The following is a 144,179-nucleotide window of genomic DNA, read 5'->3' as shown; positions in this document are numbered from 1 at the left end:
ACAATTTTCTATTTTAGAGACCATTCCCTGCCAACTAGAATGTCTGTGGAAAGCAAACACAAAAAGCTTGTGAGCATAATCAAGCACATTTATTTAAGAATTCCATTGACAATTTATTAATTCTTTTTGTAATATTCACCCGGTACTAATTTAAAAAACATAGCTTTATGAAAACTGACATGTGGGATAAATTTTTCAAAAGGTAATTCAGTGATTTAGGAGTCTGAGTCCCAATTTGAAAAGTGATCTACGCAGTTGGGGCTAAATTTTTAAAGTTACGTAGGTGCCTAAAGATGTAAATAGACTCCTAGTGGAATTTTCAATAGGGACTTAAATACTTAGCTCCCATTTGAAAATCCCACTTGGTGTGCCTATCTGCTTCTTTAGGTGCCTAAATACCTTTTAAAATGTGTCCCTTTAGAAACCTGTCTCATTATAGGAGGAAGTCATTTTTGAAAATAAGACAGGCTCCTAAATCAGTTAGGAACTTATCAGTTAGCACTTCAGAAAATTAGCACAAATCAGTTAGCACTTCAGAAGATTTTACCTGTGTTCATTAATGACCAAAAGTGGTAAGGACTTTGGTCTTAAATTCCATATAGATGATGGCATCTCCTGCAGCATAGCAGAACATTCCTTAACACCATACTGGGGCACGGGTTTTGTGCCAACTCATATGGAAGGGTGCCACCTACTACATGCCATTTCCTGGAGCACCTACATACTATACACACATTTCTTCCAACTAACTAGTGATCAAGCCCACCTCTGTTTAGCTTTTGAAATCTGACAGGATCTCACAGAACAAGCAGGTAGGGCAGTAAATGATCAAAAGATGCCTATTTATGATTGAAAGCACTGGAATGTTTTTGAAAACTTCGAGAGCACAATTTAAAGTTTCCCCCAGGTGACTTTAGTTTATACTAATTATATTATGAGCCAGATAATGCATACAGATGTTGTCCCTGGAAGCATTACAGAAGTAGCAATTTTGCAAAGCTGGCCTGTTTGTTAACTGTTTTCCACTGTTTCAGGCAGGCATTATAATCTATAGGTATTTGCTAGGTATAATTGGTATAAATCAAGGTAATAATGCAAGCGGCCTACAGGTCCCCAGTCTGTGAGACAGCTTAGCCAAATTGAAGCATAAGGCCTGAGAAGCCTTAACATTAGTAGCTAACTAGGACTAACTCTAAATCATAAGACATAATGTTGTAATAAACAAGTATGACTAAACTGCTGATAGGTAACCACAAGATACTAACTGATGCTAGCTTTGGATATTTTAGAATAGGAACATCAGCACATGTTCAACCACAATAATTGACTTATATGCTAACAAGCTCGAGGTAAATAATATAATAACCTATGACAGAAGAGCACCCCAATATTGTTAAGGTAAGGAAGTTTAGATATGGACAGAGGAGGTCTAACATCCTATGAATATTCATGGATGCCATCTAACCCTATAAAAGAGCTAACCACAGCCTAAGATGTTGGAATCTTGTTGGCATGCCAGGGACAGGACCACTTGTGGATCACCTGTCTCACTGTTCTAAGTCTCTGCAATGGATGGTGTGAGTATATGGATGCTCAGACCCTGGACATCTTGACCATTCTGTATTATCTCCAGCTTCTTTGCTGCATTGGAGTGTTTGTGATTTTGCTAACTGTGCTAATAAAAATATTATAAGGTCAGAAGGCCTTTCTAAGTGTGAGTGTTTCTCCTGTGCACACCAGGGTCCTCATCAGAGTGAGAACTCTAATAATTCTGGGTCCAATCACGAGACAGGACCCTGCCAAACCACAGAATGCTAACTGGGAATTCTAATTAATGCACAACCAGTAAATCAAGCAACAGCATGCACGCGATATCTACATTGGGCGCACATATATCTTTTATTTCACCTTTCCCTGATTGAAGAAACATAGTAATTATGACCAATATAAAAAGCAATGGGTACATGTCACAGTAAGGCTGAGTTCTCCTTTATCTCTCCTACTGTGTTTCAGGATGTATGACTTTTTTTTTTTTTGGGTAAGGTTTACCTTCTAGAGAGTAGAAGAATTGATACCACTGAACAAGCTCCTGCATCAATTATTGTCTGCTGAGTCTTCCCTTTTTTGTAGTATGTGGCGCTCCAGAGTGCATACCACACCATGTCTCCTCTCCTTCACCAACTTGGTTTGAGGTCATCCACCAAAACCTTGCGGGTTATTTGAATTTAAATTCTAATTATTTTCTCCCATACCTTACCATTTACCAAGAAGACCCTATATGAAAAAAGAACCTAGAATCAGTTTGGGACGCTCCTCAAGTGTGTACTATTAAGATATCACTAGAGGGGCACTTTTGTATGGTTGTGGGTCACTGACTTAGTTGATGCTTCATTTATCCTCTTTGTATAATACAAAACATACTAAGGAGAAAAAAAGCACTAGATGACTTTAGGTTGATTCATCACCTGTCCTACTCTGAAGATCAATCAGTTAATAATTTCATTGACCTGGAGCATAATTCAGTACAATATATTTAATTCAACTCTGCATTTAGTTTAATTAGGGCTTGTGGTTATACCACTCTGGGGGCAAAAAGTGCTATTATAAGGGCTTGTCTGCATGGGACAGCAAAGCCTGGCAGATGGGTATGATTTGTAAAGAGCTCTAACATGCTGCACTCTGACTGCCCCATGCAGAAGTGTGAACTAAAATGTACCTACTTTGTGCTAACATACTTCTGTTCCCAAATAGGTACCTTTTAGAGCAATGTTTCTCAACTGGTGTTCCGCGGAACCGGGAACACTGTTAGGGTTCCGTGAGAAAGTGACATCGCGCCGCCGAGAGCAGCTGTTCTCCACGCCGCTGAGAGCAGCTGTTCGCCGCGCCGCCGAAAAAAGGAAGATGTCCCAGATTTTTCGGCAGAGGGTATCGAGTATGAGTGTAATTTTCACGCGGAGCCTAAAGGGTTCTGCGGGGAAATTTAATTGAGAAACGCTGTTTTAGAGTGTGCCAACAGGGTCTAAACAGTGTGCCAGTCAGAGCGCAGCACATTTGAGCACTTTACACATCACACCGCTTCAGTGCCCTTTGCCAGCACCATGCAAGGTCTCAGTCTGCTTTTTCACTACTTTTCATTCGCTGCACGGCTTTGCTCTGTTGAAGATCATTTGTAACAGAGCCCTTTATTTTGCTAACGGTATTGATGGAGATTTCTTGGGTAATGGGCTGCTTTTGTTAGGGTTAACACTTTTCTGAGCGTGACTTGTGGTGAGTCACCTGAAAATCTGTTATGCACTATTTGTGATTGTTTCCTTGTGGGTACAATGGAAATTGGGGAGCCGCTCAGTCACTTTTGGAAGCACATGGGGCTAGATCTTCAGGATCAGATGTTTTGTGACTGGCTTGTGGAATACAAAACTGGTTGCACGTTGGGCTGGTCCTGAGGAACACTTAGAGTGGCCTCTAAGCCTTTCCTAGGATGTTAGTTGCAATTCAGATGAAAATGATCTCCGCTTTGATTTCGTGATTATCCCAAAATATTAGTGAAATTGATAATTTCCCAAAATGTTAGTGTTATATTTATCCCTGTTACAATAATGATTTTAGCAGGAAACTGATAAGCCTGCTATAAATGTTTGGGCTTAAAAGGACATATTCATGCTTTTAGATTTGGATACCTTACTTGACCCCAGCCTGGGGGAGGGCTAGTATGTTTTATTATACCAAATGGGTGAGTCGTGTGCATTTCAGCAAATTAAGATAGGATTGGATTACATTAGTAATAGATGCACACTTTTTGTAGTCACTTTATTTGAACCTTTGTGCAAGCAGAGCTTTGTCTGAGGGGGACTGTTCACTGAAAAGGAATTCGCTGCCTGGAGGCTGTGGTTGAAATTTATTTTGTGACCAAACAAATTTCAGTTTTGAGTGGAAGCAAAAGTAATAGACTTCCAGATTTTACCTGCCAGTTTGCCCCCGAAAGACTGCTTTCTCTTTGCAATGGACTGCAGTGATCTGCCCAATGAATGTAGGAGTGCCATCCTTAGCGCTGGCACTCATGTTAGTTCTGTCTTGTGGTTTGAAAGGGGATTAAATGTGCTTTAAAAAAAAAATAAAAAGACTCCTTAGTATCCTTATCCCTCTCATTTTCATGCCTCTTTTCATACTTCACTTTATGCTTGGAAGTGGATACATTTCCACCTTTACTGAAAAATCATCCTATCCCCTCATTCAAATTCATCCCAGGAACCTAAAAATCAAATTTCTTCTATGAAACCTGGCACTGTTTATCTGCAAAAGCTTGTTTGAAAAGAAATGTCTTGGCTGCTTTGATCCATATTTTGATTATCTGGTATCTAATGTGTCTCAAGTGAACTGTCTGTCAAATTGTGCATGTAAGCTTCTTGGAGTAGAGACCTTATCTTTCTATAAGATTTGTGAAGTGCCAGCTGATATGAGCAGGGAGTGCTTCCCCCTGAGCAGGGTTCACTTCCCCTTTACGGCTCTCTCAACCAGCCCACAATTTTCTGTTTCATTTTTACTGTGAGTTTGGTCTGATTAAGGCCCCAATCCATCAAAGCACTTAAGTACAAGTATATAGATTGTAAACTTATGAGGGTAAGTACCTTGTCTTTTTATATGCCAGTAAAAATGCTAGGTACACCTATGGCTCTATAAAAAGAAGATAGGTTTAAATGATGTCTGCAATAAGAAGTAACCTTTTCAGTTCATCACTTATTCTCCTCTATAACACAAAGAATTCTTGAAGTTTGTATTGCATATATTTCAAACAAGGTTAGTTTTGACAAATCGTCAGTTTCTTTCCTAGCTCTGTCTTGTTCCGTGCCTGGCTAAAAGAGCGTCTATACATGACAAATTTGAAAGATATTGCTACTTATCCGCATCCTTCCAAAAAGCCTTTTGAAATTGGACTGTATATCCTGCAGGATTACTTAACAAATTTTAACTTTTCAATAGGGCTCTATTTTAAATGACATTTAAAAAAAACCCACAGGGGTCCACATTCTGCTTACAGGGGTCCCTCATAAGGAATACTGTGGTGTTACACACAGATAATTTAGAGCAGAATTTGGTCCAGTGCATCTGAGATCTACAGTTTTAGTAAAAACTGGAAATAAAAAGTAATTAAACCATTGCATGTTCCTCATGTGCTGTGTATACACATTTTTAAAAATAGGCAACAGAGAACAACTCTGAAGTTATTAGCTGTAGTAAAATGCCTATACATTAAAACAGTTTAATTGATTCATATATAATTTTCTATCAGACTAAAATGGGCCTCTAGGAGCAATTTAAGTGCAACAACAATGCAATTGTTCAGTAGAGCCAGCCGTTAGTTGCACAGTTATCATCACAAAAAACAAACAGCAACCAGTGGCAAAACTCTGTATTTCAACATCAATTGATGGTGAATTTACACAAAGCTAGCAGACTGTTTTTCCTTTTATCTTTTTCTTTTATGAACAAGCAACCTAAGTAATTCAGTTTGAAGAGTACTGGGCAATAAACCAATAGAGCTGATCTGGTTCAGTACCCACAAAAGGTGAGTCAGACTCCGATTATAAAACATCCAGCTAACTGTTGTATCTATACATTAGCACCTATAAAATGTAAACCTCATAACCCCAAAATGAACTTAAGAATTGGCTATATGCCTTAAATGTAGTCAACAGAAAAAGAGTTTAGCCTAAGGCAAAGCATAAAGCATAGCTGTCATACATTAATAGCAGAGACAATTGGAAACCTTTTAGCCTAGGTATTTCATTGTACATGTGCAAAGGGTTGATTAGTCGATGGGTGTTCCAAAGATCTAATTAAGTTTCTTACTAGTACTTCTTTATATTCAAGTACTCTGCACTTTAAATTACAATCTGTTGTACAATGTAGATGGCATTCATCTTTAAGGTAATGTATTCTCTTTTGCTAAGTAACATAACTATCAGTAACACAAATCTGATAATTTTTTCAAAATATTTGTTTGGGATCCAACAGCTACTAAATAATAAATGCTGACTTTAAAAAGGTTTCATTTTTGAGTTTTACAGGTTTTATTGGCATGAGTTTGGGACGACTGCATCACTCGTGAATGCGGAAGCCACAAGAGAAAAATGGGGCTAAGTAAATCATGCTGGGTTGGTAACCAGGGACTTTTCTGAGGCTGTTGTATTGTTCTCCAGAACCTCAGTTGTCATTTAAAAATAAAAGTAAGTCTGTAGCCCTTATACTTGTGGAGAAAACCTTCAAAATATTAAACAAGTGTAAACCAATGCAGTGATGTTTCATCCGCAGAGAGCTTGAAACAAGAAGTTTGAGGGTAGTGAGTCACTCATTTCATCACAATGGAGTGTTTAACTCAGATGCTCAATGATGATCATTTAAATGTCATCACTGTTGACTATTTCAGTGCTATCAAAGCATATAAGAAAGTGCAGATCTGTGATCACCGCTCTATCTGTTGGGAGTCCTGTCTTATTTTGGTGTCACAAGTGGATATAATTTGGGGGAAGATTCCCTCCCCTCAATAGGACCTGTGGAGTCAAAAGGTCAGATGGGTGGAGCAGAGCCCTGGAGTTCTGGTTTTGCCCTTTATAGAGCAGGATCCTGATAGGAAGTTCAGATATGGATCCAAATTTTCTCAGGTTCATGGGGATGAAGCAGGGGTTGTGGTTCAGTCCCATCTGTGTTTCCTGTTCTGTGTGTTCACTGAGACCAGATGGGGAAATACCAAAATACCTAGAATAAAATCTATCCTAAAAAAATCTATCCTCAAATCAGCTTGTCTGGAACTAAGAAATAGCAAAAATCTTGATAGAGCCTGTTCTCATGAGATTTAGGATTATGATTAGAATATTATAAAAGGAGTACCCAGAGCCCTCAATCAGGATGCATTATGCTAGGTGTTGAACAAAGTTACACATGGTCTCTGCCCCAGATAGCTTACAATCTAAAGACCCAATCCTGCAAAGACTTATGAACATGCTTAATTTTATTTACCATGAGCAGTCCCCTGTGCTTTATCATCCTAAAACAGGGCTGCGCTAAATGCCATAATCTAGCCATGCTGTTTTACTTCTAATGTCAAGGAATTAATAATTGGGCAATATCAAAATGTTATTTCAGATGAAGACAAGATAACTATCAGGTATGATGCCAGAACTCTCCTTTTACAAGTTAACAACAATTACTTCTAGCTTGTCCTACTGATTTCTGAGAATCTCTGAGGCGATTAATACCAAAGAAAGCTTGTATGTGTTCATGATAGAAAGCAGAATGAAATGTACTGATTTATTGCAACTCTTCATTAAGTTTAAAAGCATTCCATTGTGATGAAGACATCAAGCATAGGCTGTGGCATATTCACACTGCAGAGGAATAGTTATGAACAGGAAGACAAAAAAAGAAAAAACAGTATTTTAAGTTGAGTTCAAGCCAGAATTAATTAAAACAAGCCCCTGTACAAATCTGTTGAAGCAAAGTAAGTTTACTGTACCCATAGCATTCTTCTATTTGAAAGTAAACAAACGGATCTTATTTTGTGTGCATTAAAGTTGAATTATAAAGTAATGTCACTTTACCAAATATACATAATTTAACTTCCTTTAAACTTACAAGGCCAGATTCTATCTTTCACTGGTGTAATAACATTGATTTCAGTGAAGTTAGTCCTGATTTACATCAGTTTAAAGGATAGGAACATCAAGCTTCAACTAGACAGAGTGCACAACTGTTTTCTAAATGACATGTGGCGTTGCAATTTATGTACACGTGGCTTGGTATAATGGATCTGTAATGCTTAACAAACAATACCACCAATCACTTTCCTCAAAGAAAAATATGTACAGTACATCACTAGATGCTAGGATTGCATCAGAATTTGGCTGCTAATAGGCACTGTGGACTGAACTCCAGAAAAAAGTTAGATCATAGTTGTTTGGAAGCTTCTCAGTGCAGGAACTCTATCTTTTCTGGCACTTAGCACACTATCAACACTTAGCAATAAAAACAAATTCTGATATTCAGCTTTAGCCATGTAGTGTTTCAAATACCTATCTGAGGTTTGGTCTACACTACAGATCTATATCGGTATAACTACATCGCTCCAGGGCATGAAACATCCACACCCTTGAGCAACATAGTTATACTGAGCTAACCCCCTGTAGAGGCAGTGCTACGTCAGCGGGAGAGCTTCTCCCGTTGACATAATTTCTGCCTTTCAGGGAGGTGGATTAACTAAGTCGAAGGGAGAGCTCTCGCCCATCGGCATAGAGCATCTTCATTAAAGTGTTACAGCAACACAGGTGCATTGGTGCAGCAGTGCCAATGCAGCATTTTAAGTGTAGTTGTGCCTTAAGGAGGACTAATTAGGCAACGGCTTCCCTGACTCAAACACTTCTTTTTCTTTGCACTTTCTCATGGCCAGTGCCAAGCTGTGCCAACTGCCAAGTACAGGGAGAAGTTGTGAGGAACACAAATCCCTTTAGGCTCCTCTCTGCTCCGGTAATCAATTCCTCCTCCCTCCTCCTTGCCAATTCATCCAATCAGGGATTAGACACTATATTTCAGGAACAGAGGATTGAGAGAACTGTCTGGCAATAAACCACCTATTTTGTTTTATTTTAAGATGCTTCTCTATGACCAAGATGATTGGGGTATAAATACCAACATGGCGAGAGACTGATATGACTTATCTGCCAAATCACAATGTTGTGCAAAATTAAGCACTCGGGACTTTTTCAAGGGGAAAAGGCAGTATGCCGCATTTATTGACAAAAACTAAAATAATAACTAACTTAAACCTACACACACACACACACACACACATACACGCGCCCAAACACACCAGAAAGCGTTCTATAGATATATATAGCTACCAGTCCTGGTCGTGGCTTGAGATCGTAGCTAGGGTCCGTTGCTGGAGTTCGTGGCTCGTGGCAGCTACCTGGCCAGGGAAGCTGGGCACGAGGAGAGCAGGGTCCTTGTCGGGCGCGCACCGACGCTCTTCTTTAGATGATATGTAGAACGCTGTTTTTCCCCCAAAGCCTTGAAATCTCACCCAGTCTTTTATAGGTTTTTCAGTTCTGCTGTGTCACGTCGCTTCTCTGTGACCCTTGATTGCTGGTACAATAGCAGACGTGACTTTCAGCTTGTTCTTTGATGTCTTTGATTAAGTTTGATTAAGTTTTTCTGGGGTGGATCCTTCTTTGCTTTTTGGGGCTATGTTCACACTCTTCAGCCTAGGATGGACTTCACACTTCACCAGGACAACTTCATCAGGACAAGCTGGCAGTTTGGGTCTGACTCACACACACATACACCCTCTATTCATACCTTGTTCAGATAACTATCTTATTCATCTAAAGGTTTAGAAAGGGTTTGACACAAGATGGAGTACATAGGGTCAAAATGGGGTTTTTACACAAGATGGAGTACATAGGTCAAAATGGGGTTTTACATTCACAATATGGAGTATGACTGAGAGAAGTTCAAATGTTACATGATTTCAATAATAACCATATAGAGGTTGACACAAATAAGGGTATGAATTAAAAGCTATGAATTAATCTACAGGGTTACAATTACAATTAAACGCTATGAATTAAGCTACAGGGTTACAATTACAATTTTATTCCTACAACAAGTGAGCAATTTAGCTCAGATTTTGACTATCAAGTAGTGAGTACTCTCAGCAAAATTGTTCATGATCTCCTCATTGAGATAAAAAGAGTTGTTGAATACATTCGAATCAATCACAGGGATTGTCCATGAGCAGAAAAAGAGGCTAAATATATCAAAAACAGTATTTGTTGTAAATTATTTACTCAACTTTATCCAGTAATAACATGGTATACTTGCATTCAGTCCATTATGTAATTGAATTGTTCAATTCCAAAACAAAACATGTTCCTTTTGTTTGAAAATTTTCACTGAACATACTCAATATTTTTTGATTGGCCTTAATTACTAGGAGAACCCAGAAAGACTGAAATATGAAGAAAGATCAAAAGTGCTACATGTATATAGCTTGCCTAAATGAGAATGACTAACAGTGGTATGAGAGAGTCTGTTGTTCCAATATTTATTGATAAGTACTACTCAATGTGATTAAAGATGGCAGAATCTAGTCCTCTATATCACTGGCTCCCAACCTTTTTGAATGAAAGCCCCACTAGTTAACACTAGGTAAAACACATGCCCCTCTCCCCCCACTCCCTCTGACCCGGCCATAAACAACACATAATAATAATGATAAATTACTCTTGCCTAAGGAAAAAATTAACCCTTCCCTGGAGCAGCTGCCACTGCACATTGTGTGTTGCCCCGACTCTTCCCGTCCCTCATGGACTGAGGGTAATGGAAGTGGCTGGTGGGGGCTACTCCAGGGGCCCTGCCAGGACAGGGCTGCTTTGATCCAGCTGGGCACTCGGTGTCTTGGGGGACTGCTCGTCCACTCCAGCCAACATGGGGTTTGCGGAGGGGCTGATCCTCTGCCCTGACTGGGCACCTAGAAGGCTTGGGGCTGCAGGGAGGGGGGCTGCTTTTTCACTTCAGCTGACATGGAACTTGGGGGGCTAAATTACCTCAATATTACTGAAGCCTCACAGACCCCCTGTAATCTTTGGCACATCCCCAGGTGGTCCTGCATCTCAGGTTGGGAACCATTGCTCTATATGTACAATGATGTTGTAATGTTAAATTGCTAGCAAACATGCAGACACAGAGACATGCCTCTGATACTATAGGAAGTTACGGTATGTTTTTAACTTGACAATCAAGGCTTTTTCTAATAACTTCCATTTTTAAATATTTACAACTAACAACTGACAAATCCTAAAAGTTCTGTTGATATCGGATTATATTTGAAAGGCCTATACTGTGCCAATGGAAATGTTGTATGCTATTTTCTTGTATCACATTTCAATACATTTTAATAAAAGTAATAAAGGAAATGAATCTAAAAATGAAAAATTTGATTCCATTCCATTAGTTATTCCATTGATATCAGGTTTCAACTTGGGCCACAGATCCTTTAGGAAGTCTACAGGGCTCCAGTCAATAGCAACCCTCACAACAGGCTGGATGAACAACATGAGTTACAAATGGAATGGCAGCCATTAGTGTCTCTTTGTCCATCGATGATAGCTGTTTAACCTTATTTTGACATAGGTGTTTGTGTTTAACTGCCACTTAAAAGGTCTCATAAAATAAGTTAATTTCCTATTGTTTCATAACCGATGCCCATGGTTGCTGATTTAGCTCCTTCAGAGGGAAGTATTTATTAATCTAATCTAATTTCCAGTGTTTGCGATCTCAGCAAGAGATTTCCATTTCCTATCTTTTTATCCCAGAGAACTACCAATCCCACACAACCATATTAAGTACCAATTAAGGAAAGATTTGTCATTCCAGCTCAAGACCATTGAACTGAGGCTGGAGCTACATATCTCTTAGCCTTCTGACAGAAATTATTTTAATTAGACTTCTCCTAGCAGCATTTAAACACACCCTGTACTGCCAGGGAAGGAAGAAATGACTCCTTAGTCAGATAATTTACTTATTTTTTTTCTCCCTTACCATAAATCTTAGTATGAAGATTATTAGTAACTTAAGTCTATTTTTTAAGGCACCCAACTGTGACCACTTTAAGCACTGAAAAACCTCACATATCAAGTAGAAATGTCCCATTGCTGGTTGCTTTATTTTCAAACATGTGTTGAGTGTTTTAAATATTTCTACGCAATTTAAAATATATGCATATTCTATCCATTTAAATAAATAATTTTGTTTGGATTTTAAATGTTCATATTAATTGGCCAGTAATGCAGTTTGAATTCAAGATGAATAGATAAATTAAACACATATTATCCAAGTTTGACTAGCTATAACTACCAAGAAAAAGATGCATTTCCTGAGTGGGTTTGTTTATATGCCTAAAATCCAACAAAGTCTGATTGTGGTTGAAAGGCCTTTTTGTCAGAATTTTGTGAATAAGTTAAAATCCACCAATTCAGTCTGTCTAAACTCTGGATAAGTTTGTTTTGGACCCTTGGTGTTTTCCTTACAGAAATGTAAATGCAGAATATAAGGGTAAATTTTGCAATGTCTCACTAATGTGGGTGTGTAGTGCCCCAGAATTTCTCACATAGCCTGTTCAGCACTCCATGTGGTTAAGCAAACACAGCATGGGTGTTGGGGCATGTGGCCAATACTGAGGCCAGGATGAGGCTGGGAGGAAATAAAAGCAAATTCTTCTGAAATGATCTGACAGGAAATGACAGAGTGTCAGCCTTATATAACCATACCCTGAGCGAGAGAGAGAGGGCGGGAGAAGTTCTTCCTAAACACAGAGTGGTGCCAGATCTCAGTAGGTGAGGATGATGAAATAATAAAGCATTTCCCGTGTGTGTTTTTCATTAGTCCTATTTTGTTTTTCTTCCAAGTGCTGTGGAAACAGAACAGAAGCCCATGCTTCAGCCAGGATTGCAATGGCCTCCTCCCATGGGAATAACAGCTGCATAAATAGGAGGGAAATCCTCAATGGAATTGCTTCCAACACCTTTCTAATGGAAATAATGATTTGCAAAGCCCAGTTTATACCTCTGCCACATAATTAGTAGCCAAAAGAGCTAAAGATTAAAAACATTGTTCTAACTCTCAGCATCTTTGAAATTTGGCAAGACCTTAAATATTACACTCTGTGTTCCAAACAGGTAGTCTATATGTGAGCATTGTAAGGAAAGTCTTAGTCAGTTGAGTCAAGTCCTTGAATCAGTCAACACTTATTATAGGGAAATTAACCAGTTTGATGTCAATTCATGGAAATTTGTTAGCAGGCACACCCTGTGGGACAGTTTATTTTCAATTCCAAACATTACTGAAGATAGTTGATGTGGTCCCTAACTCCTTCTTTAAAAGTCAGAGTAGAATTAGTTAAGAAACAGCTAAGAAACACAGAGAGAAAAAGCTACATTGAAACACTTTTCAACACACAAAACTGACCACTCCAAAATAATCCATTGTTGAATAGGCATAAGTGGAAGGAAATCAAGATGTGGTTTTCTGTTTTAAGAAGGAAGAGAAGTTTTAGATGCATATCAGTCTCTTCTGTACTTGTCAAAACGGAGCACTGGATGGGAAAGCCAGTTATTTTAATGACAATACTCACACTAGCCACATGCTCACCTTAAATATTTTCCATCTGTAAAGCTGGACTTTCTTTTCCAACATTTTGGTAAGTATACCTTTATACTCCTACATACAAAAACTGTATGGGGAAAAACAGATATGAATGTGGAAACTATCATGGAGACTTACTGCCCTGGAAAAAGTCATAAAAGAATAAAGGAAGCAATAAAGAGCATGATCCTGCTCCCATTAAAGTTCAATTCAAGAGTAGCAAACCCACAGCCTGTGAATAGGAAGAGCACAAGCCAAAACAGTACAGTTAATATATGGCATCCTAATGATTAATAAGGTGCTCAGATACCATGGCGATGAGAAGTATAAAGAGAGATAAATTCCAATCTTCCAAGAAATGAAAATGAAAACCAGGGAAATATACATTTTATAGTTTAAAATGAGAATACAAAACTGAGATCTTGGCAAAAATGTTATTCTGAACTATAGAAGGCAACAAATACCAATCACCTTGCTCCTAGGGGTGGAAGTGTGAGCTGGCCAGCCAGACATAAGGGAAGCTTTGGTTAAGGATGGGGAAGACTTGGCGGTTCTTCCCCTGTGCTTTACATTCGTGTGCACCTTATGGTGGAGGAGGAGGAGCTATGTGAATGCCCAGAAGCCTTTGATTGGCTATTGAGGAATCCAGCTGCCATACAAGTGGACTTCTCATCACTTCAGGGATTTCTTTGTTCTCCTAGTCCAGCATCCACTGTTCTCTCCACCCTGTGATTCTCAGGGGTTGAATTCAATGATTCAATCTGAGGTTAGGAAGGCATTTTCCCCATGCTGCCAGATTGCAGTGTGCGCTTTTGCAGCTTAGTATCAGCAACCAGAAATCATGGTTTCTTGTGTTATGCACATTTACGTCTCAACTTTTGCAGTTGCCCACTGTGCATTGTGGCCTTTCCAATGCCTGCCAAGCAAGCCGATGACCCAAATAAGATCAGGAAGCTTTGTGTGTGGTATATTATGCAAAGCATCTATGAGTCTCAAAGCTGAATGGGGATTGACACTCCCCTCATCTGTAACTGTAACCCTCACATGAGAAAGGCATAGCCAGGGAATGTGGTTGCAGGAACACATCCCTTTATTAAGGACAGAGGTGACTGGATACCTTTTCTTCTATATATGGCTTAAGGGGCCCTCTCATAGTGGGTGTGGGGTCAGGTATACAGAATATGACCTTGACAGTTACCTGCTGAATAGTGGAGGGTTGATATAACTTGCCTTTTAATTCCAATTTGTTGTTTAAAATTAATAAAGTTGTTGTTGGGATTCCCTCCGAAACCTTTTCCATTAGGCATATCCAGAATTCCTTGTCCAGTTCTGGGAGAACACTTCATCCAGTTCTCTGGGATCTATAACACTCAGATTCCTTTATTTGACGTACACCAAAGCTATGCTGAGTTGATAAGACTCAAGCGTAGGAGTTAGGTACAGGACGTACCAGACATCCAAAATTACACAGACCACTTCTTCCTTTTCTTACATTTACACATTACACTGCATTTGCTGTACATTACACCAATGGTTCTCAATCAGGGATACGCATATCCCTAGAAGTACGCAGAGGTCATCTGGGGGGCATGATCAATTCATCTAGATATTTGCCTAGTTTGAAAACAGGCTACATAAATAGCACTAGCGAAGTCAGTACAAACTAAAATGTCATACAGACAATGACTTGTTTATACGGCTCCATATACTATACACAAATGTAAATACAATATTTATATTCCAGTTGATTTATTTTACAATTATATGGTAAAAATGAGAAAGGAAGCAATTTTCCAGTGATTGATAGTGTGCTGTGACACACTTGTATTTTTATGTCTGATTTTGTAAGCAAGTAGTTTAGTGAGGTGAAACTTGGGGTACACACAACAAATCAGATTCCTCAAAGGGCTACAGTAGTTTAAGATTGAGAGCCACTGCATTACATCACACATTTTTGGGGTGGCTTTTCAATGCCTGTACAGCATATTCTGTCCATGGGGTGTTCATGTGGAACCTGATCTTTACATTCTGAGTTCATCTTGTCCATAGCATATAGCATCCAGGTGTTGCTGCTTATCTTAGCTAGCACAGACATCATGACTCCAGCATCTGTTTGTCAAGCCCCTATTTAATACTTAACTTTCCGTTCACCTTCCCAGTTATGCCCACTAAGAAATGAGGCAAGTTCCTTAGTCTTATGGCATGCCAGGCCTACGGTTATAGCATCACATTATATTTTAACCACACATAGCTGTGTCCTGAGTTCTAGTGCTGTGTGGCAGGATTAATAATATACTATCAGATTAAATATTAGCATTGTGGTCTTAATCTAGAACTCCTTGCATAAGCACAACAATGCAAATGAACCCAAAGTTAGGAAGGAATAGGTCCCTAATAAACAAACAAACATGGAAAACTGAAATTGACTTCAAGGCCTGGATTTTACCCCTAGACTCTTCCCTTCAGTGTTCTGCCTAAATCACAGTAACTGATCACATAATACTTAGTGTGACCCTCTTGTATGATTGGTGTACTTAGTAAAAGCCTTTCCACAAACTAAGATTGATAATATTGGCATGGTTGTAGTTAAGAAGTATTACCTAGTTGGAATTGCTCTTTAAAATTAAGTATTCTAAAATGTTCCAAATATTTTACATTAATGGTAATAATTTTCTGCTTTGTTTAATTTACAAACATTTATTAAATGAGCCATTCAAAGTAGTGCAGTACAACACTTCCAGAAGCTGACAAAGGAGGCACCACTGTCAAAACATAATGTCTTTTCTTTGATACTGATAGGGGTTCTGTAACCTACATGATCAATGCAATTTATCACCAGATTCAGGCAGTGACAGCACTTACTTGAGCACAGCCTGATAAAGTTGCAATTATCTTCTTTGGATACTGTTGGCCATCCAAGCTTCTATAATTTCACTAGTAAGGATGGATTCTAAGGCCAGCATACTGTTTGGGTAACGTCATATTTGTGTGTGGGCATATAGCTACACTCAATTCTTTAATATCACTGGAAGGATGACAATCACATAAAATAGACGGGGTTTTCCCTTTTATGTATGTGAAGAAAGTGAAATTTCAACAGTAATTATATTTTAAATGAATTAAGTACATTACAATAAAACAGGCAAACGTGGCACTGTCTTGGACTTTACAAAACATTAGAAATGCCTCCAGTTCTTTAATTTATGAGGGAATTTATACCTGTGTATTGAAACACATGAAGTAAAGGGTAGAGTGGAAAAATCAATTTAGAAAACCTAACATTCCACTTCAGATTTGAAAAGGTCACTCAACATGTTTTGTATAAAGGTCTTATATGCTGACAAATTAGAATATAGACAAGCTAGAATTTGGAATATTGAGCCCATAGATACTAATCTTTTCAGGAACAGCAAGACTTTAAGGGCCTGGTCTTGCTGAACTTTTCATGTATGTAGATTCTATTAAAGAGAAGGGGAGTTTTCACTGCAAAAGAACTCAAAAGATTTTACCACACAGAGACTAAATACCCAGGAGTTTTTCCATCAAAGTCAAAGGGGCCAAATTTTAACACCTGGAATATAGGTTTTTCCAAAGTTCCTTATTTCTTGTATGTTACACAAGTGATCTGAGTTAAGTGCACAGTTATCAGTAGGCAATGAAGCAGTACTTACGTAAGTTTTGATATACTTAACGTGGAGCTACTTTATAGTTACTGTAATTGTAGGTTGAATTTTTCAGAAACTGTGAGCCTGGTCTTGCAGTGCTAAGACAAAGCTCCTACTAAACTCAGTGGGAGTTTTGCTTTTGTACGCATAGGCGTAATTTGAGTTCTCTATGTGGGGCGGGGGCAAGCTCCAATCAGGTCAATGGAGCTGTTGAGGGGCAGGGGAGGCAAATTTTATGCCTGCCCAAGGATTGCATTTGGGGGCCCCCTGCCCTCTTCCAAACTATGCCCATGTTAAGAGCTTATGTAATGAATTTGTGTCACTATGGTACACTCGCAATTTAAGACTGGATGGTACTAGAAATATCAATGAAGTGGCCCAAATAGCATGATAAATAAAAATTAAAACAAGCTGTTAGACAATTAATACACCGTGTTTCTGAAGAAATACAGTTAATCAGACCACCACCTCCTTTTATGACTTTACTGCCTAGTTGGATGACTATTGACATCAATGGAAAGATTCCCAATGGCTTTAATGAATATTTAAGATATATTTAATCCTGCCTCAGCAGGCGGTGGGATGGACTAGATGACCTCGAGGTCCCTTCCAATCCCTACATTTCTGTTATTCTAGTACTGGAGCAAGCCCATGGCTAACTTTTTCCAAGTGGATATATTTGTAATATTGTATATGCATGTGCCAAGACAAGGAAAACTTTAAAAAGGAAAGTACAGTTAAATGTTATGTTTTCCAAAACAAAAGAGTTCTGTGAAGAAAAACTCTGGATTTACTAAGACATGTTTCCTCAACCTCAACTGCAAAGAAAAGGCACCTAGAGTAACATATTCTCAGTGTGTATTTCTGTTTGCAAGTCATGGACTCATTTCATATACCATTGATAGTCATTGAGAGTTCTGAACACAAAATTGACTGAGCTGCAGCATGGGTAAGCAGATATCAATGCAGATCACTGAGAAGAATTTTGCCTTTAATGCTTTTGGACCACAATTATGCAGCAACTCTCTATAATGATCTTTTTGAGCCTTGTAGGGCCCAATCCAATGTCCGCTGAGGTCAGTAGAAGTTATTCCATTGACTTGAATGGGCTTTGGATGAGGCCGCAACTGCCTTCAATCAATTCACTGTGCTAATCCTCCATGGACACCAGTGGAAATTCCACTCAGGCAGATGATGGTAGAACGTACTTCAGAATTGTGGTTAGCCTCAAAATGAGGACGTTCATTGTGGAGAAAGAAATCCCAGTTTTAACAGTTTCATTTAGGCTGACCAGGAAAAGAAAGTTGGGTTTTTTTGCTATTTCAAATTCAGGCTTCTTCCCCAGCAAATAGAAATAATCCATCTATCACTGACATAGCAAGATACAGCAACTTACATGCACATGCTTAACTATAGAACCCACTGGTAAATATCAGGCCAAATTATAGCAGGATATTTGGAAGTGTCACTGGGCCACCCCATCTGGAGCACCCACCCGCAGCATGACAGACATGCCTGTGGCGGAGTTGCCAGAATTAATCCACATAGTCTTCCCATATATAAGGACAGCCCTCATGGGGTTTATTTACTACAAAACTCCTGTGCACATAAATCATAACAGAAGTTCCACAACCATTGTGCAGATTTCCCCCAGCAGAGTCCAAATACATGCAACAGACAGCCCCGATGTCCCTCACCATGCCAGCACAGCCCTCTCCTGTCCTTGTACCTTGTATCACCTCAGCCCTTCCAACTGCAGTGCAACCCCCTCTTCCCCCGCAGCCTGTCTGCAGCCTGTCTGCCGGGAACATCGCTGCCAGGAAAGCATCCCTTACTCCCCCGGCTCTCACATTTCCTCTGGGTCTAGCTCTCTGGCCATGGTGATGTCAGCAGGTAAGCGCCTCCGCTGCTCCCCTGCCTTCAACCCTCTCCATCCCTTGGCTCCAGCTCTCTAGCTTAGAACCAGGAAGCCATTTTCTCTGTTGTTGTTCCTCCTGTCTTTGGCCCTCTGGCCCAGGCTCAGGGATGTCAGCCAGAAAATTCCTCTTGCCTCCCTACTGCCTTCTCAGGTCCCAATATACGTCATCCAATTCCTCCCTCTTCCCAGGGATAGGCTGCAGCTTTCCCCAGAGACCTGACCTACTCTACTCTAACCAGAACTTATCCTCACTGGTCTCTCCCTGCCCTTTTATAGGCCATAGGTGCTGCACCACCCTTAAAATTGGCCACATAGATGGACATGCACTGTTACAGGGGAGCTGTACCGATTTCATTTACTGGGGCCAACCACCCTGTGACAGGAAGTCAATGGAGCTGTAAGTCACTGCAGGGCAGCCTTCCTTCACATCAACATGAATGTACAATATACTGAGCTGAATGATAGAACTATTACATCAGTCTTTTCTGCTTTGTTTTTCAAACTAGCTGATTACATTAGGGGCCAAATCCTGCAAGGCCCTCAGAGCAAAACTCAGGATCTATGGGACATTACCAACTATCAGAAATAGGAACCTTTATTTCTCCTATCGTGCCATTGGAATAGACTGCAGATCATTTTCAACTGTATTCTAAATGGTGAAAAGAACAGGGCTTCCTTTACTGTGTCCATCAGTGCTCTCTCTAACTGCCTAAGACATATATATCATATTCATATATATATTATATATATATATCATATTCATCAGTTTAAAAAACAAAACCCAATTCTTCTATTTATATGACACAAGATAAGTGAAATCTGGGGATCTCAGTATAACTAATGTCTTTTATGATACTATACTGTCCAATTTGCATGTCTGCTCAAATAAACATGTTAATTATAGACACAAGGCAAACTAGAAACCTCCCTAAGGTTGCCGCCACTCCAAGTAGTAAACCTCAATACCTTGAATCTTCATAATTCAACCAAGCAGAAGACAGAGAGCAAGATGTTATATACTCATCTAAGGCCTGAAACCTAAATACGGGTAATCCAAGTATAGAGAAATTTCCTTGTCACAAATTTAAGACTCCCTGATGTGGAAAAAAGTAAACCGAAGTGATAACCTGCGTAAATTATTATTTCTTACCGTGTAGAAACTTGATAACAATTAAGAGGAGATACAGAGACAAGCTATTAGCAAGGCACCTTCATACCACCAAGGTGACAGTGACATATCTGTACCAGCTGAACAGGAGTATTTAACAGTAAAAGCTAAATTAAAATAAAGTTGAAGATCTAACAAAGTGGATTACAAACAAGGAAATGTAGAGACTGACGGCCACCCTTCCATTGTTACTTGTTACTAAGGAACCTTAGAACAGTGGACTATTTTGCTCTAATTGGCTTAATTCTGGGCATAGCATTTCAGTGGTGACTGAGGCCAGTTTTTAGAACAATTTATTAATTAACTAATAGCAACAAATAAATTCTAAAGTAAACACATTATTGGTGCTGCTATAATCTAGCCTGGCTCTGTTCCTTGTCCCAGTCTCAGCAACAGGTTCCTGTCTCTGACTTAAGTCAGCAGGAAATAGGGCACTGCATAGTGTTCTGCGTCAAACTTTGTACTGAAACACATGAGGTTTTGCAGCATGCTAAATACCTACAATTCCTATTGAGCTCAGTGAAAGTTTCAAGTATCAGCACCTCTCAGTAACAGGTCTTACGTGTGGGATAAAAAACTATGATGGCAGAGCCAGTTAAACAAATTTACAACCATCATTTTGATTTTCTGATTTCATTAGTGAAATTTAGAAATTTGATCTTATTTTGATGGAGCATTATGTATTCATCTCCCTTTGTTATGGATTAGTAATACATAATATATCATTTCTATTAACTGGGACCAAAAAAGGGAAAACTGTATGCGATTTGTCAGATGATGTGAAGTGGTTTCTTTAGAAAGCAAGGCAATGGATGAGTGCAGGATAGTATCAATGGCGATACACAGAAACCCTTAATCCCATTGTTGTGAAATTTAAGTGGCACTTCATTTTTGTTTTGTTTTTTCAAGTCAGCAGGCAGATGTCACTGGGTATATATTTGTTCCAGCAGTGGGACTGACAGTCCATCATTCACCACTTATACAAGAGTTTGAGAGATACAGTATTATATCAGATAAAGAGGCCAGCATCATCACTTCTGATGGAAAAATCCCCAGTAGTGGGTAACTAGTAGAGGAAGCTATGTGCAGAAATGAACATCCCTTCTCTATTTCCCTCCTACCTTCCCCCTCCAATAGAGAGAAGTTTATAGGTCTCAGAAGGGGAAAGGCACATGTCCTGACAAGTCAGAGGAATCTCACATCTCAGGGCAACAGCACTCCCTAAGGCTGCCTCCAATCCAAGTAGTAAATCTCAGTACCTTGAATCTTCATAATTCAACTAGGCAGAAGACAGAGACCAAGATGTTATATACTCATCTAAAGCTTGAAACCTAAATATGTGTAATCGAAGTATAGAGAAATTTCCTTGTCACAAATTTAAGACTCCCTGATGTGGAGAAAAGTAAACAAAAGTGATAATCTATGTAAATTATTTTTCTAAAATGGTTTCATTTGCTATGGCAATCATTGAATCAAACAGCAAACACTGACACATAATTTTCCTCTGAAAAATTCAATATGCTGAATATCTCCAGGGCATCTTTTCCTTCCAGCTGAATGATTTATATAACTTCACAACACAGAAGAAGCAACATTCCATAAATTTTTATTGATAATTATTCATAATTAGTTATGGATAAAAACAAACATCAATAGAAGCATAGAATGCTCCTGGTTACCTACCTAGATTAAGTGAAATACTAGTATTTCCCTGATATTATCTGTCAAAAGAAATAGCTAGTGGGCCTTAATTATAAGAAATAAAGTTGGATTCTCCAGGTCAAAACAAATATATATAACAGAGTCCTGCACTTAGGATGGAAGAATCCCATGCACTGCTACAGACTGGGGAATGACTGGCTAGGCAGAAAAGGACCTGGGGGTTACAGTGGACAAGAATCTGGATATGAGTCAACAGTGTGCCCTTATTGCCAAGAAAGCTAATGGCATATTGGGCTGCATTAGTAGGAACATTGCCAGCAGATCAAGGGAAGTGATTATTCCCCTCTATTCGGCACTGGTGAGGCCTCATTTGGAGTATTGTGTCCAGTTTTGGGTCCCCCACTACAGAAAGGATATGGACAAATTGGAAAGAGTCCAGCGGAGGGTAACAAAAATGATTAGGGAACTGGAGCAAATGACTTATGAGGAGAGGCAGAGGGAACTGGGCTTGTTTAGTCTGCAGAAGAGAAGAATGAGGGGGGATTAAATAGAGCCTTTAACTACCTGAAAGGGAGTTCCAGGGATGATTGAGCTAGGCTGCTCTCAGTGGTCGTAGATGATAGAACTAGGAGCAATGGTCTCAAGTTGCAGTGGGGGAGGTCTAGGTTGGATATTAGGAAAAACTTTGTCACTAGGAGGGTGGTGAAGCACTGGAATGGGTTACCTAGGGAGGTGGTGGAATCTCCATCCTTAGAGGTTTTTAAGGTGCAGCTTGACTGGGATGCTCTGGCTTGGATGATTTAGTTGGGGTTGGTCCTGCTTTGAGCAGGGGGTTGGATTAGATGACCTCCTGAGGTCCCTTCCAGCCCTGATCTTCTATGATAACAATATACCAGAAAGCTACATTAAGGTTGCAAAGCCACATACTCAAAAGTTAGAAAATGCCAGAATATAGGTTGTCTGTGCATTAATGATAAAATATTGAATAGATGTTCATTAACTGAACACCTTCCATCCTGTGCACTGAATGAGACAGGGGACCTGTGGGGGAAATAGCATGTGATCATATAATTAAAGACAGCATAATAATGCATATGCTCAAGGGTACTGAATTAAGGTTGCAGATAACTTTAATTCTGGTATTTTCTAACTTTTGAGTGCTTGACTTTGCAATCTTAATAATAATGTCTTTTCAATGTAGTTTGTGTATGTTTAATTTCCTAGGTTTTTAGAAACACAAACTGAAAAAACAGAATTCCATCATGTGGCATCATATTGACACCCACATGGTTCAATAGCAGGATTAGAACTTTTAGATCCATCACACAGGTCTCTGCCGCTTTAGCACACAGAGTAAATGATAGCAATAGTAGGTTGTTATCCTCCATGTGGACCAGCATTAGATGGAGATGAGACACACACTTTGCCAGAGGGTTTCACATATATTTACTGAAAGCAGAGGAATGTGAGAGTAAGGAATGTTGGGTTCCTTTACAGGTCCTGGAGTGGATGTCCTGTAGTGGGCACTAATTTGTCTGCCCATTTCACACCAAGTTAGACCTCCTTCTGCCCCATCCCCTCCAACTTGTTCCTGTCTCAGTCCCACTCTCTTTGCCTACCTAGTACCTGTAACCACTTGTCAGGCTTCTCATCCCAGTCTCCTTTTCCAGCCAGGCCTAGTTTCCCCTCCAGGTTTGCTGTCCAAGTACCAGTCTCTCCACCTTTCCACACCCAATCTAAGTCTTTTTACCCAGCCATTCCCAGTTACCCCGCCTAATTCCTTGTCAGATCTGTCTATTCCTCTTTCACCTCATTGGCTCCCAGTCTTAGTCTTCCTACCCAGGCTCCTCATCCAGTCTCAGTCCCCCACATCTCCACCCCCATTTCCTTGGCCCAGTCTCCCCTTCTGGCTTCTCAGCTCTGTGTCATTATCCAGCTAGCCCCAGTTCTCCCACTGAACTCCAGGTCCTTCTCAGGTCTGTTTCCCCTCCCCTGTTCCCATTCCCCACCACTGGTCCTTAGTCCCAGTCTTCATCCAGCCACCCCCAGTCTCTTCCCCTCTCCACAGCTCCTTACCCAGTCCCACTGTCTCCCACCAGCCAACTGGCTCCCAGCCCTCCCTCCCATTTCCCTCACCAGTTCCCAGCCTGTCTCCTTACCCAACCAGTCTCAGCCTCCCTCCCATACTCTCCTATGCCAGACATTTATGTGACTCCAGTGCCAGTGTTACAGGGCTCCTACCATATAACTTGTAACTAAGGGCAAGCTCTTCTCAGCCTGCCCCCTCAGGATTCAGCTCACTCCAAGTCCTGCCACACACACACCTCTCTGAGGTGGATCGAGGATGCAGAAGGGTGGGGACTTGGCCTGTGAAGGCCATGAAGAGTCACCCTATCCCATGAGCCCAAGGTTCATCACCAAAATCCCAGGTCTTTTACCTCTCGGAAATATTTTTCTTAACTGCATTGGAAGCCAGCCACAGGGGGTACCAGCAACTAGCTTGATTGCACCCCTGCCCACCCACCAACCACACTGTCTAGCAGCATCTCCAACTAGGTTAGCACTTCCAACTGACAAAATACGCCATTCTCCCTCAAAAATTCAGGCCAATTGCAACAGATGTCCCTATACTGTACCACCCAACCTCATCTCCAGGAATATCCTGGTTACTTCCCAATTCACTTCCTTCTGAACCTTGTCCACGTAGGCTGGGTTTGTGGCTCCCCGTCAAACCCACCTCACAAGCATTTCTGAGCATACTAACATAACCTCGGGCCATGATTGACTCATCAAGCCAAACACTTTCTGGATTCTATCCCTTAGACTACCTCTGTGCAGCCTATTCCCCCCTGCACAGCTCAACAAAGATGGGGCAGGGATATAGATCTGATTACGCATGTGGTACATTACATGGGGATTATCCTATGCAAGTAAACCAACTTTTCATCTGCTTTGTACCACTCAAGCAGTACAAAGTAGGTAGAAGAAGAGCCAGGATCTCCCCAGATATGTGAGCCACCTTCTCAGGTAACTCATGCTATATTTCCCCTCCCTCCATCTTAAGTTTCATAGAAAATAAATCTGCATTTCTTCAAAGGCCAGCCAAATTGTATCCTTGTAAGTTGCCCTTGTTGCTTTTTAAATTACGCAACAAATACACATCCTGATTAGCAAATAAGAGATCTGTAGAAAATATATATTTCTTCCATGTAATCGGTTCTCTTTTAATCCTGATCTGAATGTAGATCAGTCTTGATGCACAGCTTCAACTAAGCTTTGAACAAGGATTTTTTGTTGTTGTTGTTACTTTAAATAATGAAAAAATGCCCTCTTATTTTACAGCTTGCATCAGATGCACCAAGATGAAGAACAGTGACAACACAGCTGTTCAACCATAACCCCAGGACATCAGGTAAACTGACAGTGTGTAATTACCAAGAGATGATATTAAGTTAAAACATATCGCTGAAGTAGTGCCATTGCCTCTGCATCCCTTGGTTTTCAAAGGCAGTGTTTAAAATAAAAAGCCTTCACTGAGACAGAAAAACTGCTATAGTTATATCATACCACACTGAGTTTCAAACCTTTTAATGAAAGACATAATTCTTTTGCTGTCTGCATCATACTATATTCTCATGCAAAACACTTTAATGCATGGTGTAAATTATCTATGACTTTCTTAGTATGTATTACATTTCTTAATCATACTGGATGTCATGTTGCAAAACAGATTGCTCAGTTTCTGTATGCTAGCAGGATCTATTTTTGAAAACTGAGGGGGGGGTTGGGTTTTTTTAAAATGGGCAGCATTTGCTTCTAAATGCATGTCATCAATGAAGCAAAAAACTGTTTTGTCCAAAATGCTTAGCATTCTAAGCTTTTTACCCCAAAAAATCAGTCTAAAGCTTGGAAATGTGAATTCAGCATCTGGATGATTCTGCTTTTCTGAATTTCAGTTTGAAAAACATGGCCATATTTGGAGCTGAATGAGGTGGAATTTATCTGCACTAATATTTTCTGCCACATTTACCCTTCCAATCAACATGTTTTTGGTGCAAAGGTTTTTAGTTTATTTTTTTAAATAATGAATCCTATTTCAAGCAGGCTGCAGTTGCCAGCTTAGCAAACCACTTTGTCCAGGGTAAGAGAACTGGAATTGCACATTATTGAAATCTAAATATCTGAAATTTTCATTAGAAAGATCTGAGCTGTGAATTATGTCAGATCTTATTGCTACAACCTAGTGATGCAACATGCTATCTGATTTACTGACACATATGTTTGATTGGCATCTGGTGCATGTTTACATGATCTTCATGCTGTGCAATGAAAGTGCTAAACACATAATGGATCTTTTTATGCATGCTGCATTCTGAATTTCAGATGCAGCTTTCTAATTTTGAAAAACTCCAAGATACGAAACAATTTAGTCTCAGCACCCAATTCTCTGTCTTGATTTAATGTTGTCATTTATGCCTGAGCAAAGCAAGTGTAAGATGCTACCAAATCAGAATGGCAGAGTTTTATATCCACTTCACCCTAACTGGACACAGATGTAAATGAGTTCACAAGGTGCAAGGCAGTGGACAGTAGGGCCTTTGAAGCTTGTGGGTATTTGGTATGGGCACCGGGGAACAGGACATACACATAAATACAATATATACTAAGAAAGCCCTGGTCCTGTATTTAAAATTGCATTTGCCATGCTCTTTTCATCTTTGAAGATAGCTCAAACATACTGATTACATCAGCTCTCTAAAGACAGACTTTGTTATATATATATAGAAAAACGGGAAATATAACTTAAGACAAGTATATGTGTGTGCACGCGCGCGCGCGTGTGTGTAGATAGATATAAAACATAAGACATACACATAAATTACAAACACTGAACCAAATTCTTAGAAGTCATGAGCACCTACCACTCCCATTGATTTCAACCTCACCAGATTTGGCTCAATATTATTTCAAACTGTCAGTGTTCTTAAATCAGTTACTTTGAATTATCTAAAAAAGTGTCACCAACAATGTTCCTTGACCAATTCCCTTGGATAAATGGTTCATCAACAGCTCAGACAGTGTTACTGCTTGCCAAGTATTATTAATCTTCATAAATATAGTCTGAAAATGTATGAATTGTAAAGCAACATGTAGCTGTTAAAAATGAACATTTATACAAAGTGTGCAAGACCCAGTTTTGATAAATACAAAGCTGTAAAATTAATGTCTTATGATGAAATACAGACCAAGGTAATGAAGGTCAGAGACAACATCAAAGGTTGTGGCACTTTTTTGAACACAGCACAAAAAGATCTAGCGGGAACAACTTATATATCTCTTGGTCTTTTTATTCATAGTCTGGATCTATCACTGGCTGATGCTTGTAGCAGTTATTCATGACATGTCTGGTGGTGTTATGACCTTTTCTATTTTATTGTTTTATTTGATGTTTGTGGTATTTTATATAATTGATTTATGTATGGTGATATGTTTGGGAGCTTTCTAGTAATATACAACAGTGCTTGTACGTCTATAAGTAATGATACATATTGCAGTTTCTGCGCCTTCTTGGCTAGGTCACCATTGTAAATAAAACTTGTTCTCGATAGACTTTTATGTGGTTAAAGATTTTGACTGCTTGAGTGATTGATTGAAAGGAAAATGTTTGCTAACAGTGCACTGAGTGAAACAAAAAAATTGTATTATTTATATCACTAATCCAGAAAAAATATTTTTCAGCCTCTTAAAGTAAGGTGATATAATGTAACATAAAGCCATATGGCTTCTGTTTTTTTCTGCTATCTATATTTCCAGCATTACATGTTTCATAATGTTTTACTTTCCTCTTACATCCAGTAAATTTCATTGTGTTTCACATAGCTCATTATGGTACAGGAAATATCTCCAGTGTTGCAGATTTTATCAGCAAATATACTGCAACTTGTCCTTTTATTTACTTTTCCTCCTCTCAAAACAGTATTATTTTAAAAATCAGAGAATGCATAGAATTGGAGTGAATAATCAAGCTGCGTAAGTGGTGAAGTTCTCTTGCTAGTCTAAGGAATCTCAGACTGCCTTTCATGATACAAAGCAATTTGAATCAATTGATGCCTGATGTTTAAATCAAGAAACATAGACCAGGTTAAAGTTATATATCATACTTTAAAATTAGTTTTGAATGTATACTTAGTGAATTTTCTGTTGTTTGTACTCTGACACTTTCTTTGGAATTCTTTTGCTCAGCCTCCAGAGAACCTAATCAGGATTTAGAAAACAAGCTGTTCAGCACTGTTCATACACAGTGAAGATTCAAGGCTTTGGTAGTCTTCTTCTCACTAGTACCCATTCATGTGTGCACATGCACATACAAACATAACTGGCAATATATCCAGATTAATATATTTCCAAGCAAGAAGGGGGCAATTGTGATAATCTAGTCTAACCTCCTGTATACCACAGGCCACAGAATTTCCCCCCAAATAATTCCTAGAACATATTTTAGGAAAATAGTCAATCTGGATTTAAAAGTTTTCAATGTTGGACAACCCACCATGACCCTTGGAAAATTATTCCATTGGTTAGTTACACTTACTGTTAAAAATGTACACCTTATTTCCTGTTTGAATTTATCTTCCAGGCTTGGATCATGTTATACATTTCTCTGCTTGATTGAAGAGCCCATTATTAAATAGGTTTCCAATGAAGATACATATAGACTAATTCCGTCACCTCTTAACAGTCTCTTCAGCTAAATAGATTGAGCTCCTTGGATCTGTCTCTTCTTCTGTTTTCTCATCCTTTGATCATTCTCATGGCTCGTCTCCAAACCCCCTTCATTTTATCAACATCCTTCTTGAGTTGTGGACACCAGAACTGGCCAGTGTGCCAGCAACAGTCAGACCAGTGCCAAATACAGAGGTAAGATAAACGCTCTACTCCTACTCAAGATTCCTCTGTTTATACATCGAAGGATTGTATTAGCTCCTTGAGCCACAGCATCACACTGGGAGCTCATGTTCAGCTGATTATCTACCACGACTCCTAAATCATTTTTGGAACCACTGCTTCCCAGGAAAGAGCCCCCATCTTGTAAGTATGGCCTACATTCCATGTTCCTAGATGTATACATTTCCCCTTATTAAAACGCATAGTTTGCTTGCATCCAGCTTACCAAGTGTTTCAGATTGCTCTGGATCAATGACTGTCCTATTCGTTATTTACCACTCCCCCAATTTTTGGGTTATCTGCAAACTTTCAGTGATGATTTATTAATGATCTGGAAGAAAACAAAATGTTAAATAGTGTAAGGCCAAGGACTTATCCGTGGGGGACCCTACTAGAAATACACCTTTTTAATTATGATGATTTTCCCCTTTACAATTACTTGGACTTTGAATCCTATCAGTTAGCCAGTTTTTAATCTATTTGCTATGCCATGTTAATTTTATATCTTTCTAAATTTTTAAAATCAAGATGTCATGCAGTATCAAATCAAATGCTGTACCTTATAGAAGGCAAAGCATTTTATATCAACACTATTACCTTTATCAACCAAACTTGTAATCTCATCATAAGAATAAGATATCAAGTTGGACACCATCTGTTTTCCATAAATCCATGTTGATTGGCATTAATCATATTACCCTCTTTTAATTCTTTATTATTTGAATCCTGTATCAGCTGCTCCATTATCCTGCCCAGGATCGATGTCAGACTGACAGGCCTATAATTACCCAGGTCATCATATTGATCTTTTTAAAATATTGTCATAATGTTCGCTTTCTTCCAGTCTTCTGGTACTTCGCCAGTGTTCCAAGACTTGTTGAAAAAAACAAAACAACAACAACAAAACAAGCAAACATTAAGCAATCTAGCAAGCTCCTCAGCCAGCTCTTTTAAAACTCTTGGATGCAAGTTATCAGGACCTGCTGATTTAAAAATTTCTAACATTAATATCCCAGGAAGATGTTGAACAGCAACTACTAGTGAAATGGAAAGTCTGTTACCATATATCATTTTCTGTATTATTGATAAGTTTACCATTTCTATCTATTAATGGATCAATATCAATGTTAGAAATATTTTTGTTCCTACTACACAAACTCCTTATTATCCTTAACTCTGCTGGACATAGATTTCTCCTTGTGTCCCTTTACTTCCCTTATCAATTTTCTATAATTCCTATTTTCTGATTTATAATCATTAGTACCAACTTCCCCTTTCTCCCATTTGTTATATAAAATGTTTTATAGCTCCCTTTGCTTCCCCTCTAAACCAGGTCAGTTGTTTTAACCATTCCAGTCTTCACCAATACATAGGTGTTGCCCATAGTGGGCATGCTCAGCTAAATCAAGCACAATGACAGATAAGGCTACCCTCTTGTAGGCTGGATGACAATCTCATAGCAGTGAATTTGTTTTAAGCTTTTACTTCTTTATACTTTCCTGAGTCCTGCTAACCAATATATTAAAGTTCTGGATGATGATCTGAATGGATATTCTTCTATTCAAATAGCCAAGACATTGGGTTTACATCTCATCCCAAAAACTCAGTTCTTTCAACAGCATACAGCTTTCCCCATAACACTGTGCTGGGGCGCTGGCTCAGAACTGGTGCACAGAGAAGAAAGCTACCTACTGTACTATCCTGGGTTTTCCTTGGAGGTCTCCCATAGAAGTACTGACCAGGGATGACTCTGCCTTATTGAAGAGTCCTGACAAGATCACAGCCCAAGGTGTTATTGTAGAGCCAATCTTTTTTTCATCTTGAATACTGCGTGCAGATCTGGTCGCCGCATCTCAAAAAAGATATACTAGAATTGGAAAAGGTACAGAAAAGGGCAACTAAAGTGATTAGGGGTATGGAAAAGCTTCCATATGAGGAGATATTAGTAAGACTGGAACTTTTCAGCTTGGAAAAGAGAAGACTAAGGAGAGATATGATGGGGTCTATAAAATCGTGACTGGTGTGGAGAAATTAAAAAAAGAAGTGTTATTTACTCCTTCTCATAACACAAGACCTAGGGGTCACCAAATGAAATTAATAGGTAGCAGCTTTAAAACGAACAAAAGGAAGTATTTCTTCACACAACACACAGTCAACCTGTGGAACTCCTTACCAGAGGATGTTGTGAAGGTCAAGACTATAACGGGGTTCAAAAAAGCACTAGATAAATTCATGGAGATTGGGTCCATCAATGGCAATTAGCCAGGATAGGCAAAGGTTGCTGTTTGCCAGAGGCTGCGAATGACCAACGGGATCGATCACTTGATGATTACCTGTTCTATTCATTCCCTCTGAAGTACCTGAGTATTGGCCACTGTCAGAAGACAGGATGCTGGGCTAGATGGACCATTGGTCTGACTCAGCATGGCTGTTCTTATGTTCTTTTTATTTTCATTAATCAGTGCCTGCTTCCCCCCTCTCCTCCATGACTTAAACATCTCAGGTTGCAGAAGCACAAGCAAGAGAAAACTGAGATTTGTTTAAAATATAAGAAAGGAGAAGAGGTCAAAACTTCAGAGTGAATCACCTTAACTGTCAAGCAAATTTGCAGTCAATATCCCTGTTTTAATAATACATAGGGAGAGTTCTTAGTCTTAATTCAGTACAGTGGGTTGAATTTATCCCTGCTATAACCTCATTCACCTACAGAAGTTTAACATTAGTGGAGCTGCAAAAGGGACACATAAATATGGCCAGGTATGTTTGTTAATTTCCATCTAGTTACAGCTTCCAGAATAGCAATGTTCTACAATATAAAATTTGCTGCAACTATGTGAAAATCTTGGGAAGCTACTACTTCTGCTACTCCCTATGTCAGAGAAAGAAAGGTGACAAGTTCATTTTTCCATGAATCTAAAGAAATTTAAATAGATTCTCCTTTGGTTCCCAAAAAATGGTGAAACAAATAGTTAAATCAAACTGATTTTTTGCTATTCTTTGTAGTCACTTCTATGGAATATAGAGGCGAAAAAAATACATTCAGAGGCTTCCTAGCTACACTTTTATTTACCAAGCTACAAAATTAAATGGTGGAACAGGAAAGAATCAGATATGCAACAGAAGGAAATATGGAGAAATAATTGTTTAAAACTCCTGCTTTTCCACTAGCTATTCAAGTGATCGATCAGTGAGCTAACAGGGCATCTCAAATACCTGAAGAAGCTGTATTATATTTATCACCCATCACTCTTTATATTTTCCCTCAAGCTCTGATATAAAATTTCAAGTAGGGGTAAGCCAAACTGCTGACAAAAATATTAGGTGCTCTTCAAGACTGGAAAACCTCTGGGTTGAATAAGCATTTTGATATCTTGTAGCTACTAACTAGTGGCCAAACACAAAGCATAGGCATTGGGCTGGATCCTTGCATTCCTCACAAACAAACACCCACTATCTTTATGTAAGATATGAAACTCTGCAAGATAGAGTCATGGTCCAGCTTCTTTGCTCAGGATTTTGGTGTGCACAAGAAATAGATGATCTAGCCCTTAATTATCAGAGCCTTCCATCTACTCACTTTGTTTGCATTGTATACATGACCACAACTGTGATTCAAAGGACTCCAGCAGTCCTTAGGCAGAAGCTCTAGTAAGGATTTCCCTTCTGGCCAAGCCATTAGATCAGGGCCGTATTATCCATTAGGCACAATAGGCACAGTGCCTAGGGCCTACGAAACTTTCAGGGCCTACGAAAAGAAATTTTATATATAATTTTTTATTTAAAAAAAACTTTATTAATAGCTTAAAATCAAATTAGTTATTTCGGTCGAGGGGCCTATAAAGGTGCCTAGGGCCTACGAAGGTCTTAAAACGGCCCTGGATTAGATGCTATGCTAAACTCACCTTTGCTGAAAACTACCTTTGTTTGTAGAATATCTTGTTTACCCTCACTGAATGATTCGATTTGTGTCTTTCTCAGATGGAGTGAATCAATGAAAGCATCATTCTAGGAACGATGGGTGTTATGGTACTGGGAAGATGAATTGGCTATGATGCCAGAATCTGGAAGAAATCCAAAGGTGGATCAGGTACTACACAACTTACCCAGAAAGACTGGCATGTGGCACCATTCTGAACAAAGTCCAGGAAGTAATGCTTCTAGATATTATGCTTCATTAAGTGAAGTCATAGCACTGGGCAATCTGATCATCAGGAACTATTATATCTAGTCCCAGAAGCACCACTTCCTTTCATTCATAGCTCTGGCATACTTATAGGCAGAACAAGTTTGAAAGCTCAAAAACCCCAACCATATCTCATCTATATAGTTTACCATACCAGATCAGACCAACTATGCATCAAGACTGGTGTTCTGTCTCTGCCAGTTGCCTGCATTTGATGCTTCAAAGAAAAACAGCTGGCCAATTACGCAATGTTCAATATGGTGGAAAGAGGTGGGAGAATTGCTTCACATCTCTACGGTAATCATCATCCTGAAGGATGCAATTTGATTGCCCCATTCTAGCATGTAAAGCTATATAGACGTTATTAGTGGTCATAAAATTATGCAGCCCTTTTAAAATGCTGCTACAATATTTAACTCTTTGACCTCCACAGTTTATCTGCTGGTACATGCTGTGCAAAGTAGTATTTTAAAGTTTATTTTTAAATTAAATGTAAGTTTCTGAAATCTTGGTAGGCCACCAGTGAAATTAAACCTATACACTCTATGTTAAGGCTATAAAGTATAACATTAATTTTGACCACTTAAGTTTTCAGAAGTTTACTTCTTGATTTAAAAATATTTAACTACTAAGTAAAGCTGAAATTAATTTGTCAATGACAAGCCACACTAGAAAGACTTTTGGTTTTATTCATATTTGTTCATCTCTAAACAATATTTACTCCCAAAATAGGCTGCATTTCTCTTTCTTGTGTGTGACAGACTTTTGAAAAATCAATGATTGAGGCATTTGTCTAGTGCCAGAAAGAGCATGCCGTACACCATGCAGGCTCTCCAAGCCACTCTGTTTATACACCTCACTGCTAACTTGCAGTACCTGTGATATGCTTGTTACCAAGCTTTCTAGTTCAAATACGAAGCATTATGCAAATATCAGTGATCAGTTTGGGATATGAACAGGCGTCCACTGAATACAGCAAGGATGCAATCAAACTCACTTCATGTATGTGACCATTGAACCCAGGCCTCTCTGCTAATGCTTTAATTTTGTCCCACAAAACTTTCTGGAAAATTGTTTACATAAAACTACCTTATTTACAGAAAGAGAAAGCAAGATGAGAGAAGGAATAACAGCTTTAATTAGAAAAATTCAAATCAGCTCTTAATTTAATTCGCCATACCAGCAGCCATGATTAGATCTGCATCATGATACATCTCCAATACAATCAATTTTCATAAATGCAAACTTTCCTGAATATGGTTCTGATGTATCCTGACATTTTAAAATATGTCCTATTGTCCTTTTCTGTGCAGCAGACCAAGCACAGAGTGTTCAGTCCTATATCACTGTCACAGTGGTATTAGACCAGATGGCTGCTTCCTTGCAGAATCAAGAATTAGAGATAATTTATGCTGTTCACTGTTATTAGAACGTAGAAATATAAGGAGTCTGTAGCATCCATACATGAAAAGCAGCTCAGATCCATCAGCAATACACTGGTGAAAAGGCTCTTTATACTGCTACTACATTCTTAAGGGTAAAATTTCATTCCATGGAGCTATGGGCATTGATTAGGCCGCTTTTCTGTTTCTCTTTGCACGTGATACGTTGTAGGGCTAAACTGAAATAAGGTACAGTGCTACTTTATGAGGAAAAAGATATTAAATTATTCTACAGTGAAAAATCTGAGAGCTCCTTTGTTTTTCCTTTTCTTAGAAAACAATTGTATGAACATTCCTATTAATATTTGGGGGGAAGGAGTTGTTTGGGTTCATGAAGAGTTAAAAATGGAAGTTTTATTTATCCACAGGCTGCTAAACAGTCCTGAAGGAACTTCTCCATAATGCATCTATGTATCCAAAGACTTAGAAAATACTTATTAAGTTGAGAACTACAGAATTCACTCTATGGTTGAAATCCTGACCCCACTGAAGTTGTTGGAGGCCTAGCTTGGCCTGAGTTGCTTGACCACATTGCCTGACCACTGGTAAGGTGCCTGACTGCTGTTTGAGGCCTAGCTTCAGCAGCCTGACTGCTTTTTACAATGGGCAGAGACCAATAGAGTGTTGAGTAACTTGTGGTATCTCAGTTTCTGCACACCACAGCAGATAGTAAATAGTGTGAGTTTTGTACAACACAGCAAATAGTTTGTTAGTTTATAGTTGCATATACATAAAGATGAACAAGGACAAGAATTTAAACATTTTACATTAAGGTGCGTTCTTTCCCACAGCCTTGCCCACTACCAGAAGTTTTGCTCCAATTATCATGGTGAGAATATAAATATGTAGTTAGTATTAACCATGACGTATAGAGAAGGTGAAGGATATCAGAACATCATACAAGATAAGTGAATGAAAGGTCACTGTGTACAGAAAACTATAAAAAGCCACCACTCTGGCAAGGGGGCGCTGCCTAATTCCGCAGGAGATGCGGTCAGCCCGATCTGTTGGAAGGGTTCCTGAAGCAAGCCGTTCCTGTATGCAGCCTCTTGAGTGAAAATACAACTCTTTGGGTCTAGTGAGTATGATATGTTGTAATTAATTTTTGGCTTTGTATTAAACTAACTATCTAAGAAATCCTTACACATTAAACCTTACTGATCTGCAAATTGGGCATACCTTGTCTCACTGGTAACTTCACACTGATCATAAAGAATGCCCCGCAACAAAGTCAGAGAGCGTTTTCCATTGAATTCAATGGGGGAGTCAGGATTATACTCTGAACTGATTCACTCTTCAGCATGGACAGTCATCTGTGTCTAAATATGTGTGGCATTTTTGAGTATAAAGAGACCCATAACACTGCTGAGTTACGAATGCAGTGAAAACTCATTTCAGTTAGGAATCTCAATATCTGTATTCCAAAGTTTAAAAGTCTTAATTATTTTTATAATAAATATCATTAACAAGGTTGAAGGTTTGTTTTTGTTGAAGGAAAGAAAACATATATTCAAAATTTTTTAAAAAACTACCAAGAATTCTTTGAGGTCATAGAATCCTAGAAATTAGAGCCAGAAAAGATCTTTTAGATGAACTTGTCAATCCTGCTACCAGTAAAGCATTATTCCCTGCAGCATATTTCCTAGTACTTTCTACAGTCTAGTTTCAAAGTATTCCAAGCTCTGGAGGGACAGAATCTTAGTAAGATTATCTCACCCCAGCACTCTTAACTGCCTAGCAGATTACCTGCAAATATGGAGAAAATACAGTGGCAGAAATGGGGTAACTACAATTACACATACAAAAGTAAAAGGGTATCAGCGTAAAAATATACACAGTGGGAAATGACAACAAAATGGTAACATTGGTGTACAGCTAATGGTAGTTAATCAGTTTATTTTTCCAGTGAAGGAAGTTTATCAGAGCACTCTCCATACAGGATTTCAGATTTATATTCAAATTAATGACAATAACTCTCATATCAATATCTTGGAATATTACAAGTCAATGGGGAAAATTTTATTGGCTGCCGCAGTTCATTGAGATTTAATTGATACGATATACTTACTCTACATGAACCTAGGAAAGTATATCATTGAATAAATGATTTAATTCACTTTAAGCTAATTTTAAATTACGCCAGGAAATATTAAGGGTAGATTTGTTTCCAGCTCTTTCAGAGCATAATTTGTACTTATGGCACACAATATAAGTACTGTGACTTTGAATGGCTGACTAGCACCTTATGGAAGTCATTACTTTTGTATCAAGACCAATATTTGTTACAAAGTATTCTTAAACTGATCAGAACAGCAGGAGGCAGTTAAGTGGATCACTTATCTTTATTTTGTAATTTAACCTATGTTGTGACAGGGAACAAAAAAAATTAGATAATTTATAATTTCCACTCAGCCCGTCATACTTTGAAGTAATCGTGTAAGTGTTTAGTAAAACTATAAAGAAAAGGGATTTTTGCTGCCAAATAAATGGAAAAATGAAAGGTTGTTTTAGAAGCAGAGCATAATGAATTCCTGGCTGGATGTTGAGACCACATCATAAAGACCTCTTTCATTTTAGTTTCCTGTCCAGTATGGTTGATGATGGGATTTCTCCTGATTCCCTCTCTATGTAAAATGCCTAGTAGTAATTTTATTAAAAGAAGTCCATCACAGTGGAAGATAGTTGTTATGCAGAAGCAGTAACACTCATAATGTGAGATGGCATTTCTTTCCAGCTCTTGCTGCTCCACTGGGTCTAATAGCAACCTGGAGCTCAATTTCCTCCTCAAGAACATTGCATTTCATGTGGAATGTCAATTATTAAAATGCAGTGTCCCGTGTCTTACTTTTCACTAGATGAATTCATTTGCAAAACTTGCTAATGTATGCAAATGATCCTTAACCTCTAACTGCCTGGCACATATTTCTCAGTACCTCTTTGCAGTTCAGAAATGAGGGAAATACATGTATAAATACTCTAACAACCAAGCAATGCTGAAATCAGCCGCATCTTGCCATTACTACAAAAATACAGAGATTTAATTAAAGAGACTCAAGAAAGAACTATCTGACACCTATATCTACGGTCATGTCTCAGTAGTGTTAGACCCTGCTGCTCTCACCTGATACATAGTCAGCAGAGTCAAGCAACCCTGGTTTAAAATTATTTGGAGGCTGTTGAGCTCTAAAATATTTAACTGGATGCTTTGTATAAGTAAAGGAGAGCTAAAATTCCAGCTTTGAGAGGAGTTGAAAAAAAAGAGATCCAAATTTTGTAAATGGTTGCCATGTTTCTAATGGGCCAGTCAAAATCCTGCCTCTGAACCACCAAAAACTCTGAGATATTTGAAATTTGATTTTGGATCCGGGTCCAAGTTTCAGAGCACAAGCCCAACTTGGCTCATCAGTAAAGATAGTGAAATAGGTAATAGTGTCTGCATACGTTATGGGTTCTAGCAAAACCTGGCACTAAGCAAGTTTCCTCTGAGTTGCTTTTGTTACTGTTTGATAATTTCACACAGTTGAACTACAATAAGCCAGGTTTCCTGTGCCTGTAATTAGGCCACAGCTCCAATGCTATTTACTGAAATCAGTGAGGAATCTAGCCCAGGGTCTCTTGATAAACCAGTGAAAGATTGCGGTCTTCATCAGTCTGGGACTTGTCTTTTTGGATGGCAAAGATAGGTCGCTCTGGTTTATATTTGACACCCTTCCCACAAGGAAACCTTCCTTTCGTAGGAGTGAGATGAACAGAACTCCTTTGGGTCGACCGTTGCCATTCCTCAGTTAGCTAGAGGGGTCACTGCAGTGCACCTCATGTTCCTGCTGGCCTGGGAATCTCATGACAAGTCCTGGAATCTGTGATTTTATAATTAACAGTCTTTTCCCCCCTCCACTCCCCACACACCATGAATTACGTAGGGTGATTATTTGCAGAAATTCAAGTAAGAAAGAGTAAAAAATACAGCCTTCCAATCCACTGCTCAATCTCTTTCACAGAGGACATACCTTCCAGAACAATGTTGCTTTAAATCTACCTTGGAAGATAGTCTTTCTGGCCCACAGGATGCCAAAATGACTTGATGATTTATTTCTGTGGAGCTTGGCAGGCCATAGTCCAGATTGTGGCTGACGCTGAATTTTATGAGCATTCCCCCTTGTGAGTAGATTTAAAAATATTTAAGAAAAATAAGGTCTTTCTAGAGTTTGGCACAAGTTTCAAGCAAACATTATCAGGAAGAGGAATGACTGGGAGAAAAGTTTTCAGGCAGTATATAAACATTAACGTATTGGTATTATTATGTTCAGAAGGTTAAGATTTTCCCTGTGATCTTTTTAAAAAGGAAGTTTTCATTTTAGCGAGGGATAACATTTTGAATGGCATGTTTTAGCCATACATAACTTGGCAATTCCTACAGCGAACTGGTATTTTTGCACAACAAAAGATAAAGGTCTTGTTGTCATTCTAGAGGACGTAAGCAGCAGCATGTTATTGCAATGATGTAAGAATGCAATTTTCTATAATACAGGATTACTAAAACACTATAAAACAACAGAATGACTGATAAAACTTCAGCACTATGGCGCAGAGATCCATGGGATCTAATGGCAGCAGAAAATAGCTGGGCACTAGGAGGATCCAGGGTGAACTTGCGCTACTTGTTTGACCTAATTTTTCAGGCCCCACCCGCACTAGACCAATAACTGAACTTAAATATGGTTTCTCAGTTCAATTAAACACTTCTCCAGTTAAAGCATTGTCTAACACGAGTCAGCTGCTCAGTATAGACAGAGCAAAAAACTGTTCTAATCCAAATGCTGGAACGTGGCTGTTAAAGACCATCTATGCCTAGGCGTAGGGAAATGTGCTGAGACACACAACACCAGTGGCAAATGCTGTAGATATGATTCCTATTAAAGAGAGAGGCAGGCAGAATGCTTTCAGATTGCTGGGAGTGACAGCCTGAGGCAGCAACTGCCTCACCTTTTAAACATGCACACTCCCAGCAGTAATGGACTCCAGACACTAACCAGTGGGTACAGGAGAGGCCGTGCTCTTTCCCTTGCTATGTCCCCTTTGGGGTGTCAAGCACTCCTGATGGCACTTATAGTCCCTCCCCCTCCCCAATCCCTTATGCTCAGCATCAAGATTCTGATTGTCCTGTGTGAAGGTATCTAAGAGGGGGACAGCTTCTGTTTCCTGTTGCAAGCACTGACACATAAGCTTGCAGTGTCTAGCTGTGTACCTAGGCTAGAACACGTTGGAGTTTTGTTTAAACATCTTTTTAACCCTGTCACTGGCTGCCAAAATTGTGTTAGAAACCAAATTAGTTGAAACTATGTTCACCACTGTTCCTGAATTTAGTATGAGGCCTGATGTATGGGGGTCCTAAGTCAACCAAAATAGGAACCGGATATAAAGCAAGATGATTTCATTGAAAATCAAATGCTGAAGCTGAGCTGAGGCGAGCTCCCCAGACTACACACTGGAAAAAACCAACCTCTTGAAAGTTTCCTGGTCTGGTCAACAATCAGTGGAAAATTCACCTTTTTTGTTTGTTTAATTAGAGGACTTGTGGTCTCCTCCTGATTGTCAAATCACTTGGGGAGGCGAACATTGCTGAAAACACAATGGCACACCAGGCTGTTCTCCAGTCGTAACAGGGAGACAATTCCTCACTCTAAACTGAGTTATGGATGCAAAGGTGTCTAGGCAGGAAAGGTATGTTCAAGATAGTCCTCTAATCCAGTCTTCGGACGATGTGAATTGGAGTTTTGCATGCCTGAATGAGGGCAGAATTTTATCCCAAAAGATAGCCTCAGAAACAGGCTTGATTCTCCTCTTATGCATAACTAATCAGGAGGAACTCTACTGAAGTCAAAGTAAGAGAAATCAGGCCCAGTATGTCTACAGGTGCCACCAATGCCAACAGTAAAGACATTCACAAAGTGAGCTATTGGAGCAAATCATATGACACTGCTACTAGAAAACAAATGTTTACTAGACCTGGGTCCTGCAGCTACCGGTTACTTGAAAAACAAAGACGACACACCTCCACCATTCATGGTTAAAAATGACCAATGAAGATGTAATTAAGTGGTGATACCACAACTCAATTAGATAATGATTTAAAAACAAGAGGAAGTTGCAGATGATCTTTCACTTAATTACACGGGACTTGAAATTTTGAGCATTGCACTTTATTCAACACTTCCAGGAAAGAGAGTTAAGAAGATCAATAGATACAAAAACAGTGTAAATTCAGACCTCACTATTTTATTCAACTCCGTTATATTAAATCTACTGTTCTACTTGACTCAATTTTGTGTTTTTAGTGGTCTGTCAAAAGCTCAGTCAGGGCCCATTTTATTTATATTTTTAATTAGTCTATTAGGTTCACCTAAAACTTCCCATTGTTGGTTTTTACAATTAACTGAAAATTCCTACATGCTGATCATATTTTATGCATGGTGTCGGGGTGCCTTTGTAATGCTGGGGCTGCAGCGTGATCAATTGGAGACCAAGGAAAACATATTTTGCCTTATGAAAAGGCTTATCTAAATAACACTCTGCAATCTTCTGGCGAATTGGTGAAGTTTGGTTGTGTATCATCCAGTTAATTATTTTATGCTAAAATGCCAGAGTTGGAGAGCTGTCATTAAGGGACTCTTTCATATATTAAGTACAAACTCACAAAAATGGTAGAAGTGAAGTTCATGAAAAGTGTCACATTAAGTCTCCAGGGATGACAACCTTCTATTGTTCATTGAACAAATATAGCATGGACAGCAACAGTTTGGACTTCCCTTTATAACCAGTACGTTGTGCCTCAATCCTGACTTGGAGTGATCACCTCTAAGGGTGACATTGGAGCTGGTTCACTAGCCATACTGATTCAATCCCTGGCCTCCCTTGTTGAGGTGTCATAAAAAAGTAACAGAGCCAGTGGACCAAGAGCAAAGCTCATTTCATGTAGGCCACTAAACAGCTATCAGCTAGTAAGGCCGTTCAGATGGCACAGTCCTGGGCTAGATTTGAATCAGCCAGCTAAAGATGAAAGTTTACCTGCATTTTATGGGCAATTTAACATCCATCACAGAAAGCAATTTTCCAGTGGTATAAAAGACACAGAGTACTCTATTGCTCTGAAGGGGTTATGGGATATATGGATCTGCACTCCCAACAGGCTTCCCTTTCATTTTAATTGTTACAAGGGGGAAAAGAAATTAGAGGGACTCTGATTTGGGCAGGTGATCTGAGCAAGTTACAGTTATCAAACAACATTAACACACCTTACTCTGTAAGTACCATTGCTTCCAGTGAAGTGACGGTGTAGTTAGCCATGTAATAACGTGCATTATTTCACAGTAACTATGCGACTATTCATGCTGCACAAATGGCGCAATCATTGATAAGCACATGAGGTACGAATGTTGAGGAATGATCGGAGTTTTAGTAGATGGATAATTTTTAATTTATTAGTAGCCACTGATGTTTGGAGCAGGAGCAGCACTGGGAGACATATTGCAGAATTCTCCCTTGGAGCTTCACACTGAACAAGCACACACAGCTAACTACCTCTCTCTCTCTATGGGATGTAGCATATGTCCCAACTTCCCGCTCCCGCTCCAGGAGTCAATGGAGACAGCAATATGGATCAGTATCTGAGTTCTCCTGAGAATTGCGGCCTTTAAAGTACAAAGCAGTAGGGGAAATTCTTTTCACCTTCTTCCCCATTGTGCACTTGCAGATGGGCCATCCTCAATTTGACCCTAAATGGCTATCCTGCCTACAAAGTGCAGGCCCTATATATTTTTGAGGACCCTATACATTTTTCACAGAAGCCTACTTAAATGCCTCGGTAGATAAGAGGTTCTCTGGCCACCCAAGCATGCACTGTAGAAAAATTGTATACTGTATCTTCATGTTTAAACAATATGTGGGAAAGAAATGAAAAAGGAGATTCTACTCTCTAGTTAATGTAACAGACAGCACCCTATTTGGCTAAGGCCTTCTCATTATAGAGTAGAGAAAGACTAGACTGAATTACCATAGTATGTATTGATTCAGTAACAGAAGACAAAGAAACTGTTTTGAGTGGATTCTAACAACAAACAGAGTACACTGGGAACACCACTCTGGATTTTAAGATACAACTGTCCTACAGTGTATCAGCTAGAGCTGGGTATGTAATAGAAACACTTCTATTCATTTGAATTTTTAGATGAATTTGATTTGCCCGTATTCACACTTCAGTTTGTGTTCATGTTCATGTCCACCCTGAACCAGCAAGCATGTTTACCTGCAGGAATGGTCAAGGAAATGGCCACATGCTAAGAAACTGAATGTTGGACTTCTATATACAAGTAGTTTCACCAGATCCCTGATTCAAGGAATGTAAATCATAGGATAAGGTAATAGAAGTTCCACATGGCCTAAGTGTCCAAGAAAAACTAACCAATGCATCTTGAATTGTGAATTTCAGATATCGAATACTCAAGATGATCTGCTCACAATCTACGGATGAAAAAAGTCACAGAAGTAATTTGGCAGAGGGTTTCAATTAATGAATACATTTGAAAACAAATCACGAGGTACTTGCAGACAATTTGTAAAGAGAAAGGCGGCTAGCTTCATGGAATAAATTATTGGTTCAGCTCTAGAAACAGCACACCATTTTATGAATAAGAATGCGCTTTCTTAATTGTATCTCAATGTTTTCCATTGCCAGAGCACTTAAAACATAATGGTCCTAACCCTGGAATGCATGGACTTCGTTTCACCCACCATGTATCTCCTCTCATGTTTCTATATTGCTTTTTAAATTTGTAGACATTACTTTCTTTCTAGCAACGAGAACAATGCTTCATGATGCTCTCTGACTATTCAATGCTGTATGGCAGTTGCTTTGCTTTAGGCCCTAGCTCTTACCTACATCTGGGCTCACTGGAGTGAGACTTTAATTTGCTACACCATGCCAGAGTATTAATAGACAATTATTTATTGCAAATCTGAACCATTTATACTGTTTACTGGCTGACACAATGTAAAATTTTGATCCAAATGTTAGTGTGTCCATGACATGGCATAATTCTGTTCCATGCCAACGTTTTTTCTCTTCTAAATGAATCAAACTTGCAGTATGAGGAAATAGAGTTTTTTAATGGATGACTGATTTACAGTCTCAAACTTATAAGACTGCTTATTTATACAACTAAAGGAGAACTGACCAATTAAAATAAAGCATATTAGAAAAATATAGAATTTTACTGGGGGCAAAATTATAGGAAGAAAATGGAAATAACTTGCAAAGTACTTAAAGGGTAACTGAATAAATCTTACTTTAACCATTCTGGGGCAATTGTATTTTTTAGCAGGTACCTTTGAGGCCAGGCAGGCTTATAAATATTCAATTGAGTGGAGCACAGATAAAAATTGCCTCTTCATAAAGAACCATATGGGTAGAAAAGCACTTCCAATTCTCCAAATGTTTGCTGAAATTACCTATACAAATGTTTTCTGCAGTAGAAAAAAAGGCTTTATAGATATGCAATTTTCATTTAAAAAATCTCATAATTTTGACTGTTTACACCTCTTCAGTCTTGGATGCCATGCCTGTAACACTATACAAGAAATGGATTCTTCTTTAATGGATACTTGCATGAATTTTCAAAATTAAAAAAGCGTGTTTGAGCAAAACTCATTTTTCTAGAGATCTTGCCTTTCAGGCATTTGTATTGATCCATTCTCTTCTGCTAATTTTTCCTATCTTTACCAGCAGAGAGATTGTTAAACTAAAAGTACCATAATACAGCTCCAACTAAGACTTATAGAATGATAGTGAAATAGTAATATTCAGAGTCCATCTTCAACACATTCATATAAGTAATCCAAAATTAAGACTTATGGGACTGAAGTTTATATGGGCATGATTCCTTTGAACACCTACGGCAGATACAATATCATCTCATTTAGGATAAGAGGTTTCAGATATTAATCTGACCTGAAATTAAATAAAATAATTTCATTTACTCCAGAAAAATGCCCTCCTCACTAACCTAGCTAAATACTTGATTGTGCAAACAACAAGAGACCTATTTGTCCATTTCTCTCTGTTTCCCACAAAGCTGCACCAGGCCAGATCTATGGAGAAACCTCAGAAGGTATTATTCTGTGGTATCACACATACCAATAAAACATTTGAGTATGGAGCCAGCACACAGAGTTAGAATGAGTAGCATTTTTTTTAATTATATGGCATAGTTACGTGGCTGGCTCCAGCTGTGCTACCCTGAGAGCAGTGATATCAGAGAAAGATGCATTCCAGAGCATCACAGCAGAGTGAAACCAGCTGGAACAGCTTCATGGACTACCTAAAAAGAGGAAAGAGACATTCAGCATATAGGTCTGAAGTACATGAAAGTCAATGGAAGTAGGAGCATACCCTCTAATTGCATGTTATTTTTTAACAGCTGCATTCATAATTTTTGTGGACATATATCAGACTGAAGGTAGGATATATAGTGATTTACTTGTTTTTACATAATATTAAAGAAGAAAAAATTGAGATCTTATGGTTTTTTTATACTAAATATCATTCAGTGGTGGCTATAGGTTAGATTTTAGGTAGGGTACTGTAAGTAGCCTTTTTAGTTACATGTGATCTTATTCATTTAGAGAGACAAGGTGGGTGAGAGAATATCTTTTATTGGACCAACTTCTGTTGGTGAGAGAGAGACAAGCTTTCGAGTCACAAATCTACGTGTGGCTCAAGAGCTTGTCTCTCTCTCACCAACAGAAGTTGGTCCAGTAAAAGATATTCTCTCACCCACCTTGTTTCTCTCATATACTAGGACTGGCAATATGGCCACAGCTACATGTTATACAACTTACTTATTTAGGACACTTTTGAAAGTGCCCTTCAGCACTCTGTTGTGGGTGCTAAGTTGTTGAATCTGCAGTGGCTTTTTGGGAGCCCCCTATTGGAGTATGTACAGCAATGGCCATTTCAAGGCCTATTACTTTACTGGCCTTGATGCTGGAGCAAATTGCCTTGACAAATTCTTCATGTAGAAAGGCTATCCAATATGAAATGAAGAGATGAATGGCATGTAGAACTGAGATTTGGGTGCATCTCACTTTGAGTTTTCACCCTTCATTCCGAGTGAAATACTGACCCAACTGCAGTATTGCCTGCAATCCTGTTATGACTTAGACAACTTTTCTTTATTCTTAACATGCATTTGCACTGGAATAACTCCTTTGAGCCATTAGGGTGGATGCTGTCAGTGCATATTAGCAACAGTATGCTTTTTTATCATTGCTCCATAATACAGAATATGTCTAGCCATGTTTTGATTAATATTCATAATACACATTGACAGCAGACACCAAGAGCGCTATTTTGGTGCCTTTACACGATAGGCAGCAAATGTGTATTAACAATAGTACACATTTCTGTGTTATGGATTCATAAAATGTACATGCATAATATGAAATCATAATCCCAAATGTTCAGTAAAAATCCTTATGAAAAATAGTTACTGCTCATCTACTACAGTACACAATGGTTGATTTTAAACTTCACAACCTCAGATGTGGGATTGATTATTATGGATTTTGTGTATAACTGGGAAAAGGTCCTAGCCCATCTTATAGACTGAAATTCTGTAAGTTTCATTTCAAGGAAAAATGAACCAATTGTTTTATTACAGGAATATTCTATCAAATACGACAGCCAAAGAGTTTGTGTCAGTAATTTGAACACCTGTTATATTTAAGAAGAACAGTATTTCCAGGCAGAGGCCTTGTGTTCCAAGATCCAGACCAGAGCCTGAAATAAATAGGAAATGCCAACAGATCTTACCATAAAAGACACCAGGGGCCAAATGCTGCCTGCCATATGCATGCAAAGCTCCCTTCTAATTCAATGGGACCTGACCAAGAATGAGTTCAGGGTGATCTGAAGAAGAGTGGTGTCTCTTTCAGCAACAGAAGTAGGTCTGATACAAGATATTACTTCACCCATCTTGTTTCTCAGGGTAAGAGTCAATCATGCTAGGAAGCCACCTTCACGGCTTAAAGAAAACATGTGTTGTTGCAATGGAAAACAGTTGCTGCAATGGAAATTCCTCTGAAAGGCTGTACGATGGAAACCATATTTTCCTCACTATACAATGGCAGAAACAGGGAAAACTGTTTCAGTGTCACTTCTATATCACTGCAACTGTATGCAGTACAACTACTGACTAGGTAGTTGTAACTCATAAGACTACATGGCTGTCATAGCCATGATTTTTGTGGAGGAAAATAGTTAGTTTTACCTTTTATTCCCCCTTTAAAAAGATATTTTTTACCCTGGTCTCCACACAAGACTATGCAAGACTCTTCCAGAGAATTTATTTACACAGATGGATTTCTGAAGTGTGTGTTTCTACAAATTAATGACAATTAATTAGGACTTTACTAATGGAAAAGAAACTTAACAATTGCATGTCATGACTTTTCCTCCTCCTCCCCCCCCTTTAAACTAAATTATGACTTGCCTTTTTGATCAATGAAATAAGCTAAGGTCTTAGTCTGTCTCATGGGGAGGAAAACAGACAGCCTTAATTATAGTTAAGGCTCCAATCCTTGAAGTGATAGTGCCTGGTGCCATGCTATATCCATGCTATCAATTGCAGATTGAAGCCTCACTGGATCTTTTTTCCTTTATCTAAGGAATATTTTCTTGGTATATTTGGTATCCAAAAAGCCTCAGCATTGAATTATATGTCAAAAATTTCCAAGCGCCTAATCCTCAAAGGCCTGTGGTTGCTTTGTTCATTCACGTTGCTCATAGCACAAGGACGCAAGTGTAATTATTAGGAAGCTATGTTTGACAGAATGTGGGGGATGCGATGGGGGGGGGGGGTGAATTATCCTTCAGATTGAGATCAACATTAACATTTTTATAGAATAGCTCTCAAGCAATCTCAAAGGGGGAAATTGCCAGGAAAATAAATATGAATTTATTTGGTCATTGGACACTTCCAGTGATTTACAATACATCAGTCAATGGCATTTTTTATGGTTGCTAAGAATTCGTCAGTTTGTCTGATCTTAATCCAGCACTTCTGATTTCTGCTGAGTTTAAAAACAGTAAAATAAACTCTCCTTAGAACAATTAATAACAGTTGGAATTATTCTTTTCATTCAATCCTGTTTTATATCAGGGCAAACAGTTACATCCAGGTGCATCTACCTACATTTGTCATTGTCTGTGAATGCAAAACATACAGAATTCATACAACAAAATATATTTTTTGAAAGTGGAATTATGATGTTATAATTTACCTAGAAGACAATATTCTCAGATGCAGCTGTGAAATGCCATCTTCTGACTGCTACCAATCATTAATTGTAACAAGGGAGGAGAAGGGAGAAAGATTCATTTTTAGAAAGGATTGGGTCTAGGATCTGTTTATTTGTGCTGGTTACCCCAGCCATAACAGATTGTACTCTGAATGATTCTGGAATCTTCTTCTTGTCAATTGCTGCAGATAATACAGAGAGATAACCAATTCAAGCACCAAAGTAGCAGGTGAACTCACTTTATCACATACAACTCTTTCCCTGTTTGGGTATCAGTACTTTCACAGACCAGAAAAGTAGCCCCACATCCCTCACTTTGACAAGGGCTAAATTAAGGCAGAGACACTGCAGGATGGTACCTAGGGCCACAACTCCTGGAGTCATGTGATTACATCAGATTTTTTTTAAGTAAGTTTCTAGTCTTCATGGTTGCAAAGAAAAGTTTGAAAACATGAAATGAGTGTGATCAAAGCAGTAGTATCAGCCTGATACTGGAACAATAGATGAGAGAGGTATGCATTCATCTTAATTGGGTGTTAGCTCCAGGACCCACTGTTCTGGGTGTTCTGCCAAATCCACTCTGTGTGTATGAAGAAGTGCAATGGGTCTAGCCTACCCACTCAAGCAGATGTCCCAGTTGCTAGGTTAAGAACTTGAGGTGCCCATGATGACATCCCTGCTTCTCGGAGGAAACGGGGATCCTCTTGCTGCTGAAACTTGGTCAGAGAGAGGAGGCAGCCCTATGCTGCTGCCACTTGAAATGGAGGTAGAGCCACAGGGGGCCATGTTACAGCATTCCTACATCAGATTGCCATGATCTTGCCCTGACCTTGCCTGGGGAGAAAGTTGAGGTGAAAGGGAATGCAATGAAAGTGTGATTTAAACGTTTTGTTAAAAAGAGGCTAGTGGGAGAAGAGTAGCTCATTTTTTTCCAAGCCTGTTGATGTGACAAGAGAAATAGGATCTATTTCTCTCAAGACCACAGGCCTGGTCCTGCATGCTTGCATAGTTAACAATCTCACTTGCCTCAGTGAAAGTTTTAGGGTACACAAGAAATGCAGGATTGGACCCTGAAGGGTAATGGCTGATTTTCATGCAAGAAAAGCAGGTTACACATCTAAGAAACACTGAACCAAGCTCTGGGGTCCTTACTTAAGGCTTCAATAAGATTTGTCCAAAGTTGGAACTGGGATATGATGTATCAACCGTTTCATAGCAACTTTTCGAGAGAGGGCATCTCTCCCCTACGAGAGAAAAAACTGCTGCTGTGGGACAAATTCTGTGCTGCCTTACACACCTTGCAGCAGTGCTGAAGTCAATGGGATTTATGTCAAGACAGAATCTGGCTCTTTGAATTCTGCTGGACCTAAGTTTCAAATCCATATGGTCTGAAGGTGTGACACACCCTTTTGGAGTCCGAGTTTGAAAGCCCAGCATCCCTATTAGCACATGAAAATTGGAAGCAATTAGACTAACCACCTAATCTACAGACATAATAGGGTAGACAGACATCTAAGTGGCAGTAAGCATGGGCTCAAAATTACAGGCACAAAAAGGGAAGTTACATTGCAGGGGGGGGGGGGGGAGGAAGAGTGAGGCCACTAAAAATACATGACCAAGACCCAAAAGGAAAGGAAGATCATAAAAAATAGCTGAGGAGAAGGAAGATGCTGGAAATGGATGAAGTTTTCCCTGATCTCACTTTCAAGTTCAATCATTTTTATGTCAATAATTTACAATGATAAACAATAAGATAACGCCAGGCATGTGAAGGATGGAATAAATTTGGGTCTAAAATAGCAATGAACCTAGTAATGAGGTACAGTTGAGAGGTATATTGCTTCCTTTAAATATTAAGCCATTTCAGTGAGGTACCTTTTTCAGGGTGATACAATATTTCGTGCTCATTTTAATAAAAATGAGATACTAAAGAAATCAGTAATAGAAGTAGCAAGAGAAGAATTTAGAACTACTGCTCTACAAGTTAACAAAAGAAAATGCCATTCCAGTATGGAGCTGTACCTGAATATTAGCAATTCACTATTTATTTTAATGTGTGAAGTAGAAACTGGTGACCTGTTTTCAGGTGATACTGATATACATGTGAACTCTGCATGTGTATAGTTAAAGACTACTTTGTTTCAGGCAACAATAAATAGCTGGCAGTAAGAGATCTCTCCATTGAAAAAAATGCTATAGGGCTGAATATAGCCACTGCAGTACTGCAGTAAAATGAGATGAGCTTAACTCTACCAGATGGTACCCTGAACAGTGCCTGAAATAAAATGGAGAATTAGGGTGCCCTGAGGTGTGCACAGCGAAGGCAATTACATGAAATAAATGGGCCTCAGGCCTACATGATGCTCAAGTATGCTACACAGGAGACAGATAGTACATCTGGTGAACAGATTTTATCACACACTGGAAAGCTATAAAGCATGCCGTTGAATTTCAGATCTTGGTTTCACAGTGACATTTTACCTGTGTTGGTATTCAGAGCTGTTTATTTTTAAAGGTGCTGTAATCTCAATGATGTGTTTTAAAAGCCTTCTTAACATTGTTTTCTGATGCATCCCATTTTCTGGACAGATTGATGTAACAGTGTTTTCATGAACAAAATACAAACTGCTCTTGCTGCAGACGATCATGTTTTTATTTAGTATATCATGTTGCTGATGTGACTTTAGTAATATGACTATACTTGTCAGCACTCCCTGTTTGGGAGGAAGCCAGTATGTTTTTAATGTCAGCTCCCCCCTCTCTATTTCATTTCAAGGTCTTTGTTTGTAAACTAGCACAAAAATTCATTTAAAGCAGACGTGAAATTAGTTGAAATCTATGCCAGTCACAGGTATGTTTTCCTCTTTTATTTACAAGGGAAGCTCAACTTGTTTTCTGAAAATTACTTGCTCAGCTTCAATAAAAAACATCTGATGAATAAAATTAATTAACCCTATCATTAAGAGGGTACACATAGATATATATTTAAAAATAGGAGAACATTTGTTTTAGTTCCCCTTCCATAATATTCAGTCTATTTTTGTTAATTGCCCAAGATGGTTAAAAGTGCCACAAACTTAAAGGAAAATGTAGGCACCGTATAAGTGGAATCTTCCTTACACTAAGATCTATGGGCTGTGGAATAATATCTCAAAGGAAATGGTGAAAGCCCATTCCTTGAGACATTTAAAGTTATAACGGACAAAGCACTAACAATATATGGTGGGGATACAATCCTGCACTGCCCCCAGAGATTTGACAAGATAACCTAACTGATCATTTCCATCTCTAATATCGGTGATTCCAGATACTATTAATAATACTCAAACTGCAATTTAATAGAGTTAGTATGACTCAGATTGTCTACCTGGGGAAGTTTACTAGCATGCACACAGCAGTATAATCAGACTGGTATAATTCCTTATGTGGTCACTCTTATTCTGGACAGAGGACTGTTTTCTAGTTTAGCTTATACAGTTTCTAAAGAGACTTCAGTATAGTCATGTGGGTAAATTTCTCCATGTAGACAAGCTCTAAAATTCACAGTCCCAGTTTTTGGGCAGCTGGGAATCTTGCAATGAGTTACTTCCATGTTGGAAAAGCAGCGCATAGATGCAGACAATGGATACCTAATTTCCACTCTAATTTTATTGACAGCTATATACCCCCTTGAAGGGAGATATTAATGACAAAAGCAAAACTGCAGCTTATAGCTCTCAAATGTGTGTCACTTGCAGAGCTCAGGCAAGAAAGCCTTGAGTTCAAAGTTTAGACAGAGTTCTCAGGCTCCTCCCTTGAAACAGTCTCAAGACAACTCTGTTTCAACTCTTCTTCCCCACATTAGAAGGTTTCGCGCTCAGGGTTTTAAATTAGCGCACCCAGTACTCTGAAAAAAATATTGTGAAACTGAAATAAATTAGCAATTGGCAAAATGACTTTCCTAAAAGAAATGACTCTGTGAAAGATAATTTATTCTTACACACAATACTCCAGGGGCTTCAGTCTATGTTTTGGAGCAATACACAACAAAATCATATCTTTCAACACAAAAACCATTTGAGTTGCAGAATGCTAATTTACCACTTTTTGGTGTGGGAGAACTGTGGGTTTGGAGTACTCTTGTAATAATAATAAAAAAAAATCCTGCCACAAGCTTTTATTCCAAGGTACAAACTAAGCAAATTTTCAAGGCTACAAAAGGGTTATAAAATACAAGTGACAACAAGTCACTAAATATGCCAGTGTAGCTAGGCAATATTCAGTGTTTATTTAGTACTGCCAACCAGCACCTTTCAACCATCAGTTTTTCAAAAGCTCTGCATGTCCTACTAAGTCAGCTTTTATGTACTTCACTCATCGTACCTGAATGCTTCAGAATCCTGGGTATTAGTGGGAGCAGTTTTTAAAACTACCTAGTAGAGGTGAAGTAGACATGTGGACAGTGAATTATCCTGGACTTTAAATGGTACACAGATAATTAGAAATAGCCTTATATATTTGGATGCACAATGTACCTATTGCTTTGGAAATAACTGATGTATTACTTGCAATGCATGATTATCTTGTTGTAGCTTATAACAGCATGATATAAGGAAATTAAGAGGACACTGGCCATTTTTGTTTGTAATGCTTTTTTTAAAAAAAGATCAGATTTCTAAATTCCATGTTGTTAAAAAAACCCGCACATATCTATTAGAAAGTTCTGGTAGTGGGAATCTGACTATAAATAAGACTTCCAGGTTGAAGCTGGAGGTTTCATAGAAATGTACTAGCAAGATTGATTTTTTGGATTAGTTATGTACAGTTTGCTAAGTATAGTAATAAGAAGATACATATTGCCAGGTTATATTTAGGGCAGAACAGACTCAAGTTTTGAGGTTATAGAAAAGGCAAGTAATGACAGTGCATCTAATAATTGTGAGTGCAATTCACCCCACAGAGAAAAAACAGCACAAGCCCTACATATCATCAAAATTCCACTTACACTATCAATTCCAAAACCAACCCTAACCCTGATTCAACCCTGAAACCCAAACCCTAACTTGAATTTGGATCTAAACCCCACCTCTCAGCACAGCTCTAGTTTTGAACTTTGGATGCAGGCAAAAAAAAAAAAAAAAAAATTGGCTCATGAGTGAAAAAAAATATTAAGAACTAGTAAGACAGGGTGCTTTGACTAGCTGAAGAACTGATGTATGGAAAATCTAACGTATTATTGACAAAAGCATTTAGTGGTGGCAAAAATATCAACAAACAAGAATGAACTGAAAAGGGGCCATAAGACTGAAAAAGTTGTGTAGTGCATAGATAGTGTTGTAAACATGGTTTAAAAACATCAAATAGAAATGCTGAATAAGTACTTTGAACAGTAGAAGGCAAATCTGGGCAAGATAGAATGAAATTATAGAATTCTGCACTAAGGTCCATGTGCCTCAGAATGGTGAGGTTTCACTGTGAAAGGTGTATAGGAAGTTGATCGGATAGAATTATCAACAGGTTGTACATCCTCTTTATGATACTTTCTACACAGTAAAGTTACATGGAAAGGAGAAAAGTTCCAGTAATTACATGGAAAGGAGAGAACAGGAACAAATGATCTCCCATTGTGTGGCTCCTGAGTCCCAGCCCCACATGGGAGTGGGGGTCTGAATAAACATCCTGCATTCAGCTATTCTGGAGTGACTCTGAAGCCATTCCATGGAATGAGTGGGGATAATTCCTGCCCTCACACCTCCACTGTGTTAACTCAGCTCAGGCACTGTAATATGCATCTCCTCTAAAGGCACCATCCAATGGGCGGCTTCGTGGTGGCACATTCTAAGATGAACAACCTTGCAGGATTTAGCCAATCCCTATACTTTGTCAAATAATTCTTGTAATAACAATCGAAGGTGTAAAGAACCAGCTTCTGCTCTTACATCTGCTCAACCCCACTAACTAGAAATTCAAAGGAAAACAGTGACAGTAAAAAGCCTTTTACATACTGAAAATCACAGTTGTGTATTACCACAAAATAAGATACTATCTTAATGCACCAACAAGAACAATGAGATTCTGGATGGTACATGTATATTAATAAAGTGAATGAGCCTTCATGAGCCAAATGGCTTTTTCACATCACCAAAAAAAAACACCAATTTTTTTTTTTTAAATAAACTAGTTGGCAAAACCAAATTAGAAAAAAAATCATTATGATCTTAAACAAATGGGCAGTCACACTCAGTTTTTAACTCACTTTTTGCTCGGGCCAAATTCCCACTATGGACCTCAGGATTTGGCCCTTAAATTAAGTAATTAACATCCTTGAAGTTCTAAATGCATGTTATCCAGTCCATCTACTATTAATATGTTCACATTTTCCAAATATTGCAAAACAGTGGTACAGGAATAGTTATTTATTCAGGGTCTTTTAAACCCATATTTTTTCCCAACAGTCATTACAAATTTTTTTTTAAAAGATCATGTTAAGGGAAGTCTGTTAAGGGTAGGAGAAAAACCCTCAAAAGCTAAGATGGTCACAAGTGAGTGGTCTACATATGAGATGTATGTTGTGGCTGGTTTTAGAACACTAAAAGTTCTCTCTCTGCCTTATCTGCTCTTATGTCTAATCTCTCCTGAGTGGTGCACAAAGCCAATACCATTGGAATTTTAGTCAAACTTTTGAACTCCTGCTGAGCTCACTTGAAAAGTCTAAGTTTATCTAACACATCTGAATCGTCAAAAAATATCCAAGAGTTTTGACTACCCTAGGGATTGGTCTAGGAATATTTTATTCTTCCTTCTTTATTGTGTTTTGCCTTCGGCCCAACTGATTAACCAATATATTGGTGCTTTCAACATTGTTTCCATTAGAAGGAGAAATGAACTATATAAATCAGGTATTTTTGGTGCGAGTCTGCTTATTTACAAGGAATGTACATAAAGTCCTGTTTTCCTGACCATCATAGAAACCAATAGCAAGAGGCAGTTTACAAGTCTTCCTCTTGAGTTAGTTCTGTGCCCCAAAGAGCTCTGCTCCCTCTTGGGGTCGTGCTCATGACTGAGTCTCTCCTGTCTGCTGGTTTTCTGCCATGCTCAGAGAGCTTATCAAGCCATCCCCTAACTCTTGCATCTGCAAACAGAGAAGCCTTCAGCCCTCATGGCTTAGCTTCTGATTAGGCTTTGCTGTGCAGCCTATTGCCTTGAGTGGTGGCTTCTCTAGTTTCCAGCTATCTTACTACATAAATAAGCTTAGTTGTTCCTTCCGTTTAGCCTGAAAGAAAAGTGCTTAGCATACCCATCAGCTTTAACTAAGTCTATGATTGTTTACAGATCAAAGACCCATTTGATGGCAGCCATTAAGACCTTCTGGCATAACAACAGACATAATAGATGGTTGAAAAACCTTTACTCATGTCCATAAAATCTAATTAAGATAATTCCATCAGTCACTAAAGGGTAATTTGTGCCCTTGTCTAAGAGCATGTCTACATTGGTGCTTATGCCCACAAAACTTTTGTCACTCAGGGGTGTGGAAAAAAACCACCTCACTGAGTGACATAAGTTTTGCCAGCATAAGCACTAGTGTAGACAGCCCTATGTTGGTGTGAGAGCTCTCTCACCGACATAGCTACTGCCCCTCGTGTAGATAGTTTTATTGTGTCAGGAGGAGAGCTCAAGACATAATGTGACTGCACTAGCGTTTATGCCGGCAAAATTTATGTCACTTAGTCAGGGGGGGTTTTCCACACCCTTGAGCGACAAAAGTTTTGCCGGCATAAGCACCAGTGTAGACAAGCCCTTACTCAATCAAGCAAAGGAATAAGGGGGCATATTGCTTCTCCTCCCACCCTCTTGCTTGGCCTACTTGGATCCTGGTTCTAGGTATATCATCAAGTGTATGTCTACACTTGGAGCTGGTGTGTGATTCCCAGCTCAGGGAGACATACCCACACTAGCTCTAAAAATAGTAGTGTTCGCATGGATGACTAGCTTGAGCCAATACTACATATGTATTCACAAGGTGTGGATGGGTTTGTACTCAGGACAGCTAGGCCCTCCAACTACTGGCCACGCCCAAGCTACCACAGCTGAGCTACTATTTTTAGTGTGCATCACAATGAGAGCTAGAGTGAGTATGTTTCCTTGAACTGGGATTCTCACTCACAGCTCCAAGTAGACATATCCTTAGAGTTCTTTACTACAGTGATGTGTAGTAGTATCAGACAACCTGGATGTAGTGTAGAAAGCAGTCCAACTCTCCAAATGTTCTCCCCTGTGAACAAGTGGGTGGTAAGGAGCCAGGAGAAGGCAGAGCTTGTGAATCAGAATTCCTTCCTATTGCTGTTTTGAGGTGGAGCAGTTACCTACCTCCCTTTTACTCCATCTTGGCTGAGCCTAAAGGCACAATCTAGTTCTCGTGCATCATAACCCAAATTATAGGTTATTAACCATTTTTATTTCTGCATGGTGACAGTGCTTGATTCCACTGCAGATTAAGTCTGGAATTTTTTTTTTTTTTTTTTTTTTTTTTTAAAGAAAGTAAGGATCGGAGAAAAAAGAAAGGAAGAAAAGCTTCCTTATAAGGCATGCCTGTTTATCATTAGTTGCCAAGAAATTTTTACAGTATCTTAGTGAAATGCAGTAGTTCATACTATGGTGTGGGAGTCTAGGTCATTGTGGGAACTTATTAAGCTAGGGCCTTTTTCAGTTTTTGTAAAAAAATCTCTGCTCTGGGCAAGAAGTCAAAAATAACTTTCAAGTAATCTAAGAAACACAAAAGGTCATGCAGAATGGCTTCTCCTAATAAAATCCTTCCATGAGGTTTGTGTAGTAAAGTAAGCAGAAATGCTGATTTGTGTACATCTGACTTTTCCCTCTTATTTGTATAGCTCACAGCCTGTCTGTTTCAAATTCTCATTTGCCTGTCTCTATGTTACTGTCCCAAGAGATAGACTTTCCAGCAGTGTGATCATCTGTGTATTATTAGCTAACCACAAATTAAGTCATTACTTGGTGCTTAATTCTATGTAACATTCCTCAGTAGTTGTACAAAAGAAATGTGTTTGGAGTTTTGTAAATGTGCCAAGATTAATTGTAGGGTATAATTGGTTTAACACTCCAAATTTGATTCCGTACAATAATTTACTCAAAAAAGTTCATCATAAAATCTGCAGGTTAAAGGCAGAAGCATAAGAAGGGCCAAAAGTTGCCCTTGTTTTTGTACAAAGGGTCCCATTGACCTCAGTTCTTGAATTTCTTTACCTCCACTGAAGAAAAAAAAAGTTTGCAGAGCCAAGAATGTGTCTCTACTGTGGGATTATTTTTTTAATGTTAGGCTTAGATTTTAGTAAATAGAGTAATAAAAGGAAGCAAGATATACTATAGAACAATATTTAATGTATTATTTAACATATTTAATATTATAATATTAAATAAACGCCATTGCAACTAACCCAAGAACTTACTTCCATGATCTCTCTCCAACTTCCCAAAACCTGATTCTTATTCCATACTGAGATTTGATATCATGTACATCAGAGGTAATAACTAAAGCTGGTTTAATAATATTCCCTAATTGTTTTAGAAGATTTTCCCCATCATTCGAACATTTTTCCTTCAGCCAGCTCTAGTAACATCCTTAGGAAAGACACATGTTGTCTTTCCTACTAACTTTGTTTAATTGCTGTCAGTAATGATATACGAGAAACAAAACCATGTAGACACTATAGGCTAAATAATGGATCTGAGAGACAGTGGATTGCAAGGGGGGGAGTATAGGTTTAGCAGCTGTATTGTAGAAAGACTGTGGAACTGCCCTACCACTTTCTTGAGGGCACCACATTAACCCTGCACCTTCCCCTGTTCACAAGGTCCACTTACTCAGGTTCTATGTGGGAGCAGCAAGGGATGGGAATTTCACCCTGAGTGATCTACTCTGAACCCCATATTTTGTCAGCAGAACTTGCATTAATATCAATGGAAGTTGTGAATGCACAGCAGGGACAGAGTACACCCCTGAAAATGGTGCCATGCTAGTATCTGAATCATAGTTCAAATAGATAAAACATTCCTGACCAAAACACCTTGAGATCCTGCAACGAACGCTCCAGCATAGATGCAAGTTATCCACAAAGTCCATGATCAGTGATATCTGGAGATGGCTGATCCACAGTCACTCAGCTCTACAATGTCTTGCTCTTCTATTAAAACACTAACTATAGATATTTGACCTAGCTCAATATCACCTAGGAGAGTGATTATCAGCTTGTTTTCTAATGCCAGTTCCCAACAGGGTTCAGGATAAACACCCACAGTTTTGTATACTTGACTTTTTATGGTACCTAAATCTCACACAGGCCTTTGGGTAACAATGATGCCAGACAAAACAGTCACTGAGGAATATGCACTGAAAACAGCATGAAAATGAATGATCTCTGGGTGCCATCAATAAAAAGTTCAGAAATAGTTTCACTTTTAGCCCAGAAATGAGAGACCAATCCTAGTAACACGCAAAACCGCTGGCTTTTTGTTCTTTCCCTTCCCCTTCCTGTTTTCTTTTCTTCTTAAGAATGTTAAAGTTTTGTTTCTGAACTTTTTAAAATACAAGCCAAGGGACGCATGAATGCAATCAAAATAAGAACATAACTCTTTACAATGTGAACCGCAATTTCTGTACAATAAATAGGGCATATTATGCATGTCCTCAATTAAAATCAAGTTTAAAAAAAATTTGTTAAATTTTCTGTAAAAGAGGTGGAGGAGGAACAGGAGCGAAACAGAAAGACATGGTGTGTGTTTATAACAAAGTGGGAGGATTTATGGTTTCCACGAGAGATACTAACCTTCCACCCTATTTCTTTGTGATACTGTAAGATTGGCCTCACCCGGCCCCACTAACAATATTAGCTATTTCTTTCTACTTGCCATTCCAGATCATCACTTAACATGTAAAAAATGGCATGGAGTGAAAAGATGCATACAAATGCCCCCCAGCATAATATCCAGTCTAGCTGAGCCATAACATGACCGTCAGTAAATGGGGGATGGTTTAGACAAGGAACATCAATGCTTGCGTAAAATCAGGAGAAGAATCTGCCTGCATGTATAGTTTCTGTAGTTCAGGCATATAGCAGATTGCTCACACTACAGCTGGGTTCTATTTTAGGTGCAATCACCGATATCATCTAGGAGGAGTCTGAGCAGATACTATTGAGCTAGGCCAAGTGGAGAGAATATGCACAGAGAACTCTAGGGCAAAGTCTGGGATACACCCACATAAGGATAAAGGGGAGATAGTGGGGTCATATTTAAAAAATATTTATATTCAACATTTTAATAGAACAGCGAGACATTTATAGAGCTGATTAACAAAGTTAATACTGTATAAGTGTAGAAGGATGGTATGGGTAAAATAACTCACCATCTTGGGGAAAGCATCATCTAAGGCAAGATCCATCTCCCTACATGTCAGACACGCACCTGTGAAAAATATTGACAACACCATTTATTTTATGCTGGGAACACCCTTCCTGAGCTGGTCCAAAAGACTAATACAACATTCAAGTCCCTCCGATGGCCCATTTCAACAGTGATGACAATAAGTAAGCAGCTGATTGATAATGACAAGCTTGAGGGGTAAGTAGAATTAATCTAACAAACAAAACTAATGAAAATCAGTTATGTTACCAAATATTAGAGGGCAGATGTTCAAAGAGTTCAGGGCTAGATTTTCACGTGTTCAGCACCTATAACTGCAACTGGAGTCTCAGGAGAGCTCAGCTCCCATTTAAACATCCAAGTAAGGGCCAAGTCTTCAAAAGAGTTTAGCACTCTACAGCTTTCATTGTGAAACTTACGGCCAGTTTTTTTAAAAAAAGAGGTCAGATCTCAATGTGCTGAGAGCACTCTTGGAAATGTGTCCACTTATTTCAATGCCTAAATGGGAGCGGAGCTGTTCTGAACATCTTCTTTTATTGTGGATGCTGATGACGAAAGGTACAACCAAGCTTGAGTAGGAATGGTAGAATCAGGTTGTAATCGCACCTCTCACCTCTGAGTGCCTCTTAGAGTTCAGGCGCAGTGTTGTTGGGGTTCTCTCCGCCTAGCTGCCCCTTTAGTTGTTCTGGTGACACAATGGCCTCTTGCTGGGCATGGCCTAGCTCTCTGGCCAGGTCACTACTCAGTCCATTCCCCTTCCGGGGGTTAACAGAAAAGTCCAGGAAAGAGGAAACTCAAAATGTCACGTCTTTCAAGTCCATCTCCCAGCCTCTTTTTGGCACTTGCTGTTCTTGGCTTCTTTTGTTCTTGACACCTCTGTTTCCTCTGTTGGTCTGGGGCAGACATAGGGGAACTTAGCCTCACCTGCTCTTTTGGGTTCCAGGCCAGGAAGCTTGTTTAGGTAGCTAAGGACCTTCCTTCCTCCATTTTCCCTGAGCTGCTCCTATCTTTAGCTGATTCATCAGCATCTTCACAAGATCTGCAGACTCTGGTGCACTCACTTCAACTTTGTGGTTCCTCATGGCTTCTTCTGGGGTCAGCTACAGAGGCATTTCCTAAAAGCCAGCCTCAGCTCTTCCCTGCAGCAGTTGGGCTGTATTGCTAGCAGTTTTCTCAGGTCTCTTGCCGTCAGTCAGTCGGTCGGTCTTATTCTTCAAGCAGGAGTTCCCCCTCAGCCCTTTTTCTGAAGCTGAAGTTTGTGTCTCAGGCCTTAGGTTAATCAGCTTCAAGCTCCATTCAGCTGAATACCCTTCTCAATTAGCCTTTCAATCTGCAGAGTTCAGCAGGCCAGCCTTTTCCTATCAGTGGCTGCCCTGGTGTGAGGGAGTAGACCACCTTTATGCTATTCCCCTTCTCCCAACACCTTCCTAATTGGTTGAGTGAGAGGGGCACCTTGCAACACCCCCACTACAATGCTCTTGGACCTACCCCTTGAAGGTACAGTAACAGGATTTCCTCTTTAAGCACTATTCATTCCCAGGGCTGCTTCCTCACTATCTCTGCCTCTTTTAGGTCTCTATACATCTTCCTCTTGGGCCTTTCAAACTCTCAGAAGGCTGTGCTAAGTGGAGGAGTAGCCTGACCACTAGGTGCTACTGCCCTTGATGGAAGACTACCTCATCTCACAGATCTTTGCCCAATTCATGTTCAGTACAATCTCTTCTAATGTTGCTCAGCTTTCTGATGCAGTATGCTACTGAGTGATGAGGGGAAATAAGTCAGCAGACAGGAGCATCTTGAGTCTGAGAAGTGCTATCCAACTTGTTTAATATTGATTATCACAGACAAGGATACTAAGGAACAGAAACCATATAACAGACATATTGCTCATTATAAGAAAGATCAATCACACTTACAAACTCAGAAGGAAGCCCCAAAAGGCACACATTCAAAAGCACTGATTTGCCCCAAGTTCAGTGTCTCGCCAAAGGCAGCATGACCTATTTTTAGCTTGCTTTTAATCTGCCAGTCACCTTAATATCTAAGCGCTAAACAGAAAAATGTAAGCTGCAGTGACATCATGTAAAGACTATATATGCTATTCCTCCCTTAGTGGGATTTATTTCTAATGGGGAAATAGGCAGGGGGGATGAGAAGGAAGGTTACACTCACACAGCCAGATCCTCAGACTTATTCTAGTTGCTTTGTGCCACTCTTGTAGCAAAAAGCATGTATTCCTCCAGTACAGAGAAAGCAGTCCTATGCACCCTCTTTTAAACTCCAGCACAGGAGTTTAGGCAGGGGAGAAGGGAGTATGGCCAAGGCATCCCTACACCCCACCAATCCCCAGCTGCTGAAACATCCCTTTTGGGCTATCAAGTATAATTGGAGCAGCCATGAGGCTGCTCTGAGTTATACTACGGACTGACCCCACCCCCAGCATGGAGAGCCACGAAAGTGGCATAAGACTATCTTTCTCCCCCTAGCTATGCCAGGTTCTTCTCAACTACAGCCCTTATCTGTCACCCCCACAAACAAATCTTGTGCAAACAGATGTGTCTTGAATTGTGTTCTAAAGTAGGAAAGATGTAAGTTCATCATTATCTGTTGTAGAAGAGCCTGGGATCCTTCACCTTTTCTCCAACTTTGCCTAAAAACTGCCACCAGCTACATCATCCCTGCTGGTTCCTGGGATGGAATGGGAGGAGAAAATGTTCTTTCAACAGTTAGGCCAAGGTCCATACAGGTATTTAGGTGCCAAACTCCCAGAGGGTTTGAAGATGAGGACTCAGACCTTGAACTGAATTTCATACTCACTGAGGAGTCAATATAATGGGCAGAGTCCTGGCATGAAGTGTTCTTGTCTATCTTTTCTATTTAGCAGACAGATGGTTATACTTGGACTAGCTGCAGTTCTGTCATCCCTACTCAGACCGTATTACCATAACCCAGCCCTGGAGTAACAATGACCAGCAAAATTAGCTTTTCCTCCATGTTTTCTCACAAATTCTTTTAATGGAGACACTGCCTGTGTATTACCCTGTAACCAGCTGTTTATCACAACTCTCCTACCTGGCACGTCCTCTTCCTCCCGCTGGAGAAGATAAATGAGCTCTTCTGGGATAAACTCAATTTTAAATCATTAGGAAGCATCCTCCCTGTTTCTGAATGGACCTAGCATGCAACTTACTTTTCTTCATATGCTTGTAAACTGGTTGCAGTTGTAGGAATGAAATCTGATTGGCAAATTCTGTTTAGCAGGTATAAAAGTCCTTTATTTAGGCTATATTGTTGAAGTGCCTGCCATGAACTCCAAAGCAGCTGGGATTTTAATTGATTCCTAGAAGTGCAATGAAAAGTATAGCAGATAAAAAATGACAAAGTTGTTGCTGATGCAAATGAAAATGTTGCAGCAAAGCAGCTGGGGAGAGAATTGTAGATGTTTACATTATCCCAACATGCTTACATTGTTTCTTCCACATTTTCCAGCCAAAGCTCACCTGGTTTTGCTCAAGACCTGGAATGCAATGAATTGTACGCAGCACCTAATATTTATTCATGCCATTGTCGAGAACATCTTTGCAGCTCTTGCCAAGGTCTGTCATTGAATGTGTTTGTTCAGCTGCATGGCAAAAATATAATACACAGTCATCATTTTTGCTCAGTCACCTACTCAATATTTTTCTTCTCTGATTAAATTAACTCATAAATACTGTGTTTTTCATGCTAGAAAATCTTACTACACACAGTCAACTGAACACCCATTTGTACATTTTTTTTACGTTCCTGGACATTTAGTTACTTCACTAATAAGTTCTAAAATCATGAAGAAGCCAAATCACCTAATTTACCTGGGACCCTGGATGCACTAAGTATAATTTTAAAAAATTATTTATTCAGGCAAGTCTTTTTTCATGAGCTAAATCACAGTATTATATGCTAATGAACTTTAGCAGATTGTGGAATAAATGAACTAAAAGGATACATGTTAGAGGACATGCTTGCCTTCTGTTGAAAAATGGAAATTATTTTGAAAGATGCAAGGGAACAGCAATGCCTAGGTATTGTGTTTTCAGACATATAGAAGAAGCCTCTTTAACTAAGCTGAGAAATTTAAAAAACCACAATGTACTAGCAGTTTGCTCTATTGAATCACCAATTGCACATCTATGTAGGCTGTGACTACACTAATCTATTCTCTATAAAATTTCCCACCATGGTTAACATCTGTTAAATCTCATAGGAACATCTCCAAATCTCATAGGAACAGTGGGAATTAGAGCTCTGCAAATAATTGATTTTTAGTTTGGTGGCTGAACCAAAAAAATATAATTCATGTAAGAAGCCACAGGTCTGGAACCAGGGGCTGCAGGACATGAGATGAGCACTGCTGTGGGTCCAAGCAGAATCGTCATCAAATGGAAATGAGAGGTAAGGCCTGCAGGAAGTCCTGCCCCAAAAGCCATGAGCAATAGGCCTCCATGACTCCCTGGCACTCCCCATCTAAATCAAAAAGCCATTTCTGGGAGTTATCCAAGTAACACAGACCTCTGGTGTGCTTCTGCCTGAGACCTCACACCCACCACTTCTTGCTGCAACTCGCCTTGATCCCAGACTTCTGCCTCCCACCCCTGATTCTAATTTACTAGTCCATAAACCAGCAAGTCATTTCTGAGAGTTGTCTGAACAACACAGCCTCTGGTGTTCTTTTGAGTTAGATTGCACTCACCGCACCTTGCTGCGACTCTCTTTGATCCCAGACTCCTGGCTCTCAACCTGGCTTTGGCTCCCAACCTTGATCCCCCAGTGTCTCCAGTTTAAAACCGTTGTGGACACTATGAAAGACTGCCCAGCACAACCCCGCTTCTCGCCTCATACTGTCAGTGTGGTAGCGGAATCTGACTTTGTGGTTTTAACCTGGCCTGGGCCCAGATTGATCTGACGTTTGGCTCTGAGACGGAACAGCTCACACCACGCCCACAGGCCAAATTTTTTTTTTTTTTTTTTTTTTTCGTTTTGTTACATTCAAGTTTCTGGCATTCTTTACCCATTTTTTTTTTAAATCTAGCTCAATTTCAAAACAAAACATCATGTTAAAATGAAAAGTCAAATCATTTTGTTTAAAAAATGTTGAAATAAACGGTTTAAACCTTTTTGAATTTTTTCCTTTCATTTTTTGTTCTGCTGAAATTATTTACCAAATTTTCAACCCAAATTTGTGAATAGATTTGGTCACCCTGAAATTTCATTCTTCAGTCACTAAAGTATGTTTCCAAAAAACGTTGTCCAGCTCTAGTGGGAACACAATCGTCAATAGGGCTTCAGGTGAGCAATGACATTTTAAACACCACGTCACCTGACCCTGCTCAGAGCAGAACAACATGAGATGGGGTTAGAATGTTATTAGTTTCTTCTCTACACTTGCATTCCCACCCTGATCAACTGGAAGAATTGAGCTGGTGATAGTAAGAATGCATTGCACACACCTTATACTTAGTTGTCTGTTGTCATCCCACACATGCATGTATTTCTGAAAGTGACACAAAGAAATGCCTGTACACTAATCCGATTTTTTTGGGGGGGGGGGGGGAGAGAGCAGATGTCTTGAATTTTATGTGTGAATTTTTTTCTTTTGAAAAATGCCAGCCTGAGCTCTAAAGAATGACATCATCTTTTCAGCTAAAATACAAATACAACACAGACACCAGCTGTGCAAGTTTCTCCTACAGTGACCTATCAATACACTGCAACCCAAACCTAAAGAGCTGAGTGGATCATCCAGGATCCCCATTTAATCCTTTTTGCAGAGACTTCCAAAAAAGTAGCTGCAACCAAACCTTGAAACTTTCAGGGCATTTTGTTCTCTCCTTGCCCCCTCTGGCCACCACTAACCCATCTGTGGTCCTGATGAGGGAAGAGTGATTGCAATTTCTATCATGCTGAAAGCCTTGACTACAAGCACTTACTTCTCTTTCCATTTTCTCCCATGTAAAAGGTAAATTTTTCTCCAAGAAACCTGTCAATGATTTTCCTCAGTTGACAAGACAACTCAGATTGTCTCAAATAAAAGCAAATTTTATTGTCCAATTATCTAAGTAGAGAGAAGTCATGAAACAAAAGGACAAGTAAAATATATACTAGCCTACCTAGATCACTACTTGAAAAGTTCTGATAAACAAGACTATATCTAACACCAGAAAATTTTTTTAATAATAGCTGGCAATCTTACATTGTAGAAATATCTTTGCTATGAAGCAATAGTAAAGCTCTGTCTCTTCTCAGCTCATTATGCCACCTCTCAAGAAATTGCCTATTTTCTTTATGGGAACACAAGGAATTAAAATACAGGAAAGTCAAGGGTGAAGTGAGGAAGAGTACAGCTCCTTTTTCTCTGTGAAAAGCAGTGTAGAGCTCCCTTACTCTCTCTGGATTGAGTAGCCAATGTTTCCCCATTGTCCCCATTCTCTACGGCCACCCAGACAGTGGAGGCAAAAGGACACTGGACCCCGCACTTGAGATGGCCCCCAAAATAATGGAGGACAGGCTGGGCCAAATTTGAGTGAAAGGTCTTGTAACCTGGCTTTAATATGTGGATTTCAGATTTTCATAGGAGAACCTGATTGTAGAGTTTCTGTCCTGTATTTCTAATGATTATAGCATTTAAATTATCCTGTTAGTCCATAGCTGTGGAAAGGCTGGCATATATATGTGGAGCCCTAAACTTTCGTTTGCAAACTATTTGAAACATTTTGGAATGCATCAGTCCAGGAAGGAAGAACAGTTTATTACAAGTATCATATGGGCATTAAATTTGAACTTTTTGAGAAAGAAAGAATTAACCATTTTTACTTTCCTTGTGGCTAAATTTTTTATTCTTCCTGAAGAGGAATTATTTCTAACTATATTTTGTTTTTAACTGTGCAGTTTGAGCCAAAGGAAGAGCCAGGTTGATATAAAAACCTTGGCAGGTTTGTGGTCCTCTCCAATGATTACCTAATGCATTTGTGTCATCTGTCTTCCTTGTTGTGTGAAAACACACTGAGGAAATGTGTAAATGCAGTGAATTGTTCCCAACTCTTTTATTCACCTTTCAGTATGCTAGTTCCTTCCCTTGGCATTGATATCATTATGCATTTGTCAAAGATAGACTGTCACTTTAGTGCTTCTATTATATGCAAGATTTGGCAGCACATTTTGCCTTTGGGATTTCCTTATATCCTTTGCATGTTATTGTACTGCTCTGGCATTCAGTAAATTCAGTACACCCATTTCTTTGATGTTCATTCCAGCCCCTAAATGTGGAAACAATGACTAAAAATTTGGATCAAAGCATCCCATAGATTGCAGGCAACATAGTTCTGTGATAATTTATAAAAACAGAGAGTAATCTCATAGCTAAAATCTAGTCCAGTAATAATTCTTTATGAACAGCAGTTCTAACATCCCTGTACTGATAAACATGCAAGGAAGTTAAAAATGGGGCAGAGGATTGAGGGGTTCAGAACAAAGAGAGAGCCTAGCTTGAAAAATGACTGATATGAAATGAATGGTAATTTCTAAATATAGAGAACAGTAAACAGTTATTTTTCTATTTTATATGGGCATCAAGCACATTCCTGTTCCTCCCTGTAATAGCAAAACACATAGAGTAGACAAAGACCAGGTCCTGCATTCTTTGCACTATTCTTCAAGCAATAGACCATACATTTGTTCCACTCTCTGGGAGAACTCAATTATATTAAATGCAAATAGTTTTTATGATTTAACAAAGTTAAATAAAAGGAGATTTTGGATGCATTCATAGTTTTGCCAATTAATTAACATCCGTATATCTAGCAAAATTCAAACACTTTTTAATTGGCCTAGCTAACCATTCATTGTTCTTGAGTCTCTTTCTTCTGTGTTCATTTGTATGGACAAAAGTGTACAGAGTAATTAAAATATTAGATTTTTGCAAGATTTCCAGTTTAAGTCGGGGAAAATATTTAAAATCAGTGTCTTAATGCTTTGCTTTTAGAAATGGTGACAGGACAGCTACAAAGGTGTAACATAGCATTAAAGACATATATTTCTATTTTTACCAACGTATGCAAGAGACACAAGTTTTAAACTTTCCCTCTTGCTAGAAGAATGTATCATTGTGGCACTGTTTGTTTTAGTAACTACACACAGGACAACTATGCTTAATACCCCCAAATGGTCATTTCCAAATTGTGGTCTTTAAGAGGTAAGTTTTTTACTGCCAGATACATGCAACAGTGCCATCTAGTGGCTGCTCGGATTTCTCACATGTGTACATTCCTTAGGAATACTGCAGACATTACAATTTAGAATACATAAATCAAATAAATATGCTCTTTTTAAAGGCTGAACCTGGATTCAGACCAAATGTTTACTAAAGTGCATCAGTGCAAGAATATTACTGAGCTGCTGCAAAATCCTGTATCCACTTTTTCTACCACATTTTAACATTACAAATCAGGCTTTATGTTCCCCTGTGTACATGTGGGATGGGGGAAGTGATCTGCCATATGGAGAGAAGAATGACACTCTTGGTATATAATACTTTCACAAAATTCAGAATTGCATATACTCATAGAAATAATCCAGGGCTCCCACCATCTGAAATTTGACCTCTCAGCTAAAACTGGAGCCTCTGTGACTAAACTGGACACTAATTGAAATTAAGTCTTCCAGTTCAGGACACTAAAGTCCCACCCCTTCCTTGTCTTCTATGTCAATGAGGCCTTTTCAGATGATAACAACAACAACACTTTGCTCTAATATAGTGGTTTTGATTATACGATTTGAAAGCCCTTATTATTGTACAATATACATACACAGACACACACACACACACACACACAGATATCTGATTACACAGACACATGCTTTCTAGAGTACTATATAGAAATAAGTTACTATTATTTCCATATCTTATTTATAAAGATCCTTAAGTACACACTATTGCTTTACAAAAGGCGTAAGAAAAGAACGTATGCTATAAAATTGCACCCAGATTACTTCCCAGGCATGAAGGGCAATTTTGGTGGGATCAAAATCAACAATCAAAGTTCTTTAATTAATTAAGTTGCACCCAACAGCCGTGTGAGACATGTAAATATCATTATACATACTTTAAATATGGATAAAGTGAAGCACAGAAAAGGTTAAGTGACTTGACCAAGTCATACGGTGAATTAGCAACACAGCCAAGGAATAGGTCAAGTAGTCCTGACCCGTAGCCCTCTGCACAAACAGCTACCCCACACTAGAGTCGTGAGAGGGACTGACAAAAAAGGTTACTGCCCTATCTTTCAGGACATGAAAAGGACATTTTAATGTATGAAAGGAAAGAAACGTTTCAGCTCAGCTTTTAGGAAGTGTTTTCAGTCTGATAGCGTTTCATCTGCAAGATCTTCCCCTTCCCTCCCCAAAGTGGCTCCACTAGATTTTATTTTAAAAGAAAGGTACATGGGAATTGCCTTACTGGATCAGAGCAGCAGTCCATCTAGCCCAGTATCCAGTTACCAATGGTGACCAGCACTGGATACTTTGGAGGAAGGTGCAAAAACCTCTGCAAAAGACATTCTCCCCACTCCCTTACTTCCCCCAAGGAAATGTTTCCTCCTACCCTTGGAGAGTTTGGCCAACTGGAATCAAGGTTTCTCTAGAGTTCCACTGAGATCTCAGTAGAAGATGCTTGTAATTATACAGCTACACACTGTGATTGCACAATATGGAATTATACCAGTTTAAGTGCCACTGCTGTTAGTTTGCCTTCTTCAGGGCTGATATGATCTGAGAGAAACAACCATATCAGGCTCTCTCATAAACTTGTGCTGAGGAAACCAGTCCAATCCGAAATGTTCAGAGGCTAACGCTGCACTTTGCATGCTCTGTAATACCTAAACAATGTGAACATCACAGGAAGTCTTGTGATTTAGGTTTCCATTCAGCAAAGCACTTAAGCACATGCATAATTTTAAGCATGAGACTAATCACATTGAAGTGAATGGGACTAGGCGTGTGTTTAAAATTCTACACATGCTTAAACACTTTCCGAAATTGGGGTCTCCATGACAATAGTGTGTATGTTTTTCTGGGCGTAGGATACACAAAACCATTACGTTAGAGACTCCAAAAATAGAGACTAGAATTGAATTCCGCACTTTTTGGCACACAAAATCTCCAATCACTCCATTTAGGGCTCTGCATGAGCAAGAACTGAAGGATACAGAGATCACTATTCCTACATGCTAGTAAATTAATCCCATTCCCACCAAGAGGAGCTGCACGTGTGTAGGGAGAGGAGGACAGAGCTCAACACTTTCAATATTATTCACAATAAGTTACCATAACTGCAGTGCTCTCTTTTTTTCTCGAGGAGTAGGGGAGGGAGGCTTCTGTATTCCTGAAGGAGCCCTGAAACTCTTCCACTTTTCTCACTTCAGACTCCTCTCCCCCCGACTTGAAGTCACATAATGTGGCTGCCATCCTTGAAACTGAGCTAGGCTGGATGGGGTCCCCTTTGGAGCCTCTCCATGCAGCTCCATAACCAGCTAGAGAGATTGTTGTTGAGTGACGCAAGACACTCCCTCCCCCTTGGGTTGAATCCTTCTGCCTTGTCAGAGCTACTAGCTCCTACAACACCAAAGCAAGGAATCAATACTCACATTTTTCTCATAAAATTCCAAATTGCTGGCATGTTCTTGTAACTTATGAAGATTTCTTCAGCATGACATATAACAAGCCCATAGCGGCCTGTGTATATTTTCTTACAACCTTCAGATAACCATGTATTTTGTTATATTGGGTAATCTAATAATCCATTAATTTTTTAGGGATATTTTATGCTTCCAGAAGATATTTTGATGGAATCATACACAATAAACCTGTCTGACCAAATCCAGACCTTACAGTACAGCAGGAGAATTTGTTTTACAAGCTTTCTATCGTTTTTACATGGTCAATTGGCTGTTTTTTGTATCCCAGAACATACCAGAGCATCCGTAGGAAAAATATAAATTCTATTAAATGGTGGCAGGGTTTCTGATTTACTGACACTTGCTTGTTTGAGTTTTCAGAACAATATTTAGCTATAGGACCAATGTATTAGGCGTATTCTTAAAGGTAAATAACTGCAGCCAATAAAAGTTCAGCCCATAAAGGGTCCCATCTTCTAGTAGTTTTCTGCACTGAGAATTACTACCAGCATAATCATGGCTCCCTGCACACTAATATTTCCTCTGATACAGTATGATCAATGTTGTGGAAAAACATTTATTATATTTCTTCTAGCTACTTAAAGGCATTACTGAATTATGAGCATCGCAAAACGAATCCACTGTGCATTTTTTCTTTATGTGACATTTTTACAATCTTCATTTTCTGCTTTGCAGCCACTGAGCTATACTGATCACAGTCTCCCCTCTTATAACTGCCACAGGGGCTAGGAACTCCTTTCTGCTTGATTGCATTCAAAATGCACTTCATATGATAACATTCATTTTCTCATTCTGCATTGGCCCTTTATTTAAAAGGAGAAACTATGAAAGGAATTAAGCAATCAGTGTAGTTTTCATTTTCTTCCTCATATCCTAACTTCACAAAGTCGATAGCCTTGAAGAAGGACGAGGAGATATTATTTTACTGAACTGTTCCCAAAATAACCAATAGACTTGAGAGAGATGCCAATTTTTTTTCCTGCCAGTTTTGACATTTAGCAGTTTTAACACTTCACTTATTTAGGGACAAATCCTCACTTCTGAGCAAAGAAATGAGTAAAAGTTGAGTAAAAATGAGATTTGACTCTATACTATTTAACTCACCGTATTTGAAGTTGCAGAGGACAGCCCAGCTAAAGCCTAATTTATATACCAGTTGTAGAAGTATTAAACCCTTGTGGTAAAGTATTAATTAAAACAAGGGGCAAAAGCTAATAGGTGAATTGGACTTGTGTTTTCTTTTTGGAGGGAGAATCCATACAGCCACTATTCAGAAAATAATCCAAGGCAGCAAATATGTTTTTCTTTATAGGACTAAAGGAATTGCTTATTCCTACTAACTTTTCCCCTTTAGCTTCAATGGAAATTTGCAGCCAAATCAAAGTATTTAATGGAAAGAGAATGTGAGGTAAGAGAGGAATGTCTGATAATTTTTAGTAGTAGAGTCCATGATTTATGACCTAGAGCTACAGCCAACTTTATTACAAAAATGACTTCACCTATAATAACCTTATTCAGGGCTCTCTGGAGGATGATGTGGTACTGAACAGCATTAGACTATAACTGGTATTCACAAGCAATTCAGGTCTCATGCTCAATTCCCCCATCTCTTCTCCCCCCTACACACACATCCTCTGTTCCCTCCTTCACCTGCTGCTGGAAGTAGGATTACAATGGTGCTTCTCTCTGTCCTCCTGTGGGGACCGGCCAGGGCCTGTCATTTATCATGATCTAACACGGAAAGGTTCTCCCTGTATTTCTGTCATTCCTTTCCCCCCATCCCCGTTCCCTGAGGGACAGCCCAACTTTTACAGTGAACCTCTTCGGAAACTCATTGAGTTTTGGATATTTGCTAATTGCTCCTTTGCTGTATACTATAACAGATGATGCTGGGCATTCAGGCACAATCTCCAGAGCACGACACAATCCACCAACTAGCCCTCTGTCTTATTAAACGACTGTGTCAGTTTCCAGCAATTGTTTTAAATTTATATCTGTGTGTGGTTTATGGGGATTATGTGTCCATTTGCATTAAAGCAGGTTTCTGTCTTTAAACTGTCTAGCTATAAGTTTACTAAAGACAAATTAACAAGCTCAATATCATTAACATACAATTTCACGTCACAGAGACAGCCAATGTAACGGGATCAGTAGCAGCAGCTTAGCAGTGAGAGCCCACATCTAGTGGTGCTACTGTCACACAGGAAGCTTGAACTAATGAATAGAGATGACATTTGATTTGGGGTGGAGGGATGCTGGCTGCATTGCTTTTAAAGATCCTCATTGTCAGCCATCACAAGGCATCCTCAGGGATGAGATGGAAAATGACAAAAAGCACGCCTTCTGGCACACAGGGAGCGTGAAAATGAGCCAGGAGTTGGCATTTAGGATGGGGCATTCAGCACCACACAAATAGTACATTATATTATTTAAGTAGCGGAGGTAATTTTTTCCCCAAAAATAATAGTATTGCATTATACAAGAGATAGGAGACTGGCTCCTGGCCAGATTTCAAAGCATAGTTAAACCATGATCTCATTTATATATAGTCTTTATAGGCAACAGTAATATATGTGTGAGTGACTGCTATATTTAGGAATGACAAGATGGGCATTATTAATAGCTTAATTGACATTAATGCAATTACCCCTATCCTTATTACAGTCTGCAGAATTACAGGGAAAGTACTGGTTGAGGCCTTATTTTCCCTAGAGCTACCCAAAGATATGACATTTTATTCCATGCCAGATCTAGGCTTTGACATTAGATACTTAGCTATACAATCATTTCAGTAAATCATTATAAATGCATTATAATAAAGATGTTATGAGCTATCAGATATTAACCCCCAGTCCCTAAAGAGAGATAAATAGTCTGGTTGCAAGATTCCAGATTTTATTTAGTAAGAAATAAGCTTTTGCCAACAACTAATGAATTTGAAAATGTTATGCTGATAATTAAACAATGCGTTTTACTATCTCCTATGGGACTGAAACTATTCACACCCAAACAAATAAAAATGCTCATAGAACATGAAAGGCTAAATTTTCAGACAGCCTTAACCCAGCCTCTTCCTCTGCACACACACAATTTGCATGTATACCCATTAATGCACACAGTACTGCATTTGTATGTGTACAGGTACTCATTAGGTACATGATTACTGTACTGGCACACAAACATGTCTGTTTACAAGTGCAACCTCAGTCATGAGCACATGCACAAATGTGTACATGCAAAATTAGATGCCAATTTTTGAAAAATCTGACCCTGAAGTAGCCCAGAAAACTCAAGAAAGGCACAAACTTGGTCATTAGCTGACAGACAGGGACATCAGATGTCCATCCCAGGCTCAAGAAGTCAAAATGAAGGCAAGTTGCAGACTAAGAACTAAATTTTCATGTGCACCAAAGCTCTGGTAGGAGATTGGGGGAGGGGGGGGGGGGGAGTTAACCCATCTTTTTGTCCCCCAAGCCTACAGGAAGCCAGAGGCTAGTTCAGTCCCCAGCGCATTTACAATGGCCTGAGGACATGAATTATTATTATAATTCATTATTTGTATTGCAGTACTGCCTAGGAGTCTCACTCATGGACCGGGGCCCATTGTGCTAGGCATGGTTTCCAGAACAAAAAGAGGATTCCTGCCCAATGATCTTACAATCTAAGGGATTGTCTATACTTACAATGCTACAGTGGTACTGCTGTAGTGATTCGGTGTAGACACTGCCTACACCAACAGGACGGATTCTCCAATTAGCATAGGCAATCCACCTCCCCAAGAGGCGATAACTAGGGCACTGGAAGAATTTTTCCGTTGACCCAGTGCTGTCTACGCAGGAACTTGGCTCAGCTTAACTGCACTGCTCAGGATTGTGGATTTTTCACATCCCTGACCGACATAGTTAAACTGACCTAATTTTCTAGTGTAGATCAGGCCTAACCATAACACACCAGGTGGATACAGACAGGCATGTGGTATCACAGAGACAATACTGGTCATCATGAAAACCTACTTTCACAACACACTGGCTATTTTCCCAAATTAGACCTATAGAGCTACATTTTCAAAGAAGGTTATCTAAGTGGCTTCTTCAAAATTTTAGGCAAATGCCCATGTAATGAGTTGATTTCCACATGCTAGTGCCTATTTGAATGTACAAATATGAGACTGGCATGCTCCAATTTTGCAGGTGTAGCTTGGCCAACAAATAATTATATCTATTTTAGGTGCATATTGCCTTTTTTTTTTAAATGTTTTTTCTGAGGAGAAGCTGTATCATGCACCATTGGTCTCAGGAATCTTTGCCCACTGCAGCTGAATGCACCAGCAGTATCTTCTAACCTCAGAAAAGAACACGTATAGAATTGGAAGATTTCCTAAAACTTTGGGGAAAAATCTGGGACCATTAATTCACTAAGGACATGGGTCAGCTATGCCTACCACGATACACTCATTCTGTTACACTCCATTGAACAAATTCAGGAACATCCCTAACAATGAGCAGTCTTACCAGAATGTCTCTCTCTCTGTACACCATCTACTCAGCCATAGCTGGTTGGTGTGGTGGTTGTGTTGGATTGTTGGTTTATTAAATTAAAACTCCTACATCCCTACATGACTTCTATTTCCATACATATACATACGTACATACACACACACACATATGGATTGTTAGTATATACAAATAATATATCAATCTTATATATGGACACAGGAGAGGTTACAAGAGCTTCATAGTGTTCATTCTTTACTCGTTATTTTTTTACAGTATCTTGTACAGACATTGGTCATTATGACAACTTTTTAGAACCACATTTCCTTTTGGATTGCAATTCTGATTTTAGGGACGATTTATGGGAAATGATTAAGAATACATTCAGCCTGGATTATGCCTAAAAGAGCTTTAGCTGTCTCTTGTGTAACTGACTGCTCAACTCCACTAGTCTGTCAGTTTTCAGGGCAGAGTTCATAGCCCCTTATCTGTAGTGGTCATGCTTTCTAACCTTGCCAAACTCCCAATCCAAACAACGCTCTTAATAAAAGAGTGAATTAAGAATAAAGCTTTAGCCTTAACCATGCATTTCTTATCTTGGGATGTCTTAAGACAGACACATTATTACACTTCAGCTTCTCTACAGCAAACATGGTTCTGGCATCTAATGAAAGTATTTACTGGGAGGGCTTTTTTGATGCCAAAGTAAATCCAAGACAGATAAAGGTCTAAGGGAGTGCAGTGCCCTCTAGTAACTCAAGCTGTGATTTAAATATACATTCATGCTCAGGATGATGGCTGAGTGCTTGTGAATTAAAGACTCAAATTAGAAATGAAAATTTTTTAGCAGTGAGGGTGATTAACCATTGGAACAACCTACCAAGGGAAGTGTCTTCAGATCAGGACTGGATGCCTTTCTGGAAGAAATTCTTTAGTCAGACCCAAGTTATTGGGATCAAACCATGGGTAACGAGGTGGAATTCTGTGGCCTGTGTGATATGGGAGGCCAGGCTAGATGATTTAATGGTCCCATCTGACCTTAAAAATCTATGAACTGATGACTGTTTTCTAGAATGTTGCTACATAACTTTGTAAAGAGTAAGAAGTACGGTCATGTTATCTGCTTTGTTATTTAACACTGTGAAGTTGAAAGAAGAGAAAGCCCCTTTTAGTTTGGGCCACTATCTATGAGATCCATCAACATTATTAAAATCCACCATGTGGAGAACTCCATTCAACATAGAGTGGAGAACTAGAGTTACTGCAGTATGAGGGAGCCTGCAGCAGCAGCTACAGAGCCGTATTGGCATAGGATTTCTCTTCCTCTACCCTGCAGAACATTATACTAGTTCTTAAGCTTTGCATGGGGCCCTCTGAATTTAAGATTGGCAAGAAAGGATGCAAGAAAGGGAGGAAACCTTGGTTCAATTCCTGCCTCTGCCACCGTTTTCTAGTATGATCTAGGACAAGCCACTCTATCTTTCAGGGGATAACAATGCTTCCTTTGTCTGTCTTGTTTATTTAGACTGGAAGATCTTTGGGCAGGGCTGCGCCTTACAATAGCAGTGCCTAGTACTGTAACGCTGCAATCTGAGCTGTGGCCTCTTGGGCGCTACTGTAATACAAATAAGTGGCCCAAGATGTTTTGCAAATTCCAAGATAAAGTTTATAAATCCCAGAGGTAACATATTTTTTTACACAAATTGAAATGTCATTTAAAAGTACTGAAAGAAAATGAACTTGATTTGGAGCAGATTAGTTAAGAGTTGGGGTAGCGGCACAAGGTAATTTTGAGAGTTGAGGTGGGGGCAGAGAGTAATTACTATCCACAGTTTTTTCTGAATTACCCCATCTCCTAATGCATCACTGTCCCATCAGCATTATATGTTCTGTAGCAGTGGTTCTCAACCTTTTTTTCCCCGAGTACCACTCAGGCCAGGTGCAGTCAGGTCAAGTATCACTTGACCTGACTGTACCCGACCCGAGTACCACTCAGGAAAAAAGGGGGGGGACTTGCGGCGGGGTTTTGTGGTGGCAGGGAGAGACTTGCGGCGGCTTACACGGAGGAAACAATGCCCGCCGCCAAAACCCGTCCGCCGTTTGCCAATTTTCGGCGGCAAGGTTTGGCAAGGGCGGGTGGGAGGGCACTTCTGGCAGCGGATTCGGCGGCGCGGTATGGCTCACGTACCACCCAGCCTTCTCATAAGTACCACCAGTGGTACACATACCACTGGTTGAGAACTGCTGTTCTGTAGCATAAGGCCTGGCTCAGTCCATGAAGTGACATTCTGATGCAGCATCAGGCATTTCTTGCAAAAAAAAGCGACTTTCACGCCAAAAGCTCAAACTCACTTCAACTTAAAAAGTAAACATTTTTTTTGTAATTATTAATGGTCCATTCTTGTGGAATGTGTCCATTCTTCACGGGTGAAAGGCATTTCCCTCTCACATCTTCAATAGCAAATAATTAATGATGTGTTGGAAATTAACAACAATTAACACTGCATGGGAACAACAGCAGAAAATGTTTGATCCTCTCTAGATAAAGTTGTGAGGCTTTGTTTCTCAGGCAGAGGCTTGTGATTGCTAGGAGGGAGAGACGGAGGGGGATTGCTAATGTAATCCTCCTCCTTTTCCCCATCACTTTATTGAAAGTCATTGGAGTGAATGGTTAAGCTGGAAAAAAAGTACTAAGGACCTGATCCTGTGATGTGGTGCAAATGCCTCAATTGCTTTGAATTTAATAGGAATGTAAAGCACTCAGAGCCTTACAGAGGGCAATCAACGCTCTCCAGGATTGCTCTTAAACCATTATTATATTGTTACACAAGCCCAAACTTGCTAGTGTGTCATGGATATGGCCATAACAAATCCATCTTTTGCACCAATCTAGCGACATTAATATCCTGTATACAAAATTATCTGAATCAGAATAAATATACATGGGGAAATAGATAGCCTAAAAGTTGGAGCACTTTTATTCTTCTTTTTCTCCTTCATCTACCTCTCTTTTTTTTTTTTTTTTTTTTTTTAAATTGCTGAACAAATTCAGGTCTGGATACTTATACATGGCCAAGCTGTGTTCAGCACAGGACTGAGAAGGTTGAGGGGGCCGACGGGAAAGGCCAAAGGTAGCTTTATGTTACCATTGTGGATCCCTATTCCTGAGGCTGGCTGGGGGCCCATCAAATCCCCATTGCATCAAGGCTGCTGTAAATTGCACCCTCCTACATGGGGCCTTTTCCCCAATCATTTGTCCAGCTTCAACTTCCAACCATTTGGTCCTCAGGTAGATTATAATCTGTAAGTACCTACACGGGGAACAAATATTTAATAATGGGCTCTTCAATCTAGCATACAAAGATATAACATGATCCAATGGCTGAAAGTTGAAGCTAGACGAATTCAGACTGGAAATAAGGCACACATTTTTTACAATGAGGGTAATTACCCATTGGAACAGTTTCCCAAGGGTCATGGTGGATTCTTCATCACTGACAATTTTTAAATCGAGATTGGATATTTTTCCAAAAGATATGCTCTAAGAATTATTTTGGGGAAATTCTATATCCTGTGTTATACAGGAGGTATGGATCAGACTTCTGTGTCCCTTTCAGGAGTCTGATTTGTCTTGTGTACCCCAACCTTCATCACACTTAAAAACTACTTGCTTACCAAATCATACATAAAAAGAGTCAGAGTACACTATTACTGAAAAATTGCTTACTTTCTCATTTTTACAATATAATTATAAAATAATCAATTGGAATATAAATATTGTACTTACATATATAGAACAGTATAAACAAGTTAATGACTGTATGAAATTTTAGTTTGTACTGATTTTGCTAGTGCTTTTTATCTAGCCTGTTGTAAAACTAGGCAAACATCTAAATGAGTTGATGCATCCCTGGGAAGATCTCTGTGTACCCCCAGGAGTACATGTACCCCTGGTTGAGAACTACTGGACTAGATGATCCTTTTGGCCCTGGAATCTATGAATCTATGCATCATGCTTTCTGTGGCAGAGGTTGGTGTAGAGTTGCTACGATAGGGGAATAAAGTTGGTTAAGCTATAGCATTGCCGAGGATCTAGCCCTGAATCAATAGACGTATGAAATGTTTAATCAACTTGTCTGTACCTGGACATTAAATGTCTGATACACTGAAATCAACGGGGAAAGATCTGCCATTACTGAACTATAGCGTCTGGCTTAAACTCTATTTGCTGTTTCTGTAAATTTGAGCAAACAGTTGTGGAAAGGACTGGAACTAACATTCTACCCACAAGAGAGAGAGGTGGAACCACAGGAGAGCGTCAGAAAGGGATCCAGGTCTAGAATCCACTCATGCTTTTTCCAACCAAGTTCCATTTATTCTTCAGCCTTTGACCTTGCAATCTTTTTATTTTTAATCTACGAAGAACGTTTGTAAAAAGTTGTACAAAGTTCAGACAGGTCTAAAATAGAACTAGGAAAAAGAAAAAACAAGACAGAGAGAGGGAGGGAGAGAGACAGAGAAGGGTCCTCCTAATGATAAAAAAAAGGTGGATGGGTAATCACATTCCAATTTCTTGATTGAACTTAGAAAGAGGCTTCTCTCTCACTTCTGAGAAAGAACTAAAGTTGCACAAGTAAGCTATACACAGTAAAGCCACACTCATCCCATCCCCTGCCTCCTATTTAACCCAAGGATTAACAAGGTTTGCTGAACAAAACAAGGGTAAGTAATACTCCATATGTGAAACACAGATTTAGCTCACTCTGCTCTTAACACCTGATCCCAGCTTCTTGGAAGAATTGTTCCTGGACAAATTTCCACATGCTGACTATATCACCGAGGCACCACTATAATTGGCATCCTTCTTGGCAGACCCAGTGGGATAAAGACTGAATGATCTAGAGGCTTAAACGTCCTCTCATCCTTTTGAGGGGTCTCTCAAGGTTAGAGGTTTGATACATGAACTCCAGAAATCACTGCTTCTCCTCTCTCCATGCTGCACACCTCCTTTCCAGCAATCCTCTAGTGGATAATTGAGACAGAGGCACTATTGTTAATTGCTATTTTTATGGGCGGAGCTTCTTAATAGGACATCCATCTCCTGCATTTGGCCCTCCTTTGTCATGTTATGCATTTACGTGCTGACCTGAGAATACAAATTCAGAATCTGGAGAATCAAAGGAACCTGACTATGAAAATATTCTCAAAATTATTTTTGCTACTTCACATTTACTTTAGACATTACTGATTAATTTACCACCTGAAGTAGTTACATTAGCTGTTGTATTTCTCATCCTCAGGATAGGGAATACCACAAAAACATAATAAAGGTAAATACCAAAGTGTGGCAAAAAGTCATTTATTAACTCTGCCCAGTGCTTCTTAAAAATTGAGAATGAAATAAATAAAGATCTTGCACTCTAGAAGACAGCAGAGCAAATCCAAGTGAAGCAGAGGAAATGGCATCCCATCTCTTTCATCCACAATTACACAGAGGGGAAAACAGCAAAGAAATAAAAGAATAATAAAGAAGAAAATACAGAGAACAATTCTACAATCACAGAGTCCCAGGGGCCTTGTCTACAAGGAATAAGATGGGGTAAGGTTGGAGAATGTTTACAGAGATAAAGCAGATGCATGAAACTTCAGAGGCTGCCATGTAAGGTTAAGCCTCCACTTTTCAGGTCAAATGTGTAGACAAATTTGTCATTTAGTGCATTCTGACTAAGTGATAGGAGCTCTATTTAGTTTATATCTACAAGCAAGGTTCAAACACTGTCTGCCCAAACAAACTGATAGCAGGCAGTTTCATCTGAGCTGACTAGGTAGGGAAGGAATGCACTTCAGCAGTTGTTAACATCCCACTGGCTTTATTTGAACTTCTGTGACATGACAGCATTAGTGGTATTTACAGCTTAAAAGAATTTCCATCTGTGAGTTTATCTTCTTGTTAAAAGGAGGGGAAAATACCCAATTAAAATATACTAAATCAAGTTTACAGTGGAGTAGAAGGATTTATCCCCATTATGTAAACCACAAAAGCGGTTAGCATGTTACTATTAAATACTGACATTATTACAGTTGCAATAGGGTTTTTTATAGATTTATTTTGTGTTTTCATTCAACTGGATACCCAGAGCCTATGATATCAAAGACAAATAGAGGGAGGGCCTGATCCCCTATTATAGGGCAGATTGGGGCGCATAACACATGCAGAATTAGGGCTATATCCTTGTAATGTCATTCACAGGATTATAAAACATCCCAAATTTCTCTACCTTATCCTCTACCTCCATAACTATTCATAATTGTGTTATATGAGGCCTGCAATCATTATTCAGGCAATATTCCCAGCGATTTCAAGTACTGCAGGATTGGACCCTACACGGATACTCTTAAATACATTACCAAACCAGTGTACTCTTCCCAAAGTGGTTGGGTTTTTTTTTCGCTGTAAGACGAGCTAAAAGAAGTGTGTATATTTAATGCAAACATGGGCACGGTTATTCCCAGTGCACAGAACGTGTGTTCTAGTGACAACTGGTGAAACTGGCTTATCTTGGGCTACCAACTGAGAGGCCTATTCCTAGTCAAAGGTGAAGTATCATTATCTTTTTTTTTTTTTTTAAATAAACCCAGAACACATTCTATTGATAAATACATCATGAAAAAACTCATCTGCAAAATAAACACTGTATTCATTTTGATATGTTTAAACACAAGCACTCAGGAAGCACATTCACAAAATTGGAAAACTGCAATTAAACATTTACAGAATTTCTCAGTGCCAACACAGGGCTCCCTGGCTATCTACTCCAAATCGCCACTGAACATCACCCCCACCCCAGAAAAAAGCCGAGAAAGAGCCAGGCAGCATGCTCTGAAGCTTCTCAAATCTGAGCCCTGGCAGATCACTCTGGGGAGTACATGTGACAGTTGAGGCTCCCTTTGTAGGAGGCTGGCTACCAGCTCTAGTGGCTTGGTTGATTGCAAGTATTGAGGATTCACAAAATTAGAGGGGTGTTTTCTAAATAAGAGTGAAAGAGTCAAAAGCATCAAGGACTTCACAGGTTATAGTAAACTACCTGAACTTCATTAGGGATTCATTTGGTGACTATTACCAAAATGACTATATCAATCCTCAGTTATAAGGTAGAGATCAGGGAAAGAACCAAATCTCAAACTCTCATCAAAGTACATCCTGCCAGACCCAGGAAATAAATAATCAACATCACATTTAAATTATAACCTGGCCTCCCTTTAAGGTGCTTAAAGGGGGATGGGGCCAAAGGTGACAAAAATACAGTTGAAACGTAAAGGAAAAAGTCTTACGGTAAGATTTAATAAATAGATGCCTGAAGTTAAAGTTCTAAATCCACATTAGGTGCCTAAATCGATGGCCTGCGTTTCAAAAGTGCAAAGCATCTAAATGTGGATGTAGGATCATGATTTTAAATCTTGTCTTACAGTGTGTGTTGTGTTGTATGGTTTTGTGGAGTTGTTTGTTTGCTTGTTCGTTTGTTAAGAAGAGTTGAATTGGGGAGGAGTATACACCTTCTATGTGCCCCTTCAAAATGCAACAGTCTACTCTTCTGATTATTGAATTTCTAATAGGCCAGAGCTCAGAAATTAGCCAGGACAGGTGCAGGAAGCTGACTCCAGTGTAGCCAAGGTCTTCATCATTTAGGCTGCATCTACAACACTTCAAAATGGAAAACAAAATTCAGAGAAGTATGAAATCCAAAACCAGAGAGGCTATGTCTTCACTGACAGCAGCAAATTCGCTGCTGTCAGATCAACTTATCTGGATCAACTAAGCAGTCAGTGAAGACCCGCTCAGTTGATCCAGAAATCACATATTAAAACCATCTTCTCAAGTGGCATAGCGCTGCATCGACGGGAACATGGTTCCCGTCGGTGCAGTGCAGTGAAGACGGCGAGCAGAACAGAAGCACAGAAGTCGATGGGAGTTACGCAAGTTTTTTTGCGTAGTTTGCGAAACTCCGGTCGACTGCTGCTGAATCTCCGAGGTAAGTGTAGACAAGCCCTTAGGAATCACGGTGGTACTATACTGAGACCTGACTAAAAAGTGGATCAGCTAAACTACTTGGAATTCTGATACAGAAGAAATAACAATCAGTTCTTTATCAAATTCTACAGGCCTGGCACTTTCAGCTGGTTTGCATCCATCAAATGTTTTGTTTCATTATATCAAGTCAAACTACATTTTTCTCACTGACTTTAATTTGAATATTTCTGGGAAAGTACAGCCACATAAGCACTAAACAAAATTCATTTAACATTCACTGCAGAGATTTTTTTTCTATGGTGAGTTAATGGTGTTAAACCTGGCAACATGAAAGTATGCTGTCCCAAATACACTGTTTTTTTCTGGCACGTTTTCTTTTCAACACATATATTGCACACCACTCACTAAATATCTCAAGATGAATGTAAAAGAAGAGAATCGTGTGCAGTTCACTACTGACGGGTCAGGAATTCAATTCATTTTGCATATATCCAAAGGTTAAAAAAGAAAAAAGTGGTCTAAAACTAAATCCTAAATATAATCTGGCTTCCTGGCAATATTGCTGGATATCAAGGAGCAATCTTTCTCCAATTACATTATTTGAAACTGGTTTCCAGCATCCGTTATATTACTAAGAATTCCTTGGCATAAGCCAGAGACGATGACTTAGGTCCAGAATTTTAATAGTATTTACGCATTGCAGTGCTCAGGATTGCAACATCTCTGTGATTTGAGGAGCCTAACTCTCATTTTCAAAGGGGATTTAGGCTCCTAGATTAGTTAGGCATTGAGTGCTGCAATGTCTAAATACCATTAAAAATCTGGGCCCTTATGCTATAAAGTTCACTTTGCAAAGTATGCTGTTTAGTAGCCTGTAGTTCTTCATTATGTAAAATGGAAGGGTAATACCCAAATGATAATTAGATAAAAATTAATTTAGGTATTTATGCATATCCTCTATCCTCATGTTTATATGACCTCCATCACTGTATTCTATGAGTCGCAGAGCTTTAACTTCTGTGAGAACAAGTTACCAACCAGTTTCCATCTCTAGCAGAATAAGTCCTGTATGAAATGCAAGAGCTCCCACTAATCCATTAGCAGAATGCAACAGGGTGTATGTGTGTGGACTGGAAGAACTCATTCTGACAGCTCTGTGGCTTCCTTGGGCCACAGACTATGGATTTCAAGTACTGGTCTATGCCCTTAGCTAGTTTCACCATTTAGGGCATCCTTCTCCCATGTTAGGATACATTATTATTACACCAACAAACGGAGAAGGTTTCACACAAGTGAAAAAAATGTCCACGATAGCTAGAAGAGTAGCTAAGATTCTATAATAATAAACAGGAGTATATGTGGCATGGAGGAACGCTCAAAGTAGTTTACCTTGGGGAACCATAGTGAAGCTATCCAATATTCACTATATTTCAATAGATAGATCATACACAGTAAGGATCTCAAAGCACTTTGCAATCATTAATTGTATTTCACAACAACCTATGGGCAGAAAGTACTATTATCCCCATTATTTTAGCAAAAGGTAACCTGAGGCAAAATTACCTAAACTAAAACAGGAGGGTTCAAGATGTCCAGGGCCAAATTCTCAAAATCACATCTGTAAAATCTATGCCCACAAAGTGCCAAATGCACTGACATTACTAACCTGGCTACCCCAATGTTGTCAGAGCTCCTTGATGGGTGAATATAGCCTCAGAGCTCTTAGCTACCTATCTAATATCCCAATACAGTATATTATTGATTAGATTAGATTAGATAGAAAATGAAATACACTGTACATTCATTCTACAATTAATTAGAGACATTTATAAAAATTGAAATAGGAGACTATAATTCCATCCGGTAGCATGGGAGATAACAAATTTCAGTGGCATTCCAATCACGAAGCTGGAGCGCTCTGGACTACTCGAGCAGCAGCTGTACTGATTTAGTATGGGACCACTGCTTAAAAGTGGTCAGGCCAGGGACCCCGCAGCTCTACATCCTATGGAACTTTGAGTAAGTGCAAAAGGCTAGGAAAGGAAGAGCCTTCCCTGACTCCAGCTCCTCCTAACTGGTGCCACTGGCAGCAGCAGCCACATCACAGTAATGTTTTCAGTGAGTGACTAAGAATCCATTAGTATGATATCACAATGAATAGAATTGCTAAACTTTCTACTGTGGGTGAGATATCACAGCCAAAAATTACAAGTTTATATGTAACATTGCAACTCTTGTATTATTGTTCTGTACACTGAGATTACGGCTGCAAATCTGGAAATTTAAGGTTTTCTGGTTTCTTTAGGGACTAAAAGAGAGCAGTTAAAGTCTATACACCAGATGTAGATGGACATAGATCTTAGACATAGATGGACCTAGCCACAGTAGAAAGAGAACTTCTATTTCATCATTTTTCTCTGAAAGAAAAAATAATAGGAATGTTAGGAAGGAGAAAACAAAGAAGAGAAACTGAAGCCCAAAAGTGAAACAAGTAGTAAACTCCTTTGAAATATCTTTCAAAGAACAGGTAAAATTAAGTAAATTGAAGCAGAAGGATAGATGATAACCAGGGCCAGATTCTCAAAAGTGGCCTCCAAAACCATGCCTATAAAAATCTTTGCACACCAAGGGGTTTATTCACTATACCAGTTTGAATCCAGAATAACTCCACTGATAGTCTACAATCATGCATGCAAAATGGGTAATTCCATGCATTTGTGTTCCTTGTGAAAAAAACATGCAGGTTTTGAGTATACAAAGGAATGTGCATGCAAATTTTATGGGTGGAGTTTAGGAGAGCACATTTGAAAATGTATCCTTGAAAGTTTAATAATCCAGCAAGTTGAATCAGAAAGGTAGAGCTAAGTGATTCTTCTTGTTTTCCAGGGAGATATATTATCTGATGAAGGGTTTACAATAGGTTAAAGCTGTACCTTTAACATAAGATGATGGATGTGTGTCTGGATTTTCTGGTATGCATCCCATTGCTCTTGCCTATTGAGAGATTCTGAAGAAAGAGAGTAGAGAGACAGGTCCTTATAAGGGCTTCATAGGGAAAGAGGTAATGTTTAGAAGATGTATGTGGAAAACTTACAGTAGCATGAGAATTACAAAGCGGAACAGTACAGTATGAAATAGATACTTATTCCTCAAAGAAAAATCTGTCTAAGGTCTGTCTCCAAGAGGTTCTTATTGTCTACAGTCCTAGTCAAAATTATGGCAGACCAATAGCCTGCTAAAAGAAGTCAGCACTTTGGTATACAACCTCTTCAATTGTTTCTTTGAATGACCATGTACAGAGTGATAAAGTTAGCTTTCTAGGTGAAATCTTGTATTAGAAAGAAGAATCTGTGCCACTGAGAGAACTTAATTTTTCCAACATTTCATGACAGAATGTAATTAAGCGACTTTGTAAAATAAGGAGTTTAAAAAGGGTGCAACTCCCAGCTCTGTTAAGAAAGATTGGAGAGCTCATTGAAGGATACTCACATTTTGCTAAAAGGTCTGACAGTTTTAGCCCCAATTTTAAATTCAAATTTCATGATACAGAAGCCTAATTGTTATTGGAATTTTGTCATTGAAAAGACCAAGCTAAAATTATTAAGCCAAAAAATATTAGCCCAGTATAAAAACATATATTGGCAGAATAAAATTAGTTTTATGGCCCTAATTTTGAGCTAAATTCTGACCTCAGATTAGCATAAATATTGATTTCAGGTTAGTTACTCCAGACTCATACTGTGCACTGAGTGAAAGATCTGGCCATTTTTAAGTAAAGCTGTTTGGCCATGTCAGTAAACACCACGTAACTTCATATGGTTCTCAACTTTTGACCAGGGGATACCCATGACTGGAATAGTGGGAATAGTCCAAGTATCAGGATTTAGGTACATTGGCAGAACTGTGTGAGATGCATGCCACCTGCTCACACTATGCCTAGCTCTTGCCATTACCACTAATCTCACACTCTGGTGAGCAAGAGATTGGAATAGTAAAGAATAGCTATGCTGTAAAGATGTTGTCAAATACAGTAGGATGTTAACATTTGAACCTCAGATCCTGATTCCCACACAGGCCCTGTCTAGCTTAGGGAAGTTTTTCAAAGATTTCTCATCATTGCTAACACCAGTTCACCTCCATTGGGGCTAGCAACAGAGGATCTCCTATAAAGTACAGGCAGGCCACTGGCTTTTGTTCAGTGCTCTAAGCAAAGCTAATTGCCGTCGTGCTTACAAAGTGGTGACCGTCAACGGCCTATTTGCTAGGTCATCTAATGTTGGTGGAGAAAAAATTATGTTAGCAGTGATGGAAATTTTTCAGAAGTTTCCTTAGTGTAGACAGGACCAAAGAGCTCAGAATTCTAAGTGACATGAAAAAGGCACTTTTGATACAGATGCAGGAAGACAGGAAAATGAAGGGAAAGCAAATGAAGTACCAGTTACAAACGGAGTTTTGCCCGAGTAAGGATTTAGCTACGCATGAAATGATGTCACCCTTTTTGAGGCTCCACATAACCCTAACAGCTTCCCATGTATAAGCAAGGTTGCAGCTGCTTTTCATAACCACACCTAATCCCCTGGTGGACTCTCCCCATCAATATTAACACCAGCATAATTTGGTATACTATGGGCAAATCTGAGCTAGTAGCTATAGTAACCACTGTACATATTAAAACTAAGTGAAAGGACAGTGTTGTTTCCAAACTATTTCTACAATTGGAAAGACATCCTAAGATGAAAAGGCTTCAGCAAAAGAAAGAAAGAGACAAATTAGCATATTTAAAACTCTTCCTTATTAATGCTAACGATTAATTACAAATGTTTATTCTAATATATGGACACCTGCTTGACATCAACAGAACTGACACACCCCTGCAATTACTTTCCCATACAATGGCACATTTATTTCACTCTGATGACACAAGGCTTTTTTAATTTCCTGTGTAACCACCTCCAGCTCTCTGTATATCTTCCCATTTTAAATTGCCAACAGGCTTCATGCATATTTGTAGATGTTTGAAAACAGCAGGAAAAGCTTTTTGATGTTTCTAAAAATGCCCAACCAAAGTTCTTTCAGTGTAATCACAACAGCTCAATACTCTCTGCAAAATCTCTCCTTTAGCTCATGTCATTCGTATGAAAGGACTCAAGTCTTCTGAGAAAGAGTGATTTGCCATATCGTTAAAATCTGTCCAAACTGCTGTTGTCAGAAGTCTTTCTTATTAATGACAAAGCCATTGTGAAAATAAAGCAGCAGGAACCATAGAGGTATTGGTATATTTTCAGTAGTCAGCATAAGACCTTATTTTCTACGATTAGACCTTAACAATGTCAAAGTGTGAAATGTAAATTAACGAGCACGTCACTTATTGAAACGACTTCAGCACTTTTGCTATTTTCATTGATTTCTGTTCACTTTGGCAAACACAGACACAAAGAACATATTTCTAGATTGACTAAACAGACTAGTAATATACTAGCATAAATGGATACAGTGATCAAACATTATACTTAACTCTGAGGCTATTCTTAAAAATTAACATAATAGAAGAAATGTTATTTATGAAGCACTGTTATGGTTCCTGTATTCCAGTCAGTGTCACCTTAAAGTTATTTTCTTCTTGATCTCTCCATGCTAATGACTGGCTTATAGTACTTTAACAGGATGGTAAATATGTCAACATTTTTAATAGAATCAATTTAAATTTGAATTAATTTATTTATCATCCACTACTTATCAGCAAAATATCAAATAGTGCCATAGCTAACATTCAAGGTATTCCAACCTCTTGCCAGAGGCCAACATAAAGGACTCAACTGTGCTTGACCCTTGTAAAAGTATGAAAGGTTGGGGAGCATGTAAGAAACATTTTCCTTCCCCGCTTTATAGTCCCTGCTCAGGGTCCAGTTGCATTTCCTGCTAGCACTGCCTATAATGCTAACCAACTCAAAAGATACAGGGAGGGTTAGTCAGAAGACAAGACCATGGCCCACCTCCCATGGACCTGTCAGAAGAATGGTCAAATGGAAAATGGAGTGCACAACACACACCCCTAAGAGGTGATGCTGCAGGGTGGCAAACCCTCCAGGATTATCCTGGAGTCTCCAGGAATTAAAGATTAATATCTCAGATGCTGCTGCAAGCAACCTGGCAGAAAAAAATATTTGTATGTCAGGAATGATATTCATTTTGAAAACTCCCAAATTTTATCATTTGTTAAAGAGGAAAGGTTTTGTTTCATCTCCTTGTTTACTCAGGCAAAAATAGTACAGTTGGAGTGTGTCTGAGTAAGGATTACAGGAGGAGGCCCAGAGAGTCTTCAATTTAAAACCAAAGCATCCAGATACACCCCCAAACTTTTTGGAAAGTTTGGATTCAGATCAGAATTTGTGGCTTGAGTTTCTATCTTACTCAGCTACCTACATGATGAGACACTACAGAAACTCTGCACTAGAAGCATGACATGATTTTTTGTAGAGGGAAGCAAAAAGTAACTTGTCAGAAAATACACTGGGATATTTGATCGGCAGAATGTAATTATTCAGGCTGGATTTTGGCAAGGGTTTAGGGATTAACATCTTTTGGAAAAGATAAGTGGGCTCTTTAATGACCACAACTAGACAAGACAATTTTACATCTCATTGTTGGAAATATCTTAGAAAAACTATCGAGCTGCTGGGCCATGTGACCAGCACTACTCCTAGGTAGCAGTCCAATTCTTAAATTAGAGCTGATATTTTTTCTCATGGAACTTCTCTAGCAGTGCTGGGAAAATGGCTACACAACATGCACTCACTAAAACAAACATACAGAAACATACATGCCTACAGAAACGTTCAGCATGGCAAGGTAAGAGTTTACTTACTCATGTAACACAATTCACAGCAGTGTACAGCTTGTAGATAGGTATTTGGTAGAGTTTTGCAGGAAAGAGTCTTCCTGTCCCACAATAATTTTCAAGATTTTGAAAGAATTTTCTATCCTGAATTGGGATGAAATGTCAACATCTCATAATATTTTATTCCACCCCCAAAATTGGATTGGGTCAATTGAAACAATTTGTTTTGATGATTTTGTTCTTATTTCCACCTTTTAATTTTCTTTTGTTTTTAGTACAAAATAACTAAAATTTCTATACAAAAAGTTGCTTCAAACCAAAACCAAAATTTTGTGTTTTGAAAATGTCAAAATAGGATGTTCCAACAATTTGAAAACTTTTTAAAAAAATTGTAAAATCAGGAGATTTGGTGAAATTGACCCTTTCTTATAAACAATTTTGGTCTCAATGAACCCAGATTCTCTGACAAAAGATTTTTTCACCAGAAAATTCCCACCAGTTCTAGTTTTGGGCAAAGATTCTTGAATGCAGTTTTCAAATGTGGACAAGGAGATTCCCTTGATTGTCCTAGGTAAAGGAAACATACCAATGAATAATGTTCCCATAATATATACTGGATCTAATATATAAGGATGTAATTTTATAGACACACTAGCCCAGGTTCTGATGCCAATTATACAAGTCTGAAGTAAATCAAATCATAATTCTACAAAATGTAGCTACAGTATGCTGTGGTTTTGTGCTGCATAGCAAAAGCTCCATAAGAACTACTTAGCTTAATGGGAAAGGAGAGATGAGAGGGATGGAATTTCCCAAACACATGCTACTCACTCTGGTGATAATAGGGCCAGGTATGTTGTTCAAAATGCTGCTGCAGCAGCTACCATAACCCGGCTGCTGCCAGCGTTCAGCCTGGGATTGTGGGACAAAGGTATAGCTGAGACCATGAGATGATGAGATGAAAGTAATCACAAACTCACACCACTTCCAACTAACAATCCCATAAAGCCACCCCCCAAAAATGGAACTGAACAATAATTGCTTATTGACAATCAACTCTTAAAAGTGACTGTTCTATGAAAACAATATTGAATCTGGAAAGAGATTTGGAACCAAGCAGTGTTATTGTCATGGGTCATGGAGAAATTCACAGTTGACTTAAGAGCAGGCTTTTCTTACATTGCCTAGGGGAACAGTTTGTGACAGGTGATCAGATAAAGAAACACACACTCCACTTTGGCAGGGAAGGAGCACATTTTGGGAGATTATGGTCCCACTATTAAGAGGAGTGGTGCCACTTGGCGTTGCCACAATTAGACAGTCACCTCTTCAAACTGGAAGCCAGGAAAATGGGCTCTTGTCAGATTTGGAGGGGACATGTTTTAATTAGTTATTAGAGTCCATCATAACCTCTTTTTGTTCTTCAGGAGTAGCCTGGACTAGACCTCTCTCATGGTTCTCTGACCCTATGATAAGAATTAGTTTAAACATAATAATTTAGAGAGCACCAAGACAGATGATATCAAACTACAGATACGTGGCATTTTCTATCTTGCACCATCAAACATAACAATCTATAATTCAAAGAAACACAAGGAGTACTCACTGCAACTAATCAAAGTTTAGAGGATGGTTTTGTATTAAAAAGGTATTACTCCAGCATTAACTCCTCTCTTTCATATTATTACTGATTAGGAAATATACACTGATTGCCTGTCATTAAAGAATTGTTTTGCTCCACAATGCAGTGGTTTGCATATTTGCTGATGTTTCCCCAAAAGCACTGGGGGGAATGAATCATTACTATCAATTTACTTTCAGTTAGTGCATGAATGCCTTCCCATGATGCTTTGATGCTTTGTTTGTCCTCCTATAAAAATTATTTATGACCCAAGTGTGATCTTTTAAATCAGAATACTTATTCGGAAATCAAAGCTCTAGCATGCTAATGCAAGTAGAAGCCCTGACTAATTTTTCAAAGCCACGTTGAATATTCAAAAGCTGGAACTGAAGGAAAGGAGTTAACATTAATTAATATTTGAAGCAGTAAAATAAAAGCAACAGTGAAGCTAATTTTGCAGGACAATTAATCATGAGTCTTGCTAATTACACATGGGATTTTGCAAATGATTTTTTTCTCAGGTAGCAGAGTAAAAATGATAATCCACTACCCATCAAAATCATTGGCTTCTTACCAATGTCCCCAGCAAGAGCAATTAGTGGGAACAGCAGAGCCCTGGTAATTGCATGTCAAGAGAGGAGAATGTTAGAATTTTAATTGCTCCAAATAAAGACCACTTGCTCATACATACACCTGATTGTCCAAAACAAGTTTGCAAACCAGAGCAAGAATATAACCACTTCCAGGTGTCTGCATAAAAATAACTCTGTGAGAGAAGCACTCTCTAAACAACACATGCAGTTTCTGGAAGAAAATATCAATATGCACTTACATTCTGAACTGCAGTGTCATCACTTGACTATTAGAACTGCAACAAAAATATCCCCCACTTGGGGAAAATGTGCATATTTTTTATATTTGCCAAATATTTATTGCTGACATTTTTTGAAAAACTTTAACTATCTTCAGAGTGCCAAGGGCTTCAAATTTACTGAATTTTAGGATCACCAATAAAATGTTTTTAACAAGACATCTCAAGAGGGCATAAAATAAAAATTACCATATTCATGAGTGCAACCCTGTAAAATTGCTATGCTATCAACTGGATGTCTATAATTTGCTTGTGACTTTCTTAATTAAAAAAATCTCTAGTAATTGGAAACTCCAGTAGTATTTTTGCACTTCATCCCAAACACTTTACATTCTACCATTACTTTTTTTTTAATGTAATATATGTACAAATGGATGCACACAATTGCAAATGATCAATAATATTTAACAGTGTATCTAACATCTAAATGATGATGGATACATTTAAATATTGCTTTCCAGGAAATTATTGCTCTACTGGTCATGAAGTAGCTTAAAACATTTATAGTTTAAACAAGATAGCTGCCATGGTTTTGCTCTTCAAAACATGCACAATTTACCCTCATTTTTAAACCAAATGACTGAATTGCCTTCCAAGTGCCACTGGTTCCTATTGTCTTTTAGTCTTTCCTTCCATCTTTAAGTACAACATATTGAGGTGTTAAACTGTGTACTTCCTGCTATTAGCTTTGTTTGTTGGGCATCAAGATGACAGCAGTAACCTTTACTTGCCTCAATATATTTTTTGCATGTTCAAAATCAGTGTACACTGTTTATTACACCATAACGACTTGAAAGAAGAAAGCAGGTCATGCGGAGTGCTGCTTCCTTTCCTGAATTGCCAGCAGATCACAGGTGTTTATCAGACTCCCGGAGGTGATTCAGGTAATAAACACTAGCATGGCAGTTTAAATGGTTAGAAGCTTTCCACGGAACTGAGTCCTTGCAGTCCTATCGTTTTGCATATATTGCTCACAAATGGCAAATTATTTATGCAGCCTCTTTAAGTGGTTGCTTATGGTTTTTATTTTATTTTTCCAAAGCAGAAACCTTTTTAAGATATGTGTTCTCATGACAAGGCAAACTATAATTTCATCCATAAATCTGATTCATTTCTTTCTTAAAGCTCCTGTAGATGCATATTGCCTGTGACCTTGCTGTGCCCTCCCCGTTAGTTCAAATGTCATTTTTTGAGAAAGCACTGAGGTCATAATAGCAGTTACTTATCTATACTTGTGTACAGAGGACAACAAGAAAATACTGTGTACTAATATGGGGTGAGTTTTGTCAAGAAGCTCTTTATGAAAGTAGGAGGACAGGAGCGAAGGTTGAAGCTCTGTTGGACAGTGCAGTCTCTAAGTCTGATGTGGCTTTAGAAGGGTCAGGCATAAATTATAAGATGAATTTTCAGACGAGAACTATTTACCAGTTAAAGACAACTGTGGAGGACACACTATTGTCAAAGCTGAGCAGATAGTTTGAATAAGTATGGCAACTTCAGAGACTAAAGGGATTTTAAAATTAGGTGTTTGCATAAGCTTATGATGTTATATAAGTGCAACTGATGCAGAAATACCCCAAGCCCTGTCCATGGCTAAGCGCTTATTTTTCCCAATTTGCTAGTGCAGGGGATCTCAAATGTTTTCATAGACTGGCCCTTATTTTAATAGAAAGGTTGTAGTGTGGGTCGTCTCCGTTCCCATTCACAAAATGTGCAGCCTACCACCCTATTCCATTCACAATGATAGCACAGCTCTGTGGCTACCACCCAGCAATTGCTTACATGGAAAAGTAGTGTTAGCAAAGTATTTATGGCTCTTTAATTCAGTTCAACAGCTGGAAATAAAGAGAAAAAGCCAACACTGTGTGAACAGCCGGCTTTCCATGAACCACCAGACCATAGTTTGAGAACTTCTGTGCTATAATGTTATCAGCTGTCACCCTATCCTGTGAGGTGCGGGGCACTGAACCCAGTGGGAGTTAAGTTTGCTGCTCATCCTCTCTCAAGAGAGGCTCAGCATCTTGCAAGATCAGGCTTTGTTGTTAGTATTTAATTGTATTATAGTAGCCCTCAAGTGCCCGTGAACAACAAGGCCCTATTGTACTACGTGCTGTACATATATGTAGTAGGAAACAGACTTTGCCCAAACCGCTTACAGTCTAAATAGACAAGACAGAATTATTATGCATGGAGTAATTAAGCAGTTTGCCCAAAGTCCCACAGTAAGTCTGTAGCAGAGCCAGGAACTGAACCCACAAAAATGCAGGCACAAAATGACCAAGTTGAGAATAGACTAAGAGACTAATTTATTTAAACTAATGTAGACCCAGGACTCTGTGGCACAGGCTAAAAAGAAAGAACTGGCAGCAAATGTAGAATTTAGACATCACCTTCCCTCTTCAGGGGATACTGGGTGCAAGTCTGTCCTATCACAGCTAGCAGCAAGAGAAAGGAACAAGAGATGCTAACCAGAATAGGGTATCGCAAGGTGTGATCTTTAACTAAGAAGCAGGGTAACAGAAAGCTCTGAGGCTTCCTTTTTTACATTCTGAATGGTAAAATACATTTTAAAAGACTGCTCTTCTGAGCTCAAAGGAACAAGGCTACGTGATGTTTTAGAGCAGGAGAAGGTACTGAGTGGGAAAAAATAAAGCTGCCTTTACTTTCATGCTTCACATTATTCAGACTAAACTTGTCTTCTGAAGTTCAAGCTTAGTTCAGTTGTCCATCCCCAGCTGCTTCACAATCCCTCTCCAACACACATCACTATAAATGTCAAATGATTGCTCAGAAGGACACTTTCAGAGAATCACAGTGACCCTGGCTAAATGTTAATTATGCACCAATCCCCAGCCCTGTCCTGCCCCATCCCTATCACTGAAGAGAAGTACTCCCTGTTCAATTTCATTCCAAATTGCTCCTTACATTACTCAAGATCCTTTACCTTGACCTTTTACCTGTTTTATGTTTGCATCCATGTTCCTATTTTTTGACCTATCTAGCCAGCTGTTTGGAACTTTTTCAGGTGCTGAAACATAAAAATGTACAGTGAGGAAGAGAAGAAAAAAATATAGGGGAACAGAATGCAGGTGTAAGAAATCTACCTCCTGCAAAGCAAGTCCCTTAAAAATTACCCATAAAGCTTAGGTTCAGGTACCAGAGTTCACCACTCTGCTCATCCTATTTATCTTTTCTCCTCTATGAAATGTGCATACATTTTGAGTGGTACAGAAAGCTGGACATTTTCAGCGTGAATTAGCACAAATCTCTATACCACGAATATCTCTGTGACTGTGATAAATAGGAAAAATGCAGTATCCAAGAGACAAAGCACTTCTATGTGATTGGAGTCAGTCTAGTATTCAGTATGTATAGTATTCCCTCATATGGCTGTAATACACTATATGTTGGAGCAGATATAACCAGCCAGAAATCCCTTCTCGTTAAGAGTTAAATTCTGCCTTGTCTTGTGCAGATATGCTGGGAGATTGGTTGAAGAGCCTTGCCCCACCATCAGACTATCTGACCAGGAACCAAGCAAAATGTAGCACTGCAGGGATGCCAAGTGGCACCTCTTGACCATAACAGGTAGTTTTGGGGTGTGGTCTGAACCTCCCATGGACGTCTATACCAGGAAGTGGCTGCTAGGGAGAGGAGTAACACACACCTCTTTTTGCACCAGCCATATGGAGCACCTGCTGAGAGCGCTGCCCCTAGGCTCTCCTGCAGTATTCTGTCTATGTCCACACTTCATTGGAAGAATGATGCAGAGAACCTTTGCTAAGCAGCTACGATTGTGCTCACAGAGCTCCATTACGAAGAGCAGAATGTAGTCCCAAACTCTGTAAAGGTGACTGGAGATAATAGAGCAGGTAGTAATAAATTTCATTCTTTAATTAACATCTCTGACTCTAAGAAAAGGGAAGTGTGCTCTGTAATTATCTATGTGTTATGTATTATTATGTATCCTTCATTTTCTCCACTGCTGAGAAACGCATCTCATACTATTTCCAGGAAGAACTGAATTCATGTCTGCATATATATATATATATATATACATACACACACACACCCTGTGTTTATTGTCATATAGTTTCCTTCTCACTGAATCTGTGGCACAGGAAGTCCCAAATGTGCTCCCAAAGACACACCATTTCTTATAACAGCACAGGCTAAACCAATGACATGGCCTTCTTTCTAAATGACTCCACAGCACCAAAACAAAGTCACAGACTTTAGCACATGGAAAGCACGACTGCCTGTGCCAGGCAGAAGGTTAACTTTTTTTTTTTTTTTAAGCTTTCATGTCTCCTTTCCAAAGCTGTCCCTTTTGTGGAATCTAGCCCACCTCTAAGCTAATGGATCCTTTTAAATGTCAGAGAGGTTGAGTGGTCAGGAGAGGAGCATCATCTGTAATGGCACTCTTTTGGTGGATGGGGAGCAATCAGCAATTAAATCTACTTAGGAGGAATGGTTCTCATATAAGTATAGCTCATCAACAGTGCTATAGGGCCCAACCTAGTGAAATGACAATGGCACTAAATCCCTTAACAGATCCACTACTTGCTACAGAGCCCTACTATGTCACTGCTTTTTATAAGAAGCCCTCTACTTTTCTCTCTCTGCTCCTGGGAGGGGGCTCCCCCCTGTCACCAATGCTATAGAATATAGATCATTCCCTTAACAATAAAGTCAAATCAAACAAGAACCGTTTTGAGTAAGTTCACACCTAGAGTTGAACTTCCATCTCTATAATGGGCTTGAACTGAAAAACCAGAATTCAACACCATGTCCTGAATTTGAGGAAAGCTCAGATCTAGACATTGTGCTATATCTGGACTTCATGAGTTGGACCCATCTCTAAAACACTGTAAGAAATTCCTTTAATTTAATTCCCTTAACATAGCTCTGCATGTTTCTGCCTCAAAGTAGACCTTTTTTGACCATCGCTCTAATACTTTGGATTTCTTCTCTTCATCATGTAGGCTATTTGATTAACTGGTGACCTTGCAACTAACCTCAGCCCAGACTTATTTTTTAAATGTACTGGGCCAAATGGATGGAGATACACCAAAGTTAATGGGATAAATGTGGCCCATCATACTTTGTCAATGATTAGGCCAAGTTTGCCTTTTGGTAATAAAAGGTGGTTATAAATGCAGAGTATTATTCATTATAATATTTATTGTTATCATTCTTATTTACTTTTATTTAATAGCAGGAGGCAGCCTCATCAGGAAGGCTTATATTGTGTCCTGCCACTTTCTCAACAGATAGCAAATTTCTTCCTTTGCACAAGCATTCCAGCACAGAAGTGCATCATGTCGGACAAACCAGTCAGCCCACTTTTCCTTTTTTGTGGGGGAAGAAAGCTTCCGACTGAAAGAAAAAGCAGTCTTCATATGAGATACACAATGGTAAAGACCATAATGGCATCTAAAAGCATTTCCAGTAACACTGACAAATCTTTATTGCTTTCTGTGTGCTTGTTAATTACATTAATCATGATGAACTCTAATATTATTATCTACTAATAATCTTATATTGATATTGGTATGGATGCAATATATAATATTATAGGAATTCCACATTTGTCTGCATGAAGGACAAATGGAGTGCATTTTGTTCATTACAATTTCAGCTGCATTTTCTTCCTATGCCTTGGGTAAAGTCAATCATGTATTGCCATGAAAAGAAATCCATAACTCATACTGTTCTGAGGTCAGTATTTCCTATTTTGGGGAAAGAAAGATTCATTTAGTATAGTCATAGAGCCTGTTATATAGCTCTGATAAAGGGGTAGTGCATTCAGCGATTTACATGCTTCAACCAAAAACACATTATGAATGTTAATGATATTAAATGCGTAAAAGGAATTTGAATATAAAGATGCATTTATCATCTGTTGACAATAACATTTTATACTTAATGTTGGAAGAAAAGGGTTTCTCATGAAATGGATAGTGCCAATAAATATGCCTCATGCCTCTCTATATAAAATGTACTCATATTCGTCCACACCATATATAAGTTCTCTGACTGAACTCTGTCAGAACTTAGATGTCAAGGAAATGTTTATCAAAACTCTGCAGCAGAAAAGGGGATTTATAAGAGTGTGAGGAATGTTGTAATATGCCTTAATAAGGAAAGGATGGTCCACTGGTTAGGGGGCTAACCTGGGACTCAGGAGATCCAATTTCAACTGCCTACTCTAATGTAGCTTCCTGCATGACCTTGGTTTAGGCTTACTCTGAGTTAGGTTCTGTGTGCCTCAGTTCTCCGTCTGTAAAACAAGGATGAAAGTACTTCCCTTCCTCATGGGGTGTTTTGAGGATCAATACATAAAAGGTTCTGAGGTGCTTAGATACTACAGTTATGGGAGCCATAGAAGGTACTCTAGATAGATAGAATATGAATTTGTTCCATCATCACAGGCCTACGAAAGGAAATCGTTACAGCTGGTAGTAAATTTTCAAACTTACATTTTTTCAAGGAAAATTTGCAAAAGTTTTATCAAAAGAGTTGCTGATTTTTAACCAGTACTCAAAATGTTTTGAAATTAAAAAAAAGAAAAAGAAAAAGAAAAAGAAATTTTGAAACACTTCTATGAATTTCTGAATTTTTTGAGCAGCAATATGAAATAATCCTTTATATTTGGCTGCTCCTCAGGAGATGAATAAGTTGAAATGAGAGTCTGAATAGAGGAACCTGATCCTTCTGACATTTGCCTGAAACCATTCCTAGCTAGTCTTTTTTTTTTAAAAAAACAACAACAACAAAAAACCCAATTATTGTGTTGCAATAATCATAGTGAGTATAGTACTCACAGAGTTCTGAGTGGGTGCATTTGAAACAAATAAATTAAATGTAACAGCAGCACTAGAAAAAGGGAATAAGCCAAATTTATCTATGACAAAACTTCTTTGAAGCCAATGCACATGATTCTCATCTCACAGCAGTGTACATGAAGAGTAACTGCATTGAATTCAGTGAAGTTACACTGAGATAAAACCAGTGTGAGATTGGCCTAAGATCCAGCAGCAATGAAGACAATAGAGTTACAACAGGGATGAATTTAGCCCATGTCTTACTAGCATATGGTCTATGTAATCTGTGCTACCGTAACTATGTAGTGTTGTTGTTACTATGTTGGCCCCAGGATATTAGAGAGACAAGGTGGGTGAGGTAATATCTTTTATTGGACCAACTTCTGTTGGTGAGAGCTTTGAGTTTACACAGTCTAAGTATGTAGTAGAACAAATTATGTCTGATTTGCTTTTTTTTAGCATTTTTATTTTTCCATTTTTATTTTTCTGACTTTTGAAAATGTCAAAGGAAAAATTAAACTCTGTAAATCTTCTACTCTGAAACTTTTCAAAATTTGGAGAAGTTTCAAAAAGTTATGGAGTAGCAAAAAACCCCCACAAACTGTCAACCTCAGACAACATTAACTGACAACACCTAAAAGACAGAACTGTCCCCTTGTTCTTAGTATTATCCACTGCCTAAAATGTTCCCACAAGCTTAAGTCCTACACTTTCACTAATAGAGGGATTGATTTTTAATCATGTTTTATTATAGTAGTGCCTAAAGACCAGCCTATATTGGGACCTCATTGTGTGAAGCACTGCCTATGCAGAGTAGCCGACAGTCCTGCTCCAAACAGCTTACAACTGAAATAGGAAAGGTAGACAAAAAGTAGGGGGCAAGGATATACCATAATAGCAGAGTGAACAATGTGATATTCTGTGAATTTCACAGTAGTTCCCTGATCTGTGGGATGGACTAATTTAGTTCAGAGAGGATAAGATGAACTGAAAGACAAGGGAGCGGAATGAAAGGGATGGGTCAAGGGAGAAGATCCTGGACATAAGTTATGAAGAGCCAAAACCTGAATTCCTTACTCATTTTCTACTCAGCCCTCTCCCATGCAACATTCCCCCTGACTTCCACAAGAGTTTTGCCTGATTAGGGAGTACATGTGTTGTCTCAAAGGGAAAAAAAACTATATTAAATGCAACACTATTGCAATTATGAATGGAGCGGCCATTAAAAAAGTAGTTGCTGCAATGAAAGTATCCACTGAGAATAAAGCAATAGTAAATAAAGAGTGGGACTCTGTGTGTGGACAATCTGCTGTAGGGAAGGAGCCTCAGAAACTGACAATGACCAGGGGTGCGAGCACCAGGAATGACAAAGTGGTAACGAATTCACTTACAGAGTGCACATCTAATATGCAAATGCCTCTTCTTTCCACCCTCACCTCAGCATTGCATCTGCCACTGAATTATGGACACATACAATAAAATAAATAAAGGAGGAAGAGGTTCTCAGTTGTCCTCTGTACCTAAGCTGTGATGCTGCTTCTATAGCTCAACTGTATAGCTGTATAGCTCAAGCTTCTATAGCTTCCTGCTGCTCAACTGTCCTCCATACCCTGCTCTCCATTTTCTAGCCGTTTATATTCACTACTGTAGTGGTCGGCCTCAACAAGACTGCGCTGTGCTTACACAAGACAAACTGCTTTTCATTGTCGCTACTGTAGAGACTCTCTCAGAAGGATACCCATAATTTTGAAAAGTATAGTTCCCTTATATACTTACTCTTCTGCTGCATCTGCCCTCAACCCACACCCTTTATAGTTCATATTTCAGCCTTATCTTTCTAAGTTTTTCAGAATCAAAATATTCACAGAAATATTTCTCAACAACAGGATGGCCAAACATGACTGTCATCTAAATCCAATCATCAGACTATTCACTCATTCTTACTAAAAAGTCCTCTAAACTAATCAAAGTCAATCAGAAAATATTTGAAAAGGATGAGTCTAAAGAAGAAGCACGTCACCTCCACCACAGCCCCAGCAATACAGAATCACAATCAAACCAAAGTCAGAATCAAAACCAACAATCACAGCTGACTCAGTTACCCAGAATTGAAATGAGAACCGAGTCATAGCCAGCTCTTCCATTCTTACAGTCTATGAATGTTGAAATCTGCTTTAACTGAAAAATATGTATGGACATGGCCATGTTTTTTTTTTCAGTCATCTGTGAGACAGGATCACAAAAATGATATAACACCTTAGATGCTTCACTTTGCCCCAGAAAGATTATCTGGCCTTTTTTAAAAAGAACACTGAGTTTGAGTCTGAAGGAAGGAAAGAACATCTCATTCTTAGTGCTTAGTTGTAAACTAATTTTATTGCTCCTAAATCAAATTGTCAGCTCATACTTCATTTCCTGTTAGTTTTATATACTGTATATTTTATGGCTGTGATTCCATGTTGCCCTCAGAAATATATTCACACAAAGGAAGTGTGCTATAAGAGCAAAAAATGTTAAAACTAGAACACCTTAAAAACCAGGCAATTTCTATGATTAAGAATTTTGTGCACAATAGTAATTTAAGAACTGCCAAACCAGACCAGGCAAATAGTCTGCCTGTATCTTGTCCCCAACAATAGATAGTAGTGGAAACTTCAGAGAAAGTTCCAAGAAATCCTGTAATAGGCTATCATGAATAATTTATCTAAAGGGGGAGTTTCTTCCTAACTCCAGATAGATAGTAGTCGGGTTTTGCCCTGATGTATTTGCATATCCTAGTGTTTCCTATCCATATAAATGACTAATCCTTTATTTTTTAATCCTACCAAACCCTCGGCATCAGTGACATCTTGTGGTTGCATGTTCCACAGGTCAACAATGCATTGTATTAAAAAAAAGTATACCACACACATTTTGTGGCATATGCAAAATACATGATGATATGGTGAGGTATAAAGGTTTCATTGGAACTAGTTTGGGATCACTTGCACAGATGAGTCATGGCTTCACCATAGGTAAGTAATACAGGGCCATTAAAACCACATTAAAACCACGAAACACCATCATGTATTTCACATATATATTTGTTCAGAACAAGTAAATGTCACATTTATTCTGCATTTCTACAATATAATAATGAAATGTGTCTCTTTGCATATATATACACACATGCCCACCCATGGGCAAATTGTTTATTTTTGAAATTTAATAACTTGTACATTCAGAGTTATCTTTTTTACCTATGTACTCTATATATCTTAACAGTTCATTTGATTGATGGGTTACTAAATTTATATTTAAACAGAGTACAGCAGCTGTTTTGTAATTACGGACATCACACCAAATACTAGTCATCAAAAAATATATATTTTCATGGCAAAGCCAATGATTTGCATTTAGAGAGTTTCTAAATCGGGCACTATAGAATTTTGCTTTGTTTAACTGTTTGACTGATGCTGGATACTGCAAGTACTCTACATTCCAGTTATGCCCCTCTACTGAATTGCTGAATACACCAGGTGTGTTCTATCCTAGTAGCTTCAGTGGAATGGTAATAGAAAAAAGCACTTCAGTGGGTGCAATGGAGGTAAGTACTAAAGGAGCTCATTTTACCTTAAATCCTGAACATATGTAACTTTAAGATTTTACATACAGAGGGAGATTTTCAAGTGGTAGTTAGGCACCTAAGTGTCATTAGTGCCCTTAAAAATCTCCCCTAAAGTAGCTGAAAAGGGACCTTTAAAATTAAGGCTGAAATTCTGAGCCCAATTCTACCCTTAGATTCACATGTGAGTGCAATTAGTACCAGAGGATGAGAGGTCGGATCCAGGCTCTCCATCCTGAAACTCATCTCTTAACTATGTAGCACCAGGTTTTTGCAGGGGCTCAAATCAGTGCCCATTGTAACATTCAAATTCTGCTGTAAGTCTTGAACATCCTTGCTTTTGTCTGTGCCAACTTGTGACATTGCTGGAACTGAGAATTGGTAGTAGAGGGTTATTTAATGTAACCTTTATGTTATGTGATGGCTAGATAAACTTTATTAAAACTACCTCTCATGTTCCAAAAGAATGCTGCTGCATTATGTAGCTACCTTAATGTTCATCCTATTATATCTCTGGTTACCATGGCAATATCCTCCTAGGTATTTGTAAGGTCACAAAAAGAAGAGCTAACCCTCTTACTCCTAGAATAAATAATGTGGTTCTGTTACTGGCTTGATGTAAATAGTCTCAGGTGACAGCAAACTATACATATAGTCAATTACAACTGTTCAAAGGAAATGATTTGTTGTAACAGCCACTGTTCAACCTCTGTGACATCAATGTTTCTATGGCAACAGTTGCCTATTGCACTGCTTAGAATTGAGTATTGATCAAACTAGGGCCAACGCTATTTCAGAGACTTGCTACTTTTCTATGTGGCAATTTACGATAGGAACTCATAACATCACTGTATATTTGAAGCTCCAAGGAACCAATTTAGCAGATAGTTACAGTAGAATATTAGCAGAGGTCAATAATGGAAGTCTGATTATAGTCCTAGGACAATTATTCAATGCTTTTGTTGTCTGTCTTTTCAACATTCCACTAGCTATTAAAATTGTTCAAATAATAATATTCATGCCTGAAGAAAGTGCTGAATTCATTCATCTTCTATTTTAAACTTTATTTTTCATTGTTATGTTATCTATCAATAAAATTTAGCTATATTAGCCAAGCTCTACCTCTCAGAAGTAAATAACTATTGATCAAGAAGTGAAGCTCTGATGGTATACTACAGAGTTTCCATTAATGGTTTCATTGGCCCAGCAGATAAGGTGATTCTTACAGAAGAGCAGACAGTACAGGAGTGAAGGATAACACTGAGCAATTCCTTATAGTGAACAATAAGATACAGAACTGCTAACCACAGCTGTATGATAGAACTAGGAGAGGAACCTATCAGCAGTGAAGCAAAAAAACCATTATAAAGTAGAATCATTCTAGAAAGGGGCACACAGAAAGTGGATGGGTTTTGTAGGAGCTGTTTTGTATCTCTTTCACACAACCTCTGCATCTCTGCAAACTCATTTAATAAAGAATCAGGAAAATCCCGACTATCATCTCATTAATTTTCCTTTGATAAAATAGAGAAAGCATAATTTGTGCAGTGTTGATGACAAAAACATTAATGATCATTAGGAATTTGTGACGAAATAATAAATAAATAAATAAAAATAATAATAATGAAACTTTAGGGAAATTAGTGTCCTACCATGCAGTATCACTGAAGTCATTTGGGTCACACACAGACATCAAAGGGCAAAATTTGCAGTATATTGCTCTCTATTTTCCCAGAGAGGAGGCCTATGGGGATTTATGTAACTCCTACAAAGAGGTAATTGGAGTTAACCATGTCATTCATCCAGAAGCTCAGTGGGAAAATAGGATCCAACCATCAATAATGATATTAGGTGGGAAAAGATTCACAGAATTAGAGACTCATCCACCTGGAGATGAGTAAATTCTCTTTATTTGTGGAATGGAAGGATAAAACTTAGCAAGAACTAAATGAAAAACTACAGGGAATGTAATGTTGAGGAGACAATGAACAGCTTATTTGCCCAGAAGACTTACTCTTTTGGGGTAATATGCGATTCTGTTTAGTCATCCATCCTGTTCAGTCTCTGGGGAGACAATGAAACTATTTGGCCTGTGATGCCATCAGGACGCTGATGACAACCTTCTCTGTCTCTCTTTTTTACTGGATTCAAGCAGTGCAGTGTTCTACCTGCAGCCAGACAAGATTGAGGCTTGGATGAAAGCTAGTTGACTTTGACTTCGGATGAGGCAGATATGATGCTGGATGGCTGGAAAATGCAACCGAAAGAGAGAGGTTAGAGATGTCTAAGCACCCTTTCTGTTGAGGAGGTATGCCTGCTTTTTAGTAGAGTAGGAGCTCGTTTGGGTCATCTCCTGCATCTGGATCTAGAGAGCAGCAGTCACAAGTGCCTTTTTTAATATATGCTTGGTCAGTGATACTGAGACCCTTCTTGACAGATGCAGACCTCATCCAAGGAATCCATACTTTGTCACCCTTAGATTGGAAGACAGCAATGAGATATATGTATAATTATTCCTGAAGATCCTTTGGAAAGTTCAGCTAGTGCAGAATGCGGCTTCTCACTTACTTAGCAAAGATTTATGCATGGAGCATATTACACCTGTGCTTGATAAAGTACATTGGCTTCCAGATGTTTTCTAGTACAAATCAAAAGTCTGCTTTTGCTCCATAAAACCTTTTCTAGTTTGGGATCACCACTCTATGGGGCAACATAACAGCTGAGAACAGCTTGAGCACACAGTCCTTAGATTAGGCTCAAAGCAAGGTGTTCTCAGAAGAATGTTTCCCCCAACACCAGTGCAAAAGCGCTTGAGTTGGTTGACTTTCAGGCAATCTTGCAAGGCCTATTTACTCAGGCTTTTCCTGATGGGTTAGATAAAGTGCATAGGGTTGCCAGAGACGTTTTTGTGGTTAGGGAGTTTTTACTGTTTTCATTGATATTGTGTCCATTGACCAATGTTCAGATGTGGTCTTCCAATTTTTTTATAAGTGCCCTAGCTTGCAACAGGTTCATTCTTTAAAATAGAAAAATAAATAAAATGGAAAATAAAGGAAGCAAGAAAAAAGTTGCTAGTTTTTGAAACCAGTCTAGGAGATGTCAGGGGACTGTTGCTAGTCATCTCGAAATAGAAATAAGGGCTACATTAATGATATTTTTTAGGTCTTTTTAGTGTCTCTTCAGATTTTTTCCCAGGACGGTAGGACAATCAAATAAGAGATTGATCCCAGAGAATCTTTCTCAGGTTTCCTAATGAGCCCAGCAAATGCTGGGACAGAACTTTCAGTGTTGTGTGGATATGATCAATAAGGTTCATAGTTTATGTTTCTGACCATTGCATCATAGTGTCATGATTTAAGGAACTCTCTGGCAACATAAGACATAACATGCATATATTGGGATGAACTACAATAAAACAAAACAAACTGTATGGGCTTATCTACCCACCATTCTTCAACACAGTTACCATGTCTTAATACTGACAGAAATTTAACCCTCCTCCCTGCACCCACGCCCTACCTTTGTCATACTTCATTTCCTCCTATAATCAAAGCCATAGTTATTCCTTTTACCAAAATATACTTGACAGACTTGGGAGAAGAGAAATCAAGGAAAATAGTCAATCTTTTCTTTCACTGGTTTTAGAATAATTTCATTTATGGCAGGACTTGCCTTTTAGTCAGTCAATCATAGCAATCTGAATAATCAGGCTGTTAAGTGAGATTCCTCTTCAGAATGGGTCTTTCCCACTCCACTTTAGCAACTAATCTTGAGCTGACATTACACACCACTCATCATATCAGTGTCAAAACCTACTTATATCAGCCTGTGTAGCAGCAGAAGCAGTATCAAATGGATACATTGAACAGTCTGCATGCCACTCATTTCACATTCTCAGTGTTAAAGCTTTCTCATCAGTTAGTAACAAGTGGTCATGCCCTGAAAATAAATTCTATATACATGTTAGAAAGAGGCAAATTTTAATAACTGACAGGAGCTAGAGTTGAGGCAAGACATGCTCTTTGCTTGAGTAACCACGCAAGGAGGACTGCCATTCTTCTGGGGTTTTATCATCATTAAAGAGCATTTCCTCCACGGTTAAAACCAGCTGTGGAACAGAGCTGGACTTTTATCTGTTCAGTCTTAGTAACATCATCAGTTCTATGCCTCTCATCCCTGAATCACAATTTAGAGTAACAGCCATTTAAAAAACTAGAAATAGTAAGAGATAGGGAGGCTGGTGCTTCTGTGTTTGCTCATTGTCCTTTGTCTGCCACAAGGCAACACTTTCTACCAGCATCTCTATGACATTTCTCCCTCAGCGGCAACATTAGGAAGTTAGGTTTGGAGTTTATTCCTAAACTTTGGCCCAGAAAGGACAAATAAGATCTACAGCAAGCACTCTTTCATGGTTGTAACTGTCATGTAATTGTCAAATTTGGTATATAATTGTTCATTGACTTCTGAGCAGAAGTAACACTATCATTTTCAAAATCTTGTCTTAAAGGTTTGCTTTTATGATGATTTTTCAGAGAACTGAGGAGGGAAATTTCTGTACAAAGCCAGTTTATTCAGGTCTCATGCTGGGAACTAGGACTCAGCCCTTGGTAATAGATAACAAGCTCATAAACTGTTATCTTTGCTACCTGTGAGTACCAGAGTCTCAAAAAATTCCCAACACTTTACAATTAAATGCTTAGGACACATTAAAACTGTAAAAGAACACTGCAGACATATTTACTTAATTAAACATATGTATTTGGTGAAGTATGTTTCTGCTAAAAATTACAAATATAAACTAAAAAGGAAGCTTTATCTAACAGAAGATTCTGTTTATTCCTGCCCAGAGAACATTAAGAAATGATTCTCCTCCCACTTAAAACAGTATAAATCTGGAGGAATGCCACTGGAGTCACTGAAGTCATACCAGTATAAAACTGGTGTAAAGGACAGGAGACTCAGGCCCTCACTCTATAAATAGAAACTGTAATAAATTTAAAATTGAAAGTCATTGGGCATTCTGGGTATTTTAATTTTTCTTTACAAGGTAACAAGAAACCCTGGAGAAAAATGCTAGATCTAAGGACACCTAGGTTCTGTGGCATTAGGGACTCCCCGAGGCAATATGCAGACTTTGTTTCAGATTATATTAGAAACTAAATTAAATCCCACCCTGCTAGTGGAAAGCTTTTTTTCTAAATTCTCAGCCTGGTTAGAGGTGGACAAGGGGTTAGATGCAGTTAATGAGTTTTTTTGAGTGTTTCAAGATGCTTAAATTGTTTACTGTGATTGTGAGCAAGGACATGAAATTAAAATGAAATTATATGAAAAAGCATATTCACATGTTCCTCACAGTGGTCTGCTTAACATATCTTAATTCCTGTTCCACATATTTTAAGGGCAGAAGGGAGCATTGTGGTCAGCTAGTCTCACGTGCTGCGTAACACTGGCTACAGAATTGCAACCCAATATTCCTATATCTAGCCAAGTAACTTGTGGGAGAAATGGAGCATCTCATTCAGAAAGACATCCTGCAAACACTTACACATGAGAGGAATTTCACTCTCATGAGTAATCTCGTAGAACTCATAGAGGTAAACATACTCATGGGATTCAGTGTGTCCAGGATCAGGCCCTCCAACAAACAAAACTCAGTTTGTCATAAGCAAAATTCTCCATCAGAAGTGGGGAAGTGTTGCATAAAGCTTTGGGTTGTTCTTGTGGTTCAGAAAGTTTTTTGAATATGATCAAGTGAAAAGAGTTTGGTGCTTAAAGCACCATCTCAAAAGAGGACTTCCCTACATTAGGAAAGAGCAAAACCCAAGGTCTCAAGAGAAACAATCCTATGTATGAAAAAAAATAAGAAAAGGGGAACAGGCCTCCAGGTCATTAAAATTCAGGAAGGCATTTCCATAGATATTGACTGTTGAACAGTGGCACTCTCAGGTCTTAAAAATGCTTCACAAATTAAATACATAATCTTAGACAGCACTGTGTAAAAAAGGTCATCTGAAGTGGATTTCAAAGATCATTTGTTTTTATTATTATCTGAGTGCCATCAGTATGTACTGTAATCTTGTATAATTCATAGAAAAAGGCAATATTTTGCTACTACTTTGTTTCTTATGGTCTTTTTTTTTTTTTCCTGCCCTTTACCCCAGTTGTGGGCTCTGTGCACCATGATGACTGTAAGTCTTTTCATCTTGTTCTGTATTTTGGATCTTCATGATCTAATTTTACTTTATCCAAGCATTATATTAGCATGGAGTTTCAAAACTGATTGACAAAAAGGGTTAAAAATAAATACAAACATACTGTATCACGCTACATTTTAGTTCTGGGTACACAGCTTCCACTAAAGCAAAGGGAAACCTTTATGTTATTTGTACCCATGATACAATCCATTTTCATTGATTTAAATGGTTTATTTTATCTTTATTAGTTTAACATGTTCTCAAACTCCTATCAGAGAGAGAAAGAATCTGCTAGTGAGAGGTGCATTTCAAACCCATCAAAGTTTTGGGATACTCAGAACCGGTGGTTTGGTTTGGGTTCATTTCTAATGCCAATAAATGCTTTTCAATGAACCAGTCTTGTAGCTTTCTAGAAGAATGTTTCACAAAGTTGAAATTGCTGCAAAATTTAGATTCATCCTTATGAGAGACAGGACCAGTTTCTTTTCAGAGGAAGGAGCAGTGAAGGATGATAGCTCATTGGAGTAAGAATCCAGAGACACAGGGTCTATTCCCAGCTCTCCCACTGACATTCTAGGTGACCTTGTCATTTCACCTCTTTTTTTTCCCCCCCCTCACAATCTTTGTCTCTCTTGTCCATTAGATTGTAAGCATTTCAAGGCACGAACTGTCTCTTACTATGCATATGTACACTGCACAGCACAAAGGCGCCTATATCATATTTAGGTTTCTCCCCATTACAATAATCCAAATAGTAAAGAACAGCATTAAAATAATGCAGACCAAATCACATAATAGCACAAAAGAATTTTGGGAGACGTGACAAAAACCTTTTGAGATAATAATGTAACTTGGAACATTTGAAAGAATAAAAAGTTGGTACTGAGAATGAAAGACAAGTGGAGGGGGACAAAAAAGGTGAGATATGAAAGAGAATAAGAAAGGCTAAAGGAGAGAAGAGCATGTGATACTCTAAAGAAGATAGGAGGATATCTAACCTAAAAGTCAGATGCAAGAAAAATATGATTTTCTGAAAACGGCCACTTACAGGGTACAGCTCTCCCATGCTACATTGTGCAACATGGCTCTGTGCAAGAGGGATTTAAAGTCAGTGCTTTACTAGGTAATGTGGACACTGCCTACACCTTTATTATTGAAGGAGGATGTTTTTATTTGCCTAGTGCAATGCCTTATTCTCATAAATCCCATCCACTCAGCAAGTCAAATTATTGCTAACCTGCAAGATACATTAGGTCTGGGTTTAAATCAGTCACTTTAAGATATATTGCAACCTAGTTCCTATCCAAATTTGTAATATATTCACCATTTAAAATAGCCAGCAAATGTTCTTCATAATGTATTGTTTGTTGAGTTGTCTTACCTCTGCCAGCAATGTAAAGAATACGAGCTCTAATTTGTATTAGATTACATGATTACTGTACATGTACATGATTACTACCAATGAAACTGATGGCTGCCAAAACACTCTGGACCTATGGGAAAATGCACTCTGCTGAAACTCATTAGAATTAGTGATATAATAGTAAAACTAATGGGCAAACACAGTAGTTTCCATCATGAACAGTTTGCGCTAGGATTCTATGAGAAACCTTTTCAGGTGATAGCAGACAGGGAACAGCCAATGAATTATGTGTGAATGTCTAATGGTGTATAGCAACATTAAGGTACGCTTAATGGCAATGTTCAAATTTTGTTCCACTTATCAAATCCTCCTATTTTACGGAATATTAAGCATTTGTGTACATTATCAATTGTCATCAAAATAATTTTAGAACAATAAACTGATCCACACCGTAACAGTGCTAAAAACTAGTACAATCATCATTTTAACTGGGGAAAAAAGAAATAGAAGGCAAAATTCAGAACACAGGAGTTTACTAGTCAGAAAAATCTTCCCCTTAAGGTTAAATGCAGGATGTAGATACATTTCTACAGCATGTGACACTCGTTTGTCAATATTTACCCAGCAAGTGGAGTAATAATATGCAGTCATTATTGAACTCAGACAACCTTCTAAATTTATAGTTTTCAGCTCATGATATAGTTGTTCTGTATAAATTATGCCAGGGATTATGCTTGGATTGTGCCACTGGCACAGTTATTTCAGATCTGTCGCTTGTTTCCAGATGGTTCATCTGTTTGTTTTTTCAGATATTCAAGATTCATTATGTTTGATATTCAAAATGCATTGTGTTTGCCACAAATTTACGGATTTTTAATGTTGGATAGTTGAGTAAATCTGTTCTCAGACAATAGATAAAGAGCCAACATCTGTGGTTTTTCGTACTAATGCTCACTTAAAATTTCCCTAAATACTTGAGTCCACAATAAAGTATTTTTGTTTGTTTATGAGATTACTCAAGTATTACAGAACTTCTTGCTCATCAGATATTATAGGGAACAGAAACAGATCTGCTCATCTTTGCCAAATTATTTCTTTCATTATATAAAAGTTAAAAATATGCATAAAGCAAGTCATGTTACATATTTCTTTTACTCCAGTAGTAAGGACAGAGCATGTGGTTCATCATTGGAAAGTTCTTATATAACAGGGTGGATTCAAGTCATGTACCATAACATCAGTAGCACTTGGCAGCATTTCTTGTTGGAGTTCCTCTACGGCAGCTACTGTATTCAGCAATGGAAGGAAAGTCAATCAACAATATTCCTTAACTTCAAGCTTAGTTCTATGTAGCTTTCATATTCTGTAGCCAGTCCTAGAGCTTGAATATTTCTTGTAATATTTTCCCAGTCAGGCCTCAGTTCTATTCCTAATAGACAAGTATCCACATCATAAAAAGTACCTTGGTAGAGAAGCCAAGGACTAAAATAGACAAGAATGAACAATCATCACACCCCAAATAGCAGTGTTGTTACTAATTGTTTGTATTACAGAAGGGCTTAGAGGTACCAACCGAGATCGGGGCTGGGCACTGTCTATGCACCAAGTAAGACAATTTCTGGCCCCAAGGACTTACGCTCCAAATAGACAAGGCAGACAAATGATTATTATCCCCATTTTACAAATGAGGAACTCAGGCACAGAGAGGTTATTGACTTGTCCAAGGACACAAAGGGAGACTGTGATAGAGCTGGGAACTCAACCCGACCTCTCGAGTAGAGCTGGTAGGGAATTTTTCAACAGAGCTTTTTGCATAGGAACATATCAGTTCTGATTAAATTCTCTTCAGTAAAGGTTTCTCTGGTCTGAGATGGAATTTTGGGCAGGTGAGGGTAGGAGGGTTCATCTCTTTTTCTCTCTCACAAACACACACCAGAATAGCCAATAGACTGGTGATTAGGGCATTCACCTGGCATGTGGGATACCCAGACTCAGATCCCTGCTCTGCTTTAATAGGAGCAGGGACCTGAACCCATACTTCCTATATACCAAGTGAACACTCTGATGATCATCAGTCCCATCGGGTATTCTGGGGTTCATAGATTCAGAGACCAGAAGGAAACTTTGTGATAACCTAGTCTGACCTCCTATATGACACTGGCCATAGAACTTCCCCAAAATATTTCCTGGAGTATCTCTTTTAGAAAAACACCCAATCTTGATTTAAAAAGTGTCAGTGATAAAGAATCCACCACGACAGTTGGTAAATTATTCCAATGGTTAATTAATCTCACCATTAAAAATGTATGCCTTATTTCCAGTCTGAATTTGTATAGCTTCAGCTTCAGCTTCCAGCCATTGGAATGTGTTATACCTTTCTCTGCCAGATTAAAGTGCCCATTATTAATATGTGTTCCCCATGTAGATACTTATAGAAAGTAATCAAGTCACCTGTAAACTCTTAACTCTTTGTTAAGATTGAGCTCCTTGAGTCTATCACTATAAAGCATGTTTTCTACTCCTTTAATCATTCTTGTGGCTCTTCTCTGAATTCACTCTAATTTATAAATATCCTTCTTGAATGAGGACACCAGAACTGGAAAAAGAATTCCAGCAGTGGTCACACCATTGCCAAATATAGAGGTAAAATAACCTCTCTACTCTTACTCAAGATTCCCATTTATGCATCCCAGGATCTCATTAGCTCTTTTGACCACAGCATCACAGTGGGAGTTCATGTTCAGCTGATTATCCACTATGACCCTCAAATCTTTTTCAGAGTTACTGCTTCCCAGGAAAGAGTCCCCAATACATGGCCTACATTCTTTGTTCCTATATTTACATTTAGCCATATTAAAATCCATATTGTTTGCTTGCAGCTAGTTTACCAAGTGATCCTGATCACTCTGAATCAGTGACCTTCCATCTTTACTACTTACCACTCCCCCACTTTGTATCATTTGCAAACTTTATCACTGATAACTTTATGTTTTCTTCAATGTCATTGATAAAAATGTTAGATAGCATAGGGCAAGAACTGATCCCTGTGGGATCCCACTAGAAACACACCCACTTGATGTCGATTCCCCCTTTACAATTACATTTAGAGATCACTCAGTTAGCCAATTTTTAATCCATTTAATGTGTGCCAGGTTAATATTACATCTTTCTTGTGTTTCATCAAAATGTCATGTGGTAACAAGTCAAATGCCTTCTATTACATTACCACTAGTACCTCTATCAACCAAACTTCTAATCTCACCAAAAAAAAAAATCAAGTTAGTTTGACAGGATCTATTTGCCATAAACCCATGCTGATTTGCATTAATTACATTACCCTCCTTTAATTCTTTATTAATCAAGTCCCATATCAGCCATTCCATTATCTTGCCCGGGATTGATGTCAGGCTGACAGGCCCATAATTACCTGGGTCATCCCATTTACCCTTTTAAATATTGGCACAATATTAGCTTTCTTCCCTGGAACTTCCCCAGTGCTCCAAGAAGAGAGTCTCTCCCAGTCTCTGCTGTTGGAGACATAATAATAATTGCATAAATAATTAAATATTCACTGGAACAGAGAGAGAGAGAGAGACTGACTCTATAGCCCACTGATTAGAGCACACACTTCAGATGTAAAAGACCTAGGTTCATGTCCCTGTTCCAAATAAAGCAGATCAGGGCTTTGAATCTGGGTCTTTCACATACCAGGTAACTGCCTTAACCACCAGGCTATTAGCCAGGATCACAGTCTCTCTCTTTATCTCATTTTTTGACAAAATGCCCCAAAGGATCTTGGTATTGGCCCAATGTGGAATAGGAAATTTTTTCAAAATTTCAAAAGTTTTCATGGAATTAGAAAACCATGCTGTGTCCACGTCTACTATAGTGTCCCAGTCTTGTAAACTAACCACAAGACCAGCCTTCCTCCCAAATCAGATTACGGGCACAATGGCAAGGACATAGACAGATGCCTCCTGTGGTGGGTCCTGCTGTCCCAGTTCTGCAACTAATTTGATTATGTTCTAATCAAACACCCATTGAGCTCAACCGGAATGTTTCCAGGGAAGTGGAATCAGGCCCTTAGTCTCTAGATCAATCAATCCATTTCCATAAGCACTAAATAATCAATAATAAAAATAATATATTAAATCCAAAAAGGAGATGCATGCACTTATACATATTTCCAAAAAATTTTAACCTGTCTCTTTCTACTTTTATCTATGATTAAACCTAAGAGTCCTTACACTTATGCAGAGAGGTTACAGAAATTACATGTATAATACAGTGGGAAAATACAGTCCACCATCTGTTGTATATTTCTGTTATAGCAGTATACTTTACCTAAGAATAAAACACGCTTTTATTTTAACTATTAGTATATTATATTTTTCTGGCCTATAATCTCACAAATGTATTCAAAAGAAACTAAACCAAATTTAGTAATTTGATATATTTCTGAGTTTACTGTTAATAACAAAGTAATACTGCCAACCCCAAGCATTCAAAAATCATGTGTTAGACAGGCCTCAAGAAATCTTGAGATAGGCTTAGAAATCATGAACTTTTTAAAATAATAAGTTTGGGGGTCTTTAATTTGTCTTCTGGTTTTCAGCCTTTAGGGTTCATATTTTCAAGCTTTTCTCCACACTCAAGAAGGCTACATATGTTTTGGGGGTTTTTTTTAAATGAATGCCTCAATAATCACATGACTGCAAGATCTGAGGCTTTAAGAAAAGCAAGAGTTGGCAATACTGCAAGAATATATGAAGGTTGAGGAATAATAAAAGTTATGAATTTTGCTTCTATGGATGGTTATAGTCAAATATTGTGGATGCACTTCAAAAAGGGTAAATACTTTTATTTTTTGTTTTTGTGCTTTGGAACAAAAGATGATCAAAGAGGTTAGGAAGGAACATCCTTCCACTTGCCATTGTCCACCACTGCACCCCCTACATAACCATTTGTACAATTTATTAGGTATATTATTAGGTTTGGGCTTTATCTGAAGAATCAGGTATAGCCAGGATATTGGAACTGATGGATCAGTGGTCTGATCTGGTATTGCAACTATGTTCTCAAACATTCGTAGAGCCTATTGGCTGGATTCACAACTCCTCCTACATGCTGCTAACATTTCCTCCTCTTGCCCCTCAATCTATACTAGATTATAGCTTGTTGAAAAAGAGGAAAATGAAATACTTTGAAATGTCACAGTTGTTTCCTTTCCACTGGATTCAAAATGGACCCATTTTCCTTTCTCTCTCATGCACACCAATTTTCTGCAATATTTTTCATCAACATTTTCATTGAAGTAATTTTAATCATTACTGACACTTTTATATGCCAAAAAAACATTTCTTATTGAAAATTTAGATTTTACTAAACAAAAATACTATGCAATTATTTTTAAGTCATTAAAATTTGGAATAATAATGTCACAGAAAATATTGAGAAAAACAGAACATTTTGTTAGTGCTGATAATTTTCATTACAGGTTTTATTTTTTCGAGTAGAAAAATCCATTGTTCTGACAAAATAAATGCTTTAATGCAAAATATTTTGAACAGCTCTACCCAAGATAGGTTTCTGGAGCATCTGTCATTAAGCCCTTTGACCTCTCCCGCACACTGATATCTCCCATGGCTATAATACAATAGGCAGACTGGTAACAATCAGAGTAGGGCTCCTTGTTGTCTCCAAATTTGCAGATGCAAATGATGGCATTTGATCATCTGGCTACTGCACTTGATTTGTAGGTACAATGTGGTAGATGTCCAAATGCTGACAGGATAACAATTAAATGTACCCTCAAAACTGGAGTCTAGGTTGAGGCCCCTTTAGGAATTTGGCTCCTAAGGTTTAGGCATCACAACAGTCTATAAACAAAAATCCAGCCTCTGGGGAAAAAAAATTTTACTGGACTCTGTCCAGATGTCCATAGCATGCTTTTTCCTTTCCTGTCTCACTCCTTTTGTACCATTTTCTATCCGAGAGTCATAATGTTGGTTATTCAAATAAAAACCGGACAATACTAATTGTGGCTTTTGGTAATGTTTCCTGAAATTGCCCAATATTTATGGTGCAGGAGATATATTCTGAAACCTCCTATCAAAACTAGGCCATGCAAAATTTAGTTCTGTTAAATGCTGTGCCTTATCATCTGTGTCCTACAGTACATTAAAGCCTTAGCACTGCTGAAATTTTGTGGATTATATATAAAAAACACCAGCTTTTAAATCATGACTGGAATTTTAATCATGATGCAGATCTAAATGTTACTTTGCCTGGGTGGGTTTTTCCTCTTTGATATGATGCAGTATCAATGAATAAATATGCAAACAAATAAATGTAGACATGGGGCAAATGTACAAATAAATGTAGACATGGGGCAAATCCCGATAATCAAATCCTGAACAGCTGGGCTGTTTACTGGAGTTTTCTGCATTGAGGTGAGATAGAAGACCATGGCCATGTGTGATGGGGCAGAGAGGCCCCACAATGGCAAAGAGAGGGGTAAGAGGCTGACAGGTACTCACTGGTAATGAAAAGGTTAGGGAAAGCTTGTGGACCCAATTGGCCCTGCCCTGCTACACATGTAGCCAATGTCACTGTGGAGAGGCAAGATAAAAGGAGAGGGTCTACCTTATTTGAGGGCTGACCAGGAAGGAGGGCTGACCAGGGAGGAGGACAAAGCTTTTTTTTTTTTTTTTTAAACTCTGATTGGAGAGAAGCCTGGTTGTAACTTTGGTATGAAGATTGCCTGCCAGCCAGATCAACCTTCCTGGAAGGGATGACCAGATCAAAGGAAGGAACTGATAGAAGCACAGACAGTTTGGGAGACAATCCCTGAACGAAAGGCTAAGATTTGTGGGATGACCCTGATTTTGAGTTGTTTATTTTGTTCCAAACGTTTTATAGCATGGCTCACAGATGGACAGAGAGCTCCACTTCTCATTCATGATTGTATTGACCACCACTTTCCCATTCGCCATCACAGATAATTCCTGAGGCAACCACAGAGCTTGTTTACGAGGACAGTGTTCATGTATTTTAGCCAAGACTGGATATTTCTCTAAAAGATCGGTTCTCAGAATTATTTTGGGGAAGTTCTATGGCTTATGTTATACAGATCAGACTAGATGATCCTAGATGGCCTGGTAATCTATGAATCTGTGATAGAGGAAGGGGTGGAAAACTGGGCAAAGGCCAGGTTCTGCTGTTGACCAGAGTCAGGAAGACCTTTTCTAACCAACCAGAAGACTAGCCCTAGCAGCTTGGAAAGCCAGCTATTGGTGTGCACAGTTCCTCTTAAATTAGGTTTTCAGGGTTCTTTTTGGGATTTGGCTACACTTCATGAAACATATCAGAAAACACAAACCTCATGGGGGCTCCACTTGGTCAATCCTGAAATCCCAACTGGTCTAGCTGGAAATGAGATATTTAGAGTTCCGTCATTTAGTGTGGAGTGACCACTAGTGAGTGGTTCATCATCAGGGATAAGTGGAGTCAACAGCAACAGCAGAACCACCCATGAATGAACAGATACTCAGACTTGGGAAAGAAATACCCCTCAATCCTTACTAGTCCTGAACATTCACGATCAACAACGTAGAGCCCAATGTGGACTCTGGATTAGATTTTGTAATCCAATGTGCTATGATTAGTCACACTGGCAAGGAAAATTTTGATTTAAAATACTATGCCTTTCCACAGCATCTTCCAAATGAGAATTTCAGCGTGCTTTACAAACACCAGTGAATTTGGCCTGCTTATTATTCCAGTTTTACTGATAAGGAAATTGAGGCAGAGATCTTGTTGGCCTGATTTTTTAAAGCATACATGCTAAAAGTCCCTCATTGACACATGCAGTTGCCATTATTACAACTGAATTTGGCATGTTTGCATGTGCACATGGCTACTGAGATGCATAATTGTTATCTGAATGTAGAAATTAGACATACAATAGAGTATATGTTTTTGAAAATCAGGCCCTACATGACTTATTCCAAGTCAGACAAAACGTCTGACACAGACAGAAGGAAAATCAAGTTCTTTTGACTCTGTCCTAGACCCTAAATACAAGAACATCCTTGCTCAGCATTTGAGTGTCCCTCCAAAAGCTTAAGAGAAGGAGCAAAATTTTTCCATTGATGTAGAAGCATCTTTCCTAGTCTTCAAGTAGTTCAATTACAATTCATCAGTTAATACCCTGTGTTAGATAATGAGCTATTAACACTGTTCACCTGCACTGTGATGAAGATGATATTTTCACTGGCTAGAGAGCCACTTGAATAAGGAAGCAAAAGAAACTGTTCCCACATGCTGTTTCAAATTTCTATCCATCACCTTACAGTGGCATGTCATACTGTGGAGGCCAGATAGATGTGCAAAATAGCTGTTTAACAGAGGAGAAATACTGTAAAATTGTTTATAGTGGGACAGTGGGTCCTTATAGGCAAAGTCAATTACAAATAGATTTCTCAATTATATTTCAAGGCCTCAGTTGATTCTTATATAATGTTCAAAAATCAATTTTGCATGGAATTCATGTGAATGTTTCATTATTAATAAAGCAGCAGTAGGCAACCTTTGCTGCATTCCCACAACAGCAACACTCAATGGGGAAGCAGACTGCCAAAGTTTAATGCATTACCATAAAATACATAAAAAGTACAAAAATGAGAAGAAAAACAAACATAGCATAAAACCAAGATACAGTTCAGCATGTCCGGCAATCTCTGCTCAGGAGAGCCTCTGTAATCAAGAGGGTTTCAGAGGCCAGGATGGAGGTGGATTATCGGTAAATCTCTGAAGGTCTACATTTTACCTAGCTCAAATAGTCCATAAATTTAAACCACTACATTCAAGTATCTCTCCTTGAAACTGAAGGGAAGAACTCAGGAATTAGAAAAGCATATTTAAACAGGCATAGAGTAGATGCTGATTATTCCTGTGATTTGCATAGCACCAAGTGTATGCTATTAATTTTTATAAATGAACAATTTACCTTACTTTTTTAAATTTCCTCTTCATATCTTATTTTGACTGTAGCAAAAGTGCATTTCTTTGTATCATTTTCATACAGAGTATTGTTATGCTTACAGGATTAACAGTCAGAAAAGGGCATTCTTTATAGTAGTAATGTCATGTAACCCTTTGAGCAAGCATATTTTCAAATACCATCCACTCTGAATTCCTATGCACCCAAGACTTCTGTTGATTTATTCCCTAATTCAGGAAAGCAATTGCTCAACTTCAAGCACATGCGTAAATTCTTTCATGAATATGTTCCTGAACTGAGGCCATAATTGAAAGATTTGAGCACACAAGGAATGCAAGATTGGGCTCAATATATTGAAAATTTAAACACCCCAGGAAAACTATCAAACAGATGTTTAGGAGGGAACACTTGTGCCCTGCAGTCCACTGGATGTCTAAGGGACCCAAGATTTATATGATCTAATTTCCACCTATCTTCTAAAGAAAGAGTTAAAAGTTCCTCCCCAGACTTGAAAAGGTTTCTTCTGCAAAGGGAAAACAGTGCTTATGAATTGTTAGTGATCTTTTTCTGATAAAGTCAGTCATGAACAAGGAACCCCACATGCTAGACAGAATGAGAAAACAGTCACGCTTTATTATACAGTATATTAAATAGGAAAAGGAATTTGTGTGTCCCGATTGGTTAATAGATTAAGTCAGAACAGTGACTAGTTCACCATAATTCACTGCTCAGAATTTAAGACTCATCGTCACTTAATTAACAATATAAATATTAAAAAACACTTTCTAATAATGAGACACTCCACTGCATGAATTATGGGGTATTAATTCACACCCAGTTGTGGGCACAAATGAATATGACATATCTCACACCTTATGTCCTATTTCTTAAAAATAAACACATAGACAAAAATATTCATAATTTTGAGGAAAAGACATCTCACTGGGGAAAAAAAATCAGCAAAAAAAGCAAGTAATGAATGTAATATATTGTGTTCCTACGTTTAGTAATCACTTTGCCACATGCTACAGGAGTTTTGGTCTTGCAGTCCTTAACACAGGGGAGATTTCTACTTGGCTATCACTTATTCCAGATTTACACTGATGTACCTGCACAGACTTCAAGGATTTCTCCATTGGTGAAAATCAGAAGTAACTCTACTACTATCAAATGACAACATGGTTTGGCCCATTGACTTCCAGAAGAGCTTTGCCCAGGAAAGGGCTGGAGAACCGTGGATCATGCTTGTAAGAAATTTAATTTTCATTAATTTAAAAATCTTGATAGGGAAAGATTTACAGGGAGACCAGACTGGGTGAATTTCAGGGAAGTATGGATCCAAATTGAGATTGAAACTTTGATATTTAACCCCTGTTTTTTGGAATGGGTCAGAAACAAACACCACCTAACTCTAGGGGAAATCCAGATCCTAATCCAAACTTTATCATTCTGGCCTTCCTATGTTTGTACCATTTGTCTATGTTCTTCAGAGGGTGTGGGGGAGAGAGTCACTATAAATCTAATAGAGAGAGCAAAAGGAATTTGGATAAGATTGTGACTGGTTCTTGTGTGGGTGTGGCAAGGGCAGGAGGGTGCATGGAATCTTTCTGCACCTGCATCCCATGCACTAGTCACAATCTCAGTCCCTTTAAGGGGTGCAAACTGCCTTGGCCCACATCATCTCCCCACCAGCTACAGGGAGGAGAGAACTCTGTGCTATGCTAAAGAATAATGCAGCATGAGAGCCCAGCCCCTGAGCACCCATACGGAGAACCATGTGACTACTGTAAAGCAGTAAATCTACCCTTGAGAATCTGAATCTCCCTCACCCAAAGAAATAATCTGACACATGAAAGGAAATTCAGAGGGACCTACTATACTACTTCAGTTTGGCTCAGCCCTGACTCAAACTGATGGGAGATTGGCAGGGCTGGATTTCCAATTAGGCACAGTAGGCACATGCCTAGAGACACACAAACAGAGGTATCGCACGGCCAATGGGGGCTCTGCACAAGCACTGGAACTCTGGTACCACCTCCTGCTCCTCCTCTTCTCCCTGAGGCCCTGCCCCCTGGCCAAGCCAGAAGCCAAAGCCCAGGGGTGAGTATATTTCCGCCACCCGAAGCTGGCCGAGCCCGTCACCCAAGCCCTCTCTCCCACCCCTCACAGAGCTGGCCCATCCAGCCCCAGTCCTTGTGCAGAAAACACAAAAGTCAGCTGGGGGAAGTGCTGAAGATGTAGTGCCTGGGGCATGTAAATCCAGCCCTAGAGATTGGGCGGAGTGAGTGAGTATAGGATGGAATCTATCTCCCTTCATAGGCCCTATGTATTGCAAGAGTGCCTGAACATCACAGGTGAAATCCTGGCCCCTTTGGAATTAATGGTATTTCTGCCATTGACTTCAGTCGGACCTGAATTTCACCCTGGGTGATCTTAACGTCTATATGTGCTGCAATAATGAAAGCTAGGAATGATTTCTCTGATAGCATATGGAGGTCATTTATGGACTACACACACACACACACACACACACACACACACACACACACACACACACACACACACACACACACACACACACACACACACACACACACAATATGAGAATGTAGAAGATGGAAGGAAGTATACAAATTAATTACTAGCACTTTTCATACATTTCAAAGTTCAGGATTAGGAGATAGATTAACTTTCACATGCTTTTCTTGTTTCTGTCAGGAATGGGTAGGTGTTTAAATATCTTTTGTGGGAGGGATTTAAGGAGGGGGTGATTACATATACCAGAATGACAGTTTATGTCTTATTTGTTGTAACATTCTTTAATAAAATTGTAATAATCTAATCCAGAAGGTCATCCTTGCTCTGAATTTCCTGCCTTCTTTCAGTTTAAATCGGATCCTTAATATTATCCTAAGGGCAGCTTTTCTGCATTTGAATTAATTTTACTTAAGGGGGAAAAAAAAGTTTGAAGGAACAAAAAAGAGAAAAAGACAGAGAGGATAATCTAATCCCTCATGGCTCTTCACTGAGTGCACTTTCCCACCAGAAGAATTACTCTCTCCTTTTGAAAAAGTGGCTCAGCGCCATCCCATTGCAGAAATAGTTTGAAACTGCCTTGGAGTTGTGCCATGTGGAACAGGACAGATCCAGACAAACTGGCTGAAGCATGGTTGGTTTTTATGGACTTCCAATTTAAAAGTTATGCTATACATAATATGATTAGATCTGACTGGAACGTTATTCCTTATTTTCTTTTATTAAAGTTTAATTATTTCCTTACTGTATTGACATCCCTTCATTTGACTAACACTTGTGCATTACCAGTGTGATATGAGGCCTAGCCTGTTTATGTCTTTATATATGAACACTTTATGAAGAATCATGAACAAACATGTTTTCTAATAAAATTATAAAAAGTGGATCCATTTTTTAAGGGCTCAGTCCTGCAGTCCTTGCCTAATCCCTAATTTCAATGGGAGTTTTGCCTCAGTGAAGACTGCAGAGTGAGACCCTAACTCACACAAACAAACAAAAATCCAACATAGGAACCGTCCCAGTTTCGGATGAGACTCACTGTGTAGATGGCTGGTTGTACTTATATTTTTTAGACTCCAGTCCTGCATTATGATCTGCACAAGCAGATCATTGAACCCACACAAAGCCCTATTAACTCCATGCATGTGAATCACAGTGCAGAACCAGGTCCTTAATTTTTATACCAAAACAATGTAATCCCATGCACATATTAACTGCATTAGAAACTGGTTAACTCTCAGGTCTCAAAATGTAATTTGTAAAGGGAGAATCGTCATCAAGCAGGAATGTTTCTGGGGGGTTCTGCAGGGATTGATTTTTGGCCCTATGTTATTTAGCATCTTTATCAATGACCTGGAAGAAAACAAAATCTTCACTGATAAAGTTTGCAGATGACACACAAATTGGGGGAGTGGTAGATAATGAAGAGAACAGTCGTTGATTCGGAGTGATCTGGATCGCTTGGTAAACAGGGCGCAAGCAAACAATACGTATTTTACTACAGGTAAATGTATACACCTAAGAACAAAGAATTTAGGCCATACTTACAGGACTGGGGGACTCTATCCTGGGCCATAAATGACTCTGAAAAAGATTTGGGAGTCATGGTGGATAATCAGCTGTACATGAGCTTCTGGTGTGATGCTTTGGCCAAAAGGGCTAATGAGATCCTGGGATGCATGAACAGGGGAATTTTGAGAAAGAATAGACAAGTTAAAATAGACAAGAGAAAAACTATGAGAACAAATAAAAGTGAGATGAGCTCAGTGAGAGGTAAGAATGAGCTCAAACTATTTGGTTTATAAAGAGTTAACAGGTGAATTGATTACAGTCTATATGGGGAACAAATATGTAATAGTCTAAGAGAAAACTATAGCATGATCCAATGAATAGAAGTTGAAGCTAGACACATTCAGACTGGAAATAAGTTGTAAATTTGGCACTGAGGACTGTCACTGGAATGACCACTGGAACAACTAAGCAAGAGTTGTGATGGATTCTCCATAACTGACAATTTTGAGTTCAAGATTGGATTTTTCCTAAAAGATCTGCTCTAGGAATTATTTTGGGTAAGTTCTATGGCCTATTTATAGAGGAGATCAGACTAGATCATCACAATGATCCCTTCTGGCATTGGAATCTATGAACCTTACCATATGTCATATTCTGATTATAGCAAATTTGGATAGCCATAACCCTGTTATTAGGGTTCAAGTCAGTTCCCTCCTCTATGGTTTGTTGCCAAATGATTTCTGCACAATAATAAGGTGTCTGTTCTAAGGAGAGAATTTACACTAGGTTTTGAGCTTAATGGACTTTTAAAAAGGTCAGAAAGGACCATTATGATCATTTAAGTCTGAACTCTTACTCTTTGACTTGTGTTATGAAGGATTATGATACCTTGGGGTTTTTTACCTCTGTATATCCTGTTCAATTCCACCACAGATCAGTAGTGACCAAAAGTCATTAACATCTGACAGTTGTGTGTTGGCCTATGAGAAATGGATGACTTCAGTCTACTACTCATTGGTCACTACTCCACATTCCAGAAACCCCTAATTCAGGGTACCCAAGGACTTCCTGGTAAAGGAATGACCACTCAACTTAAGTTATTTGAGGTAAGTCAGCAGGATATTTTGAAGAAACTTGCACCTAGGATGTAAATTTCCATGACTATAAATCCATCATCTTTCATAAGACCTAAATTCATTTGTTTATTTAATGTATTATAATGGAGCTGGGAGATAATACTATGTAGCCCTGTATCAAAAGCAGCCTTACATCTGAAGTCCTTAAGAGAGAGATTGCTGGATGTACACACGGTGCCTATATTACATATCTAAGGTTGACAACTGATATAAAAATCCCAACAGTACAATTTTATTTTTTCCCAAGGAAAGCATTTGAACATCTGTATTACTATTATTCAGTTGCTTCCCAATAAATACAAGCCCCAAAGTGCTTTTGAAACAATTATCAAAAAGGAATAAATTGGGCACTCTTTGAAAGGCTAGGTTTGTTTGGAAAGGTGAAGGGCTAAATGCATGTTTTTTCATTCACTCCAGGAGCAAGAAGGCAAATATTTGAAAGATAAAATGGGTTCTCCCCCTCCCCCGCCATGTCCTTGTATAAATCAAGGCAGAATTAATTATATGGTAATTGCACTTGGAGATACAGCACTGTAACACCTTGTTGTAACATCCAGTGCCAGCACTGGCAAGCCATGAGCTAGCACGCAGACCTGGCCATTGTTCAGTTCAATTAATAATGATTTTGCTTGCTTGCACTGTCCATGACTATAACGCCACTGTTTTTTCCTTTTCCCCAATGCTCTGTTACCTTGCTTTACCATCAAACATTTAATGTGGGAAAGCCAGCAGGAGGGTATTATCAACAACGATCATGTCAAAATATATTAGATTAATGCAAACATAATTATCTCCTTTTTCACCCCACTCCCCCGCTTCCAAGTTTGGCTGTAATTTCTGAATGCAATTTGCACAGTCTGCATGTATATCACTGCCCTCTATTAGACAGAACCTGAATGGCTTAACTGTGTTTCATAGGCCCTATTCCTTTAACTAATCAGGTAGCATCTCCCTTAGTTCCAATGAAAAGGGCTGTGCTTTTGGAGGAGCAGTGTCCACACGGAGACCATAAAATTCCAAGTGGCCACTGCATACAGCACTGTAACAACGATAAAATTGCTAGGATGCCATAGATTTGCTAACACATAATAATGCTTTCCATCCAAACCCCAAATGAAGTTATAACAAGGTTTGACTCTATGTGCTGTCAGTTTATGTTAAAAGTCCTGGACCAGTGAGGAAAGGCAGACGTGGGAAGCAGAGAACAAGCAGGGAAGAGCAAAGAAATGGTATAAGTTCATTCCTTTGGTGTTGGAGGAAAAAAAATCTTGGTGGCTGGGGGAGACAGAAGAAAGATGCACTGAACTGTAAATGTGCAAGTTCTTCACAGAATATCCTTTGGACCAGTGTTTAAAGTAGACCAACAATAAAGAACAAGAGGTGGAGCTTTCATCGCCACGAAAACCAGGCAAGAGGAGGAGCAGTGAGGAAGTGCATCTTATGCTTACCCAAGCCAGGGAGAGGTGGGGAAGGAGCTGTGCTCCCCCTCACTCCCATATACTTTAACCGCTGCAGGGAGGGAGATCCTCGTGTCAGGAAGGTCAGATGTATCTCACAATAGGTCCTGAAATAAACAATGAAGGCAAAGGCAATCTTTTCTTAGACGCCTTCAGTCTCCATTATTGCTGGCAACCATGAGAACAAGCTGCTGGCAAACTCCTTGGGAAAAAAAGAAGCAGAACTATGCCCAGAACCAAAAATAAATGATGAATCAGATTTCTTTAGTTCCCAAAGTCTCAGAAGCACCAGTCAGGGAGGCACCATCTTGCATACTTGGTACAGGATATCCCCCAACCCATCAGTCTTTCTGCCAACCCCTTTTAAGATGCCACCATGAAATAAATTATCCAAATCCTTGCTTAAAAAGAACAATTGACAAGCTTCTAATTCCTCATGGGGTTGAGGTGAACAATCAGAAGGGCACATTGGATGGAATAGAAAAACATGCGACCTCTGTGGAAACCCAAGCTGTGAAGAGAGGAAATTCTTGACCAAAATCCAAAAGGACACCACAAAACAACTAAAAGGAGGCTGGGACTTGGCAGAACTAGTACTGCTGCTGGAATATCATTATGTTGGGCATGCTGACTGTGAGGGAGCAGAAGAAACCCATCAGACTTGAGAACAGCCCCCTCTACACTGGAAACTCAGACTGTCTCCTTATAAGGAGAGAGAAAGTTAAAGTGGGTGGATAAGCTCTGTGACATACTCCGACTCATGAGACCAGCACAGAATACTCCTGACAACTAAACAAGAACTGATATAGGACCAAAGTATCTTCTCTGATCATAGCCTAAGAACATGCACCTTGCTCAGGTGACCCAGCACTGGTCAGGGTGGCCAGAGTTCTCACTTCCCATTATGTGGAGTAGCAGTAGGGCCGCTCCATACTGCAACATCAAGGCACAGCTGCTGTCTCCCTTACCCATGGGGTGTGGGTTTGGTCTGTGGATCCCTGTTGTCACGGAACCACTGGCCATGTGCCCCCACACCTTCCCCATCCCAAACTCCCCCCGACACAGATCCATGCTGAGCAGAGTATGTGGGCTTTTCCCTTTGTGCTTTAAATGGGCCAGAGGATCTGACATATGATATGGAAAGACTCCGTACTCTTATTCCTTTCCAATGTTGGCCACATAACTTGGGGGGAAAGATGGAAATCTTTAAAAGAGTTTCCATAATTGTATGTGTCCCTGCCAGTCCTTTATCCCACCCAATGCCACGCTAATGCCTTTTTGGAAAAGGTTAAAAATAGGATGACACTGAATGCTTGACTTTGCTACAAACTGTTTCAGTCTATGTACTGCCAGACTATACTGACCCCTCCCTTTTTTTGGTTCTTCCCACTATGAACTCATTGCAAATATCAAACTACACTCCCTTCTTCAACAGAAAGCAGATAAACCTGGTGAAATGACTAAAGCTTCTGAAACTGCCCTTGCCTTCCTTGCAGGAATTCTTGTGAGACATATGATCTCCTGGCCTCCAAAATCAGGAGTTAAAGTAGATGAGAATAAAGGAGAGCAGAGCAAGGGAGAGTACAGTGCCTGCCCCTCTTTGCCTTGGCTTGAGAAAGCCTTTGCTACAAAACAAAAACAGAACAAAAACCCAAACCACACAGTTTCTTTGCCTATTTGTTATTGTTCAGCATGCTCATCTATATGGATGTTTTATTACAACAGAACACGGCTTGTGCCTTAGCAGAAGGTGTTTGTTTCGGAATACAGTTTATACTGTTAAATGGGGAATGAACAATTAAAAAGCAAAGGCCCTTAGACGTTCTAGTGCATTCTTGCCCCTGCAGCCAAATGAAGCAGGGTGTTGATATAATGAAGAATCCTTATAACATTTACCTTCTAAACTATCCAACATGTATATCAAACTTAAAGTTATTAAACTGAGCTCTTCATTGAACAATGTACTTTAATATTCTCAAGCTGGATATGTAAACAGCTCTATATTTTTATCTTTATTTTTTACAGTTACAGTAACTTGTTGTTATGTTTGGTTTGCATCATACTAAGAAACCCAGTCCAAGTAATTTTTCCTGACATAAGTCCATGGAGAGGGGTCAGTCTGAAGTCAGGACTATCAGATAAAGCGTTCAGGTTCAGACATATGATTTAATGCATACCCACTCTAATGGTTAAATATTTCACTGTACTGATATAGCTGCACATATTAATTCAGTAATATTCAAAATCAGTCAGCTATATACTTTGTTCCTTTTTTTCCTTTTAAAATAACCATATGCACAAAGCTCATTAAGAGTTCAGAAAATTTAAGAGCTTAAGAAATAAAATCTAGACATGGCTACTGTTGAAAAGTGAATCAAATTATAACCCCAAAGCATTGAGTTTTTAGCAAAGTTTTACTCTGTGGTAAAACAAAACTACAGCTGTCAGAAATATGGCAGTCTAATCTCTTAACAAATTAAAAAATACCATCTGCAGGCAATGTGGTGCAGATAAACAGATGTTGCAGAAGTACAAAGCCTAGAGAAGGGAAAATGGCTTGACAGTTCTAAGGTTAATATGTCTGAAAAGAGATAGCATATGTTTCTCTGACGAAGAGAAAGAGAGACTGCAAAATTCAACAATTGCTAATGTTTATAAATAGCTATTGAACCACTAATGCACAGTAAATACCTGCATTCATTTTTTTTTTTTTTTAGGTTCCTTAAGAACAGTAAGTAGATCGATTAGAGAGGACTACAAGTTCAGCATCTTTCCATGTACCATTAGTTGTTTAGTTTAGCTGGAGAAGGTATCTATAATCTGCTTGCAGGGTTTTTGTGTGTGTGTGTGGTTTTTTCCCCCCCACTCCCCCTTCTGTCCAGGAACTCCTCTCATTAAAACTAACTCTTTTGAAATATGCAACACTGGCTAGCTAGCCCCACTTGCTAATGGTCCTGAATTGATTCTTAATTAGTTGCAGTTTTGGACAGAATCCAATTAAAATAGCTGAGTGCTCCAATAGGAGAAAAGTAATTGGCTAATATGTGTTCTGCTTTCAGTTGCTGAGACTTACATTGAGCTAGCACCAGCAATGGCAGCTATGAAAATGTAGCAGAATTTAAATCATACTCTGTGTTCAGGTTTTGAATAGAAACTTTCATATGATAATTTACACTCAAGCTATAAAATATGATCAAGAAAGGCATCCAAATGCTGTTAGAAAAATTACATTCTTCCAGTACTCTTCTAGTCTCTCTTAAGGAAAAGACAGGATACTAATTCAGAAAGGGAGTATGAAATCTTTTCAATAAATCACTGAATCTTTTCTGTACAATTTTATTTGTTATATATTTTCTAACCCTCTGTTTATATTCCAAAAAAGCCTCTGGGAAGCTAAAGATTACATTTTCATGTTTTTCTTCCAAGTGACTGAATAGTTGCTATGAGCTGAAACATATTTTTGTTTATGAGGGCAATCAAAGGTCATTGGACAGGTACTGCTTTATGGTTTGAGTTTAATTATAGAAAAGTGGGGTATTAGAAAAGCAAGGTCTTCTGAAGCACTATCGGGAGAGGGTGTCACTGTGGTTAGGTGACAATGATGTCACGTGAACAGCTTTTGTATTCAGCAGCAATAATTCACTGCCTGCATATGGGGATTGATCCCAGCTACAGTATCCCCAGAGGAGCCTCCACCAGGAATGGACTCACATATTCTTTGATCTGCAGATTAACATGAACAGGATCACAAGCCTTTGTCTCTTGTAAACATCTTATGTCCCTAAATTTCTATCTAGTAAAAGGCTGAGTTTTCTGTTTATTTGGGTAATGAATTGCAGTAATTAATGCATGCATTGATTCCTCCACTGACTCCCGGAAAGGCCATTTCCATTTTTAATTTATAGAAAATGCATACAATTCCCTTAATCAGATCACAGCCTGGATTTGAAAATAAATATAATGTAAAAATAAAAGATTACGGGGCTGAATTAAGGTGGACAAAAATGAATTTAATATTGTGCTAAAAGGTAGTCAAATAGCAAGGATTATATTGTGTAGTTTGGAGGCCACGCTCAGCCCCAGACTAAACAGGCACAAATCCCACTGATGTTAATGAAAATTCTTCCACTTACAGAGGCAGGTTAGGTCTATAATATTTGAATGTTTATTTCTGTCACATGTGACCGGGATGTTTTAGGTGCTGGATTGTTTTCTTTCAGTCTTTTGCATTACAAAGACTATACCATTTACTGAGAATTCATGAGGGGAAGGATTCAAAGAGTGAATCTGCACTTCAGTTGTACATTGTGGTTATCATTTAAGTGTCAACAATGTGCTTGGCACTGTACAAGGTGCAAAATACAGACAGACCCTACCCTAAAGAGTTGAAGATCTTGCAATCCAAACAAGTTTACAAAAAAAAAGGTACTTTGGCCTTAAACTGGACCATTCACAAACCTGATGCTATCTTATTTTCAGAGTCATGCCTCTGATCAAAGTAAAAATCAAATAATCCACAAACAAAATTATTTAGAAGTTGAAAGAAACAAGTAATATCAATATTTAAAGATGCCTTTAGGCACTTCTTAAGAGTGTTACTTTTCTTATTTGTGAAATGCTTTCCTTATTTCACACCAAAGTTCATTGTACCTATAAAATTTCTAAATATATATAAATGTGTGTAATATATGCCTCTGTGTGTGTGAAAATATAACAGTATAAATACACAGCAAGGGAGACAGTGCTGTGCTGAGGAATGCAATCTAATATTTATCTGAAATGCACAGGTAATATAAATTAGAAAATACCCCATGGTGTGTATGCAACATAAAAGGACACAATAAAAAAATGATTTGGAAGCACACACAAACTAAAGGAATACCTGATTAACCTTTCACTGACTCCTAAGCCATGTGATGCAAAGCTTGCCTTCCTCCTAGAGTGATGGCTTTAGAAGAAGATGTTAAATTTAACCTCTGGCGCAATGATAAATTGACAATAAAAAATTCAATGGCTTGGTAATTACCAATCACTTTGGACATCGGCAACATTTTTCAGTTCTGTCAGTACTCATTGGCACAAAAGCTTCAGCTGAAATTCTCTCGATCTCCCTCTTTTTAACTTTGTTTTCATGATGCAGATTAAATCTGCCACCCTATTACTGATTCATTTTCCTAATTTTTCATGTCTGCACCATGGCCCAGCTGCACCAGGCTGATAATTGTGGAGCCCAGCCCTGATGATTAACATCAGAAGAATTAATTATGCTGCCATTAAAATTCCAGGTTGCACATGGTGATCAAGAAAAATTAAGTTTCTCTAGACCTCTAAATCATTTCACCTTTGAGGAGAATGATAGTGCCTCGACAGCTAAACTGCAGCCTGTGTTCCAGCAAAGGTCTAAACCATGCACCCTTTGTGTAATTCACGATATATCTTCCTGGTTATTTTTACTGGTTTACTCCACTTGCTAAAAAGATTTAGTATTCAGCAAAAAAGAGAACTAAAACATCTAGCTGAACAGTGGATTCCAGTCAAAAACACAAACCATTTTTTCTTCTCTGAGGCTTTTCAAGAAGCATCTGGTATATTAATTTATAAATTAAAGCATCACATGGAGAATGAAATATCCAGCCACAAAAGTAGTTGCACCAGAAGAGTGTATAGAGGTAGATCATTTACTTTTACAACAGTTATAAAATGAAAAGAAATAATAATTTTATTGCTAGGTAAAAGCAATGATATTTCTCAAAAATAAATTGATAATGGAATAAACACGGATTCCTAAGATCTTTAGGCTAAATAATAATGAGTAAGGAAAAGCCTGTTGATTGACTCATTTCCAAAATGATTGTTGCAAGAGAAACTCAAAGTGTATTTGATCTAGCCTAAGGTATGAAATTTACTAGAGCCATAAAAAATAAGATGATATGCATTTATCATGTTCTTTTTCTACACTATGTTTTGTTTTTAAATTAGCATACTCATGTATACTACAGGGATAGCTTTAGAAGACTGCAACGAAGTGTCATATTTTCATGAACAGATGTAAATATCTTATGCCAAATGGTAAATGTCACTCACAACTATACAAAGAGTATGCATAAACTATGCATCATATCTTCTTCATTTGTTATATTTAGGCAGTGCTACCACAGGAAGACTATTTAGATGCAGATATTCTTGTTGGGATTTATTGGTAGCAAGCTTTTAGAATAAGCTTAACAAAATCAGAGCAAAGTGCATCATAAGAATAATTATCTTCATCTATAAAGCATGTTATAAAATAGGAGGATTAAGTGCACAGAGAGAGTGATTAACTTCTACTGGAAGTCATGTGCATGTTGAAATAAGAGAAATATCCTTACTCTTAAAACTTAACTCTTAAAGTTTAAGATGAACATCACTGCTATAGCTCAAGGATATTGTATTCTATATAAAATAAGCCATTTAGTACTTGTGATAATTTTATAGCACTGTCCCACGAATTACAATTTGCATAGTATTCATGATTAAATGAACATTTATTGTATTTGTAGCGATATTCCAGGAATGCCATAAAATGAGCTATGAGGTCATATTTAAACATTTTAAAAATACTTTTTAACTGAAAGTATTGAAAAGGGCTGCCTACAAGATTTTCAGCTATTTGTATTCATCCAAATTCTTTTTCTCCATAGACACATGCAGTGAATCCTGAAGTGTCCGAGTTTCCAGGAAACCTCAGAGGTCTCTCCAAAGTTTAAACACAGGAGAAAACTGTCAAAAACCTTATGCAATGAGATAAGAAAAGTTTGACTGGATTAACAGATTTTCCATCTCTATCTTCAATGATGAGAGAGTAAATTAAAGAAGAAATAAGTGACAAGCAACATGAGGAAAAATAGATCAAGTCACTAGCCTTGTACACTGCAAAATTATATATGAAATATGACTGAAATAGACTGATTTTTTTAAATTATCAATTTATGATGATCAAAGAGGGAGAATCAACACACTACAATATTAATAGGCTACTCATGCATCACTCAGATTAATTTTCAACATTGCCAGAGAACAAATAATATGGTTTCTATGAGTATACTAACAATAATAACAGCATGAAAATGAACTGCAATGATATCTGATATGCATAGACTCTGTTCTTTTTGGATTACCAATATATAGAAAAGATTCATACTAAATAATAATATTGTATATTTTACATAGTGCATTCTGTCTAGAAAAATCCCAAAGCACTTTACAAATTTAACAAGATAAAATAACCCAAATACCTGGGTGCAATTCCCTTTGCCTTCCCAAGGAGTTGCACCAATGAATCAAGAGAAAAATTAGACCCAATGGGTCAAACTATCATACGCACTACATACCTACAACCCCATGCACGTTAGCACAGGCATTGGAAAAAAGTTATCTATTCATACTCTGATGCTCTCCAAAAATTGTGGAGATGCCATTCAGCAAGGCATCATGAAAGGAGCTTGGAAGAATATTCTGGGACTAAGCCTTAAAATTAAAGGAGCTGGAGGGAAATGTGTGTGTTTATATCCCCCTAAACAACCCTGGCCCCCAACGTATTGTGCAAGTTATTCCTGCTAACTCACAGATAATTCCTGTATATATATATATATATATATATATATATATCATTTCACCCACTACTTGCGTGAAATACAACATCTGTTTAAGAATATGCAGCAACATTAAGGAAAGTCCTAAACCATAGAATTCAAATCCAAACTTCCTCAAATTTAGATCTGTTTGAGTCTAAGATTTGGATTTGACCATAGATGGAAGGGACTGCCATGAAATTGAAATCAGGATCCCCAGATAAACTATTCCAAAGTTAAGGTGTTTCAGTTCTGAGACCAAAATTTTGGCTCAGGCCTCTGTCTATTCTAAACATAACAATTAAGGACAGGAACAAAAATGTAGGGGAAATTTTAAATGAGTACAATAATGTTTATATAGTCCTCTGAAGATGTAGAGAACTATATCAGACCACTGCTAAGAATTAGCTAAGAGCCAAATTGTGAATTTGCTCCCAATGGAGCGCAGTGACACATGGGTAGCCTTGGCTTCAATGGGACTATTTGTGGATGTAACTGCTTCTCAGTGAGAGAGGTTCACAATTCGCCACTAAGACTATGTCTACACTGCCGAGGGAAGTCGACCTACTTTAAGTCGACTTTCAGTAGCCGATTTTTAGAAATCGCAGCAATGTGTCTACACTACGCTGTTTGCACAGGTTTCCTGTGTTTACACTGACCAACCTTCATTCGAATTGCAAAGCAGTGCAATGTGGGTAGCTATCCCACAGTGCAACTAGCCACAGTGGCTGTTGGGACGAGTGTCATCGTCCCATGATGCAACGCTGCTTCCCCCACCCTTCTTCCCCCCCAAACAAACAGGAAAAGTATTTTCATGCTGTTTTCTTACTCCCCGTGATCACCATTGCAGCAGAGACATGGAGTCATCTCAACTCTGCACTGTTATTGTGAGCGTGACAACTACATCGTGGCTTATCAGCGAGTATTTTCAAAATAGAGCAAGAAGCCGAAGCACAGACAACACCGATGCCACCAAGGCTGCCCTGCTACAAGCCATCGAGGAGCACAATTCCTGGTTGCTGCAGGCTGTAAGGAGTCATCTGCAGTCCATGGAGCGCCAGTTCTGGTGCACGGAAACAAGCGCAGACTGGTGGGACCGCATCGTTATGCAGCTGTGGGATGATGAGCAGTGGCTACAAAATTTTCGTATGCGAAAGGCAACTTTCCTCGAACTGTGATCAGAGCTGGCCCTGTCCCTGAAGCGCGTGAATACTCGCTTGAGATAAGTTATGACAGTGGAGAAGAGAGTCGCCATCGCTCTGTGGAAGCTGGCAACCCCCAGCTGTTACCGCTCGGTTGGGAATCAATTCGGAGTCGGTAAGTCTACAGTGGGCGCTGCCGTGATTCAAATATGCAGGGCCCTCACTAGTCTTCTGCTACGAAGGCTAGTGACTTTGGGAAATGTGCAGGACATAGTGGAGAGGTTTGCTATGATTGGGTTCCCAAACTGTGGAGGGGGCATTGATGGGATGCACATCCCTATCTTAGCACCTGCCCATCTAGCAACAGAGTACATAAACCACAAGGGGTACTTTTCCATGGTCCTGCAGGGGCTTGTGGATCACAGGGGTCATTTCACTGACATCTATGTGGGGTGGTTTGGGAAGGTGCATGACGCTCATGTATTTTGTAATTCATGGCTGTTCTCTAAGATGAAGGCAGGCACTTTCTTCCCTGACCAAAAAACTCACATCGGGGGTGTGGAAATGCCAGTAGTGATCCTGGGGGATCCCGCTTACCTCCCTTGGCTAATGAAGCCGTATACCAGGCACCTTGTCAGCAAAAAGGAGCGTTTTAATAACAGGCTATGCACTTGCAGAATGGTGGTGGAATGTGCATTTGGGCGTTTAAAGGGTAGATGGAGGAGTCTCCTCACTAGGCTGGACATGATTAAGAAGTACCTCCCTTCTGTGATATCTGCTTGCTGTGTTCTTCATAACGTGTGTGAAGCGAAGTGTGAGAGGTTCCCCCAAGGTTGAGTTGTGGAGGCAGAAAGACTGGCCACCAATTATGAGCAGCCAGATGCCAGCAGTATGCTGAGAGCTAACCGTGGAGCACTTTGCATTAGGGAAGCTTTGAAAACCAGGTTCTGCAATGAGATGCAGGACTGATTTCTATTCCTGTATGTTGTTTGCCTTTGGTGAAGCCCCCGCCTTCGATATCTGTGCCCACCAAATCCTTCCTGAACAAGATACGATTTAACAAAGAAACATGTTGAAATGATGCAAAACTTTATTTCTTAACATTCAAGTCATGGGGGAAGGAGGGCAGTGTTCATTCACTGTCTCAAGGGGTAGGGTGGTAGCTTGCTGGCCAGCTGTTAGCGTGGCCACCGCTGCTTTCTGCTCATCTCGACTGGGGTGGAGGCAAGCATGTACTGCAGCCTGGACTATCTCCTCTGAGACCTCTTGGGGGAGGGGAAGGGCAGCAAAGCCCTCAGTTGAGGAGCATTATGTAGGGGCTGCAGTGGGACTCTGTCCTGCCTCCGCTCCTCCTGAAGCTCCATAAGCCGCCGGAGCATGTCTGCCTGGTCCCGCATGATTCGCAGCATCTCCTGAGTGTACTGTGATCATGCTCCTGCATTTCTCTGCCACTCTCCGTCCATGTCCATATTCTGGGACAAGGTCAGCCGCCATGCTCTGAGCTCAGTTTCTGAGGCGTTCATGAGCTCGCCAAACATGTCATTTGTTGGTTTTTTTTTCCTCTTTCTAATCTGTGATAGTCTTTCCGCAGCATTTCTTGAGGATGAGGCCAAGGCCAAGGCGTTTACAGAATGAAAAAAAATTCACACGGTAGCTACAGTTAGCATAGTGAAGAAAACGATACAACTGATACAATGTAGACAATATTCCCCATGCAGTGCACAGGGCAAAACACAGACCCTCATTCCATTCCTGATGTCCCAGAGGGGTCTGCTCGCTGTGCGATTACATAGAGGATCAGAGGACAGCGTGGTGATGGTGGGGGAGAAGCGGGGGAGAAACTCTGCTGGTCTTTTAAACACTTACAGAGAGGAACTGCGGAGAGCATGGGGTTGGGGGGGGGGGGGAGTCTATGCTTAAAACACAGATTTGCTGGATGCAGCGAGGTACCAGCAGTGTTCCGCCATGATGCAGGGTCCCTTGAGATGATAAACGTAGCATTTCTCATCACATAAATCAACTGTTCCTTGGCTAACACCACAGTACAGTCACCAAAATGCCTGAAATCCCCTTCGTTCCCCCCCCCCCCACACACACACACACACCCAATGTAAAAGGACAAAAATGCTAAGAAGAAAAAAAACTCACCAGATGTGCCTTCCCTGGATCATTAGTGCTGTCCTGTGTGCTGCTGGACTGCTCGGGGGTCAGGGATATGTCCTGACTTTCTGGCAGAATGGACACCCCACTCTCCTGCACCCTGCTCTCCTCAGCCTCCTCCTCGTCCATGGAGTCCTCATCATTGTCCATGGACTGTGACCTAGCAGAGGTATCGATGCTGCGGGGCGGCACCATGGTGGGATCGCCACAGAGAATTGCATGCATGCATGATCATAGAAGCAGCATGTTTTGGGCGAGGAGCCAGAATGGCTGTTAGCTTCCCTGGCTTTCTGATACACTAACGCAGCTCCTTGATCTTCAGGTGGCACTGCTGAGTGTCCCTCTTGTGTCCCTTCTCCAGCATGCCCTGGGATTTCATCCCATAAATGTCCAGATTCCTTTTGCTGGCTCTGAGCTGAGCCAGCATGGACTCCTCACCCCACAGCCCGATGAGATCTAAGACCTCTGGTCGACTCCATGCTGGAGCGCGTTTGGGCTTTGCAGTAGCCAGGCGGAGAACAGTGACAAAGCTCTCTCCATGCTGGCAGCACAGGAAATGAAAATTCAAATCTTCCCGGGGCTTGAGGGGAGGGGACTTTTCCTGGTAGCATGACCACTGAGCAGCACAGCGCAACTGTCCAGAGCGGTCAAAATGTGGCATTCTGGGATACATTCTGGAGGTCAATAAATTCGATTTAAGTGACATTGTGTCTACACTGACACAAAATCAATTTAACAAATTTGATTTAGGCGCTACACCACTTGCAGAGGTGGCCTTATTAAGTCAATTTTCCAGGCACCTTAATTCGAATTAACAGTGGTGCCAGTGTAGACATGGGTGTAAGTAGGTCGACGTAAGTGACTTTACATCGACCTAAGTCGCCAGTGTAGACCAGGCCTAAGTAACCCTCTCAACACTCTGTTGGACAGGGTGGTAAATAGGATTATCCCCAAGCTACAGATAGATTGGTTATTATCCCCAGTCTTCACATAGATTTAGGCAGACATAACTTGCTTAAGATCTACTTCTTTGTTTAGTTTTAAATATCTTAAATAAAGGGGGTTTCCTCCACTTTCTTTGGAAACTATCTCACCAGCTCTTAGATCTTATTCTAGAAGATTTTCCAGCCTATTTTTTTAAATGTAATCCCATTACTCCCTTTTACCATCCTATATGATTAATTTCCATTGTTTGTATTACGTTATGACCCACCTTGTCTCCTACTGAGTAGTGGTTTACTCTGCCCCATTCACTGCAGTGGGATGATTGGTGGAATAAATTAGTATTTGACACAAGTAAGGATCTGGCCCTTACAGTTCCTGTAAACCCCTAATCATTGTAGTGACTCTTCTCTGACCTCTCCAAATTTGTTAACATCTTTTAGACCTGAAGAGCCCAGACCTCAATATAACATTCTAGATGAGATGTCATCTGAGCCTTAGCAAAACTGAACTATCACCCACCGGCTCCATTACTAAATATCTCTGCATATACAGTCCAGAATTACATTGACATTTTCCATCCTGGCATATAACATTGCAGACTTAAATATAAGTAAAAATTCTGCTCACCTTTCACATAGGTATGGTCACGTGCATGAATAAGGCATATAAGATTTAACCCTTAATGTGTTGCCCACTTTCTCAGGATCTTTTGTGGTATCACTGCTTTTCGTGGGCCTGACCATTCAGCAAAATGCACACTGTGATAAAGTCAGGCCAGGGGGCCTCAAAAGGGCATATCAGGGTCAGTATGTAAGCCCAAGAATGCCAAAAGCCCTTTTACCTGCAAGCAGAGGAGACATGATTGCAGGGCAATTAGAGACACCTGGACCCAATGAAGGGCTTGTCCAGGTGTACTTAAACCCTGCCTTCCCTAAAGGGAAGGGGGAAGTATAGGAGAAGGAAGCTGCCAGAAGGCTTGTGGTAGCTGGAGGAGAAACTCCCCCCAGGTTAGGAGATGGTGCTTCTCTGCAGCCAGAGGGGCAGAGAAGGAGACAACCCTTGGCCCCAGCTGGCAGGAGGGAGCCACAGTAATATTGCTATTATTATTTGTTTTACTGTGGCTGGGAGCCCCAGTCATTGAACCAGTACTCCATGAGCTAGGCGCTTGTATAAGCACAGAATGAATACATGGTTTCTGCCCCAATGAGCTCACAGTATAAGACAAGATACAAAAGATGAATGCAAATGGACTGATGGAGAAGCACAGGGAAACAATGACACAATATTGGTCAGAATGATAGGCAGTGGTGTCAGCAGATCAGCAGCCTAACCATTATCAAGTTTTTTGTAGGTCTCATGGCAAAGGAGAGTTAAAGGAGGGATTTGAAGGAGGATAATGAGGGTGCTTTGCATAAGTTTATGGGGAGCTCCTCCCAAGTGTGAGGGGCAGCATGGGAATTATAAGCATATCTTTTTGTGTGTGTAAATTCTTAATGGCAGAGTGATGCTTTTAAAACAGTTATTTGTTCCACACAGTATTCATTGCATTTCAGGATTTTTCCCCCTTGAATTTAACATACTTTCAGAACTGAACGTACTAGCTAGAAAAGGGCTAAGAGAACATTCAAATGCCCTGGGAGAAATTACAGAAGAAAGAGAAGTAATAGAATTCATGATGAAACAGACTTATGATTCAGTGGACAAAGACACTGCCTGGCAGCAGTTAAACATATCTATTGTGTACAGTGAATATGAGTCATTTTATAAATATGGGCAAAAGTAGAGTAGAGTATTTTTCCTATATTATTGTTGAATGAGACATCAATACAAGAGCCTAAACCTGCAAATCCTTTTTCAGATAAGTAGTCTTTGACTTATGTGAATAAGGACTATGCACAAAAGCAAGGTTTACAGGATCAGACTCCAAATTTGCAAAGCACTTCAGTAAAAAATCACCAATAGTGGATGGTGCTGGAACCCAGATAACATTGATACAAGCTCTTGTAGAGCACTACTCTAAGGGAAGGCCTAAGTTATGATCACTGAGTTATGATCACTCACTATCACTGTCCTCTGGGCTATTGCAGTGGGAAAGACATGACTGGTTATTTTGGCTTCTATTCTCTATTCCCTCTTCTTTTTCTTCAGGAGTTCCAGTCATGGACTAGTGTTGTGAATTGTGTGCTGCTCCATGTCAGAGCCTGCAGTATCTCCTGTGGGCCATGGTACCAGCTGCACACTACAGCTAAATGGTATGTAAAGTGGAATATGGAGGTTAGAGTCAGGACATGCCTCTTCTCTTCCCTGGCACAGTGCCTTTGTGAGCATCTAGAAGCATTTACTCCTGTGTAGAGAGTGCATTGATGGACACAGACTCAGGTACTGAATATACAAGTGTGTATATTTTGCTTTAAACTACTGCACAGTGGCCCTTTTTCTAAAGAGGTGCAGCCACCATTGCTGAATATCTTAATACCAACGTGACAATAATACTTCAAGCCAAATTCAGACCTGGTACAAGCAGGTACAACTTAACTGAAGGAATGGATTTGCACCAAGTTAAAACAAGTCTGAATTTGGCCCTTTATATTCAAACAATAACAATGATCCTTAAACCACGTTGTTGTTGGGGTTTTTTTTAAATCACAAATTTTCCTGCTTGTTATCAAAAAGCATTAAATTGATGGAGTCATCCACCAACTCACCAACCCAGTGAGGAGGGCTTTAAACTATGTTCAAAAGGGGCCAGTGACAAAAGCCCACAGGTAAGCATAAAAAGGGTGACATAAACAGGGCTAGATATTGGGGGAGAATTGGAAAATTACTATATGGTCATGGGAGCAACAAGAGGAAAATCAGTGAGGGAAAATGCTCAATATCTTCGAGGTCTATACACAAATGCAACAAACATGCAGAATAAACAGGAAGAACTGCAAGTATTAGTACATAAACTAAATTATGACTTAATTGACATAACAGAGCCTTGGTGGAATAAGTCCCATGACTTGAATATTGGCATAGAAAGGTATAGCTTGTTCAGGAAGGACAGTCAGGGAAAAAAGGAGAAGGTATTGAATTGTACATGAAGAATATATACACTTGTTCTGAGGTCCAAAGAAGGTGAGAGGCCGACCAGTCGAAAGTCTCTGAATAAAGATAAAAGGGGAAAAAATAAGGTTGATATCATGGTAACACTGTGACAATCAGGGTCCAATGGGAGAGCAGGAGGTCTGAACCCCAAAGAATAAGCAACTGAATTAACTGGTTGTATACAATATAACTGCACTATAAAAGTGTATCAAATAAGGTATCATAAGAAACTGGTGAGACATTGGTCATGAATATCACTGTGTGATGTATGGATGGATATAAAGAGTTATGTTTGTGTGCTGAAAATATGTTCCTAAAACATGTTTTGGGGGAGACTTGATAAATAAGTTTGTCCTACACAAAGGAATGTTGTTTTGCCTGTTTACCTGTGTCTCCAATGTAAATTGAGCAAAGTGATGCCAGAGACAATGAAAGTTACATTCACATACGACTCAGCGGGGGGAGGAGAAGTCAACAGGAAGAGACAAACAGCAGGGGAGAAGAACTTAATCTGGGGATACACTTCAAAAGAATACATTTCAAATGTTTTCTGGACTACAAAAAGAAGGAATTACTTAGTTATTCATCATTTAAGGAACAAAAGAGGCTAGCGCTCTTGGAATCTGTGAAAGGTGGATCTCTCAGCTATGTGGGTTGAGGATGCTGAGAAAAGACTGCAAGTGAGAAATTGCCTGAGTCCAGGATTATAAATTTTAGACACTAGAAAGCATGTTTTATTTTGTTTTATTGGTAACCATTTCTGTTTCTATTATCTCTGCTTAGTATCATTTCAGTCTATGTTCTTTATTAATACACTTATTCTTGTTTTATTATAAAACCATCTCAGTGCTGTGTAATAAATTAAGGAGTGGGTCCTCGGTAAGCCAACAGGCTGTGAGTTTACTGCCTCTTTGGAGACAAAGAATTTAATAATTTCTGTGAGTGTCCAGTCAGAGGGACTAGATACAATAGAAAGATGTCTGTGGAGAACTTGGGAACTGGGGTTCACAGAATGTTACCTACAAGGCAAAGTTAAGGCTGGCAGAATCTCAGGGAGTTTGTTGGTCAGGCTGATAGAACTAGTGCAGCAGGGAGCTGACATGCAATTAAAGCCTCAGCAAAGCTGTCCTTGCTTAGGCAGAAAGGTAACACAGTGGCTTATGGTGCTGGATGCCCCAAAAGAGTGTTATGGGAATCCACTATCAACCATCAAATCAGAAAGAGGAAGTGGACAAGGCATTTCTCAGACAAACAACAGAAATATCCACAAGACCTGGTAGTAATGGAAGACTAACTATCCAGACATCTGTTGGAAAAGTAATATGGCAAAACATAAAATTTCCAATAAATTCTTGGAATATATTGGGGACAGCTTTTTATTTCACAAAGTGAAAGTCGTAACCAGGAGGACAGCCCTTTTCGACTTGATTCTGACCAGCAGGGAGGAATTGCTTCTGAATCTGAAGGTGGGAGGCAATTTGGGTGAAAGTGATCATGATAGATTTAATGATGCTAAGGAAAAGAAGAAGAGAGCAGCAGAATAAGGACAATGAACTTCAAAAAACCAGATTACTGGAAGGTAAGGTCTCATGCAAAGAAAATCCCAGGGGTAAAAAAGTTCAGGAGCACTAGCAGTTTCTCAAAGAGACAATATTAAAAGCATACTTTCAAACTACCCTGATGTGAAAGAAAGATAGGAAGAATAGTAAAGGCCAATATGACTCCATCAGGAGCTCTTTAATGGTCTGAAATGAAAAAGGAATCCTACAAAAAGTGGAAACATGAACAAATTGCTAAGGAGAAGTACAGAACAATAGCACAAAACTGTATAGAAAAAACCAGAAAGTCTAAGGCCCAAAATGAGGAAGATAAAAGGGAATAAGAGGTTATTTAAATATATTAGGAACAAGAAAAGGACAAAGGAAAGTGTAACTCTTCTACTTAGCAGGGAAGGAAAGCTACTAATGATGACACCAACAAGCCTGAGGTGTTTAATGCCTATTCTGCTTCAGTCTTCATTAAAAAGGTCCCTTGGGCAGTTTGAAGATTCTCCTTCATGAGAGCTCTGGCCTTTATTAGGCATTCTTGCAGCTGGAGGATGTATTGGAGTAGCCCTGTAGTCTGGGATGGGGTCTGCTCTCACATCTCCCACATGAAGTCGAGCAAGTGTCAAGGTTGGCGGCCATAAAGGAACTCAAAAGGGGAAAATTTCATGGACATTTTGGATACCTCCTGAATCGCCTGGGGCTCCAGCCGAAAGACTACCCCGGGCTACTTCCTACACCCCCCCTTTGTAGTGGTACCTACACCTCAGGGTTGTCCTCCATCTCCCCGAGGTACACTGCAAGTGGTAGGCCCAGCAGCTCCTCTGGTTCCCAGTTGGTCGGCGACTCAGGCCATTCCTCAGAGGCAGCCCCAGCAGGTCCTCTGGATGTCAGAGCCAGCAGGCTTTGCCTGTTTTCCTCAGTGGCTCCCCCCAACTGAGCTGCAGGGCCTGCCTTTTCTACTTCCTGTCTCAGTCCCACTCCTCTACTTTCAGCATGGTGGGTGTGACTTTCCTGGTTCCACCCACCAGTGGGTGTCTGGCCCTCCCTCGCTGTCAATCTCTGAGGAAGGCCACAGCTCTTTGCTACAATATGGTTTCGGTCTAGAAATAAATTTTACTGATTCACTAATTACTGTGAACATAAACATGGGGACTGATTTTGCAAAACCTTATTTACACAAGTAATTCCATCAGTTAATCCCAATGGGATGATTCATATGTTACAGTTTCAGAACTCCAAGGAAGGCTTGGCTGGAAGCATAGATAGATGCAACTAATTTAGCTCTTATTTTAACAATAGTCACATAAAGGATAACTAAAACGGCAAAGAACCCACAACCATTTTTACAGGAACAATACTTAGAATAGTACTTTTCCCTATTCACAATATTGCTTAGAAAAAAAATCAAAGCACACATGGGGAGTAGTGATTAATAACGTTCTAGTCTGTTACACTCTCAGTTGATGAGGATCTGCTAGTTGGGTCAATATTTCATCCCCGGTGATTTCCCTTTTTACATGCTGCTAATCCATGCTCCAGGTCTGGAGAACAGGCCACTAGCTTTAAACAGTTTCTAATTCCTTCCATTTTACAATGTCAGCCATGCTTCACTTAAAAATATCTTAATTCTGAAACAATAATAGTGTCCTCCATGGACTATAAAATAATGGAACCGAGCAAACTGCTGGCAATTTAATATTTGCTTCTTTTAAATCAATAACTTCAAAAAATTCAGGCAGCCAGTGTCAAAAGAGACGTGTTCCACTGTGAAGAAAACTACGAAGCAACCATGTAGGAAATGTCCTCATCAGATCTTCCGGGGGAATTCTATGACTTTTTCATAAATTGGTTCTTTTTTCACATACTCTGCAATTACAGCATGTGCTGAAAACACTATTCCCACTCAGAATCAAACTAGAATCTTACAAAGCAGTACAGATGATCATCACACATTTTGCAGTGACCAGTCTGTTCCTCAAGGGATTGGTGGAGAAAGGAGAGACTTTCCTTGTGGCAGTTTCCCCTCATCATTCCATACGCAGAATAACCAGTAGCCAGGAAAGGTCAGAGGACACAAGAGAGATGATCAGCTGAATAAGGCCTTACTGAGACAAAGATAAATTGATATGGATGTCGGATGTTGAACTGAAGGGAGAATTAAAAAGATGTCCCCAATGTTGTGGCATTAGTGACAGAATACCCCACTTCCACATGTCAAGTCTACTTACACACATTAACGGAAAGCATTGGGGAAATATAATGTGACATTTCTTCACAAACCATGGAGACAAATGCTGAGGTCCTCGCTCCATTTTTATTCAGGCAAATTCCAAATTGTAGTTAATGAGTAAGGACTGAGTAATCCTGTGTGAAGCTCTGAGGATTTGGGCCATGGCCTGTAAAAGGCAGTATTCTCAGGAAGGATGAGCAAGTGCTTGCTGGTTCGAGGATAGTTAGACAATGTGGTCAAAATACCAATCCCACTTTGGGGCCCATGTTAAACACGGAGTTCAAGGACCTAAAACT

The 144,179-nt window shown here is 39.1% G+C and overlaps 1 long non-coding RNA gene across 3 annotated transcripts; it reads right to left on the bottom strand.

Annotated features, from left to right (window-relative positions):
• Positions 1 to 43,320: 43,320 nt before the first annotated feature.
• Positions 43,321 to 137,808, bottom strand: LOC137154147 (uncharacterized). 3 transcript variants are annotated; one of them, XR_010920108.1, is made up of 4 exons: positions 137,644 to 137,808; positions 62,449 to 62,570; positions 58,932 to 58,990; positions 43,321 to 44,550 (listed from the first exon to the last, which is right to left on the bottom strand). It is a non-coding gene; the product is annotated as an uncharacterized lncRNA (long non-coding RNA). The 3 variants fall into 3 exon arrangements; XR_010920110.1 differs by lacking the exon at positions 137,644 to 137,808 and adding an exon at positions 130,051 to 130,111; XR_010920109.1 differs by lacking the exon at positions 137,644 to 137,808 and adding an exon at positions 130,042 to 130,101.
• Between the last annotated feature and the right edge of the window lie 6,371 nt (positions 137,809 to 144,179).

Source organism: Emydura macquarii, unplaced genomic scaffold (genome assembly GCF_026122565.2).
Source record: "Emydura macquarii macquarii isolate MOO-44397 ecotype Brisbane River unplaced genomic scaffold, CSIRO-AGI_Emac_v2 contig_1253, whole genome shotgun sequence".
Taxonomy (NCBI): Eukaryota; Metazoa; Chordata; order Testudines; family Chelidae; genus Emydura; species Emydura macquarii.
This window is presented reverse-complemented; position numbering and strand designations above follow the sequence as displayed.